The sequence below is a fragment of the Nyctereutes procyonoides genome, unplaced genomic scaffold (assembly GCF_905146905.1).
Source record: "Nyctereutes procyonoides isolate TBG_1078 unplaced genomic scaffold, NYPRO_anot_genome, whole genome shotgun sequence".
Taxonomy (NCBI): Eukaryota; Metazoa; Chordata; class Mammalia; order Carnivora; family Canidae; genus Nyctereutes; species Nyctereutes procyonoides.
Window position 1 is genome coordinate 20,294,989 of NW_026575082.1, and position 144,179 is coordinate 20,439,167.

A 144,179-nucleotide genomic window follows, 5' to 3' on the forward strand; every position below is an offset into this window, starting at 1 on the left:
CCTCAGCCATTAGAAATGACAAATACCCACTATTTTCTTTGATGTGGATGGAACTGGAGGGTATGATGCTGAATGAAGTAAGTAAATCGGAGAAGGACAAACATTATATGGTCTCATTCATTTGGGGAATATAAAAAATAGTGAAAAGGAATAAAAGGAAAAGGAGAGAAAATGAGTGGGAAATATCAGTGAGGGAGACAAAACATGCGAGACACCTAACTCTGGGAAATGAATAAGGGGTAGTGGAAGGGGAGGTGGGCGGGGGGTGGGGGTGACTGGGTGATGGACACTGAGGGGGCACGACGTGATGAGCACTGGGTGTTATGCTGTATGTTGGTAAACTGAACACCAATAAAACAAATACATACAAAAAAAAAAAGGAGAAGAAGTGCTTTGTAAAAATAAAAAAAGAAATGAGATGAGGGTGCATTGGAGAGAGGCCTGCATTGTTGCATGGGGTGGCTAGGAAGATGTCACCAAGAAGGTGGCATTTGAGCAAGGACTCAAAGTTGGTATAGGAGTTCGGCATCTGGAGCCTGTTTAAGAAAGAGGAAGAAAAGAGAAAGTGGAGGCAATAACTCTTTTAAGGAATTTTACTCCGTGTTGGTACAAAGGAATGGAGATGTAATTGCCAGAGGAAGCGGAATCGAGAGATTTTTTTTGTTTTTATTAACAGTTTTATTTGAAGTACAACAAACATATAGAACGTGCAAAAATCTAAGTGTAGGCTGTGAAGTGTTTTCACAAGGTGAACATCATCCAAGTCAGAAAATCGAATAGTGGGGCACCTGGGTGGCTCAGTGGTTGAGCATCTGCCTTTGGCTCAGGCCATGACCTAGAGGTCCTGGGGTCGAGTCCCACATCAGGCTCCCTATGGGGAGCCTGCTCCTCCCTCTGTCTATGTTTCTGCCTCTGTCACTGTGTCTCTCATGAATAAATAAAATTTTTTTAAAAATTGAATTGTACCAACACCCCAGGAGACACCCTTGTGCCCCAGCCCTGGCACAAAGCTGCCAAGGGTTAGCTGCTGTATTGACTTCTGATTCCACAAAGTCACTTTCTAGTTTTTGAACTTTATATAAATGAATCACTTAGTGCGTACACTTCTGTGATTGGCTTCTTTCCCTAAATAAACCTTGTTAGATTCATCCATACGGTTGCATGCAGGAGGGGCTCATTCATCCTCATTTCTGTACAGCATTTACACTCTACAGTATGCTACTCTGTGATTTGCTTTTCATTCCTAATGATGTAATTGATGAAAAGAATTTATTCATTTTCAGGTAGTTACATTTATTAATTTTATCCTTTGTGATGTGTGATTTGGTGTCCTGTTTAAGAAAGTTTGCCTATGCCATAGTTATAAAGAAATTCTGTTATGTTGACTTCTAGGAGCTCTGTTATTTTTTTTTCCTTTCTTTTTTTCTAAGAGAGAGCGAGCATGTGCAATGGGGTAGGAGCAGAGGGAGAGGGAGAGAGAATCTTAAGCAGGCTTCACTCCCAGCAGAGCCTGGCACGGCGTCTGATCCCACGGCCCCAAGATCATGACCTGAGCCCAAATCAGGAGTTAGACTCTCAACCAACTGAGCCATCCAGGCACCCCTATTCTATTCAGGCTGTGTTGTTGTCTATCTTTGGGCTTATAAAGCAGATTACTATGGCTTTTTAGAAACTCTTGATATTTGATTGTGTAAGTCCTCCAACGGAGTTCATTTTGTTCAATGTTTGTCTAGACTATTCTTGGACCTTTACATTTCCACATAAATTTTATAAATAACTTGTAAACTTAGATTTTAAAATATGATTTTGATTGTGATTTCATGAAATCTAGTGAGATCAATATGAGGACAACTAGCATCTTTATAGTACATCTTCAGCTTTACAAATTAAGCTTCCAACTTCTGAACGTAGTAGAGCCCATGCCATTGTCTACAAGCCTTTAGTTGGGCTCATCTGTTGTTGTTGTTGTTGTTTTTTTCTGTGTAAAGTACTTGCATTTATTTTGTTTGGTTTATTCCTAGTATTTTATGTTTCTGGGTGCTTTTGAAAATGACCTTTTTCTAAAAGTCACTGTTTATCATTTGCTTCTATGTAGAAATAGAACTAATTGATATTTTTCATGTATTGACCACATAAATACAGCAAAACAATGACTTCACTTCTTAATTCTAATAGTTCTTGTGAGCATTCTGTATATATAATCATGGTATCTGTAAATAAGGGCATAATTTTTCCTTTTCAATCTTTATATATTTTATTTCCCTTTCTTGCCTTTTTTCACTGGATGGAATCTCCAACATAAAAAAAAAAAAAAGGAATCTCCAACATAACACTGCATAAAAATTGTGATGGATGTGTCCTTACCTCACTTCTGATCTCAGATCTGCAACTTTCAATTTTTTACCAATAAGCATGATTTTACCAATAAGAATTTCTATAAAATTCTATGGCTATTTTTTTTTTTTTATTGAATTAAGGAAGCTTTCTTCTTAGTTTTCTAAGAGTTTTGTTTGCAGCCAAGGTGGCTCAGCGGTTTAGCACTGCCTTTGGCCCAGGGCATGATCCTGGAGACCCAGGATCGAGTCCCACGTCAGGCTCCCTGCATGGAGCCTGCTTCTCCCTCTGCCTGTGTCTGCCTCTCTCTCTCTCTCTGTGTCTCTCATGAATAAATAAATAAAATCTTTAAAAAAAATCATGAACAGGGAGCATGATTGGTTAATTGTCCAATTTCATTTCAGCTCAGGTCATGATCTCAGGGTCCTGGGATCAAGCCCAGCAGCCATAGGGCTCTGTGCTCAGCCGGGAGTCTGCGTGAGGATTCTCTCTCTCTCTCTCCCTCTGTACCTTCCCCTGTTCACATGTCTCTCTCTCTCTCTCAAATAAATAAATAAATCTTTAAAAAAAATCGTGAACAAATGTTGAATTTTAACAAAATATTTTTCTCCATTTTTAAAATTATCAGTTATTTTTCTTCTTTACTTCTTTAATGTTGACACGTATGTTGAATGATTTTTAGTAGTTAAACCAATCTTGCTGCTCTGGCATAAGCCCAGCTTGGTTGGGATGTATTATACTTTTTGGGCCTTGCTAGATTCAATTTGATAATATTTGTTTGAGAACCTCTTTGAGAACCTCACATATGTGATTATGAAAGGCATTGGCTGGTCACTCTCCTCTCCTCTCCTCTCTTGTAATAGTCTTGGTACACTTTCCCTGGCCTTGGTACTACTAGCAGTACCAAGCCTGCTAGTAGTACCCTGCTATCTTTTGCTGACAGAGGCTGCTCTCCTCCTTATTAGCCACTTCTGCCCCCATTTGGGCCAAGGGAAAATAATGTTAGACCACAGGGCAATCATCTTGGATATGCAGCTTTTTACCATTGCCATAATTTTGCTGATCAGAAGGTTGTCCTGAGTGTGTCGCCTGTAGCTGGAAAAGGGCTAGTGTTTCCTGCTCTTTTTGTTCCAGGATGAATTATTTAAACCTTCGAGGTAGCATTTAGGAATATGGAAACGATACATCAGCCATCTGCAACCTAGGTGATTACCGGAAACAACCTGACCACCTCTTCTTGTAATAGACCCTGAAGCAGGGGCCTAGATGAACATCCCAGGATGTGAAAATGCGTCCCAAAGGTTAGCTGGTCTTTTCTAGACACCTGGTTAGTTTTCTCACCCTTACAATACAGAATAAAATGGGATTTATTATTCTAGCTACTGCTAAGGCAGAGCAAACCAAGCTCATGACAGAGAGAAAAGATATAACAACCAAAATTTATTAAATGCAAAGGAAGATTCCCAACTGTGTGCTTTCAAAGGGAAATTTAAAAAGAAAATGAAAGAGCAACTAGTTATGCTAAGATAGCAATAATAGTTTTAAACAGTGATATCCTTCAGCTGTCACATTGGTTCATCCCTACCAAGAGCTGGCAGCCTTTGTTTGGTTGGTGCCACTCCTCAATCAGCAGGCACATATTTTGAACATTACCCTTGGTTATGTTATGGTTTCTGTGTCCATTATGTGAAAAGAATCTTAGAAAAAGATAGACCTGTTTAGGCAGACTTGTATATACAAGCAGACATTCATTTATTGTTCATCAATATTTGCTAAGTGTCTTACTAATGAACTCAGAACAACTGGAGTTTCATTTCCCACAGTGACTTTTCCTTCTTTTCTTAGAAGAGGAGAACAAGAAAAATATATTATCTGAACCTTTTGGGTTTTGCTCCCACCTCTCGGTTATGTCTTCTATTAGTTTCTGGTGGTCCAGCTGGACTGGTCTACTTGGTAGCTCACAAATCTGCCTGAACATTTACTTTCTTTGTGCCTTTGCCCATGCCCGAGTTCAAGAGGCTCCCATGCTCCCCCATGTAACATGGTACTTGATGTGAGAAACAAAGGCAAAAGAAAAACTAAATTTGCTTACTACCCACAGCCCACTGACAAGTCCTTGAAACAGGCAGAGTGACATTCCTCTAAGGACTCTGTTGCCTTGATGTTAATACTCTGCTAAGGGCAAAAGGCAATCTTAGCCCAACCCCCAGGATACTGTAAGTCTACTTTATTTTTTTTTTGAGATTTTATTTATTTATTCATGAGACACAAAGAGAGGGAGGCAGAGGCAGAATGAGATGCAGGGCTTGATCCCAGCACCCTGTGATCACGACCTGAGCTGAAGGTGGATGCTCAACCACTGAGCCACCCAGGCACCCTTGTATATCTACTTTTTTTAACTTACAAAGATTCCTTTGGAAACTTCCTTTATCTCTAATCCCCAAAATATATGTTGGCTATCATCCCCCAAGCATATGACCCACCAATATATATCTGAAGGATCTCATGCCTGTGGTTTTATCAGACAGTAATAAATGACCTTTTCTCAATAATGGCTAGCCCCCTCAAGGTCCTGGAAGCCTTGCTTCCAAAATTCCTTAGAGATTTAGGCTATCCCTAACCCCCTCCCAACCTAAAAGTCTATAATGGGTCGCTCCTCATGACCCCAATGCAGCTCTTTCTGCCCACAAGTCCTCTCCCTGTGCTTCAGTGAAATCATCTTTTTTGCACCAAAGACTACCCAAGAATTTTTTCTTGGCCTTTGGCTCTAAATCCTAACATCTTTTCTACATCAGTACTTATACTTAAAACCCAGTTCCGATCCTATCTCCTCTTGAAGATTTCCCTAGGGCGCTGACCAAAATTAGTACTCTCTCTCTTAGTCATCTAGTACTGGTTAGCTGTCCTACTAACCAGGGATAGTTTGTTGTTTGGGAATATTTTAATTCATTATGTAATTGTAATTGTGGTTATTTTCCATGAGCATATGTCCTACTAGTCAGTGATAGTTTGTTGTTTGGGAATATTTTAATTTACTACGTAATTGTATCTACAGTTATTTTCCATGTGCATATGTGACTTGCCCATTTTAAAGTGCAAATTCATTGAAATTTAAAATTATAACAATTGACCCCAATGTGCAGCAAGGCAGCTGGCTACAGTAGATAGACTGTTGTCCCCAGCTGGTGAGAGACATTTAGGTACGTACAGTACATTCTCTGGCTCAGAGTTCAGCCTGCAGGACTCCAGGGGCCTATAGAGTTCAATTCAGTTAAGATCAGATGCCTTAATTTCTACGTTTTCTTCTCCAAACCTGGGAAGACTGTAGGTATGGGGAAGGAAAAAAAAACTTGAAAAATCTTCCAACATCAGGTACTCCTTAGGGTGGTACCATGGAAGGGGAAAGAAAAGAGAAAGGGGGGCAGAGGTATCACTAAAAAAGGAATGGCAGTGATACAGGAGAGCTTGGTTCTTGTCTCACGGAGTCGAGGAATGAATCTGGAGGACACAGGAGAGTGAGTAAAAGGACAGAAGTTTATTAAGCAAAGATACAGAGAAAGCTCTCAGAAGTGAGAGGGGTCCCCACAGGGCTGCCACTGCGGGCTTGTAGGGTTGGTCTTTTATGGAGAGCCTAATCAGGGAACCTAAGTCCTTTTAACATCTCCATTGATATCACCATTGAGTAAGGCCTAGTGATCACGTCTTTAATGGCTTACTTCCTCTTCAGGGTCTGGTAATTCTTTGTTGGTCACAAGTAGCTGTTATAACAAGACCCCACCTCTGGCACCTGGCACAGGATGGTCTGGTTTGCTTATCTCTGGTTTACTTTCATCTCCACATTTTTTGGGGATTTATGATATGATAATGTGGCCCCCTGCTAGCCCTGCCTAGCCCCACTTGTCCCTAACTCGGGAGCATGCCTCCGTCATAACCTTGCCAAACCTTCTTGATTTTGTGGCATAAAAGATGAAATACTTAATAACAAAATTTATAAAACTTATTTGAATTATCAAGTGCTTTGGCAACACAGCTGTGGCAGGCAGAATGATGTTCCCTCAAGGACGTCCAGGCCCTAAACTCCGGGACCTGTGCGTATGTAATCTTCCGTTGCACAACAGACTTTGTAGATGTGGTTAAGGATCTTAAAATGGGGGAGATTATCCTGGATTATCCAGTTGAATGCAATGCAATCCCAAGAACTTTTGCAAGTGAGACCAGGAGCATCAGAGTCAGAGAAAGATACGTGGCTGGTTTTAAACATGGAGAAAGGGGCCAAGAACCAAGAAATGCAGGCAGCCTCTAGAAAGGACAGAAAAGGCAAGAGAACAGATTCCTAACCCACAGAACCGTAGGAAAACAGATGTGTATTTTTTTAAGCAACCAGATTCAAGGTAATTTGTTACAGCAGCCACCGGAAACCAATACAGCAACAAATGCAATATATCCAGCATTTCGTGGGAAGACCTAAGTGGGCTGCTCAGTCAGCGGGGGATCTCAAGGGAAGGGTTCCCTGTACCGACTGAATAAATAAGCAGGAATTTCCAGGTAAGAAGGAGGAGGAGAAAGGACATTCTAGTCTGTGGGGTGAGGATGTGCTCGTGTGGGGAAGTAGAGCAAAAAAAAAAAGACTATAAAGTGAGAAACAAGAGAGGGCTTGTTTGGGACAGTACACAAGCCATGTCCCCTTATTTGCAAATGAAGTGGTGTTGTGGCAAGAGAGGAAGCAGGAGGGTTGGAAGAAGAGGAATTCTCTGCCCTGGGGTGGGGGCTTAGGCTTTCAACCGGAGGTCAGTGTTTTAATGAATGGTAGCGGCCTAGGCGGTGATGGTGATGGTCATGGTCATGGTCATGGTGATGGTCATGGTCCTGGTGATGGTGATGGTGTGTGTGTGTCTGTGTGTGTGTGCGCGCGCGTTGGTGGAGGGGGGAGCTGAAATGAAATCGCAAGATTTGCCTTTGAAAATATACATCACACGCAATTTCCTCTTAGCAGGTAACTCCCAAATGGAACCCAACAGCAATGATGTCAAATGTGAGGCCCACGTGAGCGCTGCGAGTGAGCAGCTCGGGGCCCTGGACTTACGGTCAGATCCAAGGCTAGTGCGCCCCAAGGCCTGAGGCCGCCCCTGCTACTTTGTCTTTGCCCCGAAATCTTTCCTTTATACTGAACCCCCTACACAGGGTCATAGTGTCTATTCAATGAGGCTGCCGAGGGCCATTTGCGGTGCTTTCCTCCCTTCAACCCAAGACATTCCAAAAAAATTCACGATATTAAAATACCAATACTTTTTTTAAAAAATGTGGGTAATATAGGTAAAATGTGAAGTAAGGCAGTTTCAGAAAATACCGTCATTTAAAATGATTTATGTAGGGGCTCCCGGGTGGCTCAGCGGTTGAGTGTCTGCCTTCGGCTCAGGGCGTGACCCCGGGGTTCCAGGATTGAGTCCTGCCTGGGGCTCCCCGCATGGGGCCTGCTTCTCCCTCTGCCAGTGTCTCTGTTTCTCTCATGAATAAATAAATAAGATCTTAAAATGATTTACGTATATTCTGACATAAAAATGGCAATCAAATGCTACAGCTATAAGAGAAATTCATGAACATTGATCTAGCTCCCTTTCAATTTCCACCGTTTAAGACGTATCACTGGAGTTTTAAATTTAAGGATGCTTTATGGATTTTCCTGAGCAGCACTATGTAAATTAGAAATACTTTATAGTTCCATATTTTCTTTAATCCTGAGTGATTCCCCGTTCTCCTCCCAAGAAAAGTCATTAAAATTATTTAGGTAATGGTGCATTTGCAGAACTATGAAACACAGTCAACGCTTGGTAGTGGTTAGGACCATTAGTTTTATTAAATCCTCTCTCTTCCTCCAGGAAAGTGCACAGAATTTGCACCTGCCCCTCTGATCTGGTCAGTTTCTCCCGGATGTGGTGGGACTTAAACGCAAAATGGGAAAAACACCTAAGTATTATTATTTTTAGTAACTTTGTCCAAAATGCTTAAAAAGTAGAAAAGCTTTTCACTCTGTGGTGCTGAATTACTCACTGGGCTGTGGATCCCATGTGTACCTGGCAAAACTGGGACTAATGGGGCAGATTTCCCTCTCCAAGGAAGGTTAAGGCCAGAAAGGGGGGGGCACCCACAGAACCCAGGGCGGCTCCCAGATTCCAGCTCAGGAGGAGGAAGTGGAGGGTCTAAGGGAGCAGCTCAGGGGCCAGCTTCCAAACGCGAACCCATCAACCCCCGGCCCCATAACAAACAGTCAACAGCCGGATTTCTTCAGTGTTTAAAGTAATTATAAACACCCCTGGCTACTGGGAGCCGGAGGGGTCTATGAATATATCCGTATCTATTAATAGAACCTCCAGGATTAGTTAAGCAAAATCTACCTAAAGAAACATCAACTTTCACTTCTCCAGCTGGGTCTCCATCTACCGCTTCATGTGCTAGGAGAACAAACAACAGACCCAACAACGTTTCTTTGGTCTTTCTTTCGGGGGACAGGGGGGCCTGGAAACCCCTCCTCATGGTTTTCCCAGGAAGATTCAGAATCCCCTCGGATACCAGGGGATTGGGCTGCAGTTTTCTGGGTCCGGTAAACGGAGACAGGCGGAGTCCATAATGAGGGTTTGCCCCGCAGCCCCTAAATGTCTATGAATTTTCAAAGGGACCCGGGAGCCCAGCCGAAGGGCCCAGGAGTCCGGGCTGGGACCGCCCGAACCTCACGGCCGGCGGCTGGCGTCACCGCGGTGCGCTCCGGGCGGGGGTGGGCGTCCACGCGGAGGGGGTGGGGGGGGCGGGGGCGGAGGCGGGGGACCGCGACCGGCCACAGATCCCCTGACCCACAGGCTCCAATGATGGAGGTAGATGCCCTCCCCCCGCCTGAGGTCACAGGGGCCGGGGGGCGCGGGGGCGCGAGGGGCGCGGGGGATGCGCGGGAGGTCACAGGGGCGCGGGGCTGCGGGGGCGCGGGGGGCGCGGGGGGGCCTCCGCTCCCTGCGCTTCCGCGTCAGTCTGCCATCGCCCCCAACTAAAGTTTTCCGCGGAACAAGGAAGCCCCGAGGCGATGAGCGGCGCCGGCAGAGCCCTCCTCGGAAGCAGCCGCGGCGCAGGGTTGGGGCCCCGGAGGGGGCGGCTGCAGGCGGTGCACGGGGGGAGGAGGGGGGCCCGGAGCTGGGGGGAGCCGGAGGGGGTGCAGGGGTGCGCGGGTGGGGGGTCCCGGAACGGGCGGGGCGCAGGGCGGGGCTGCCCCGGAGCGCGGGTTCCCCCCCCACCCGCCTCCCGGCGCCGACCTCTGCCCGGGGCGCAGCCTACGGAGGCGGAGCCCGACCCGCCGGCGCGGGAGGCGGGACGGACGGCGAGGCCGGGAGCCCCCACGCTGCGAGGTAGGCGAGCCCGGCCCCCGCGACCTGGGCCCGCGGAGCCCCCGGGCAGGCGCAGCCGGAGCGCAGCCGCGGGCGGTCGGCGGGGGGGGGGGGGGGGCGCCTGCCCGGGTCCGCGCCCCCGCCCTGGGGGAGGAGCCCACCCTCCCGGGAAACGACCACCTCCCTCCGCCCCGGGCGCGTCTGGCTTCTTATTTAGGCTGATGTTTGGCGGTGCCTTTGCGGCGGGGGTCCCCGGGGGGGGGGGGGAGGGTGTCCCCCGAGGTCCCCGAGGTCGAGGGGTCGGGACACCTGCGTCGTCCTCCTGTGGCGCCGTGACAGGTCCCTAGGCCCGCGGCTTTGAAGAGCACAGAGGGGTGAACACGGGTGGTCGTCTTCCCCTTATTCTTTCCTGCCGGCCCTCGGGCTGCAGGTGTCCCTGGGCCACAGGTGCCCTCGGGCCGCAGGTGCAGGTGCCCCTGGGCCGCAGGTGCCCTCGGGCCGCAGGTGCAGGTGCCCCTGGGCCGCAGGTGCCCTCGGGCCGCAGGTGCACGAAGCAGCAGGACGGCCCTCAGGGCGACCGCTGTCCACCGTCCTGGGGATGGGAAAGCTGCAAGTTACAGAGCTCATGGCAGGCGCGCAAGAGAGCCTTAGTGTCTTACATAGGACAGCCTAAGGACGGCTGTTAGGGACTGAAGACGTGGATGTGACTTTTAAACCCTTCAATAGACGGGGGAATATATATATGTAATGTATAAAAATATATAAACATGTGAAAATATATGATATATAAGTATATAATGCATATAAAGTATATAATATGTAAATGTATGAAATATATAAAATATACAATATATACATATATAATATATAAAACATGTTTATATTACAGATTGTATTAAAATTTTGATGTATAAATATATATCATATATATATATCATATATATATATATATATAAAATAAGGATCAGAAGAAGCAGTTAGACCCAAACATAACTGAGCTCCATTATATCATAGTTGTTTTACTTTAGGAATCCAAACTTTCTTTACTATCTTCTAGTAAAGACTACATGAAGCATCAAGGGAAATTATTCTACATTTGCAATAAGAAAAAGAGAATCTGCCCTTTTGATTTTACCTAATGCTATTAAATATTCAGTTCTGGAGAAGTCTGGTTTTTCAGAAATGTGATCTGAGCCAGAGTCTCAGGTACCCTGGCAGACACAACAGGCGCTGCTGTTTCCTGTTACCGGCCTGCTTCCCCCCACACTCCCGCCCAACACTGATTGTTTTAGAGTGAAGGCTTCTGACACAGAGGAATTTGTGCCTAAGGCAGGGTATACCCTTGTGGCTCCTCAGCTATTTACAGAAAGAATGAAAACAGTTTACACTTCCTGCAAATTTCTTAAGGTTCCTATCTTTGTGACTTGCTGAATAAATTTGGTAACTAAAGCTGCACTAAAATTTTGAGATAAATACGCTATTTCAGTTATATCATTCACCTTTATTACTTTGTGAATGGTTAACAGGCATGTTATTTGTTAGCTGATTGATTTACAGTGTGCTGGACAGTGGGGTTGTAATCCAAATTCTGGCTGAGGCTGAAAAATTAGGTGTATATTTATTTGTTTGGGATCGTGACTGAAAACAAAGAACTGAAGGTTTGGAAAGGAGTTAAAAAGTCATGGTTTCAAATCTCTTGAACTGAGATATTTATATCAAAATTATAGGCCATTTATCAATAGAAAATAAATTCATATTGGCCAAATGTTACTATCAACTTAACAAGGTGTTTGAGTGAATTTGCATTTTACTAAGCATGAAAACAGCCATCTACACGGGTTTGGAAAACAAAAACATGAATGTGTACGCGTTCAGTTTTAGAATCTGTCTGTTGTATGTGTGGATTTGTGAGCCCGTTCATGCATTGGTTGAACACCTGTTGGGCAGGGCACTTTGTTCTGAGTTCAAATCAGGTAAGAAGGGGTGGATACAGCTTTGTGTAACTAAGTCACATTCCTGTCCTCATGGAATTTGCACAATGCTGGAGTTCTCCAGAACACCTTGGGATCCTAGATAAGAACCATATCAGTGATCATCTATCAGTTTTGACAGTGACTGGAACTAGATTATCTTCAAATTTAAATAGTCAACTCTAAAAATTATAAGGGACCTTATATATTATTCAGGTCGGTGTTTTTCTCCTTTGTTTAGATTGGGAAACAATTTAGGAATCACATGTTCTGAGTTTAATATTATGAAAAATTGAGATGTTAAGCCCAAAAGAACTAAATATCAATTTCATGCAAATTAAATACAAACTAAACTTGTAGTAGTAGAAGCCAATAATTTAGCATATAAATCAATGAATGAAAATTTTCAAAATGAGAATTTTCTATCCATCACATTATTTTTTCCTGTGAATTAGAAAAATATGACTACAATTATACTCTACCCCAGAGGAAAAGACTTACTTTATTCAAGGCATTCTTGCTTTTTTTGTTGTTGTCATTGTGACTGTTTTTTTTTTAAAACACCTTTATTGGAGGTGTAGTTTACACACCCTAAAATATATCCAAGTGTATATTCAATGATTTTTAGTAAATCTATGGGATTGTGCAACCATCATGACAATCCAATTTTAGAGCATTCTCAGCATCCACAAAAGATTCCACCTTCCTGGGGATCCCTGGGTGGCTCAGCAGTTAAACGCCTGCCTTTGGCCCAGGGTGCGATCCTGGAGTCCCGGGATCGAATCCCACGTCGGGCTCCCTCATGGAGTCTGCTTCTCCCTCCTCCTGTGTCTCTGCCTCTTTCTGTCTCTCTCTCTCTCTATCATAAATAAATAAATAAACAAATCTTTAAAAAAAATGTTCCACCTTCCTATTTGTTACAACTTTCCTCAACCCCACCCCCAGACAACCATTAATCTACTGTCTCTCTGTTTAGATTCACTTTCTGGACATTTCACACAAATGGGGTCATATCAATAGATATGGTCGTTAGCATCAATAGATGGTCTTTAGCATCTGGCTTCCTTCACCTAGAACAGTGTTTCTGAGGTTCATGCAGGGTGTAGCATGTATCAGTAGTTGGTTCCTTATTATTGCTACTATTTCATGCCATTGTAAGGCTGGTCCACGTTTTGTTCACCAGCTAGTAGAGTTTTCTGCATTTACATTTAAGTGGTAAGACAGATATTTTGGTCCACCTTCCATGGTAGCATAATTTGAAAATAATTGATAGGAGCCAACCTCTTATTTGTATCATGAAAAATATATTTCTGTATGGATTACTGCTATTTTCTGTGATATTCCTTTGATATTCCCATGAGAATTGTAAATAGTAGACCCTGTGCAAGTAGCAGAAAGCATCAATCATTTGGGATTCTAGGTTGGACTTGGAAGATGTTTCACTCTTGACATTAACATGTGTGAAAAGACTTCACCTCTTTGCTACATTTTCTTCACAAAGGATGCATTTAGAGTGGGTGAATTTTGATGATTGACCTAACAGCGATAACTGAAGTACTCTCAAAAATACGAGTGCATCCTGGGGTGCCTGGGTGGCTCAGCGGTTGAGCATCTGCCTTTGGCCCAGGGCGTGACCCCGGAGTCCCGGGATCGAGTCCCACATTGGGCTTCCTGTGAGGAGCCTGCTTCTGCCTCTGCCTGTGTCTCTGCCTCTCTCTCTCTCTCTCTCTCTGTGTCTCTCATGATTAAATAAATAAATAAAACCTTTAAAATAAAATGAGTGCTTCCTAATAACATTTTAGTGGCACACTTAACATAAAGCATGAGTCATCTATAGCCTCAAGCCTTAAAAAGTTGAAGGGAGTGCAAGTGGATTTATAAGCTTTTAGTTTTGTTATTCTGTGGTTTCTATGATTGTGCTAAAGAATGAAAACAGATACAACTGTTAATTTACTAAATCAGGCACTAGTTTGAGCTCTTAGAGCAGAGAAAATCTAAAACAGAACAAAATCCCACTTCTTTTTTCTCTGGGACCTTTTTAAGGACCTAGATCAAAATTATAGCTCACCAGCCAGTGGTGGTGGTTTTCTGTGTGTTGTCCAGAGAACAGACCAAATCAGAACTAACACTGAAAAGCATTTACCTTTTTGAATTACCTTTCCTAGGAATCAAGAACATTGACCAGCAGTTCTGGTAGAGCTGTTCCCTTGCACACCTCCATTCACCTTGCTTTGTGCCAACTACTACAGCAAATGTATTCTTAGAAGGTTATGCTTGACAACTTCTGCTGAAAGATCCTCTTAGAAGGATTTCTCCGGTTGAGTAGAAACCCTTCTAGAAAAAGGTTCTGTGAAACTAAAGAGAAGACAATATGTCTCTTCATGCCTGTGCATTACTACTGAAATTACACTTTCCTATTGGGGGAAAAAAGATCATTAATAGAACTTAAAGATCTATTTTATGGACAACTTAGAATGCAAAGGACTTTATTTTTAAAATTATAAATTTTGAAAACAAGATAGTCTAGATTAAATAACATAGTTTTCCATGGCTGCATGTGTTCATTTGGAACTGTTTTTTCTGCTTGAACTATCAGAACAACCTGCTAAAATCCCTGGGTGGGAACACTGCTTTTGATGCTCCATGATGGGATGAATTAATCAGACTCTACTGGTAATGCCTTTTTTTTTTTTTTTTAAACTTGGTAAAGGCTTAAGAAAATCTCTGGAATGGGTGTGTTTTTCTAGACTTCCACTGACCATGTCATTCTAAATGTGTCCTAAGAGTCATATATCATTTACAGGACTCTCCTCATCCTTCCCACTTTCATATGCTCTGAAATTGGCGGGGACGAGCTGCCTCAGTTGTGTCTGTTCACCTGCAAGAGGGAGGCTTGATCAGCGTTGAGCTGTGAGTGTCTGTGAGTTATTTTGATGAGCTCACTCACTCATGGCTCCTGATGATGTCATCTGCTCTAAGGAACTAGATTTTACCCAGAACCAGAAGCTGCCTCTCACTCTGGTATCTTTCTGTGAGCCCCCAGATTTGGGGAACATGCTGCACCGCCTGTGCGTCAATCTGACGTCTTCCTGGGGTGGGAGGGCCTGGCTGCCAGTGGTGGCCTTCCTGGACAGACTTTGAAGTCACTAACCCAATAGTCTACATGCAAATGGGCCACTGTGAAGAGTAGAAACAAGTTATGCATCTAGAAAACGATTAAGAAGCGGTTGGGTAGATGAGATGAGGGTTCAAGGCTCATGAGTTAGACTTAAATCTTGTCGTGGCAAATATTCTTACTTCTTATAGGCTTCTATAGATTTCCTCCTACTTTTCCACATTAGCGAATAATAAGTATGGGTAACTTCTTAGGATGTAGGATGTTTAAGATTTCCCTGGGCCTCCTCTGTCACCATATGGAATGTCAGGCTTCACTGGCTACTCTTGTGGCAACAGTGGTTCTACTTTGCCTTTTAACAATCCTGATTCCATCACTGTTTTGTTTTGTTTGCCATTTATATTGTTTTGGGGTCACTAATTTGAACAAAGGGAAACAAATCCGGCTAATTGTGACTTCCAGTTAGCTCTGATAAAATCAGTGAAGGTCCTTGGCTTTTAAGGTCTCAGTTGTACTTTGCTTTCTCTAAGCTGTTGTTGCATTATTATTTTTTTTCAAATAAAAGTTTATGAGCTCACCTTTTTTAGTAGAGTTCTGTAAGTTTTGACAAATGGTTTCAGTCACAGAACCATCATCACCTTCAAGATACAGAACAGTTATGGGGTGCCCGGGTGGCTCAGCCAGTTAAGTGTCTGACTTTGGCTCAGGTCATGATCTCGAGGTCCTGGGATCGAGCCCCACCTCAGGCTCCCTGCTCAGTGGGGAGTCTGCTTCTCCCTCTCCCTCTGCCTCCTCCCCCCTACTCTGCTCATGGTCTCACTCTCCTTCTCAAATACATAAAATCTTTTTAAAAAAAAGATATAGAACAGTTATGTTATTCTGTTCCCCACCAGAATTCCCCTGTGTCCCCTTTGTAGTCAATCCCCCCCACTCTCAATCCCTAGTTAACCACTGATCTGTTTTCTGTGACCGTAATTTTGAATTTTCTAAATCTCATATAAATAGAACTAGAGTATGTAGGCTTTTGGATCTGGCTATTTTCTCTAAGGAAAATGCTTTGGAGATTCATCCACATTGTGTGCATCAGTACTTCATTCTTCTTATTGATGATTAGGATTCACCTATGGATGTATATTTGAATTTTCCCCAGTGTTTGGCAATTAGTAACATCTTGATGTATGGATCATAGACCTTCATTTCACTTGGGTAAATACCTAGAAGTGGGATTGCTGGTTGAACAGTGAGTGCTTAACTTTATAGGAAACTGCCTAAGAGTTGTCCAACGTGCCTGCCCATTTTGCATTCCCATCAGCAACAGACAGGAGCTCCAGCCACTCTGTATCCTCATTCATACTTACCTACTTACTGGAAATTTTTTATTTAAAAAAATATTTTATTTATTTACTCGTGAGACACACACACACACACACAGACAGAGACAGAGAGACAGAACAGACAGAGACTTAGGCAGAGGGAGACGCAATCTCAATGCAAGACTTGATCCCACGACACCGGGATCATGACCTGAGCCGAAGGCAGATGCTCCACCACTGAGATACCAGGTGGCCCCTGGATAATTTTTTAAATGAAGTAAATTATGTTGGAGCTAAAATATTCCAGGATGAGTTTAGGAAGCTAAAGATATTTCGTCTATTCCTGAACCTTTTACTCTTAAAATATTTTATAAAGTCACAAGAGATATTTTCTGAAAGGATACTTTCCTTTTAAATGTTACAAATGACTAAGATAAATGTCATTGACGTATGCTTTTTTTCATATGCTCTTCACTGCCAAGTCCTCAGTGGTTTTTGAGTTGACTGTTAACTGAGGTCAATACAGGAGGGATGGTCTGACTAGAAGGGTGGACAGTGAGGGGTCAGCTGAGCTGAGGCTTTGACACTTCCAAGCGATGTCCTATAAGCAGATGCCCGCTATGGGCCGTGGGTGTCAATATGATGATTTAATATTCTTTAAATGTGCATGACGGGTCAGATACTTCGTGAAGCACTTTTTGTGCACTGTACTGTTTAATCCTCGTATAACTCTGTGGTAAATTCAACAGTTGCATCTGAAATTTTCACTTGGGGAAGCTGAAGCCTAGGACGTTTGAAAACTGTTCAGAGGCCACCCAGCTAGCAGGAAGTAGCACAGCCTTATGCACAGCACCACCAAGTCCAAAGCCACCATTTTTAAGCCATGAGGCCACACTGCCTCTGTACAGGGAATAAATCTACTGGGACAAAAACATCTGCTCATGGTCCTAGAGGATGCACCAGGGAGCTCACAACAGGAGTTACTTGACGGTTACTCAGTGGTCTGACTACTAAACTAGCTCGGGCCCAAAAAATTAGGCTTAGAAATCTGTTCAGAATGCAGCAGAAGGCAAGGTGGTGAGCTGGAAAGACCCAGCAGACTCATGGCTTGACCTCCACGACCATCACTAACCAGCTGTTTTGCTTCATCTTGCTCAGCCTCCTTTCCTCATCTGTAAAGTGGGAATAGTTACACAAACCTTTTAGGGTGTGTGTGAGGATTATTAAAGGTAGCAAACCCTAGCCTGCATGTAGTAGGTGCTCAGCAGACTCTGGTCCCTTCTCCCCAGTGTTTCCCCAAAGTGGATGGGACTCACGTGATTTGCTCCTTTTTGCAGTTTAGTAGCCATACAGGGCACTGGGCGAAATCTTCAGCTGCTTTCAAAATTTCAAATTATGCCAATGAACTATGAAGATAGATTATTTCCTTACAAAGACACCAGGATTTAAGGCCAGTATATCTGGGCCACCTGGTATATCAGGTGGAGGTTAATTGATGAACTTGAAAACCTTGAGTCACTTTTCTGTGACTTGATTGCATTATACCTGTGTACATGAATGGACTTAGATAAAACTGTAGATATATAGATGGTAGGTATTGTTGTACAATACGTTGTCATGATTAGTTTTGACAAATTTTTTAAAAGATTTTATTTATTCATGAAAGACACAGAGAGAAAGAGGCAGAGACATAGGCAGAGGGAGAAGCAGGCTCCCTGTAGGGAGGCTGATGGGGGACTCTATCCCAGATCCCAGGATCACGCCCTGGGCCAAAGGCAGACACTCAACCGCTGAGTCACCCAGGCGTCCTTAATTTTGACAATTTATGGGAAATGATTCTTCAGTAAATGGCAGGGTGTTTATCAATCCCATTTATTTGTATTTTCCATGTGTGCCGATATTTCAATCTTTTTAAAAAACTGAGATAGCTTTTATTTCATATCTAAGAGTTTCTGTAGCATTGGCTATGATGTAAATATGTGTTTGTATATAAATGAGTATCACAAATGAATAAAATTAATTCTACTTTAAAAATCTTAGTTTATTACTTGAACCAAAGTTATTACTACTGGGGCTAAGGTTTACCATGCATGTCTTCTGATACAGTGTGCATCGTTTTCCAGTAAAATACACAGTCACCTGAGATTTAGCCAGCTGACACTGGATGTCACCATTGTGCTGTGTAATGTAGCTGCAGAACAGGTGTGCTGTTTAATATTCAAGACACGGTCAGTCTCTTCAAGAGTTTGGAGATATGTTAGTATTTTTCCCCTCATGTAACCTAATTTCCCTGATTCACTTTTCTTGCAACTTACTTTTGCAGCTTCTAACATCAAAGCTCTCTAGAAGAGTGACCAAGAATGATGACGAAACAATATTCAATATTGTCAGCTCAGAACTCAGAAACTGTGCTGAAACCCATCAGGGCTCTTGGTTGCAAACCTGTCAGTTAAGTTCATTGGCTCTGGATAACAAGTTGAAAAGGAACTTCCCGGTTTAGAAATGGGAGAATCCAGTGTGCTGGTCCCTCAGCCAAGAGCAGGCTATCACAGGAGGAGGAGAGGGTCCTGGCATTGCCACTGGTCACTAGATGTCACCACTGGTGTTCTTGCTCCCTGGACACAAGGCAGCATTCTGTGAGGGACTCTTTCCCTTCTCAGAATAATAATGAGGTTTTCATTGCCGCCAGATTCAACAAGCCCCAGGGCCAATCCCTTTACTGGCATTTCCAGATGGGAGCACCCGGTTGGCTGAGGGTTGGCTGAGTCTAGGTGTTGATTTGAACACCTGGTTGGCTGAGGGTTGGCTGAGTCTAGGTGTTGAGTTGAGTACCTGGTTGGCTGAGGGTTGGCTGAGTCTAGGTGTTGAGCACCTGGTTAGCTGAGGGTTGGCTGAGTCTAGGTGTTGGCCTGTGCTCCAGCCCAAGGGAGTGAGGAAGAAGAAGTCTTTTCCCGCAAAGACTCATACAGGTGGTGATTCGGTGTATCTGAGAAGGAGAATCAAGTGCCAGAGAGGCAAAGCATGCCATGCGTCCACCATGGTGCCTTCGGGTAGCACCCAGAGAAGTGAGTTGAGAATACCAGTGGCAGTCAACTGAATTTTAGTGTCCCTTCTGTCCCCTGACGTCTTGGCACCTGGCAGGGTCCCACACTTTGCTTCAATCCTGAGGGAGCCGTACCAGCCAGGGCTAGACCTGTTCCTGGTAGCTGAGGAGACACCTCCTTGGGCAAACTGGAAGTCTTAACAAGTTTCAGTCTATTAAAAAAAAAAAAAAAGTCCCTGCTACATCAAAAGAAAAGGAAAAAAAATAAAAGAAAAGAAAAGGAAAGTGGTAGGCTACACTGTGTACTTTAGTGTTTCATCGACTACCACTCCAAGCAAATTCCAGCCTCTTCTCCTACTGCCCCTTTGCCTGGAACCCTCATCTCCTGGGCAGCCACACAGCATCTCCTCCTTCCATTCAAGTCTTTGGTTCAAATGCCACCTCTTCAGATGGCCTTCCCTCACCACTCAACCAGAACAGCACCTCCTTTTGTTCTGTTGCCCTTCCCTGCTTTTCTTCCTCACGTTTGTCCCCACCTCTCATGTTCCCAAGTGTTTCATTGTTTTATAACATCTGTCTTCCGTCTGTGCTGAAAGTCTCATGAAGGCGGGGTGTCTGGTGCACCTCTGGGGTCACAGCACCCCACACAGCTCTATTCAATAAACGTTTCATTTATGAATGACTCAATCAAAGGTTAAATAAATGATGAAAATACCGTTGTTAGAAGCTCTGAATACAAGCAGTTGCCTGTACTCATTTCTTAGGACTGCTGTAACAAAGTCCCGCGGACTAAGTAGCTTAAACATAGCAATTGCTTGTCTCACGGTGCTGGAAGCCAAAGTCCAAGGTCAAGGTGTTGGCACGGTTGGGTTTTCCTGAGGCTGTGAGGAAGGGCCTGTTCCATGCTTCTCCTCGAGCTTCTGGTGGTTTGCTTGCAGTTTTGGGCGTTCCTTGGCAGGTAGAAGCATCACCTTGAGCTCTGCCTTCAGCTTTACATTCTCCTGTGTGCATCTGTGTCCGAATTTTTATAAAAACACCAATCGTATTGGATTAGGAGACCAGCCTATGCCAGGGTGATTTTGCCATAACTAATTACATCTGTAATGATCCTATTTCCTAATGAGATCACATTCTGAGATACTGGGAAGTTAGAACTTCATTGTAGGAATGGGGAAGGAGCAATACTCAACCCATAGCAGTGCTTCACATGTGTTTATTGTATAATGGATAAGCCATTCTCACGTCATTAAACAGAGAAGTAGGTTTGCTTACGTTATCCTGGGCGCCCAGGGATGTGTTGGTTTATGGTACAGATTACAATTAATGTATATGAATCACTTTGTAAACTGTAAACTGTTCATTAGACGTTAGCATAATCAGTTGGGGATGTTGATGAATTATTGATGCATTATTGAGAAAGAACTGATACCATGGATTTTCTTGTCTTAAAATCCCAGAAGCAGATCTTCCTTTATAACCTACCTGGGTCTGCAGATGGTTTAAAATATTACCCAGTTCTTCTCTACTACTCAGACTGCTTATCAGCAATAATTGTGGATAATGGATTATTTCATTTACTCATTGGACAAACATACAAATCATTTATTGTGTGCTATGCACTGTTTTAAATGCTGGGGAAATGTTACCTTGCAAACGACCCCATGTTGTTTATTGTTTGTCTCATCATTAGTTATTAATATTATCTGAAATTTGCTGATAAGGAAACTAAAGCCTAAGTGGTTGAGAAAGTTGTGCAAGGTCACACAGCTACTGAGTGGCAGAGGCAAACTGTGAAACCAGGCGGTCTGCCTCTAAACCTTTTCATTGGAGAATGTTCTTTCTTCATGGAAAATCTCATGGAAAAATTCAGTGTGTGACAAAACAAAGCAGAAGCGCTTTGGTTCAAGTTGGGATGGCAAAGCCCTGTCTACTTAGCACCTCCCCTTCCCCTGGGAGCCCTGTTTGAAAAGCCCTGATCTGGGAAATAACACCTCTTGGCGTGATGCCACTTATAAGCTGTCTTCAATCCACTGTAGCATAAAGCAAATAAAATTCTTTTCTCACTTTAATTAACTGATTGTGTTTTATTTTGAAAATTTTATCTGCCTAATCTACTTCTGGCAGAAATAAAATGCTAAGATGGATTTTCCCCAGGATGGTAATGCCATATGGCAATTTGGACTTTGCTGGCTTAAGTTCCCCTTGGGTTTCTTTATACAAATCAAGGACTGTGATCACAAAAATTTCCTGAATCAAAGAAAGGAATGGAATTGGATTTCATTTGAATAGAACTGGATATAAACTTTGCAACCAGATGGGCATAAACTACCTCCTCTGTTATCGGCTGCGTATCTTCTATGGTTATTGATAACATAAAATAATAGGAGCAATGGTATTAACCATTACTGCCCATTGAGTGCCTGCTGCAACCAATGAAGTTCAAAAAACAAAACAAAACAAAAAAAACCACTCCGTTCTACAACTGTAGGTGTTTTATTATCCCTATTTTACAGACAAAGGTAAGTTGAGGCTAAAATTCTACGTAACTTGTTTAAGATGGCCCAACTAGTGAGCGGAAGAGGTTCGATGTTTTGAGAAATATCAGTGATAAAGGAGCCAAATTCCTTGATATTAAGAATAAAAGGCTCAGAAGAGAGTATGTTTAGGACATATAACGTGGGGCCTGGTGTGATTTTCAAATTGTGAAAGACCATGAGAATGCATTTGGGATCGCTCCCAAACACTGATTAACTCCTATGCTGAAACACCTCTCATCATTTGTTAATGTACACGGTGGGTAACATATTAAAAAGGAAAAAAAGGATGCAAATCAATCACATGGGACCGTAGATCAGGGAGAATTGAACCGGAGAACCAAACGGAACTCAGACCACATTGGTTGTTCTGCTCACTTCTATTTTCCCACAGATTTTGCTCCCACTTCTGCTCCATCCTAACCCAGGGGTCAGCAAACTTATCCCATGAAGGACCAGATAGTAAATATTTGGGACATTGCTTGCCACATATTTTCTCTGCTGTTGTAAAGCAAAAGCAGCACAGAGAATATGGAAATGAATGGCTGTGGGTATTGCAAACTTTCAAGTACGAACACTAAATTTGAACAACGTATAATTTTCATGTGGCACAAAATGATGTAGCTGTTTTGATTTTTGTTAAGTGTGTGTGTGTGTGTGTGTTCATTTTAGACCATTAAGAAATGTAAGCACCATTGTGACTTTACAGACTGTGCAAATAGGTGGCAAGCCAGACTGGGCTCACATGCCTGCTGACCACACTCAGGCTTGGTCATCCCCCTCTGGTTTTCAAACACATGGCTTATTGTCTCAATGGGTGTTTCTTTTACTTCAAGTTGCATTTAATTGATGTTTTGGACCAAGCACTTCATCCCAGAAGAGACTTCAGAAGACCAAGTACCAGAGGTACTTGCACTCACATTCTGCAAAAGCAGACTTGCTGAGATGCAGCTGCCAAACGACTTTGGACGAAATAAATAGAAGCCATAGTGGTTGTCTAAGAGGATTTATAATAAAATGGAAAAATCTTGGCATACTCTGTCAATTTCATTGAAGATTAAGAATAAATTCAGGACTTAGAAGTATTCCAATAGCAAGCTAGTTTTAAAGTGATAATAGCTAATACGAAAATTCTTTGTGTGCTTTACCAGCATAGGTCATTGCTAAATTTTAAATATTTTTGTTGTTGTTGTTTTCCTCACCAGGGAAGCCAGCCTTAATGTAATAGAAACACCCTTGAACTTGGTGTCCCAAAGACAAAGGCTTGAGTTTCAGCTCTGTTCGTTTTCCAGTGACCTTGGGTAAGTTACCACCTACAGGAGTCTTGGTTTCCTGTTCAGTAAGGTAAGGTGAATAATCCTACCTCACAGGGCTTTTCATTTTATTGATTTCTTTATTTTTAGTTCTTTACTCTTTATTGGGGAAATTTATAACAAGAGACAAAGTAGAGGAACATAGTGAATTCCATGTGCCCTTGACCTATTTCAGTAATTCCCTGCATTTTTGCCAAATTTCTTCCATCTTTATCCCACCCCTTTTTCTCTCTCTGCTAGAGTATTTTACAGCAATTCTAAATGTAATATTTCAGTATGGATGACTAACAGAAAAGATCTTTTAAAGAATATCATAATTCTAATATACCTAGCAAAATTGCAATGGTTCTTTAACATAACCCATTAACCAATTAGACTTAAAGTTTCCCCAGCTGTCTTAAAAATGTCTTCATATACCTGGTTTATTTGAATCAAGAGCCAAGGAAGATTCAGATATTGCGTTTGGTCACATGTTTCCTTAAGACTCTTCATTTATGGCAATTTTCCTTCTCTTCTTCCCATCTTTCTTCATATAATTTGTGGAAGGAACTAGTTATTTGTCTCATAAAATGTCACATAATTTGGATTTGGCTGATTGCAACCTTCGCCCTTGTAGAGTCATTGAACATTTTCCTCTTGTTCAGATGCTTACTGTCCTTAGATATAGAGGCTTGGTTAGATTCAAGTTCAATTCTTTTTTAAAGCATACTTTGTAGGTGATGCTTTTTGCATGTAATTGTACGACATCTAGAGGACAAAATGTCTGGTTGTCTCTTTCTACTTCTGTCACGATTGATTAGTAAGGTTCCCAGGTTAATGCATTCTTCATCAACCTCTCACCTAGTGATTTTGGCACTGGTTGATGACTGTTGTTTAGATCCATTATTTCAGAAGGGATTGCAAAATGTAGGTCTAATTCTATCATCCACTTAGATTTATTAGCAGGACTTCTTTAAAAAAAAAGAATCAATTATTTGGTTACCATAAAATATAATTCATGCAAGAAAGGCAAGATAAATGCTTGTTGGTGCGTTTATCTCACTTCCTCTTTTGAGCTGATGTTAGTATAATGATGGCCTCTCTCCTTTGAGTTGGATGATGATGGTTACTGTTGGTGGTGGTTTTTCTCCTGTCACCATGATTTCAGGAATTTGTAATCCTTCGTATTTTTCAATCCTTCACAGTCATTCCTCTATCAGATTGGCTTTGTGTAGTATTAAGTCACCTTCTGCCTTCTGGTAGAACAAGATATCTCAGACTTACCTTGTATATTTCTTGTCTCAGACCTAAATCATTCAAGAAGCCATGATTTCTTTTTAGTAGAGAATGATATACTGAGACCATGGTCTGGGCACTGGGAGCATCAATTGCTTATATTTCGAAATTTTTGAGTGGCTGGACCTAGAATACATTTTTAGAGGAAAATAAATCATTATTTTATATTCATAATTTCAGTTTGGATTATAAGGTGTTTACAGAACATTTTTCCTCTAATTGTAGGATTTTTTTTCTCTATGTTCAAAATTTTAGTTCTTGATATTAAGAGAATGACTTTGTGGCTTTATTCTACATCATGCATTTATGTGGGTGAGTGCATGTACATGCACATACACATATACTACTTTCAAAATAGCAATACCAATATTTCCACTAACAATATTATTAATGAGTATAGTTTAAGATTGCTTTTCACTTCTTTTTGTTCTTAGGGCATAGCACACCTGGGATAAATAGCCCCTGGCATGTGTTTTAAAGCCACTTCAAGTAATTCAATAATAATTCAACTTGTTATACAGATATAGTTATTTGTGTATTTATTTCTTATTTTAGAAGGATTTCCTTTTCTCCTATTTAATTTAGTTTTACTTTATAATTAGGTAAAACAATTACATTGTCCAGTGTCAAAACTTAAATCACAGATTTTCCCCTTCTATCCACCTCTCCCTTCTTTTAGAAATTACTATGCTATACATCCTTTATATAACCTTTTCTGCACCATGTCTTTTTTTATTGAATAATGTATCCTAGAGAAGACTTCATAGCAGATTATTCAACTAGTCCTCTTTTTGTGGATATTTAGACTTTTCCCAATATTTTTCTATTACAAATAGTTCTCCAGTAGATGACCTTTATAGGCTCTTGAGAGTTAAAAAAAGAGTATAAAGTGACATATAAGTGAGATATATATATATATATATATATATATGATATATACATATAATTTGTTATAATATATTGTTTTAGTTCCACATTTATTAAGTGCTTACAATGTGCTGGAATATAAAGATGAATAAGATGCAATCTGTAGTCTTAAGTTTTTATAGTCCAATATGACATGGAGTAAAAAGAGACATTTTACATAGTTTCTTCTCAGATAATTTGATTTTTATACTTCTGATCAATGAATGCTTCAGCTGGTGCTGTTTTTATATTAAATTAATTCCTGGATATATCCAGATATCAATAATTAATCACATGTTTTACTATATTTAATTATAGTGCTAATACAGATCTTCTTTCAGTTTATGGACTGTATTATCATATCATCAAAGAAGTTAGTTTTGACTAACTGATTTGTGTTTTCCTAGAGCCGGAATTCACAATGACAACAGTAACAGTGACCACAGAGATTCCCCCAAGTGGTAAAATAAAAAATAACTCTGCCCTGTATGAGTCCACATCAGCTCACATTATTGAAGAAACTGAATATGTGAAAAAGGTATGCAGGTGTTGGAAATCGATCATGATTTTTTAAAATGCAACCTAACATGGATGGGTGGGCTTTGTTTCTCCCTCCATAGAACCTGTGAGGACACATTTGGTAAAGGACAATCCCAGCAGCTGAAATTTCAACACATGTTTGGTAACCTCTCTTGAGGACACAAACCTCTGTTCCCACACATGGCATAAAATTGAATCATGGGCCAGAAGGGTTCACAACACCTATCAGCACTTAATTTGCCCCACACTCTTCACCACTGCACTTCCTACTGTTTTATATCATTTCTCAGTTGTTTCATGAGTGTTGCTACTGTGCTCCCAACTAGATGTTTATGTTCTCTCTGAGTTACTGTCTCTCCTTACCGCTTCCTTTTCACGGTGTTGGGTTGCTCTCCTCAGTGATCACATGTTGGCATGTGACTTCATTACAAATGTGAAATCTTATGAGAATCCAGAGATAATGGCTGACAAAAGTATATATTCTTATGAACTGTTTCTTAGAACAGATAGAAAAATTTGAACCTCGCTAGTTTATAACTTACTTAGATTAATTCATCTTTGAGTGTCTTACAATTCCATAGGTCACTAAGCCATGAGGCTTATATTTCATGCATAAATTTGTATGATCTTCTCTTAGTAATTATTCTGTAGTAATTACTAAATAGTAATTATTCTATAGTAATTGCTAGCTAGTAATTATTCTCTAGTAATTACTAGCTAGTAATTATTTTGTAGTGATTACTAAATAGTAATTGTTTTATAGTAATTACTAAATAGTAAATTAGTACTAAATTGCTACATAGGAAAAATAGAATTAAATAGTATTAAATACTAATTACTAAATAGTAATTATTTTGTAGCATAATATTCATTTAGGTTATATTTTAGGTTTGACTGAGAAAGAATTATAAAGACCAAATGTTCATTTTCGGCAGTCTAAACAATATTAGCCTAAATGCAAGTCAGGTTGATGGCAGTTATTTAAATCTCAGATCAGTGTTTATTATTACTTTCCAGATAAATCAGGTATACTGTAGCTGGTATAAAGAAAAAAAGTATTTGACATTAAATGCCTTTGAAAAAAAATTTAAATATGCTTTTCTTCTAGATCCGAACTACTCTGGAAAAGATCCGAAATCAAATTTTTAAAGACGAAGTAGGACATAACAATACAAATCACAAACTAGAAACAAAGGTAATAAATTGATCAAAATGTACCACTTTATTCCTCCAGTAAATAAACATAAAACAGTATAAGCCCTATTTAAATAACTTTTAAGATAATTATTAAATTATTCTTTGAAGTTTTGAATGATGGATGTTAAATATTTTGTCAGTATCTAAAGATGTTACTGGGCATATGTATGAAATATTTAACCACAGATGTTATTAGCAGGCTCAGATTGGAAGGACTAGACCTTACTTAATATTTTAAATAGGGCTTACTTATCTAAAGTATAAGTAAAGATGTCAGCCCAGCCAGGATATAGGGCAGCAACATTTCTCAAAGGGTGATGGAGGTACAACCTTTTAGGCTCACCTGGGTCATGCCAATGGACACAGAGTCGAAGTTATTAAGCTGTTAGGCCAAGTGATCAGATAATTGATAAACTTGAATGTACCGTCTCCCCTGTGACTGGCCTTATATTCTTAATGTCAAGCAATCTACACTAGCCTTGCCTGGATTGTGCCGGATTAGAGCCCATCTGAAGCCAAGTGCACCTCATCAATACCAATGTTGTCCACTATATAGTGTAGCCATAGAGAATGAAGAACATAGGGTATGAGGCATAAACATTGTTCCCTTTATCATGCTCAGTCTGCCAAACTAACACAACCAGCTCCAAAAATTTTCTTATATTAAGTGCTCAGAAACTAGAAAAAAAGGTTAATGTTTGTGAATGGTGGTAAAGGCCAAAAAAAAATCCATTTTGGTTCTATTGAGTTGTTTATTTCACCTGTAAGTGGAGATTTATCATGGGTACTGTGTGTCTGATTCTGGGGTTGAAGGTAGAGGTTTGGGTAGAAGATCCAGGCCACAGGGCAGAGATTTTAGAAATAAAGATAGCATTTAAATTTATGAAATTGGAGGAGATTGGCAAATGTGAGTGTGGATAGAAATGACGGGGGCACCTGAGTGGCTCAGTCAGTTGAGCATCTGACTCTTGGCTTTGGCTCAGGTCATGATCTCGTGGGTCCTGAGATCGAGCCTTGCCTCTGGCTCCGGGCTCACTCAGGAGAGAATCTGCTTGAGGATTTTTTCCTTCTGCCCCTCTCCTCATGTGCATGGGAGCGCTCTCTCTCTCTCTCTCAAAAATAAATAAACAAATAAATAAATCTTTAAAAGAAATTAAATGGCAGGAAATTGAGCATTTGGTCCTGAGATATCCAACACTTTGGAAGACGAAGAATCCTCACAGCAGGCTGGAAAAAGGCACTAGTGAATTAGAAGGAAAACCGGAAGAGAGAGAGTCACTGAATGGCAAGTGAAAAAGGGTTTCAGCACTATGTCTAATGGTGCCGATGGGTCAAGTAAATTGAGAACTGAACATCCACCATTGGATATCACAATGGAGAGGTTGGTGACCTTGATAGGAGTTAGGAATGGAGATGAATTGTGTTGCCAGTGTGTCTGCCTTGGTCATCTCAAACCTCAAGATAGTCAGCAAATAATGGCCTCAAAGGACCTGCTCCTTCCTCTGCAATATTTACACACACACACACACACACACACACACACACACACAAACAAAACAAAACAAAACAAAACAAAACAAAACAAAACAAAACAAAAAAACGTCCATGTGGGAATTCAGCATACTGATCTAGGGCTTTGCTGCTCTCCAAGTGTAGGCAGTATTCCTAGCAGCAGCAGTACCAGGGAGCTCTTTAGAAACACAGCATCTGGAGCTCCACCCCAGACCTTGTGAATCAGAATCTGCATTTTAACTGGATCTATCACCAAGTGACTCATATACACATCAAAGTTCAAGATGCACTAATCCATGACCTTTGCAGCTATCTACTGCTGCCAGCAATCTACCTTCTACAAGACTCTTTCCATGGAGTATTCTTTTACAAATTAAAAACAAAATTACTTATATAGGGAGAGTGAGAGTATATAGTAGGGTATGGAGTGGAATAAACAAAACCATGATGGAATTACAGGTCTTTAAAATTTATATATTTATATATATTATTTATTTCACTATATTATTCTCTGCTTTTTTATTTCTGTAAATGTAACCTATATTTTGTACTGGAAAGAATATTGCCTTTGTTAAACAAACTTGGGTTCCAGTTCTGGTCCTGGTGGTTGTTTTAGGTATAACCTCCTAAAATACTAGAAAACACTTACTAATATTGCTAGTAAGCTTACTAGTGAAACACTCTCATCTTCAATTTTCTCCTCTGAATAATGGACATAGTGCCTTCTAGTGTTTGCAGCATTCAGACAAAGGGGGCTTTATAAAACCTCTAAAAGATTACCTGGCACATAATAGGTGCTTACTAAATAGAAGTCTAAAAGGAAGTTATTATTTTATAATTGTTTCATTTCAGGGTATGTAGAATTGTATATTGCCTTGAAATAATTTGGAAGAGCAGAAAGCATAGGTAGGATAGATACTCAAGAGGCTGTTTCATGTACTCTCCCACTTACCGTGTTAACTGAGGCTCAGTACCTCACTTTTGATATCCGTAAAATTGATGTAGTTGAGTTAGATAGTTTCAAATTATCTTTCCACTTCCACATGTCCTTGATTCTAGATAAGATTTATTTTATGCTCTCTAAGTTTATTTTCAGTAGGTAAGAGTTTACACTGGTCATGCTGGCAATAACATTCAGTTCTGATATCTCTGGAAATTTAATATGGGGTGATTACAGTGAAGCATCATTGAACATTGACTATTTTGTATTGTAACTATTAGGTCCGATTATATTCGTTTATAATACAATGTAACCAAAATGCATCTCTGTCTGCAACTTAGATTAAAAAAAGGGGGGGAAATAGGCCTTGTGAATATTATATTTATCTCCCAAAAAGGACTTAATGGTATATTTAAAACTATAGGGAATAAAAACTATAAAAGATATTCCTCTACCTTTTTTTAATATAAGAACCTAATCAAATTTGAGCAAATACAGAGGCCAGCTGCTTCATCTAGAATTCCCCTTTGATATTTGAATTCAAAATATTTATTTTATTTGTGCTGACCTGAATGGTTTTTGTATATATATTAGTAGTGAGTGATAATTACTGTTGTCAAAGTTTGTAGAGGAAAAGAATAGTCAGGTTGACGATTTTCATGTTTGTTCATTTCAGCATTGTCGAAACATTCAGAGTGGCTCGGATTTTGAAATGGATCCCTCTTTTCGCAGTTTGGATCTGCTCATGGAAAGGATGAAAGGGAAAGAACAGCAGCTCTTAGAAATGAACAAAGAAAATGAAATATTGAAAATAAAGGTATGGCTATCAGGAGAAATTTTTTTTTTTTAAGATTTTAATTTATTTGTTATACGGGGAAGGACAGATGGAGAGGGAGTGAAAATCTCAAGGAGACTCCATACTGAATGTGGGGCTCAATCTCACAACCCTGAGATCATGCATGACCAGAGCTGAAACCAAGGGTCAGATGCTTAACTGACTGAGCCACCCAGGAGGAATTTCTGGTAGTTATTTTAGGTGTAGGAGAAATTTCTGATTTTGTGTTTTTGGGCCTTTGAGCCAATAAGATAGTTTCATGGATGTGTAAAAGCAGACAGACATCCTTCCACATCCACGGATCCACATGTATGCTCACCTTCATAGAGAACCACTTTTCCATTTTATAAATTAAATCTCACTGTTCTATTTTGGAGACTACTTTTACTGTTGAAAAGATTTTACAAAAGTTGAACGGATATAAAGTTTCGGTTGTGCGAGATGAATCAGTTCTAGAGATCTGCTGTTTGGTACTGTGCCTGTAGTTAATACAGTGTCATACACTTAAAAATATGTTAAGAAGGTCGGTCTCATGTTAAGTATTCCTCCTAAATAGTTTTTTAAAATCTTTCATATTTAATAAATATTAATTAGAACGCTCATAGTCAAATGGCTCATTATTTTGTTTAATTAACCTATTATTGGATGCTTTATATATTCTGGGTTGGGGGGTTATTATATTTGCAGTCCTGCAATGAATATTTCTGTAGGTAAATCGTTGTGGCCATTCTTGATTATTTCTTTTGGTTAAATCCTGGACACTTGCCTTAATACTCACATCTTGTCCCACTGCTGTCTTAGGAAAATACATCTTTTTAGTATCATGGACATCAACGATAAAATGTAAATAAGTGTATAAGCTGATGAGACACTGTGGAACTCTTTGAAGGGTGCAGTCTATAAGTGCAGGGCACTGATTGTGGAGCTTTGGTTTGGCCTGGTCGGTGCAAATCCTTGTGCATGATAGTTTCCCTAAATAGGATATTTCTCATTTTACTTTTTCCTCTTACTAGGTAATAGTGTCTTTTCTCCTATTTGCTGTATAGGAGGGTGCGAATGGTACAGTTATGGCCTCTCTGTTTTCAGTCACCTATCAGACTGTTCTGACTTTAATCCTTTCTACTGTAAATGCCAAAACATACGTGACCTCTTTTTCTAGCTGGAAGCCTCCAGAGAAGCAGGAGCAGCGGCTCTGAGAAACGTGGCCCAGAGATTATTTGAAGTCTACCAAACACAGTCTGAAGAAGTTAGGAAGCAGCATGAGGATGGTAAACGCTTACTGGAGGTACTGGGTTAGCAGCTTGTCTTTTGGAGAATTGACACCCCAGAGAATGTGTATGTGTATTGGTTCACGTCTCCCTTTTTGAGGTTAGATGTGAAATAAGCAATGGCCCCATGTCTTTGGCAAGCCTTGGACTGGGCAGGGTGCCCATCTTCTGTCCTGATCTCTCCCCACATCCTGCTTAGCCTGGCACCCAGACATTGTTCAGCTGTGGTGTTGCCACTCTTGCCCGAGGCCCCATGGAGCACAGGTGGGAGGAAGCTGGGCCACCCTGTCTAGAAATCAGGGCTGTCCCAGGGACACTGGCCAGTGACTCCTCTCCTGGTTCTGCTTTTGACTAAGTAGATGACCTAGGTAGAGTCATTTTCCCCTCTCTGGAGTTGGATTTCCTTGTCTCTAAAATGAAAGAGTTGGGCTAGATCAATGGTTTCAAGATGGTTTTGACCCTGTCCTAGAATACATTCTTCAAATTTAAAAAAAGTATCTGTACATTTATATTTTAAAATACATATTTCATATTTCAATATATAACTCTATAAATTAAAATATTTTAAAAACAAATATGTATACATGTGTCTATATGTGTGTGTATACATATGCATAGACATACACATATAAACACATGCATACATTTTTTGGTTTATTTTTAAATCTGACGTATACATTTAAAATGTCCAATGACCAATACACCATTATTTGAAAAATGAATTCTAGGATTGGGAAAAGGAAGAAAGAAATGTGTGTATGTTTGTGTGTGCGAGTGTTTATATGTATATATTCACCAAAACTCCAAATAGGGAAGCTCATTCATGCTGGGGTGGGGTACGTAGGCCTCTGACAGCTCAGGCCCAGAAGAGATCTCCACGGGATCATAGTAGGAAATCCGCTGTGCAGGTGACACACTTTCATGCTTCTGTGCTGGTGATGGTCGGAAACTCACATGCATGTGAGGGTACAGATAAAGAACTGTAGTGAATGAAGTGAGCACCCAAGTGCTCCATGTGAGTGAGTGGTCGGCCTATAGGGAAGGGAATGCATGTGTTCTGCAAATCCTGAGGATGCCTGGCAGGAAAGCCCTCCTGGTGTTTCCAAAGGAAAGAAACTAGATACTTTTTTTCTACTGTAAAATCTCATATTTTATTAAATATAAATGCCGATGTGTGCATGCATGTCAGTTAGAAGTCACTTGAGACACTCAAGTGTGGCCTGTGGGCTGCCAGATGAAGACTTCACTTCTATGATCTTTAGCACCGTTCCTGCTATAGGACTGGGGAATAACCCCCAACACAGTGGGGATCATTATTCTGCTTTTATGACGCTTTCTGATTAAAAATAAAACATTAAAAAGTGAAACATTTTTTACTTGAGCATCTAAGATTTTAATTCTAATTAAATTTCATTGAGAAAAAGTTAAAAATCTTGCTTTTCTTAAATTAGCATCTGTCTTTCTTATACCAGTCGGGGTAGCATGTTTTATGGTAACAAATGTAAACATTCTAGAAATAATGCTGAAATATTATTAATTCTATATTGTTTAGTGCTGTTGCAGCCCATTGAGTTTGTTTTGGAGGAAACACTAAATTCAAAAGAGTAATTTGAATGAAGTGTGAATAATTAAATTTTTTGGTTACTCAAAATTATAGAGGGCAATACTATCTGTATAAACTTAATAAAAACAATAGTTTCACCATTGTCTTACTGACCAAAGGTTAACAAACTTGAAAAAGAACAGCAATTGAAACAACATGCTGAAAATCTGAATCAAATTGCTAAAAAGCTTGAAGAAAAACATAATCAAATCACAGAGCTGGAGAACCTTGTGCAGAGGATGGAAAAGGTGAGCCCCTGGGGAATTAGAAGAATTTCTTCCAGACAGGGTTAGGGAGAGAATGAAAGAAAATAACACTAAAATAAATAAGATATATAAATCTATATAATTTATATATAAATATGAATTTATTTATTTATAAATATAATTTATAAATTTATATAATTAAATGTATTAATGTAATAATATATATTTTTTTTTAGCAAGAGAGTATGCATTGCTAGAGCAAGCAGGGGGAGGGGAGGGGCAGAGGGAGAAGGAGAGAGAAAATCTCAAGCAGACTCTCCACTGAGCATGGAGCTCAACATGGGGCTTGGTTTCACGACACTGAGATCATGACCTGAGCCAAAATCAAGAGGAGAATGCCCAACCGACTGAGCCACCCAGGTACCCCTAAAATACATAAAATATTAGTTGAAAATGAGTACACTTTTCGACAACTAAGACTTCAGAAAGAACTCAGTAATGTTAGTCCCTCCCCTTACACACTTAACATGGTCTGTTCTGTCACTAATTGGCCTTTCTCCAAATGCTGCAGTCATATCATCCTCTGTCACTTTCTCTCTCTGGTGTATGTATGGCTTAGAAAAGGGAAGCAGGTGAGACTGTGAGTGGAAACAATGGGAACAATCACAAAATCCACCTATTGGTAATCATACAGTGGATCCCTGTAATCATAGCATTTCTGTGTATTAGAGTCAGTGAAATATCCGTTCTTTGGCCACCCAAGCTCACTTTAGGATTGTGAATACCTCTGACTGCATCGGGACGGATATAATTCACATTAAGGAAAGACATCCTATAGGAACTGGAACTTCCGTAAGAGACAATTTAGGGAAGAGTAGTGACAGAACAAAAATTATTAAAAATTTCATGAAGTATGCTTTTGAGTGGTTGACACTCCAAGCATATACAGATGGTGAGCATATAGATTTAATTATGCATCCATTAGAATTTAGAATACAGAGAAATCAAGGAATACTGAGTTTTTAATAGAAAACAAACAGACAGAAAATTGGGCTCTTTAAAACTGGATTTGGGGTAGATTAAGAATATAGGTTTGCGGGTGTCACCTGGCTGGTTCAGTCAGTAGAGCATGCAACTCTTCATCTAGGGTTGTGAGTTTGAGCCTCATGTGGAATGTAGAGATAGATTACTTTTAAAAAATCTTTAAAAAAAATAGGCTTTGACTTCTGGCAAATATTGCCCAATAAATTCTTATATTTATCATAATTCCCTGATTTGCCTCCTTCTCAGCCTTATTCTGTTTTATGTCTGCATGAGTTGATGCCATTTTAGAAATGTCACTTCAAAAGTATCACATTTCAATATTCAGGTTTCTTGCCAAAGGAAATTTGATTAATTTGTTACATATTTCCCAATAATTTAATTTATAATACTGAGTTTGGTTGTATCTGTAATCTCAATGAAGGTCCTACGAGGAAATCACAAAAATTAAATAAACCCAAATTTAACTAAATCTAGTACTAATATATAGCTACATCTGTGTTGTGTGTTGGGTCACTGAAGATTTTACTGTAGCCAAGAATCACTGGGCTAGAATGTCCTCAAGTAGCTGGTTGGCTAGTATGACAGTTTATAGTTTTAATATTTTGGACAAACTGTAACATTTGGATGAATACTTTGTAGCATTAGACTATTTATCCTATAATAAATAGTTGAGCAAATTAAGCACAAAGAGTGCTTGCATTTAGGAAAGGAAGACAATTCTGGAATGCAAATAGGATTGATTAACCAGCTTTCCTTTAAATTGAGACTTGTGATCACCTCAAACCCAGTAACACTGGGTCAGGTTTAGTAGCCAGCTGTCTCTGAAAATTAACAACAGAACAGTGGAATATAGTTTCTTTTTCCCAGAAACCCTGTGAAATCTGCACTGGATGTGAGTTCATCTCAGAATTCTGAGTTACATACACTTGACTGTTCGTTCAACACTTATTTAAGCACACACCGTGTCCCACGCAGAGCTAGAGGCTAGGTATCTATTTGTGAATGTCTCTTTATGGAGATTGCAGTGTAGTATATCTGGGTTCTGTGGGACTAAAGGAACTTCCCATATCTCTCTCATCATTCATTCTCCTCCGGGCCCCTAGGGAGGCACACATCCATATTGAAAAGCAATTTTGAGAAACTGACTATTTACAGGCATTTTGAAAAAAAGGAATATAGAATTGGATTACTAGAATAGCTACAAAGCTGGTTTACCCCAGAATAAAGTTGACTGGCTTAGATACTGGCAGACATTTTTGAGAAGTGATAGCCTAGCATTTATCTTTTTTTGTTTGTTTTTGTCATTTTTGTTTTTGCATTTATTTTGATACTGACCCATAATGGTGGGCTGTCTCTAGGTGTCTGTGACAGAGTGAGTGGACAGGATGTCCATGGTTCATGGCCATGCAGGAACCTTCCAGAATATTCTAGTTCAGTAATTAGAGTGAAGCCCATTGGAATCTAGGATAGGTGGAGATAGGTGGAGATGGAGTGGAAGGGCACTGTGCAGGAGTTTTTTTTAAGATATATTTAGTTTAAAGATAATGTGATATTTGTAAAACAAACAAGCGAATAAATAAAACTATAAGAAACAAAACTTGGCAATGTCTTCTTGTGTTAAGATAATATTGAGAATGCTTTTAAGGCTGTGATGAAGGGTTCCTCAGGTGAGGGTGTGTGTCAGAATGAGGGAAGGGGGAACTCTAGATTTTTGTGTTAGTAGGAAAAAGACATGAGTTCAGAAAGGAAATGAAAATTAAAAATGAACACCCACAACAAAGGTTGATAAATATTGCCCTGGTAGTGGGTGGCCCCTGGAGAAGGATTCATTTTCTACTCACTTGAACAAGCCACTGCTCCAGTAAATAGCCATTAGTGGTATGAGGTCTGGTAATGAACACATTACTTAAAACCTTCACCATCTGTCCCACTTTAATCAGGAATGCAGTGAAAATGAATTCCGTAAACACAGTGATAAGCCAGCAAAAACGCCCAATAAGAACATTTTAATATGGCATATGTTCCTTTTGCTAGCAGTGCAATTCTGTTGCATCATATTTGTTTTCCAGTGTCATTGATTTAGCTCTATTAGAATTTTAGAGCTCAAAGGTGCTTTGGAGACCACCTAGTTCCTCATCACCATTTTATAAATGAGGACAGTGGGAACAAGGAACGATTCCACTGTCCTCCAGTTACCAGTTCAAAATGCTTTCCATTATGCCTCTATCTTCTCTGGAGTCAGATAAAAATGATATACTTGGTTCCTAAATCATTTAGATGTTAACATATGGCAATTATTAAAATGGTGTCTACTGCACGTTGATCAATAGGGCCAGGGAACTCTTGAGCTCCCCGGAGGTGCAGTTTTGGGAAGAGTGCATTGCCCACTGGGTGGTGCTGTGAACTCCTTTCCTTTTCCAGGATACACTGTCCCTGAGAAAAAGTGCTAGCCAGTGTGGTGTGACTTTCTCTGTTGTCAGAGAGGAGGCACTAAGAGCCCAAGCTACATGCTGGAGCCTTGGCCATGCACAATGTTTACTTGTCCAGTTGTCCGGTCTGCTTGGACCCTCGTTATGAAGATCCATTAATTGAGAGTAAGTCCATTAGGAAGAATGTGAAACTGCATTTTCCTGCCTACAAAATCAAAATATATTATCAATAATGTGTTTCTTTGATTATCATAATAAGCTTACAAGGCATACCTGTGATCCCTCAAAAATAATTTGAACACATCAAGGGAACACAAGGGTGATTCCTATGTGACAAGAATACTACAGGAAAATATGGAAAAAGTTAATATAAACTTGAAAAATAATAGCACATAGGTAGGAAGTGTTTGGCGCCTTCAAATTATTATTAATTGAGGTCCTCACAAGTGTGAGAGAAGCATATGGGCCTTTCACATGTAATATCTCCGACCATCCCAACATTCCAATATAGGTAGTATTATTACCCCATCTTAGGGATGTTCAAAAAGTCATGACTCAAAAAACCAGGGCTCAAACAAATATAGAATGAATCCATGTCAGATGTTTTACTCAACTCATTCATTAATAAGGGAACCAGTAAGATGGTAAAGGTGGCTTCGACAGGTGATTTTGAGAAACTGACTATTAGGCATTTTGAAAAAAGGAATATAGAATCGGATTACTAGAAAAGCTACAATGCTGGTTAATATTTTTCAAATCAATTAAACCATAACCTGTGGGATTATCTTTTCTACCAGGCAGGAATCTACAAATGAACATGCAACTTCATAGAGTCAGGGCTCTAATCAAATCATAAACAATAAAGTCAAACACAGAGCAATTCTCCATGAGAACTGGTTATTTAACAATGACCCAATATGACATTAAAATCATATATTGTTTTGATTTCCAAGTTTTAGCTAGTTTTTCTTAACAAAGATAAGGCCCTGGGAGGCTAAAGCCTTGGCAAAAATTATATAGTCACAGTTTCAAAACTAGGTCAGTCCACATCCAAAGAGATTCCCGCATTTTTGCTCTACAACACTGCTTTTCGCATTTTACCCATATAAACACCGTAGTAGGAATGGTTTTAAACAGCATTTTAAACAGTGTCAAAGCATCTCTTACCATTAAATATTTTTTAAAAAACCCACCATCATCCCAGCTTGATTTCTCATGGACTTGTTATTTTCTTTTGAATGGAAAGATTTTGTTCAATAATGACACTCAGATATTTCTTTAGCTTCTCTTTCTCCATGTCAAAGTTTCTCTTATATTCTAGCTGGAAAGTGACTTTATTACTTGTGGCTTTGATCCTTCACTAAAGATTCATATACTACTTTTCTGCTTTCTGACAGATGCCATGTAAGCAGGTAGGGGTATAAGGCCAATAGTGTCCTTGGGTACTAGCAACTCAGTCTGATGTAGGAGAAGCAGGTGGAATGGAGGAAGAGCCAAAGCCTAGAGAGATGAGCTTGCCGTTTGCATTTGGGGTGTGATGGAGAGAACCAGGACTTTGAGCAGGGTACACTTCAATAGTTGGTTGGAGGAGGAGCAAAAACTCTCCAGGCAAATTAGAGGAGTGAAGACAAGTACAGTCACTGAGCTGCTGGGAATGCCTGGCCCGGTCCCACTGGGGTCGGTTGTAACAGCACCATCTGAAATCAGCTCTTTAGCTCAAAACATATTTCCAATATTATGAGAAGTGTCTTTTGTGAACAGTTTGCAAAAATGACTTAGCAAACACACAGAAACACCAAACACACACACACACACACACACACGCGGATAAATAAATGAAACTGTATATTTTATTTTCTCCTAGGAAAAGAGAACACTGCTAGAGAAAAAAGTGTCTTTGGAAAACAAGCTGCTGCAACTCAAAGCCAATGCTACGTGTGCTAAAAGGTTTGCACATCTCTCTCCTTATTAAAGGGGTTCCTGACACCTGTCCTTTCCCCTGGCTAGCAGGCTCCCAGGACACAGGAAGACTGACAGTGCAGGACAACAGGAGCTTTCCTGGTATTAACAGCCACGTGCCTCCCCTCCATCCCACTGGGGAGTCAGGGAGGAGCAGAGGTCCCTGGGGGTACAGGCTTACTCCTTCTGCAGAATGAATGAGCCCGTCCCTTCCCTTTTTACCCTGGGTGCTCACGAGGATGCTGTTGAGGCCTTCAATCCCCCCGATGCTTCTGATTTTGTTACCGGGCCCCTGCTATAGCCGGCAGCAGATCGGCTAGCCCACAGGTGGAATTGCAAGATCATTTTATGGTGCTCCCCAACTTTGCAGAGAATGAAGGAACCACTCTGAATGCATTCTTTGGACTGACAGGTGAATACTCATAATCCACAAGCTGTTACAGTCCTTAGTATGGGGGTGGCGTGGGTCACGGATATCACCCAACTGCACTACTTTGATGCTGTTAGAAAAATTCTCTGGAACATCATGTAATAACTTATAAAATATAAAATTCCCTCACTTCCCCCCCTTCCCTTCCCTTCTCTTCTAATTCTAAACCTGCCACTGTTTGTTATATGTTCTGATATAATGTTCAAAGTCAAGTCTATTTTGAGGTCTTATTTCATCCATCTGGAACTATTGCTCCGTTGGGTAAGGCTCACCATGTGAGCCATAGAAGGTACAAATTCTTCTCATTTATTCAATAATATATACTCAAATATCCCCCTCTCTTGGTCTTCGATTTTTTTTTCTGCTTCTCTTTCCTTTCCCATTATCTATCTTTCTCTTCTCATCTCTCATAAGCAGCTTCTGCCTTCTGTCTGGTTCATGTTCTTCTGTTGGACCACATGTGGCAAAGTCCATACCTGCACTGACCCTGGCAATTGCACATACATATTCAGAGCACACTGGAATACCACTAATATTAATTTACCTGTATTTGTGAACAAGCATCTAGTCCCAGGAGGTGACTTTCTAAGAGAGCGCAGGATAGCACTGCACATGTCCGTAGAAAATGAAGGAATACCGTGGAAGACATCCCTAGGTCTTCAGAATTATTTGCATATGCTCGTAGCTTAAATTCTTAATAAACCCGTGGATTATGTTTTCTTTTTTTCTCCTGAAAGAGAGAGCCTGCCCATGCAGCAGAACTATTGGCAAGAGCCTGGACAATCTGAGTTTGATTTTTTTTTCTTTAAAAATGATTTTTATTGATAATGGGGTTTTTGTCAGTCTTTGAGCCCAAAATGTAACCATTTAAAAAACCAAACTGAACTATTCTTTCTGTTCCATTATAAATGAGCGGTTGTTAGAAGGAATTCTCAGAAAGCTCTTAGGGAGGTTTTAGAAATGTCTTGAGGGAAATGGATGTTTTGTGTTTCTAGAAAGGTGTTTGAACATCAAGGCTTACGCAATTTTCATGGATTGTAGGCATCACAAATATTTATCTTACTTATTACTTTGTCTGTGTGTGGAGGTATTCACTCTGCTAAGTGACAAGAAAATGAAATCAGTAGGAGTCAGACTCTTTGGGTTAAAGCAATAGAGACTTGCTTAAGCTACCAAGGAAGAGGATTTCTGGTGGGTTAAGACTGAATAGATCTGGCCATAAAGAAGATGCGGCTCCGGGGAAGACAGGAGGACCACCCTTTAGCACCTAATGTATTTTTAAAAGCCAGATTATTTTGTTGCTGTTATTCATTCTGTGGGTTTGTAGAGTTTCACTCTTCCTCTTTCTTTGTTTTTCCTGTGTGATTTCTTGAAGTTTTGGGGTGTGTTTTTTTTTCCAGCTGGCTTATCGTCTTTATTTTCCTTTCAAATTACAGAGGGAAGAGTCTACTGGCCTAACATCACCTCCTCTGCTGGGCAGATTGCTTATGTTAACCAACCCCTATGTTGTCATCTAAGCAATGGCCTTTTGGCAGGCACCAGCTCCCAGTCCTACAGGGGCCTTTCCTTACCCCCCAAATAGCCTGGAGCTTCTCCTCTGGGCAGGGGGCCCTGGGTGATTAAGTTCCCTGGAGGTAGGCTGGTGGGTATGACAGGTGGCATGACTTTCTGCCATTTTGATGAAAGATTCAGTATGTTCTAACCTGGCATTTCTAATATCAAAAAAGCATCTCTAAAGAGGATGACTTTTAAGTATTTGTGATTCAGGAGAAAATGACAGGTTTTTTGCATATGGATATGAATATATAATTATAATATATTATGCTAATCCCCACAATTACTTTTAACAAGAGTCAAAAGATTTGGCACAAGCATCTCATTAAAAACAAGGTTGACTCTGTACTTGGACTGCCGTCTACTAACCGGCACGTGTATTATGTTTTGCTGTTTATAGAGTCAGCCCAGGTACCTTATTTAATTGAATCTTTTCTTTGACTTTTCAGGAGGAGACTGAGATTCTCATGGGTGAAGCGATTATACAACTCAGAAGGCGTAGAATTGGGGGTGTTGGGCTCTAGAACTGCCACAGCAGCCCGTGCTCATCCTGCTACAGAGATTTGACCTTGTTTCATTTCTGGAGACCCCTGGAGGCTTTCCCCCAGACTGGCTTCCTAATTCCCTGCTGTGTCTGTGAGCAGAAGGCAGTGTCCCAGCTTGTCCCTCTGCCCTGTGACATCACACACAAACACAAAGGTCCGATTTAGAGTGACCTTTCGGAGAAGCACAGGAGCTGTACCTCAGAGAAACCCTTTAGGACCCAATAGCACAATGCCAGAAAACAATTCAACCCAAACCACTCTAACAGTGAGGAGCAGAGGGCAAAGTGGCATGGTCAAATCATGCTGCCCTCTGACGGTGTAAGTCACCCCATGTGGATCCTAAAGTATCCTGATGGATGGGTAGAAAGACTATCAACTTCCTCTGACCAAGTGTTTGGTAGACATTGGCCATCAGAGTGCGGGAGGGTATGCCTCTTGCCGAGTACCTACCCCACAATCAGCCCATATTATTAAAGGCTGAGCCATTTGTTCTCACCTTTCTGTGAATTAATGATAGAATTGATTTACCTTCTTGAACATGAAGGAATCTAAAAGAAAGAATATCAGAAATGGTGCTCTGTTCACTCTCTGCCAGTGCTGATTGGTGACAGGATCCTCTGTTCCCTTCCTCAAAAGAATAGGGCCAAGAGTTTCCTCTCTTGTTGATGGGGCTTTTCTTGTTTGCTCTGTTTGGCATTTCCAGGCTGCAGACTTTTTCAGCTCCAAGTCTGGGATATAGGAGGCAAAAGAGAAACCCCCCAGGGAACTCACCATTGTGTTGTGCCTCGGACTCCAAGGTCCTGAGCTGGTCGGCCTTCTCGCCACCTTTCGGAGTCTTCTTGTGTTTGTTGACATATCATCTCCAGGCTTTTGGTTGTATTCAGTGGGAAGGTTAGGGAAGGATGCATGTACATCTTCCCAAAGTATGAGATTTTCAATTCTGTTTCAATTTCAGCCTTTGCTTTATATTGAGGCATTGGGAGGCAGGGCAGGAATGAGACATCTCTTAAAGGCTTGGCGTCCTCTTCCAGGCCTGGCCTTTGTAATGTTTTCTTTCTGCTGTTTTGCTTTAGTGCCTCTTTATCAAGACTGAGTTGCTTTAACAGACAAATGACAAGCAGGGATTATAGGGAGCTCAAGAGACAGTTTACTTCAGTATATTTTCACAGTTAAAGACCTTGAACGCGGGTTTCATATTTATCGAACAATCCCAAGAGAGAATTTCTTCAATTTCTGTTACTCCCTCTTCTAATATATTAATCCAGATGAGTGTGAAAGCCCTGTGTTTTCAAGAGTGCTTCTAGAAATTATTTTCTTCCCTCTTGAGCCCTATTTCAGGTTTCTATTTCTCTATTTCTCTACAGTGACTTCTATGGTAATGGCATCACGGAATACGTGGGGAAATTTCCTGAGATTCGTATTCTGAGGAGCTCAACATCTACCACACCCTGTTTTCCTAAACCACCCTTCTTGCCCCTTGGTCTAAGTTCTGGGTCATCATAGGACACAATGAGACCATTATGAATACTCATCCTTAACATCTTTGTTTGTTTTATTTTATTTTTTATTTTTTAGCTTTTTTTATGGGGTTGTGAACACCTTATGAGTATTCAAAGCCAGCCTGCCTCTGTGAGGCATCCTGAGTTCTTTCTCCTTATTTCTCAAGGAAGTCCTGAGTCTGACTGGTCCTTCCCTCCTCTATTTTTTCCTCCTCATGGGAGCATTCTTAATCTTAGCACCACCAGCTGTGGGGCAGACTTCTGTTTGCCTTCTCTGCTGTTTTGGTCCATATGTCCTCATCTCATTTTGTGTGTGTACAGTATCTCTCTAGTCCCTTTCTAATTTTTCTCCCAGGGTGTCTGTTCCATAGATAGGCAGATGTATCCTTATGTGTATTCTGGGTACAATGCCTTTGTTAGTCATTGAAGTTACTGAGATGCTGAGGCTATCCTGTTCCCTCTTATTTGATGGCTACAAGTTTTTCATTTTTGTCTAGACAAAATTATCAGTCTTTCCCTTTGTGGTTGATACAGTTTTGAGTTCTATTTTTAAAAATCTTTGTCTATCACAAATTCACGAAGATGTCCTTCTATATTATGTTCTGAAAGTCTTCGGGTCCCCAGCTTTATTTACCATCTACATGGTATTTATTTTTCTTATGAGGTGAGTTTAGGATTAATTTTCTTTTTTTATATGAATGTAGAGTTGTCTCAGTACCATTTGTTGAAAGGGCCATCCTTTTTATAACATTCTGCAGAACCATCTTTGATACAAATCAAGGCTGTTGGTCTATCCCTGTGATATACGTGTATCTAAAATAAAAGTGGCACAGCAGAATTTGTTTAATTAGTCTTCTACTGATGAACATTTAGAGTATTCTAATTTTTATGCTACGAACAATAATGAGCTACATTTTACATCTGTTTTATATAATTACACAGCATTTTTATAGTAAGAATTATTTAATTCCATAGGATAAATAAATAGTAATGGCTGTCAGTTATGCAATATTCGTATTTGCGCAAGTATGTCTATGGTTTTGTAGAAATTAGTTTTCTACGGTAAAACAAATGGTTCTTAAGCTGTCTCATGCAAAACCAAAAGAGGGGGAAAAAATAAAAGACTATCTTAAATATTCGAGGATACTCCATACTAGAAGTTATTCACCCACCATCAGCGGTTCAGCGCTGGGCTATTCACAGTGTGGACAAGCACTGTCACTGGCAACAACCCTGAGCCCATTGGAAACATAAAATCTCAAGCTCTACCCCAGCTTCCTGGAGCAGATGTGCATTTTAACAAGATCCCTCATGATTTAATATGATCCTCCAATGCATACAAAGTTCGAGAAGCAATGTTTTAGTACGTGATGTGAAACAAAATGAGACTCTCTGGTTTTTGAATGAGAACGTGTTCCATAGTGTCACATGACTGTCTACTTCCTTCATAATACTTGCCAAGGCTATAAAAATCAGAATTGTAGTTGCATTGGATGTTGGCTACTAATTATGAAACCTTAATAGCTACAGAAATATTAACATATTGTTGTGTAAAAAGCTTTTTCTCCAAGAGCATATTCACTTACCTTCTGAAGTCCACAGTATGTTCTTGTAAAGAAATAGAAGTAGGAATTATTCTATCTGTTGAGAATAAGAATAATTGAGGCTGAGAAAGCTTACGTGAATCCTGTCACGATGCTCCCAAGTTTGGTGACCTTGTCACAATGCGCGCTGCCTCAGAACTCCAATAATATTGACAAGAAGAAAATATTGGCAAGTCAAAAGCTGTTTAATCAATTCCAGTTACCTAAATGGAGTTTTGGAAAAGTGTAAATAATCTAAATTTAAACTTCATCTGTCTTTCTTTTTTTTTTTTAAGATTTTATTTATTGAGAAAAATTGGGAAAGAGAGAAATAGCATAAGTAGTGGGGAAAGACAGAGGGAGAGGGAGAAGCAGGTTCCTCGCTGAGCATGTTCCCCAACTCAGGGCTCGATCCCAAAACCCTGAGATCATGACCCTGAGATCATGACCTGAGCTGAAGGCAGACGCTTAACCGACTGGGCCCTCCCAGACCCCCCAACATTTTTCTTTTCTCACAATGGTTGATGTGGACTCAAACTATTTGTTGTAATTTAATTTCCTTTTTTTTTTTTAATACTCCATTTGCAGGTAGTAGAATGACCCAAAGCAGAAAGCCAAAACAATAATAGTCATTAAGAATAATAATAATAAAAGACAAACACAGGCGACCTACAATATACACTAACTGCACCATTGGAAGCTGGTTTCCCATTAGAAGTAAAATCTCCATTCCTGGCCCCCCATGTCCTAGCCTCACATCCTTATGCAATTATCTGGGCATTCTGATGAGTGCTGGGTCTGTGGGTGCTCCCTAGGCAAGACAGTCTAATTGTGTGAGTGCTTCCTTTGCTTAACACAGCTTGACTCAACCACTTCCTGGAGGGAGAGAAGTCACAGATGGCCAGGAGGGAGCTTCTGACATGAATGGATATACTCATTCCAGGGCCTGTCTGAGCTAACCAGAAGCTGCTCTGCGGCTGCGTACTTTCCGTGTCCTGTGTGGCATATGGGGCCCCCAGCATCTTTCCCACAGGATGCCCAGTAAGAGGGTCCTGTGTGAGGGGAGCCTGGCAGCCCCACTGCAGAAAGTGGCTTCGCGATGCTTCAGCCAGTCTTTAGCTCTCTTTTTCCTTTTGCATTTCCAGTTGCCACAATCTTCAGATGGAGATTTCCCTTCTCCAAGAGCAGATCTCTCATCTGCAGCTTGTGATTCATTCCCAACATCAGAACCTGCGCAGTGTCATCCAGGAGGTCAGATTAATCAAGTGTGTTTCTCTGGTAGACGGTATGTGTGCAGTGAGACGACGGAATGCAGGCAGCTTGCCTGGACTTTACACGCAGTGAGATTTTTCTCTCCGCTGACATTTCCTTTGTATTCCCATGCAACATGGCTTTCTTTTCACTGCCCTTCTCAATGAAGATTTTTGGGAAATTGTGTTTAACTGCACTTTGGTTGTTCAGGTGATTTAAAAAAAAGGGGGGGGGTTCAGAGCCAGATAATGTACACTGTTCTTTAGAAGATTTTGGAGATTAGAAGATTCAGCCGTTTTTGAGGACGAGATGATCTGTTTTCATGACCTCATAAACAGTAAATTTACTTTGTAGGTGTGTGGGGAGAGGGGTGTAGCCTGGCCATTCTTCTCTGGAAACATCCTGGCAGGTGAAAGAGAGGAGGTCATTGTGGTGGCAGCCAGATGGATGGTGGTGGATTGTGAAATCATGCGATTTACTTCAAGAAATCTATTGATCTGGTTTGGGGGGCTCTGCTTTCACCTCCAAATCAGACCTACGCTGATTTTTTACTACCTAATGTTTGTCTCCAAAAGGACTCCTTTGAAATAACTCCAAAGCCTCCTTGACTCAAATGCATCATTTGGCTAAGGCCTCACTAAAAGGCCAAGGAATTGAGTCATGGCACTGGAGAGTCAGGAAGGACTTTGGGAGCAGCCCACATTCTCAAATTACAAATGAGAAAACAGAGACTCCTGGTAGTTAAAAGACAGAGCTGGTGGCGGAATGGGCCTGAGAATCCCTGGGTTTCCTCTCTTCCTGTTCTGTTCTGCCCAGAAGCCTGCTCCACAAGGCTTCTGGGCAGATGCTTTTCTTCCCAAGCGGAGCAGACTCATCTCATGATGCTGCAGGTTGACCAGATCTCTGCCTTGGGGAGCTTCCCCATTCTGGGTGGTGGCCTTGCACAACGGTCACCAGCATCTGCCATGTGAAAACATTGTGTGCCAGACACATAGAAGGATGGCTGAAGCTGCTTTCCGCAGGATGTGTGCCCGCTGGATTTGGCTTAGACAGGTTTTCCAAAGATCACAATGTTTAATAGGACTGCCTGTGCGCTCTCAGCTCCGGGTGCCAATTTACCCTGCTCTCTTCTGTAACCTAAACCTAGCTAAATCTGCTAATGCTTTGGGATTTATTTATTTTTATTTTATTTTATTTTATTTTTTAATTTGATGGATGTCAGTTGACCATAGAAACCTGTGCAATTTCTGACGTAAGTAACTCCCCTCTTGTCTGACTAGATTTTTCCAATTGTGTTTCTTAACTCTTAGATGGAAGGATTAAAAAATAATTTAGAAGAGCAAGACAAAAGAATTGAAAATCTGAAAGAAAAAGTTAACATCCTTGAAGCCCAGGTAAGAGGGGAATCTGTTGTGTATTTCAGGGCAATTGTGAGTGTGCGTGTGCGTATGTGTGTGTGCTCGGTGTATCTGTGAGTCTGTGTATGAAAGTGTCGCGTGTGCTTGTGTGTGTTGGTGCTGTGAGACATGATGAGTTGTATGTGGGCAGGTGTGTGAGTGTATCTGTGTGATTGTGCCTGAGTATCTATGTGTGAGTGTACATGCATGTGTCTGTGTGTATATGAGTGTCTTTTCGTGAATGTGTATGTATATTTGTCTTCTATGTATAAGAAATTATAGATTCATGGGAGAGGTATTCCTAATAATTATTGCAGTATTAAACCTTATTTTATAGTATTAAATTATTAGTATTAATATTATTAAATAACTGGTAAAAGTTCCTCCGGTTTCCGGAATGCTTGCTATACTGGGGGGACAGATAATAACATCTCACCGTGTGGCCTCGAGCTGGAGGCTTGGTTAGGCCCACCTTGTGTGAATTCAGCTCTAGCCAGGTAGCTGGCTTGGTTCTCTTATGTCTTTGTTTGTGTCCTGCCCCGAGGTGTCCCTTTGCCCCCACCTCCCTTCTAGCATTCATATCCACGGCAGCTGGCGCACTCTGCATCGGGCTCATCCACTTTGAGAAGCCTGTTGTAATTTTCTTATTTTTCAGTGCTTTGAAACTTAGGGTACCTAACACTTTATCATTTCCTGTGATAGGACGTGCCCCCCCCCCAACCGTTCATTGCCCTTGATGCTAGGGAAGCCCTCCCTAGGGACCGAGGCCCACGCCTGCCCCTGGGCTCAGCCTGCTGCTCGGTGCCACCTCTTCCTTCTCTGCCGGCGGCTCCTCACTGGCTGCCCGGGCCTGGTCACCTGTTCTGGTTCATTCTGCAGGATTCCGACTCCCTGCTTGCTGTCCCCAGCCCTGCTGTCCTGTCCCGTGGAACACGGAGCTGCTCGCCTTCCCCAGCCCCCGCGATAGACCAGACAGGAGCTGCCCCCTTGCTCTCTGCTTTCCCCAAACAGAAGAGGCAAATCATAATCCATTCAGCACAGTTTTTAAATAGTTTTACATCTTAAACGTTGTAACCACAGCCGTGTTGTGCCATTTCTCCCCTTCCCAGAGGGTCACCATTCTCTCCGTCCTGGAGGGTGAACCCTTTGAGCCTCGGGCTGTGCTTCGATGCTTGCCCTCCTTAGGTTGCCTGTGGCTGTTGGAGAAAGGCAGAGCTTGCACAAGTCCCGTGCAACCGTAAAGTGCAGGGGCAGTGGAATAATTGGCTCAACACTAGTGTGCATGCAACTACCCGTTAATGGCTGGCCCGCTTACACCCAGGGGCTCAGATGATGGGATTCAGACCACATTAGAGCCTCTTCCTCCCAAGGAATGTCTCTGTGGGGATTTCCTCACAGTTTTTTTGTACTTAGTGGCTTTTTGGCAAATATTACTTGATAAAATACTTTTTCTTACATTATTTTTGTTACTAATATATATTCATTAATCCCATACAAATTAGGAAATACAGCTAAGTACATCTAACAAGGAAATCATGCAGACTTGCCACCCATGGGTAATCAGTTGTGTCCATCTGTGTTTCTCTGGGACTCGATGTGCCTGTGACATGCCTGTGTATGTAAGGTCTATGTACATGGCATCACGTTATGCCTGCTTCATTGGGTTTTTAAGCTTCTATTCATTTCATTCATTTGTTCACATCATCAATCTTGTCATTGATTCTGTAAGTACTTATTGAGTGGCTGCTGTGCTGTAGAGGTATGGGAAGTGGCTAAGTTTGGGAAGTGGCTAAGTTTGAAGAAAACGATATTGAACAAAAGAGACAGGAACCCCACATTCTGGAATATACTGTCTAGAGAGAGAGAGACACACATAAAGGAACATGTAACTAGCAATATTATGGAAGCATTTTGCAAGGACAGAGCAAGATAACACTGGGTGGAGGACTTGGATTGGTGGGTGGGAGTAAGCTAAGAAAATGAATTTTAACCTGAGCCTAGTGAACAACTGGGTGATAGAACATGTCAGGAAGAAGGACAGGGAGCCATTGGGAGTGCTTCTAACCTAAGAGTTGTATGGAATAGCATGGGATGGCATTGAAAAGGTAGGAAGGGGCTAGATCATGGACTATGCCAAGGAGTCTTTGTCTCTTTATAACAATATAATGTGAAGTCTTTGCTTACCAATTACATTACTTTTACATAACAGCCACTGTGCTGGTGTACTATTGGACATTAGATTGTTTTTCAGGACAAGGTATCAGTGGTACTGCTGTTTTAATTCAGTTTTATTTCATTTAGTTGTGTCTATTTTGTCATCCCCAAAACAAATATTCTTGTCTTAAATAGACCGGCACTATAACTCAGATTGCTCAGGTGCAATACGTTATCCAATCGGCCTTTTGGTCTTTCCATTGTACACTGTTTCTGTCTTTCCAAATTCAGCAAATAATTGCTGATTAGCCACTCAGTGTTACACGAGAAAGCAACAGATTTGTTCCCCTCATGGAAACTTCTTGGTTGGCTGCAGACTCTCTGCAGTGATGTAAAAATACCTGTCAATATTGTCTCAGATTCTCTGTACATGGCTCCATTCAGGCCTCTGTTTTTAAATGTTTTCTTTTATTTAAAAAAAAGTCTTCAAGCTGTAGCAGTATCTGATAAATATATTTATATTCTCAAAACTAATTATCTTGAGTAGATAAATCTTTTCCTTCACAGCAAGGAATTTTACAATGACCATTTCAGCTTTAAAAAGTCCAAGCCACATTAATTTAATTTATTCATCAAATAGTTTTGTGTGTTTATGATGTATCAGGAAATGTTTCAAGTGCTGGGTATATGGGTATTGCACAGAATGGACTGTCTCTGACCTCACCTAGCTTATACTTTAAATAAAGACACAGACAATAAACGCATAAACAGGTAAATAAACAACATAATTAGAGAGGGACGAGTGCTCTGAAAAGTGTAGAATGGGACAATGTGATAGTTATAGAGTGATGGTAGTCGGGAAGGGCATCTCTGAGCCTGTGATATTTGACCAGGTACTCGAATTCAGTGAGTATTTGAGCCATGGTTTGCCTATTTCTGGTTTGGTCCTAATCAGTGCTTTATTATGAAATTCTTAAGCTGGATGATTTATGCAGGAGTATACGATCTTGCACCGCAAATGTAAGACCACTGCCTATGTTGGGATCCGTTAAGTAACGGGGTGAATTGATTGCATTTATGAAAATGGTCACCCAAGCTTGAGCAACCCATTTAAACACATCAACTGTGTTTCTAAACCACACAGACAGCATCATACCAAAAACATTAATCTCTTTTTAGGCATGCGACATGCTTCATTTTCTTTAATCCTCAAAACTACTCTGGGAGAAAGTTATTACATTTTATAAGTGATGAAACTGAGATTCAGAGAAGTTAAGAAACTCATTCAAAATCACTCATTTGAGTCTTATTATCTTGGAAGCACATCCCCTCCCCCCCTCCCGCCCCATCACCACCACAAAATCTATTTGTTGGTGTGATTACTTAAGTGTATGTTGGGAGGGTAAGTGTGTATGTGCATGTGCGAAATACATGTGTGTGCGTACAAGATGTATTTAGAAATGAAGAGTTGGTAAATTCGCCTGACCATTTATATTTATTTTAGTCATTGTCGCAGTAACTATATCACAGTGTTTTCCATTTTCCAGTTTTTTGAGTCATGATAACAAATACTTTTTTTCTGTGGTACTCTTTCTATCTTAGCAGGTTTTCCCCCTCTCTGCGAAGGAGATGTAGTTACTCATATAACTCTATCCTTTAAAACAACAACAACAACTTTAAGGTTTTTAAAACTTTAAAAAATATCACTGGAAGATTTCTGATTAACTACCAAAATTATTTACTTTTCTTTCTACTCTTGCTGTATCTTTATCATCTTAATTTTCAGCTCCGACATTCCTCTCACATTGCATGCATTTCTAGCTTCCTCACTAATGACCTGCTGATATAGAAATACATCTTCAGAAATTACTCCATTTTCTAAACACTGAAGATTATATTATTTTATATACTCATCATGATCCTTAAAATTTAATTTAACAAACATGTGTTGATAGAAAGTATGCAAAAATTAGGTTCTTTTGGAAAGCCGTGTCAACACACTATCCTTGGATAGAGTCATCATAATAGCAGACGTATTATGGTCAGTGATTTATAGTTTTGTAAAATAATAATGTAATAAAACTCATGAATGTCCTAGTTAAAGGAAAAACTATGATAGGCCGTGAATCAAAAATAAATCCCTAAATCTAGTAGCTGAAATAAATCAGCACAGGAGCTGAGGCAAATGAGCATAGAGACAGTGTAACATGATAGTTCTTATGTTTTTGTATTGCTCGATACTCAGGAACTTGAGAAACTGGGAGTTTATTTTGGAAAAACTCCCAATAGCCTTTACGTAATTGTCCAGCGTAGATTATTTTTATTCCAATCTTCATTGTCATCAGGATGTTGTGATTCATCTTGCTTCCTAACTCATAGAATATTGTGCGGAGTTTTTCTCAGCAGCGTATTTGGCCTGTGATATGTGCCTATGCTTGTTTGGAGTGTATATTAGCTTTATCTCCATTATCCAAGGAGCATCTTTATTATCAATTTATCAAATCTGAAGTACATTTCATACCTGAGACTTAAATGCTTATCTCTTGAAAGATTACAGTGAAATGGTCGTTGATCGTAGTCTGTGAAGATATTTTAGTTATTATGCAGTATAGATGCCGAGGGATAAGAAAGGGCAAAATCCGTATCTTGCTCTGCTTTCCTTACTCCAGTAGTTTATTATCTTGGCAGCACGTTAGAATCACCTGTGGAGTCTTGAAAACTCTTTTTTTTTAATAAAGATTTTATTTATTTATTTTATTTGAGAGAGAGTGGAAGGAGGGGCAGAAGTCTTAAGCAGATTCTCAGCTGAGCATGGAGATGGATGCAGGGCTCGATCCCACAAACCTGAGATAATGACCTGAGCCAAAGGCAGACGCTTAACCGACTGAGCCACCCAGGCACCCTGCGAGTCTCCAAAACTCTTGAATCCAGACTACAGCCAAGTTAACAGACTCTCTGGGATGAGGCCCTAGCATCAGTAGATTTTCTATCTCCCCAGATAATTCCAATATACAACAGGCACTGAAAACCAGCATTTGGGTCCAATGGTTCTCAAACTTGAGCAGATGTCAGAATCATCTGGTGAGCTTCTTAAAACAAATCGCTTGGCCATCTGGGTTTCTCTGTAGGTCTTGCTGGACACTGAGGAAGCAGTAGTTCTAGCTGTAGTTCTAGCATTCCCCCGTGATGCTAATATTGCTGAGATGCTGAGATCACACTTTAAGAACTGTTGCCTTAGTCCTTTTCCCCCTTCTCTTCCACCTTGGCCATTTCACTTTGTCTTCAAGGTCCAGGTGAAATATCTTTGTATATGAAAATGTCATAAACTATTCCAGTCACACTGATTTCTGTTATACCTTTTATGTAGCAATTAATTACCTACTGCCTATGGCATCTCCTGATCTGCTTTGATTTATTTTTATTTTTAATGTTCATGCATTTGTTTTATCACCTCCACTGTATTATGCATCCTGCATACTGGAGGGAAAGACCTGTGCTTTCCTGCACTTCTTCACATTCACTCTGCTCCCGGCGTGGTGCCATAGACATGGTGGAGACTGACTAACTGGATGTGTGGATGGATAGTTGCTCTAAATTAATTGTTGACAGTTTACTTTTTTTTTTATCTATTTCCTATTTATCATATCTGGAATTCCTTTAGAAATCATTGAGTCTCTGTGTTCCTGAGGCTCACCCTTTACTTATTTGTAATATAAGAAGGCTGAACTAATTCCTCTGGTTACAGAAAAATATCTAACAGGACAAAGAGCATGGAAGTTGGCAGACAGGCCTTATGCATTAAACTTGTGCATTATACAAAATGCTACATATACAATGTGTGGGTTATTAGAAACAAGTTACCTAAACAATTTGAGCTTTGCCAGCCTTCTTTCTTTAACATGCATAAGAATAAAAGTTATCAAAGAAAAGATGAACAGAAAGCACCTGACAAGTGTCTTGATATTTGGTAGGCACTCCTAATTATTAACACTCTTGCTTCCATCAAAATTCTAACATCTATTTCCCTAAACCATGCATTTTGGTGTTGGCTTACTCCAAACCGTCTGGTGGACTTTTAAGAAATACCTTTTAAACTTCAATTATATGACACTTTAAATCCTTAGTTTCCTAATAGGGATTGGAGCTAGTGTGTGACTCTACTTTTACAGCCACAGTTCTGGGACGCCTGGATGGCTCAGTGGTTAAGCTTTACTTTCAGCTCAGGGCGTGAGCCTGGAGTTCTCGAGTTCTCCCTCTGCCTGTGTCTATCTATCTCTCTCTGTGTCTCTCATGAATAATAAATAAAATCTTAAAAAAAAAAAAGATTTAGAGCCACAGCTCCACCTGTCAACCTCCCACCTCGCCCCCTTTCTGTCCCAGCCCCTGCTGGGCTGGTGTACCCTTTAAACACCTCTGACCTATAGAGGTCCATGCAACCCACTTCCCTATAGAGGAAGCGTTGGCTCTGGACTGGGAGGACCTGTCTTGAACCTGAATTTTGTCATGAACACGATGGCGGGCACTTAAGTTCTTTGGACCTCAGTTTTTCATCATAAAAATGGTACTTGAACTAGAAAATCATAACCAACTGCCTGAAGTCTTAAAATCTGTGTCAGACACTGAACTGAATACATCTTGATATGTCATTTCAGAACCTGTGAAGAAGAGATTATGGTTCTATTATACAGATGAGGAAACTGGGCTCAGAAAGGTTAGGTAACTAAGTGAGGTCACATAGCTACTGAGTGGCAAGGATTTGAGCCTGAGAACTTAAACTCTTGTCGTCCTTATTAATACCATTACACTATCTCCTAGAATTATGAGAGTGCTTCCAGATTTAAAATATTATGATCACATGGGATTTGTTTCTTCCAACAACTAATACATGCTAGGCAAGATGTGTATCATTTACCACTAGTATAGAGATCAAGAAACTGAGGTTTCAGTGAGAAAATTAGGGCTAAAAATGCCATGAACTGTATAGTAAAGAACAGATGGTGCTTATTTTCACGGAGCTTATAATCAGGAGATTGCACAAGAAAGCCAAACATGTAATCAATATCGTGGGTGTCTTTAACAAGGTTCTTTAGCAAAATTATTTTATGAAGTTTTTTGCATCTGTCTATGTAAAAGAAACTAAAATCAAACACAGTTCAGCTGTTAAATTTCAGAAGATAACATAGAGTAGCTCCATTTTAATCCCTTGGAAAATTGTGCACTTTTTTAAGGTGTGTTTGTAATTTCAGAGATAATTGTGACTCTCAACTGGCTGTATTCTGTATTCTAATAGAGTGACTGAAACAAGCTTACTGCCAAGGAGTAATGTAGGTGGAGGGTTGATCAGAAGCATTAAGCATGTGACTGATAAATCTGCTACCTATGTGATCTCTGCACATTTTTTTTTTCAACTGCAGAATAAAGAACTAAAAACCAAGGTGGCACTTTGGTCTGACACTCCTAGGACAACAGTATCAAAGGCTGTCTCTACAAGGTAAGGTCTGTCTTCCTCCGCCACCATCTGCCTTCAAAGCTTCTGTTGGACATTCATTCATGAATGTTGACATTTATCCCACTTGAGAAATAATTCCAATCTATTAGTACTTACGTGATCATTGGTTTACTGTCTGTTTCCCAGTTCTTGAGAATAAGACCTATGTTACTTATTCTTTTTTTTTAAGATTTTATTTATTTACTCATGAGAGACACACACACACACACACACAGAGGCAGAGACACAGGCAGAGGGAGAAGCAGGCTCCATGCAGGGAGCCTGACGTGGGACTCAATCCCCAAATTCCAGGCTCACGCCCTGGGCTGAAGGCGGTGCTAAACTGCTGAGCCACCCTGTTGTCCCCCCATGTTACTTATTCATCATTGAACTCTCAAAGCCCAACATAGAAATACTTACTGAATAAATGAGTGAATTAATTTAGATATCTTTTCTTGCTTTGTTCCATTAAACAGGCCTCGTCTTGGCTTCAACACTTTCTCCAAACAGCACACATCATCTTCTCTATGGTCCTTGTTTCTCCATTATTTCTGTTTTTCTGTTGATGAGCACTTATTTATAAATTGTTTGTACTTATGTGAATGTCCATATTTCAAACCAGGTAGATTGTAAATGTCAAGAAGGCAGGAATAGTTCCTTGTATTTCACTTTATTTCCTGTATTGCTGACAGTAAGTGTCTTCAGTAACTATCTAATAATGACAGAATCAAGCAATGATAATGACCCACTACAGCAATCAAAATGTTGGTTGAAACCATCAAAGTCACTTTCTAACAGGACAGAATCTGAAATGACAAGTTGAAAAAAAAAAAAGACTTCTGGGCTCAAATCTTATTTCCATAATAGTCTATGAAATTATCACTTAAAAGAAAACAGAGTCTGTAATTACATGAATGATTTAAAAAGTGATTAAAAACTTCCTGTTCTAGCAGCTTTTGAATTTCCCAGGCCAGTCCCTCTAGGGCAGAAGCCTGTTTTCTGAAACTCTCCTCGGGGCAGTGCCTGGGGTAGCAAGTCAGCCCTGCTGTGATTCGCATCAGTCCAGGAAATCAGGGAGATCCATCTCCCCCTTCAGAACTCCCTGCAGCCATGCTTCACTTTGTTAATGATGTATGTAGTCAGAGACAAGATGAAGCCATTCTGAATCGAGTCTTCGAGAATCATTGGGCTTCCAGGTGCTATGTTATCAATTCTTTTGGCCGCCAGCTCTGCAACTTCCAATAAAGAAAAGAAAAAGCCCTAGAAATATTAAAGGAGAAAAGTGAAATACCCACATTTCAGAAGCAGTGAGAGAAGCAGTCACTTTAGTAGGGGAAGAAATGAAGGGTCCAGTATAGAAGGGCAAGCATGACTCCAAGGGAAAGGGAGGTGATTGCCTTTTTACGTTCTCACCAGATAGCAGTCCCCTTAGGGTGCTACAGCATCCTGGCCATCCTCAGCTGTTTGACCCTGTAGGGAGTGCAGCCAGAGCAGAGTAGAGGAAGGAGCAACCGGTTGTCTCTATATTCTAACAACAGGCTTGAACATGGATACTCTAACACAAAGGGAATGTGCTAGAGAGAATGACTTCTACTGCCAATTCTTTACCTGTAGCAAATTAATTGTTAAAGATCTTTTGGTTTTAAAGATTGTTTTTAATTCCTCTGACTTGATAGATCTCATGTTTGCAAAATGAAATATGGCCAATTGGCTGCTTTGAGAATGTAAGCTATGGTATGGTTTGGTAAGTCCAGGTTCACCCATATGCAATGGAATTATAACTCAAGGGAGAGATTGGAGTAGGAAAGTAGCTGTTAAGGGGGGAAAAATCATGTACATTTCAAGATTAATCCAGGCAAATCTCCCTAATCACCCATAAAATATACTTCTATATCTCTCAGTAAGTACCAAAAAGCAAGGTGTTTCCCTTGAGCATTAGAACATAGAGATAGTTCTTGAACCCTGGAAGAGGTGTTTACTGGAGATTGAGGGTCTTGTTGTCTGGAAGAGGTGTTTACTGGAGATTGAGGGTCTTGTTCTTAGACAATAACAACAGAACACACGTGGAAGTGTGTGTGAGTTGCACACCCATATATTTTAAATACTAGAATCACACAATGAGGAGAGAAGTTCAGACTGAGAAGCCCACAGAATTAAAACGTCCTGGCAGAAGGGTTGACTAAGGTCTCGAGTCACTCCAGTGCATGTCTTCACTGTGTGGAATGGCAGAGACAGGCTCTAAGTCTCTCTCCCCTCCCCTCGCTCTTCGTCACTCTTGTCCTACTACAACTGGCTGAATTTGCATAAGTTTGATGCTTCCACTTGTGATTTTAGCATGTCTCTTGGGGAATTAGAATCACCCAATTAACCACCATTTCTCTTAGACTAAAGCAATTAGTTCAGACTTGGTAGTACAGCGGTGGTGGAGACGGGAATGCTGGTGATACGGCAATTATATCACTAAAGTTTAATGTGCTCGATTTTGATAATTGTATGGTCTTTTCTACAGTGAATTGAAGACTGTCGGCACTACGCCCTATTTGATGTTGATTAGGCTCCGGAAATGAGCCGGCTGGCTGAAGATCTGAATGAGGAAGATCACTATATAGGTCTTATTTATTCCTTGAAACACAGCCGAAACTTGCTTGTTAAAATGGCTCAATGCCAGTATTCAATGGAATTTACTCTACATCAATACTTTTGCAGAAAGATGACATTCCAGAAAATCAGACGAATATATATTCAAGGGAAGGAACTCTTCCTTCAAAACTTACTAAGTGAAGAGATCAGGGGCTTTTGATGGAAAATGAATTTTGCTTTAAACTTAAAAAAGATCTGAATTTTTTTTGCAGATTTTTTGCTGAAGAGGGTGGTTTAAGGTTGTCAACTATAACCTTTCAATAGTGGTTTTATGTATATAAATGGAAGAGTGTATGTGTGCATGAGTCAAGGATATATTTTAAAGTTAACTCTGGATAATAAAAAATATCTTAACGTGAACTTATAAATTCATCTCCTGACCCACTGTTAGTGGGAGAGTAATTCTTTACTGCCTTATGGGCAGGAGGAGGAGTAGGTTTTTTTAGCTAATTCCCCAACCCACATAACCCTCCAAAGCTGAGACTCATGGCATCTCACCACACTTTAGGAAGCCATTGTTCTTCAGTTAGGATTGCAAATTGGTTGCTAGAGACAACCCACAAATAAGCACAAAGAAATGGAGTTTGTTACTCTGGCTTCGTGACTAATTTTCTTTTCAAGATTCATTATATTATCTAAGAAGATATTTGGAGGGAAGAATACAAACACAATGCCGGCAGCTCAGAAACCTCCATAAAAGTGTGTATATTTTGGGTTTAGAGGAACAGTGGCTGCTGTCCGCAGCCAGGAAGACCTGAATTCATGAATTAGAATTAGATGTCCAGTGCTTTATTTACCTTTTGATACAGGCATTCATCACAGGTGGAGTTTGTGATTGCTGTGAAGAAAACCACACTCTAATTCGTAGAAATGCAAACATGCTGACACACAGAAAACACTTGAACTGAAGCAATAATGGGCAGCCTTGGCCATACTAAAGGGTGAATTCCTTGTAAGCCTTTTGATCCTCCTCTCTGCAGTATGACTGTAAACGTTTTCTCAGGAAAGATGCTTCAAGGCTTTCAATGTGGAATGTGAGCTAGCGGTATTGTCTATGAAATATTTAAAAATACATGCAAAGGAGATAAAGTAATGTATTTATAAATTCATCAGAGTATTCTAATCTTTTAAATGTCGCATAATTCTATGTGTGCATTTCATGCTTCATGTTTTTATTGCTTGCTAGTTTTTCAAGTGTAGTTATCTAATAACATTTATGGCACAGTTCCTACACCAGGAACACTTCTAAGTACTTTACCTGAATTAATTACTTGAATCTTCCCAACAGGCCTCAAAAGCAGGTCATATTATTACCCCGTCTTACAGGGGTAGATACTGTGAGGTCCAGTAATTTCCCCTGCTGCCAGTGATGGAGCAAGGATTTGGACCTCTTGCTTGGCTATCAGTATTCTTTCTATCTGTTCACTAGGTGGTCAATTTCCACACTATAGAAATACCTCTCTTTTTGCTACTTTAACAAGCATAGCTTCCTTGTTGGCTATGTGAGCTATTCTGTGAATGATGGTCAGAAACAACCCTTACTCATAAAGTAAATATTTTGCTGCAATTAAGTTGGTCTTTCACCTGTTGGACTACCCTCATGAGCGCTTGGTTCAGAAAAACTACCCTGCTAAAAATCTTGAAATTCTACATTTATTTTATGACCTTATGCCACATGGAAGATTCTTTTGGCAGTGTATTTTCAGACACGTTTGTAGGGAGTTTGGGACCACAAGTTCTGTCAAGCAGTTGCAGTGTAATAGGTGAATTCACCTTTCACCTGGAGATCACTTAGGTTCCTGTTACACCCCAGTCACCTGGATGGATGGTAATAAATATGAGATTTTGAAACGGATCCATCTAACTGAGCTAACAACTAGAATGATTCCCATTAGAATAATGTGTTCTAAAGTCAAAAATGGGAAGACGCTGTTGGATTTAACTCTGCTCCTTTTTGAACATGGAAGTACAGCTGGACATTACACAGATAGGACCTGCTCATGTGCTCTCCACATTCACCCTGATATGGTCTTTGGATTTCCTGAGAACAAGAACAAGCAGTTTCAGAAGCTTAAAACAGTCTGGCCTCTTCGAATACAAAAGTAATTTTTAAGTAGCATCAGCAATATCATTTTTTGGTCATATATAGATTACTTCCTATATCTTTATGGTTTCAGCTTTTACCATTTGGTATGTTTTTTTAATAAATATTTCTGAGCAATAAAACAAAGGATTAAATGGAAAATAAAAAAGCATTAACCTAAAAGTAATGCCAAACAAGAAATACAGGAAAAGAAACACAAGTTCAGTTGTAGTCTAAATGGTTATACTTATAATGATGCTAATCAAGATATTAAAGTCTGAGGTGGACCTTGAATACAAGAATGAGCAAATGAAAAGAAAGTTAGTTTCACTTTGATTACATATTGTAACAAATCTTCATTAAGAAATGTTTAAACAACAACAAAAGAAATGTTTAAACAATTAGTATAATACATGTATCTTTTGAGTAATTGCTTATGGTATGCCTTACAATAAAGAAATTGATACCATTTTTTGTTAATTTTTTTATTTCTTTTTACATTAACATTATTATGCATAAGTGAATTAAGTCACTTATATTTGATTATTCATGACAGTATAAACCATAAAAATGGATTGTTTTTGCCGTGAGCAGGTATTCAGATGGCTCCTTGAATTTTTCTGTTAAATTTCCCTGGATCCAAATTAATGGAAAAAGTAATCTATTAAGTTTTTATTCTGAATTTGAAAAAATAGTAGCATTATAAAAGTAAGAACAAACATGCTTCTCAAGCATTTTCATATTTCTTTATTTTGAAAATCTTTACCTCTCCTCTGAGCTGGAAATAATTAAAGAATCCTCATCAATATTGAAGTAGGGACCCAATCCATCAAGGACTGAAAATTCCTTCAACTAATAATCATTATAATTCCCCCCACTTCCTCCCTTTTTTACTTCCTTTCTTTCTTTCTTTATTATTTTTTTGGTGGGAAATATTAAAGATGCAACATAGATTTAAATAATCGTATTTGTTTTGTTATTATTTAAATATATATCTATAAGGGTTTAAAAATCGAACTAGAACTACAGAAAGTTGGAAGGGTCATTTGGAAATCAATCAATGTAATTAGCCATTTACACATAATAAAGAAGAAAAATTATATAATTATTTTAATAAGTGAAGGAAAGTGACAAAATTCATGATAAAAACTGAGCAATCTGGGAATAAGAAACTTTATCATTCTGCTAAAGAGCATTTACCAAAAACCCTTCAGTCACTATAACTAGTGATGAAAGACTAATGTTAAGATAATTGCTCTCACCACTTTTCTTAAACATTGTACTGGTCCTAGCCATTGGAATATGGAAAAAGAAAAAGGAAGAAAAGGCATACAGATTGGAAAGGAAAAGTAAAACTGTCTATTGTTCATATAATTGTTAATGTAGAAAACGTTAATGACTCTACCAAACAGCTACTAGAACTAAAGACGCTACTAAACAAATTTTAAAAACCATCAATATTAAAAACCAACCTACAGGATGGGTGAAAATACTCACATGTATAGGATTCATATTCAGAATATATAAAGAACCTTTAAAATATAATGAAGAAAAACCAGTAAAGAATACTGGCAAAAATGTTTGGAGAGTCACTTCATAAAACAAGTAAGACAAATTACAAACACACACATGAAAAGATGTTTAATCCATTAGTTATCAGGGCAATGCAAATGAAAACCACTAAGAAATAAATGCCAAACACACCACTAGAACATCTAAAATAAAAAGATGGGCCTTAATGAGGATGTGGAGCAATGAGATTATATAACGGTGGAAATGCAAAAATGGTACAAGCAGTTTGAGAGACAGGTGTTTTTTTTAAAGTTAAATATACACCTGCCATATGACCTAGCCACTCCTTTCTTTACTTTTTTTTTTCACCCCAGGAAACAACAGCTTCTGTGTATCTGAATTTTCATGGCACCTTTGTTTGTAATAGCCAAAACCTAAGAACACAACAGATGTCCATTAACAGGTGAACAGGTAAACAAATGTGGTACATCCATACTTTGGAATATAACTCAACAATAAGAAGAAACAAGAAGCACAAACAAATATATACAACAATGGATAAACTTCAAATCATTAAATTTAGTGAAAGAATCTGGAGGGAGAAAAAGAGGACATGCTATGTGATCCCACAGCAACAGAGAGCATATCAGTATTGACCTGGGGACAGGAGAAGAGGGAGAGAGTGCACGGGAGCACAGAGACACATAGGGAGGGAGTAGAAATGGCCGGTGTGTTGAGAATGGTGATGTTTCCATGGATGTGTTCCATGACAGAAGTCAATACCTTGTAGAATTTAAATATTTACTTCAATAAAGTAGTAAAAAAAATGTAAGTTAACACTGTTATTCTTCTAGCCACCCAATCGGGTTGGCACAAAGGATTCATTCATTTTTTTCTTTCAACAAGTATTTATTGAATGCCTTCTATGTGCCAGGCACTGTTCTAGATGCCAGGGCTCTGACAGTGGAGAAAGAAGAGGGCGTGCATGTGCTGGGGAAGAAAGAAAAAGGAAAGATCTCTACCTTCATGTAAATATATTCTAGTGACAAAAAAAAAAAAAAAAGAAAAAGAAAAAAAGAACATAATAATGTTCATAATAATGTCCCAAGACTGTGAAGAAAAATAAGGCAGAACACAGGGATCAGGAGTTACGGGGTTTATGGTTGTGGTTGCAATTTTAAACAGGTTGATAATTTTAAATGTGGTAACAATGGATTGGTAAGTTAACTAGGAGAGTAATCTTAAATAAGATCTCTTTGGGACGCCTGGGGGGCTCAGTGGTTGAGCGTCTGCCTTCGGCCCAGGGTTGATCCTGGGACCTGGGGATGGAGTCCCGCATCGGGGTCCCTGCAGGGAGCCTGCTTCTCCCTCTGCCTGTGTCTGCTTCTCCCTGTGTTTCTCATGAATAAATAAATAAAATCTTTAAAAAAAAAAGACCTCTCTCTTTAAAGATACCATTTAAACAAAGACAGGAGGAAGGCTAGGAAAGTGACCAAACTACAGGGTGTTGTCATTTGGCAGAGGAAGGGTCCAAGAAGAGGCAAGTGCAGGTGCACAGGCTCCGGAAGACAGACCAGGTGTGTCCTGGAAGAGCTAGGATGTCAGTGCAGCTGGACTTGGCCCGTGAAGAAGTTCCAACCTCGTCTAAGTCATCTTCCATGCAACGTAGTCTTTCATGTTTCTTTGTAGAAGTCATTCCTTTTATTTGAACAATGAATGATCCTCCCAGTTCTTTGAATTCTGAGCAGTGGTGAGCTAATGAGTTTTAGGAATCTGTATCTCGATTTTTGTCTATGTTTTCCTAACATGTTGAGAAAACCCATGTTTTCAGAAGGCTCAGTCAAGGGAAAACTACTCTTGAAAGGTTCAGCTGAGTGGTCTTATTTTGACTTTACGCCCTTTGCCTAGAGGACGCATGCCGAGCTGCTCTTGGGAGTCAGGGAAGGAGAAGAGGGTCCACGAAGCCAGGCAGCATGTATTCATAATCCAGTAGTTTACCAGCATGATTCCAAATCACTCCTTCTGCTTCATTCTTTTCATCGGTGAATGAGTCATGATATAAAATTCTCTGGAGAATCAAGCAAACAGCTTGAAGTTGTCTACTATTAACCTCGCTGCTGTTTTTTGTTTGTTTGTTTTGTTTTAATTTAAATCTTTTTGGTAAAGAAGAGTCACTTTCTCAGAGACCTACAAAAATGGTTTAAAGCTTCGATAATTTCAAAAATCTGATTATTATCCCGAAACATTTCTAATACCTATAATATAACCTTCGTCAAATTATAATTTGTGTGTTGGCTTTTAAAGCATAATGTAAGTCACCTAAATGAGTTTTTTTTTTTCTAAATGAGTCTCTAACAGAGGAGCAATGCTCACATTCTTAGAATTAGAATTTTATTTTTTTTAAAGATTTATTTATTAGCAGGGGTGGGGGTGGGCAGAGGGAGAGGAAAAGGAGAAGCAGACTCCTCTCTGAGCACAGAACTTGATATGGGGCTCCGTCCTAGAACCCTGATCATGATGTGAGCCAAAACCCAGAGTCGGACTCTTAACTGACTGAGCCACCAAGGCACCCCCGGAATTAGAATTTTATATTGAAATGAAATGTTTTTTGGTAGAGAGGGCAGCAAATAATCCAAATACCTTACATACAGTTTTTAAAAGATTTCTCTTTTCCTCATTAAAGATAGTGAATGTAAAGATGGTCTTTTTTCTCCCCATCAATAGGGGGCATGCTGTGACTATTTAAAAATCCTCTAAAGCCGTTAGGAAAAGCAAGTCTCTAATGACTTGTTATAAATTACTTAAGAAACCAAAGGGCAAAAGACACTGCCTATGTGAAACAGCATTACAGCTACCAGGGAGTCAAGTTGAGAGCATGGTGCCAAGGATTTATTTGCTTGCAGTGGGAGAGTTGTTTATCTTTAAATTAAAAACTCATCATTATCTTGGCAAAGACTATCTAAGTAACATATGGAATGAGAGCAGCTCTGGGAACAAGGCAGCCTTTGCAAATGAACATTTAAAAGGAAACTGTATGGTCATGGTCTTGAATCGGCCTCGAACATCAGTCCTTTCACCAGTCTGAGACTAAGGAGGTTGCCACCACCTGCCTCAGCATCTTATTATGGGGAAGAAAGAGGTTAATATATTGAGGTGTTTACTTTAACAGATTAACAGCTAATTTTTTTTTATGATAGTCACACACACAGAGAGAGAGAGAGAGAGAGAGAGGCAGAGACACAGGCAGAGGGAGAAGCAGGCTCCATGCACCGGGAGCCCGATGTGGGACTCGATCCCGGGTCTCCAGGATCGCGCCCAGGGCCAAAGGCAGGCACCAATCCGCTGTGCCACCCAGGGATCCCCAACAGCTAATTTTATACATGTATCCTTCAAAATTATTAGGACATTTTCCTTGAAAGCCCAGTCTTTAAACAAATAGTAAATGAAATTTTTAGAGAGATAGATAAAAATCACTTGGCTAAATTCAAGTTACTCCTTATTTCCCAGTTTCTAATGGATACCATTTTATTTTTTTTTATTTTTTAAAGATTTTATTTATTCATGAGAGACACACACAGAGAGGCAGAGACACAGGCAGAGGGAGAAGCAGGCTCCATGCAGGGAGCCTGATGTGGGGCTTGATCCCAGGACCCCCAGGATCACGCCCTGGGCTGAAGGTGGCGCTAAACCGCTGAACACCCGGGCTGCCCTGATGGATACCATTTTAAATGTGAAACAAGTTCCATGTTGATTCTGATTTAATGTTCTCCATGCACCATACATGCAACTTCAGCACAGAAATAAGTTTGCTTTGAGTACACAAAATAACTGATAAAAATGCATTTTTATTATTGAAAAATGTGCAGGAACAATCACTGAATACAGTTTCTCCACCATAGTATTCAAACCCAGACACCACAAAATCATTGGATGCTATGATTTCTGAAGCCACTAGAGCTTTGGTACAACAAAATAATGATCTAACAGTGTTTGTCAGGCACCACAGTCTACTTAGGGGCACAGAGAATAAAAACTCCATGTTTAAGGTTTTAATTTACATTCATAGCACTAGACAAAACAGAGATCTGTGTAGATGACAGACAAAACAACCAAAAGTGCTTAGCCTAAAAATGAGAATAGTATCACTTAAAGGTAGACTGTCGAATACAGTGAAGCACTTCAGTGTTAGGTTAGAACATTGTCTATTTGTAACACATTAAGCAGGGTAACTTATATCTCTTAGATATTTTCAGATGCAGTCGGTATCTTTTACAAGGCTATGGACACAAAAGCCCTATTTGTACAAGGATGATTTGACCAAGTTGTAATATACTATCTAGAATGTAATTGGACTCCTTGGAAGAAATACAAGATGACATACAAAATGAAATAGAACTCTTATTTTCTCAATAACTTGAGCTATATTAAACATTTTCAATCACACACAATGACCTCAAGTTGCTAACCACCGATAGCTTCCAGTACCCACGACTACAATTAGTGTTTTGCCCCTGCTATGACACTTCTTCTCACAAGTGGTTTAAATTATTACTGTAATTTTTTTTATTATTCTTAGCCTGTGATAATAGTGCCCGTTTATGAAATGGAAAATAATTTACAAACCAATTTCTTATATAGATTCTCCTTTGAGCTTGACACGAACCCTACGAGGCACACAGGGTTCAATAAACTCCATAGGAGGAGAAGCCACTAAGATATTTAATGACATACTCGGGGTCCCCAAATTTTTCTTTCTGCCCACTTTCCTTTCTATAATACTAAGCTTCCTCTCAAAGAGCATTTGAAAAAGTAACCTGGACAAGAAAAGAGTAAGTATAAGAATATGTTATTACTTTACTAGGCACAGACACTATTTTGATGTTTCAGCAGACATCAGGCTAAGACGCATTGATTGAATAAGGAATCCATTAAGTTAAGGACAGACATGTCTGCTTTTACAAAATTTGCTAATGATGCTTAGAGACTAAGTCAGCTGAGGGGTATTAGCCATGATTTCTACAATCTGTTGGAAAGAAAAGGAACTGGGAAACAAATTTGAATGAGTCAATCCAAAGATGATTCCTTGGTACATTTTTTTTCTTCAAAAGCTGACACTCTTTGAAATAACCTCACAATTCCACTACTAATGCTTTTGCTCTCTGTGTATGAAGCTCAAAAATAACCATACACTGTTGGTAAAAGGAGCTCTGCGGAGAAACATCTTTGTGATTCCACTCCTCGAAAAATTAGTCAAAGTGCCATGTATGAGAAAATTAAATTCAGATAGAGCCAACAAAATGTTTCAAAGTTTCCCACATTTTGATGCCACTAATGAAAAATTGGGTGTTTAAATGTTTTTTTTATTATTATTATTAGCTTAGTTCTAAAGGCATAAACTTCTACTTGATAGATAAAAATGATGGATATAGATACTTGCCTTGAATCTAGTTTAAAAAGCTCTTCTTGTTACTAATTCTCTTTTTTTGTTTTCTACCTAAAAATCAGCCTCCACATATATGGCCTTCTCTGTGTTCTGCAATATTTAAGAATGCTATTCAGACATTGAACTCTAACCTTTCTTTATAGTTCTTCCTCAACAATGTCATCATTGTTGGGTCTTCACCCAGGAATTCTAAGACAATAAATTCCTAAAATTCCCTAGATTTCTAAAAATGGTTTTCATCAGTTCTTCTTTATGAGACAGGTATCTTCGCGGGTTTATAAAGCATTGCAGTAACACTCATCTCAGATAAGATTCAACTTCTACCTTCCATGTTTAAGAGCTCAGCACTCCCCCAGAAATAAGTTTATATCATATTGATCAAAGATCAAGAAGAAAATACAGTTTTGGTGAATTCTCAGACAATTTTTTCAAATATAGACAGTATCTGGACATCTTTAAAGATAATAAAGCTTTCCCTAAAATATTCACATATATTAGCTGTCTTTTAATGTTTTATAAAGCTTGGTGGTATTGGGCGAAAGACAACTTTTCCATCTCTTTGGCTGATATCAGCTTTCAGATCTCTCTTTTAAAGAGTTAAGTATCTTAGAAAACCAGAAACTTCAATATTATCTCTTTATAATCTGAGTTTGAGCTCATAACTCCAAGACTCTGTATGGATGAGAATCTTTCCTCAATGTTTTATACTGTGATACATACTGAGGAAAGCATAGGTTCCCTTTTTTAAAGTGAAGAGAGATACAGAATGGTGAATAATTTTGTGTCATACACACAGGTACTGGATTTCCACTATACCTAGTTGTTCACTGTTACACATATGGCCTCTCCCTCTAGCTGATATATGAGCTTCATCAAATTTGTTGATTTCCAGTTGATTCAACTTGCGGTTTATAGAATGTTTTGGCTGTTATTAAATAAGTTTTAATGTGGTCCTGTACTTCTCGATGGTCAAGCTTCTCTCTTTTACAAAGGAGACGGAAAAGGTCTGATTAAACCTCTTGCCCAATTCATTTTACCTTGACAGGCTGGCAGAGAATAACTTAGTCTGGAAGCATAACAAAGACACCCACTGATACACGGAATGGACCATCTGGTTAAAAACAACAGATGAAATATTTACTTTAGAAAATGCTGGTTTTGAGTTTTTTGCAATGTATAGCTGGTTCTGTGGAAATGAGAGAAAATCAACTAGAGTGGTGACTTGTGATTCTAAAACTTATGCAGAGACCCACAAGCTCGATTCCTAGCATGCAGCATTTTCTCTTTGCCAATTCATGACTGGTGACCCTTGTCATACCAAAAAAAAAAAAAAGTGTTTTCTCAGCTATTTTTGATATGTTTTTCAAAGGATTTTTTGTTTTTGTTTTTGTTTTTTGTATTAAAAAGTAACCTTGTACCTACTCACAGTTGAGTCTCAGTCAATGCCCACTCATTCCATGAGCAGTTTAGGAGACCAGAAGATGGTGGTAATACTCTGCAGATGCTAATAACATCCTGAACCCTTTGCTGAAGATATTAGAATACCTTTAGCTGCATTGGTGTCTCTGTGAGGCCTTTCTCAGATATGATATAATAGGAAATGAGCTATATGGTTGGAGACAAATTTGGTCATAGAGATATTCGAGGCACTGTGTTAGAGCAATGTAAACATCAAACTAGTGTAAGCACTCCAGAAATGATTTCTATATCAGAAAGGAATTTCATGTACATTTTAAATATTTCCCCAAAATACAGTATGGTTTACCAAAGCGTTTGGGAGATAACAAGTAACAGGATACATCTTGGCTAAAAATACATGCTATTTTGTTAAAGGAGGTACGCAGTTCTTTGAAGCAGCCTGTATACTTCATGGTCCCCAATCAATTCGAAATTGTAAAATGAAATACACATAATAATTAATTCTGTAATAATAAGTGAAGGCATTTGCAGCAATGGTGACACAGAATTTGGGATTAGATGTCAAACTTGAAAGGAAAAAAATATCTTTCTTAGGTCAAGTATTTATTTATAAGTAGAATTCTATTTTAAATTAATTTTCTTGTCTTCTTTAAATTTCATTCCTCTTGAGACTGTTGCCCAATAATTGTTATTTTTATAGGCAGAGTTCTATAATTATAGGCATCGTCACCCTCTGCTTCATGCTACAGCTATCAAATAATGATCTTAAAATAGACCCTGAATAAATGTTCGTCAAATAACTGGCAATGACAGAACCTTGGCAAAAGTAAGTCAATCATATAACTGGAAAAAGCGTAGAAACTGAAAAACAAACCCAAAATAGAATACCTTTAGGATTTCATAAAGGCTAAACACTCCCTATTAGGGAAATGCCGGGGGCATCACAACCTGATCCAAGGAAGAGTCAGTAAAATGACCATAGACATTTATCAGATTTTGCCATCGCAATGATTATACTGTTTCTGTTCACTTTTCTTTCAGTCAAAACATTCTGGACGTCAGCTAGTAGATTTCTATCGTCATGGCTCAGGCACTGAGGTCATGAATCACATCGTAGAGAAAAACACCACTGGAGGTAATACCCAAGCATGATGGATCTTAGAAGTTGGCATTATGCTGTAGAAATAAGAGGGACTGAGGAGTTCACACTGAGAATTTTGCAAGAATATTTTAGACAGTCCCTCGGATCTGTGTTCCTAAAATGGATTTCATACCAGATGTCGACTGTAGAGAGAGGTTCAAGGGGGGAATGGCAGGACTGTGATTTAGGGTTTCTAATGTTTATCACTTAAAAAATATGCACAGAGTGTGGAAAAAATGCAGTTTAACTGACAAAATTTTATAGGAAGAAGAACCATCCTTTCAAAATTATATACTCATGATAAAAAGAGAAAATCTGGAGCGTGATGCCTTTGTTACTGATAAAACTGATTGAAATATTTAAATAATAGTTTAATAGAAGTTGCTTATGCTTATCAAAAACAAAAATAAAAAGGCAATGTCATACCAGTTTAGGCACAATAAGAATAGGCCAATGGAAAATCCTTTTGCAATGATTTTTAAAAGAAAAGGCTGTTTTATGTGAAAAAATAAAGTGATTAACCAAATTTTTAGAGAGAAAAGACACAGCTCCAATCCTGCCTTACTCTGTAATATAGTTCAAACATGGATATTTTGCCATAGGCAAAAATGAAAACAAATATGAAATATATTGTAATATGGCATGAGGCATCATCAATTTTTATGTGACAAATGACCTGAAAACTCAGAGTGACCATAAAATCAATCCATCATCCTAAAGTTGTTGATCTACAAGGCAACACACTTGTATTTTTATAATTGATTCAAAGTCAGGGGTGGGCATGGAGAGTAGAAATGTGATTTAGAGTTTCCAATGCTTTTGTAAATTAAAAAGAAACCCACAGTTATTAGTCACTTTTGTTTTCATATCACCAACATAGTTTATCTAAAAACAATTAAAGCTAAATAATTTTTCTTGACTGCATTTTTCAAGACATATTTAATAAATGACAACTTTAATTTCTCCTCGTGACCCTTTACCAAGAAAAATGAGATGTGAAACTGAACACTCAATCGAATTCCAAAATTTTGTTTGGAAGGGGAAACCTCTGGAGATTCTTAATCCCAACTGATAATGTCAACTTCTGATTGGCTTGAGTGAAATTTGGCTAAATGATTCTTCCAGACATCTGTAACAGACACATTTAATTTCATTTGTCCAAATGCCATGTTTTCATACTTTCATTTTTCTCCCAGGGCATTTCTCTTGTACTCTGTCGTCCACAGTCCTGTTCTTGTCTATCTGTCATTTATTAAGAGTATAAAAACAACATTAATATCCAGGCTCCCACATTTTAACAAAAATCTGATTCTCAATCGTATAACCTTACCAGTACTTGAGTCACCTTAAGACAGCTTATTGGGTATATATAGTAGTCATTATTAATGATCCTTTTAGACTTCTTCATTGTATACCCATTTTTAGCTAATATATTCCCCCAATGCAAAACTAAAAGTATAAACCAAATTTTATATAAGAAGTAAATCCAATCTTTAAAAAACAAAACAAACAAAAAAACCCGCCATTCTATATTCTTCCTTTAGTGGCCTATCCCTTTCCCCCATATGACATGGTAATTTTTTTTCTGATTTAAAACTTATTGATAAGTTTTATTGATTATTATTGATATCATCTTGAATACTTTCTTACATATTCATTTTCTTTATAAGAAAAAGCAAACTGAGCATCCGTGACAGTGAGATCACATTAGAAAATCTTTGATCTTGTTTGGAGGGTGCCTCAGAGACAACTGGTCAATTCTTTGGAACACTGTTGACTATTCTGGTTTTGTAAAATAGATTTTTTTCTGGCAGAAAAGGAAAGACATGCCATTGTGCATGGTCTACTCAACAACAATTTTGTGGTTTGTCACTGTTTTTTGGAAGTAATATTTGGGTGGGGGTTTTGATGATCAGTTCCTAGGTAGAGTCTAGCAGCCACATTTCTTCTCTGCTGGTTTTTCCCCATCTAGCTTTCCAGAGTCTCCACCATTGACAGTGTCGGGAACTTGTGTCTTCTCTACACACTGTTCCATTCGCTTCATTATTAAGTCCAGAAGGGTTTCCACAGCTTTCTCCACATTCTGGCCAGTTGCAGCACTTGTTTCAAAATATGGTATACTTGCATCGAAGAAGTGATACATATTTTTGAGAGGAAGAAATCAGAAAACATACAACAAGATGTACAAATGAATAACAGGCACAAACATGGCTGGCATAGAGATTGCGAAATAATCACTATTTTGCCCACTGAGTTGGAAAGTATCCTTGTTTCTTCTCAGTGAGTAAAAAATGGCAGGCTGCTTTCTCATGTGGGTATATCGGACAAGGAAACGGATACAGGAGGTACTTAGGAATTTGAAGCTAATGTATTATCACTGTTTCACAAGAAATTTAAGAAGGTAGAAATAACTAAACTAGTGATAAATATTTACTATTAAAATAGCACTTCCCTGTTAATCAATTATCTGGTAATTTGACTTAGAAATTAAGCAGGCACTGAAGAGGATATGCATGTCAATAAACAGTCTATATTTATATGGAATCAAAAGTTTCAAGAAGACATACACATTTTTAAAGCTCTCAAGGAAAATTCTTCAGTAAAAAATTGGCAGGTATGAGGCAACTGCTTTAAATTTAAAGTCTGTGTTGGAAGTCAACTTATCATCGTAGGGGGATATTTAAAATTATTTTTGATCTGCCACTTAAGCTCAGCAAGGATGAGGATTGCAATATTATGTCCTTGTCAGGTGTTATTTCTTAGAGTTTTGCAGCTATTAGCGGAAAGGCAGTGGACGATAGTGTTGAAGATCATGAGCTCTAATCTCAGACTGCCTGGGTTGAATTCAAGCTCTGCTCCTTACTAGCTACCTGGCCTTCCATCAGTTACTTAATCTTTCTATGCCTCAATTCTTCATATATAAGATGGGATGATTCTAGATCTCCTATGTTTGGTTATGAGTGGTTAAAGGAGTTAAAGTCTAGGGGGAGTTGTTGGCACATAGTAGTAAGGATTCAGCCATTGTTAGCCACTACTACTATTAAGGAATCGATTTAAAAGATCACATACATTCCCCTGAAAGATCTTTTTCATTCTTGTGCCATTATTGACTCAAGGGAATCCTTCCCAGTATCAACCTCAAGTCCCTGCTCCACTACTAAGCCGCAGTGTGCAAGGGCAGATGACATTTCCGAGTAAATGACTTACCCGTATTTGTCAGCCAGGTCCCGGGCTTGCCTTTCATTGACTTCCCTCTGGTCCGGCAGGTCTGCCTTGTTGCCAATTAATACTATATCTGGATTTTCACAATAAGCGTTTGCTTGCAGTTGGCCTTAGGAAGAAAGCAGATGGACCCAGCACATTAGTTATAAACAAGTGATGTCAAATGACTGCTCATACTTTGAATTCCTTTTTTTTTCATACTTCAAATTCCTAATCTAATTGTTCACCTCCAGCTTGCCTGCTTACTAGTTATATCATATTAGCCAGGTTCCTTAATTGTTCTCAACTATACCTTCTTCATCTATAAAATGAGTGAAGATAATGCCTCAAAAATTGCAGATTATGAGTTTTAATAATAACTGCTATGAAGCACCTATATGATCACCGATCCGTAGGTCTCCTGCATCTGAGAAACTGTCCTCCAAGATGGACATACTGCTTCATACTATTTGTTCCTCAAATATAAGTAGAGATAATAGAACAGGAATTTTAAGTGTGTAAGTATGTTCCTTCAAGAGGCTGCTACATTTTTTTTTTTTTATTTTTTAGTAGGCTCCACACCCAGCATGGAGCCCAGTGTGGGGCTTGAACTCATGATCCTGGGATCAAGACCTGAGCTGAGATCAAGAGTCAGATGCTTAAGTGGTTGAGCTACCCAGGTGCCCCGAGGTGGCTACTTTTCTACCTCCTGAAGTCCAAGGTGATGATCTATCAGAAGAGAACATTTCTGAACCACCACAAATTCATGTAGAAACAATTTTAAGACAGGTGACTTGTTTTTCTTTTTCTCCAGGATACACTGCACAAAAGAGAGAAGAAAGAGAGAGGGAAGGAAGGAGGGAGGGATGGAAGGAAGGAAGGAAGGACAGAAGGAAGGAAATGGTACAAAATCTGTCAACTCTTGTTTTTGAAGTTACGGGGATTACTTTACTTTCTATCTCAAGGCATGCTGTGTGCAAGTTTGCCAAGGAGGAAGACAAAGCTTGCTTACCCTGTAACAGTGATTATTTGGGTGTTAAAAATTAAAGTGTTATGAGACATGCCAATTAATTATCTTAAATCCCAATAGTATCCTTCTGGATCTTTTTTTAAATAAGGAAGAATTTTATCTGCCTTGAAAAAGGATGAACAAATCATTCCCTGAAAGAATCTGATAATCTTATTATCTCTTTATCTCCTCAGAATCTAATAATACCACCAAAATTTGGAGAAAGAAATACAATAATAAAAGGAAATAGAGACAAATCTTAGGATAAACACTCAGTTGGAGAAGCAACGAAGGAAGTCAGAATTTGTTGGTATTTGTCGCCGCTGCAGCAACTGCATTTTTGAACTCACATTTAAAGCAGTTATATGTAAATTATAAATAATATATAATAAGAAGAAATACATGGGCTTTTTTTAGTATCTATTCTGTGCTAGACACTAATCCTGGCTTTGGGCTATTGCAATGCAACAAAGCAGACGAAGTCTGCACTTTCATAGAACTCACATTCTAGTGGCAGAGGGTCCAAAGGACAAGTAAACAAAGAAAAACATAATATAATGTCAGGTGGTGGTGGTGACAAAAGGAAATGTAAAGTGTGCTGAGGAGATACAAAGTAATGAAGCATACTAGTTTAGATGCATGGTCAGGGATGGCTTCTTTCAAGAGATAAATCAAGTTTGAACAAACCCTTTAAGGAGATGAGACAATTGGCACACTCTATACATGGGAGAAGAGATATCAGGCAGAGAAAATCGGCAAGTACAAAAGCCACAAAGTAGGGAATGGGCCTTTTGTCCCGGGAATAGCAGGAGAGGTGTTTGGCTGGAGGCCAGTGAGCTGGGACAGGATCAGAGTAAATTACGCAGGAATCTAAGGCCTGATCACCAGGGCCTTGCAAGTGAGTGAAAGACTATGGATTTTAGCCCACGTGAGTTGGGAGGTCCCAGAAGGACTTTGACCAGGGAAATAACATGATCTGATGCTTTTTGTAAAGATTATTTATTTTAGCGATGGTGGGGGGCGGGGGGTGCATGGCATGGCAGGGAGGAAGAGAGGGAGATGGAAAGAGAATCTCAAGCAGATTCCCTGCTGAGCTTGGAGCCCGAGGTGGGGCTCGATCCCACGGCTCCAACATCATGACCTGAGCCAAAACCAAGAGTTGGATATCCAACTGACTGAGCCACCCAGGTGTCCCAACATGACCCAATTTTTGAAGAAATATCACTCTGGCCATAGACAGCTCCAACAAATCTTGAAATGACAAGCCTATCACCGGTCCATAGCACTGCTTCTATACCGTGTTAGGATCAAAATTCATATTTGTAATAAAAATGCAAATGAAATATTCTCTTTAGTGCTACATTGATTTTTGAAAAAGGAAACTCGAATACTACTTTCCTATGCTGACACATATCAGTCTATCTTCAATAACTGATTAGGCTACTTTTAACTTAATGTTAGATGAAAATTATATAGATTTTTCTACTTGAGGCTTCCTTACCTTTGAACATTTTTTTTCCAAAAATGCAAAATTTCAGTGTGAACTAAGACACGCTGTGCCTTATCTTCCTGTGGCTGGTGTGCTCTGGAGCAGTTTCTCACCAAATTAACCCGTCTGCTAATTCATGCATAAGTTAAGCCGTGTACAAGGGCATACATTTTTAGGTGCCAGTGAACCCTCTCAGAAAATGCTGCTACTTTTCTGTCTCCTTTCCAGATTAGATGTCGTAGCTCACATGGTTATAAGAAGTCCTTTAAGACTTAACTGTATAAGTGGAATTAATAGCCTTTCAATTGCAATTACATATATGTATATATATATATAAAGTAACACCTATATATAGGTGTTACTTTCTGAAACACCTATATATAGGTGTTACTTTCTGATTTTATTTCCTTCATAGTTACAAGTAATAAATCGTCAAATATTATATCCCATCACTGTGCCTATATTGAAAAGTTTTTATAAAAAGGTAATATCATATAGCACCTAGATTTTAGAAAAGTATCAGCAATTCCATTAATCATGATTAAAATGGTGATCATGCAATATCCCAAGAAATTTGCCCTTTTTAAAGGAAGTCATTGAAATAAAGCAGGTTAGTGTATAATTTTGCCTGTGTCATTTGAAAATGGGTGAGATCTGAATGGCTTTAGTAGCCAATGTGGGTTGCTTTCATGGATCCCTTTCTTTTCATTTGAGCATTTCTTCCAGGTAGATTGTGGTGAGCTTGCTCTCTCATCAAGTGAGAGTTACACAGGCTGTTCTAAGAGTGTCAAAGGAAGATATGATCCCAAGCCCCCTTTGGTGAGCCGCATACAGGGCATCACTTTGAAGGTGACACAAGAAATGCTAAAGTCGTGAATTCCCAAGGTTCATCTGTAGAACCCAATCTGGTTTTGTGTTGGGAGGCAAAGAGGCAAATAGAGCTGTTGGGAGCCTCAAATGGCCAATGCAAGTGACTTGGTTCCACTTACTCATCCAGTTTCTGACATTTAAGAAGCTCTGTTGACTGGTGAGGTCAAACATTAATAAGAAACCCATGGCATCTCTGAAAAATGCAGTGGTAAGGCTCCGGAATCTGCCAAGAAAGCACAGCAGATAGTTCTGGAAGTTAACCCACAAACATATGATGGCAGTACACACAACAACACTATTTCCCTTTGAAATATGAAATCCCCACGGCATCCCTAATGGATTGCCCTACAGAATGAGAGTGGACAGAAAGACTGCTAAAGGGTCAGGGGAGGGTATCTGGTTGTAGACATTTTTTAGGACCACAACATGGCTTTCTGGTCCGTAGCACTTATACACACAGAGTTTGTAACGTTCAATCACACGCTGGCTTACACAGCCCCTTGGACTCTTTCTTGGATATCTTGTGGTCCACAATTAAAATGAAAGCCACTTTCAAATGGGGACTTCAACTTATACTTTTCAATCTCCCTTGTCTGTGCCTAGAAGAAAGCTTGGCACTCGGTAGCCTAAAAATGAATGCCCATGATTACATGCAGAAAACCACAACCATGGGCATGTTAGCAACCGAAACTGGGGTTCTTTTGCAGGGAAAAAAAAACATTGGTGAGAAAACTCCTGTGTCAGCACTCTAGGGGTAAAGCTCAATTCTACCCTGGCATCCGTGTCTCATAAAAAGAGGGAAAAACACTGAAGAAAGGAGGAAGAGAAAGATGATTAGGGAAAATAAGGCAAGGTCAGACAGACATAGTAGTTGGAGACAGAAAGTAAGAACACTCATCTGTGATGGAAGATTCTAGAGAATGTACACTGTCCCGTGTTGTGTGAAGACTGTCTCTCCCCTGCTCCTACCTCCTCCACCCCAAAACCTTCAGTACAGTTGAAGGTATGCTGAGATGCACTTCAATGGCAGGAATGGGCAAAACCAGAGACCACACAGAGGGACCAGAGAAGGTTTGGGTTATACTGACACAGAAGTGAATTTGGAAATGGGTTTTTAGGAAGGCACATAACGTTGAAATACAGACTATCACTTCCTGTCCTAAATGCCCTCCTAATTATTGGTATCCTAATTTTAGCCTATTTGTAGATTCTTTGGTTTCCTTAGAGTTCTATTCTCAGTCCCTTCCCACTCGACATACATTCACTGAGTAACCTCATCTACTTCCCTGATTCAGTTGACACCTTTATGTTGGACCTCAAATGGATAGGTGTAGATTTATCCTGTCCTCCATGCTGTGTGCCCAATTACATGTTGTGTGTTTCCAGCTGGAGGAAACTGAGGCACCTCTAACTTCGAGAGTCTAGACCCCACCTGGCCCCTCCTGATTTCTCCTTCTCCTCCTCCTCCTTCTTCTTCTTCTTCTTCTTCTTCTTCTTCTTTCTTCTTTTTTATTTTATTTTTTTTTTATTTCTTCTTCTATCAATGCATCATGACCTTTGGGGTTGCCATGGCTTCTTTCTCCTTCACCTACTATGTATGATTACCAAGCATTTTCTGATCTTCTCATTTCTGCCCATCTACTCTCATTTTGAACCTATCATCTTTCATCTGAATAACCTCAACAGCCTTCCTAACAGGCTTCCTGTCTCCAGTTTTGTTGGAGACCCTCCCCTTCGTGGATCCGTTCCTGCTGACTATGTAAATCCTCGGCTAAAAACATCTAGATGATGGTGCATTGCTCTTAGGATAATGGCTGAACTCTTCAATATGCTGTCACACTCTGCATGAAGTGACCCTTGCTCATCCCTCTAGCTTCCTCTCCTGACTACCCACAGGCATGCTGATCTTCTTTTAGTTCTTAGAAAGTTCACTCTCTCCCCTGGGCTTTCACACATGCTGTTCTTTCTGTGGGTAACCTGGCCTAATGCTTCCTTTACCTCCTACCTCCTTAGCCTGGATAAGACTCTCTCACTCATACATTGTGTATGAGTATATATATATATATATATATATATATATATCAGTCTCCGAGGAAATATCGCTTTCCCAAGCAGCCTTCCTAACACCCATATCTGGGTTAGAGGCTCCACCTGGTGTACCTGTCTATCACCTATATTTTCCTGACACTATCCTAAGGTTATATGGTAATTGTTCGTTATCTATTCAAATTCCACCCTACACTTGTGAGCTCCAACAGGAAATGAATTATGTTTCTAACTTGTTATCCATTATATTTTCATGGCCCTGAACATACTGTTTGTTCACAAAGTGTTTGTCTAACTAAGAGAAGAAAAAAAAAAAGAGAATAGCAAGAGACAAAATTATTAAAGATGTCAATGACTTCAAGTAGAGAACGATTCTTTTAATACCAAAGCAAAGAGAACAGATAGTTTAATGACTATTTGCAAATTTGATTTCTTTGGTAAGGCAGTAATCACAATAATTACGCAATACCAAAAAAATTTACTCAATTCTTTTCTTGTGGAATTGTTCCTACCAGTGCTGGAAGCTCACAGAGTTTATAGTGCTTTTATTGAAGTTTTCTTTCTGTGTGGGGATGAGCTGTATTCACAAAATTGTCTCTCACTCAACTACAATGGTGTGCCTACGACATCTGCTCTCTGTTCTCTCCTAGACAGAGAGAGAGAGAGAGAGAGTGTCTGTGTGTTATGTGTGTGTCTCACTTAAGGACAAGACTGTGCCATGCCCTCCTCTCACTGCCCATAGCACATGGCAAAGTTATTCTTTTATGTTAATGATCTTTTTATTGGGGGGGGAGAGGCTAGCATTCACAACTTGGGATGGACATAAGCTGTAATTTCTTGAACAGCCATGCTAATGGTCATGCTGAGGCCCACAGCCACAGCCAATTCTGCTGGCTCCAAGTCATGGCTCAGAACGTTTTAAAAACAGAGTTCAAAGATGCTCCCTTGGGAAAGGTTTCTTTTCAAAAATGTGTGTTAATGGTGACAGCCTGATACCCATTTCACTCCAGTACAACACAGACAATGCTAAACCCCCACATGCAGCACGCCATCAGGACTTGTGTCATTGTCACCATGGGTGGGGACACATGGAAGTCATAGAGGGCCATCCTGCTAAGAGGGGCTATGCTATTTTCAAAACATGCTTGTTATATGGATTTCATTGGGATGAACATCTTGTATCCACAGCAACACAGATAGGACATTCTTGCTCTGGAACAGGCTCATATCTGGACCATTCTTCCCAGCTCCCTTGTTATCTCCATTCTTCCCAAGGTGACTCCAGGGGAAAGGCCATTGATTTCCAGCTTTACTCACCAATCTCATGCTGTCTGGTGAGTCAGTGGGGTGGGAAAAGGCAGGACCACATTAACCCCCCCACACACACACACACAAAGATTCCAAAGTCACATTATTTCTTTCTCCCTCACTGGGAACTAGAGCTGTGCCCGGTATCTTTGGGGCTTACAAAAGGGGTACGATTTTTTCCTCATTCCCATGATACCACTTTTATCGATAACCATAATCTTATACAGGCTCTACTGCCAGATGTTTTCAGGCACAGGGCTGAGGTATGAGACACTGTTTATCTTGCATAGCTACACCTTATATATACACAGAATGCAAATTCTCAAGGGATGAATAACCTCAGTGTTACTAAGACTGTCCCCAGTATTCCTCACTTCCCAGAGCAGCTGCCTTGGGGGGGGGCAGGAGAGAGAAGCCTACCATCATGCTGGGCTGACATATCATGTGTGAGGACATATGGGAACCACATTTTCTCATATTACTTCTACAAAAATGAATTAAATTGGTCTATAAAACATACATCTTCGTGACAACAAAACTGACATATGAACAGAAATTCTTGTGAGGAATGACTTCAGAAGAACTAGCAGTGTTGAAGAGTGTGTGTAAATGGAATTCACAGTCAAAAGAGCTAACGGAGAGGGCCCGGCACCTCTCCTGGCGTTTACAGTCACTGAAGGCGAGAACACTTTGGACGCATTTCAAAAACTAAAGTGTTTACAAGCATAAACATTCTAAGACATGTGATGCTGAATTTGGAGGTATGTGCCTTCTAAATATCTTCTCTGACAACCTACTGCCAATTTTTATTTAATCTGATATTGTAAAGCTTCCCTAGCTTGTGGTCTTTAGCATTTTGAAACCTTGGGTCTCAAAGAAATATATTTTCATCAGATAACGGAACAGCACCTCCAGCTCTAAGCAAACAACACTCCTGTCTACTGAGCTTCTCTTGCCTCAGACGTTGTACCAGAGAAGATGCTGGAAAACCAAGCATAATCTCTGTCCCTGTGATGCTGACAGCTTTGTTGGGGTAAGAAGGCCGTAGGTGAAAAAAATCTGCCTTATTACAAGATGGCATATAATTAATTGAGTAGCTTAACAGATGGTAGGATGGGTGTTGTAGGAGATCCCAGGAAGAGGGAGTTTGTTTCAGGTGGACATTTAGAAAGGCCCCGCAGAGGAAGTAGCTGTGTCAGGCTTGGTGAGAGGAGAGGATCAGGGAAGGTGGGGAGAAACGAAAACATTCTAGCTAGAGAGCAATGGTGTGACCCAAATCTTAGAAAACTAGGCCAATCGGGAGACACAGGACAGAGAGTCTGCAGAAGAATGGAAAACAAATAGGAAAGGTCTTAACCACCCTTTTTTCAATTCCCTCTTCAGGTCGCATTTGTAAGCATGTTAATTCCCCACTTTAATTAATTTCTAGAGAAGGTTGCTGTTGTTTTTTTTTTTTCTCCCCTATTAGAAAGTACAAAGACAACACATAACAAGGAAGTCCAGATTGCTGAAGATCCGATTTTTGAAATCTGTACCAAATCCATCATGCTCATTAGGGTTAATTAACTCTAAATAATTTATTTTTATTTCTTGACATAAATATCTATTTTGGAACCTGGAGAAGAGTTGCACAACATTCGCTTTTCAAGTCCACATCCAGTATTCACTTTAAAAGAAGTTTCTCTCAGTTGTTGGTAGCTAGAAACAAAGTAATTCACTATTACCGCTCTTGTCCTGCGGTGTCCCACAGCTGAAGATGCACTTTAAATGCTTTCCCTGATGATCCATTTGGTCCCTGTGTATTATAAACCTAAAAGATACAATTTTCATCAGTTGATATTACTTTGGATTTTGTCAACATTCACATTCTCTGGGTTCACTCAGCATGTTTTTTCTCAATTACTATAATCAAAGTTCATAGTGCAGAATAAATATTTGCTCTGTTTTTTTCCAGAAGTATCACATATACTCTCACTTTTAAATGTCAAGTACAAGTATGATTTTCAACACAATTTAGGCATACTGCAAACTTAAATTAGACACCTTCTGTCATTTCCTCACGGAGGCAGCAAACATTAGATTTAGGACCCAAGTTCTAGGTTTGAATATCAACTCTTCATTTCACTTCTTCGAATCTTAATTTTCTTACAGCAAACGGAGGCCCACAGTCTCTTCCTACTTTACAGAGTTACTGCAAACTTCAGTGTAGTAACAAATGTGAACACATTTTCAAAATGGTAAAATGCTTTAGTAATACCTGAAAACCTTTATTGTGACTTGGACTGCCAAAGTGACCTACGCATAAAATACACACAGAATGGCTCAATAAGTTTACACAAGATATTTCAAGTCTTCCTTTGCTTGCCATTTTTTTCAAAGGCTCTTTCTCCTAACATTTAAATTTTCAAAATTACGGCCTTTGGGCTTCTTATTTAAACAAAGCACAACAACTTTAATACTTAATTGGCTCCCCTAAGTATGGTTAATAAAGATGTTTAAAGTGTGGCTTAGCATCAAGTATGGCTTAGTAAAAATGTTTAAAGGGAAAACTTTGCAAGGACTTCGATACCTCGATCAGTGGAGACATTTGGGAGGGGTGAAGTCACAGGAAAACCTTGCAGGGGTTGGAAGCAAGGAGGCTAAGACTACACTAAAAATGTATTGACCTTCAGATAAGGTACACAATTTATAAGGAAGCACGATTTAGCTTCTCAACCACTATTTCCTTTTTCTTCCCCCCAACTCTCAGGCAAAGAGTAGATTTGTGACATCAACTGGAAGCCGCAGCCGTGTTGGCAATCAAGAATACCTTGGGTGGCAGTAAATCTGGCTCAGCTTATGTGTCTATGCTACACGTCTCACATGTCACAATATCCTTATTCCTGTCATTAGCGTCTAGCATAGGAGAAGAAAGCAGTTGTAATTCTCACTTAAACTCCCTTATCTTGGAAAATAGCATGGACTGGTCTCACATTCTGTTCATAATAAGCTAGTGATTGATAGCTGAGTCTACACATAAATAAAAATGCAGCGAGCACTTACAAAGCTCATGTTCCAGCTATTTGCCAATCATTCTTTTAACTTCTCTCTGAAGAGTTGAGAAATGAACACTAGTTCTTATCGGGAAACTTAACTCACATCAAGACTTAAGGTTTTTGCAACCCGAATAATTCGAGTTTTGAGAGTTTCCTAGAAAATTCATAGAACACATGCTATATAAACCCGTACATTAGTTCTTTTGTCCTGTGTGCTCTTGGAGACTGGCGAGAGTGCCACTCAATCTTTTTCTTAGCAAAATGTTATTTATAGTTGACAAAAGTAAGCATATTCTAAATTGAATTAAAATGACAGGTTATGAATTTCCTGGGATAAAAGACAGACACCTTGCAATGCAATAAACATAGCTTCTTAATTCTATTTTATATGGGGCCAGCGGAGGGAACCAGCAACAAGATTAACATACCAGTATGGTTAAAAACTCACCACGCGTTTTTCCCGAAAGTCTATTCCTACTGTTGTGATAAACTTGGGATTGAATTTATTGTCTGTGTATCGATAAAGAAACGTTGTCTTCCCCACCCCCGAGTCTCCAAGGGCCAGGAGTTTGATCAGATAATCATAGTCCCCATCAGTCATAGTGATGGTCTTGGTGGGCCTGTGTAGGAGAGGAAAAATAAGTAGGTTATGATAAAAATCAGTTTCCCCTGGCCTTCCTCCAAAATACAACATAAATTTATGTTTCAGGGTTAAAATAGTTGAACACTTCTGTCAAATTCCGAATTAACTTGTTCAGAGGAGCTTCAGGAGTGAGGGCACCTCTATTACTTCGCTCAATACCAATCTTTCTACATCACGGCAGTTAATATGGAACAAAAAGCTACCCGATCCCCACAGCAGCCACTGCCACAGCAGAAGTCGAACTTTTGTTTTAAAGCCAGTGCCCTTTGGGGCCAGGAGTATGGGGCCAGGAAGAAAAGGAGGTCACAGGAAACGGAAAAGCCTGCCCAAGATGATGCAGGTAGGCCAGGGAGAGATTAGAATTGCATAGGGGGTAGTGGAAGGGAAAAGCCTAAGGGAATATTTTACATCTCATCATGCATAATGAGCTTTCTATTATGTGCATGCAAAATATTCCTTTTTAATTTAAAAAATTTAACAACTGAGATGACAACCTTTAAAAACATTGATTTGAAATCATTTCAAAAGCAGTGTCTAAAAATCTTCTGTTTTGAAATACCAAAGCCTCTGTTCTCCAATGGCAAATCTGCTGTATTTGGCAAATCTGCTGAATATTTTCCAGACCTTGAAAAAGGAGAAGAGCTAGTAAGAGGCACGACTGTGGCAATTCTGCTAGTATTTCTCCTGCCTGGAGGAATGCCATTTGCCAATTTTCCCATTGTCCTGACCTCCTTTGCCTCCGTCTTCATTTCTTGTGTTGTTAAAATGCCTATGGATGATCCCATGGGCTAAAGCCAAGAACACCTACAACACTGGTAATACCTTTAAGGTACACTCTCACCTACTGAATACTTAATGAGGTCGGCGAAAGGATTTGTCCTTTGATAAAACTTTCCAATTCATGAGTTGTAGAAATGGGTTTATTACAGCCCCACGTAGAGGAGGGCCTATGAAGTTCCTAGAAAAGTGTGTCTCCTATTACATGAAAGGACAATATTTTTCCACCTTTACAAATCCAAAAAACATAGTACTCTTCAGTTCTGGAGTGATTAAAATTAAATTTCAACAAGTTATCCCGCAGACGCATCTAAAAATTGCTAGATAATACGAATCATTTTCTACCTGTAAGAAAATGATGTACATGTTCATCACTCCAAACAAAATTTTCTTTTTTACATAGTCACTTTAGTTAGTGATCAAAACTAAAAGGTTTCATGTCTTTGGATAAATAATGATGAAGACGAGACGATAATTAGGTACTTAGCAAATCAGTATCATTACATCATTTGGAAGATTGGCAAATTTTTTACATTAGAATTTTCTAAAATTTGAACCATACTGCTGCTAAATCCTGTTAAATATATTATGGATGTAGGTTTCTTTAATTAATGAAGCATTTTGAGTTAAGTGTTTTGAGAGCTGCTAATACATACTTCTATGCTAAAGCTCTCCTCCCCTGTAATATGCTTTCTACACTGAGGGGCCTCTCATGGTGAATGTTCGCTGACAATGAAAGTTCTCTCTCTTATTGTTGTTACTTTTGTTCAGGGTCTATACAAAGTACAATCATTGCTCAGGAAGAAATGCTTAGCTTCTACCAACAACCAGCCTTCCTTAATAAAAGGATGCAGATATCTCAAGTATTGACATGAAATTCTTCTTGGAAAATGTGTTCATTGATTGCCTACATAGCAGCGACTAGTTCTAAGTTCAGATGGTTCTAAGTATCTTACCAGACTTGATAGTTGAAGAAGTTGCCGTTCCTAGTCTTTGAGCCAAATGCATTGCTAGAGGAGTTTGCTGTCAAAGCAATATCATTTCCCCCCATTTGGGCATATCAGAGCCACCATCACTCAACTTTCTTCTCTCTTTCCCTCCCAAACTTGCTCATGTGCAACTCCTCTGAAGGGTGATAAAGTCTGTCATTTCACTAATAGAATCAGATGAAACTGTTCATTCTCTTGGGAAAGAAGAATTAAATTTGTTCTGAAATACAAGTGACCAAAGCTGAATTCTTCCCTGAGCACAAGTCTTGATCAAGGGGGAGAAAATTAAAGCTACTGGCTGCCTAAATACAAGATAAAGCTGGAGGATACTGCGGCGCCCAGGTCTGGAAAAATTAAAATGATAGAGTCAAGAAGGTAGATCAGTATGCTTTAAATTTTTTTTAAAGATTTTATTTATTTATTTATTTATTCATGAGAGACAGAGACACAAGCAGAGGGAGAAGTAAGAAGAGGAAGCCCGACAGACTCGATCCCAGGATTCCAGGATCACGCCCTGAGCTGAAGGCAGGCACTAAATCACTGAGCCACCCAGGTGTCCCCATATACTTTAAACTTTTGCTTAAAGTTAACTATGTCTTTTTCAATTTTTTTTTTTTTTTTTTTGTGACAGAGTTAAGAAAAAGCTAAGTCCGAGCAAATCTAGTTAAATATCTTCTCTATTTTGTATCAGGTCCAACCATGAAAATTTTAAAAATGTGATTTATAACATAGTTTCCGATCAGGCATGCATACACTTAAAACTTAAAGATGCAAGAAAATATAACATAGTTTTACAAGACAGGAAACATGAGTAACTGGCAGAGGAGTCAAATAGTTGTGCTTTTAGTGCAAACAAAACAGTGATCTTCGTGGGCTGCAATGGTCTGAGAAGACTCTGTAGAGGAAGATGAACTTGCATTTAATCTTTATAACAAAGGGAAGAATTAGATGGGAGGAAAGAAGATACAGGACCACTGTATGTGATGACCTCCCACTCGTAGAATGAGGCTATCACCACTTAGAAGGTACATGACCTACCAGGTATTTTTGATCAGCAATTTGTTCTCTGTTATTACATAAACTTGCCTGGGGCAATACTGGACTTGCCTCCTGCTCAGGCTCTAATCCAGAGTGAACAATTGGCAGCCGTGGATCATATTTAATGTGGCCCACACTGGCTCTTTTCTATAAGTGGAGGGTTGTGGCTACTTTGTGGCATTGGACAAAAATTCCACCCAAAATGAATGCAAAGGCTGGCACTATAGAAAACCTTTATTTAGTGTCTCTAGTAGACTCCTTAAAGCAATTGACAAAGTAGACTCAGCATGAGATCGTTTGCCTCTTAAATTTCTTTTGAAAATGAATTTTCTCATTTTTATATCACTATTCATACAGTTATCTAATGCGGTTCCTCTCTTATTACCATGTGATTTTCTGAGTCCTAAAATCATATGACCTCAATATTCTATCCTTGGCCCAGCAAATATGACACCACAAAGAAAAATAAAAGCCTTGGCAAAGTTTCCTTTACCAAGAACAGAGCTAAAAAAAAAAAAAAAATGATCTGGGAAGGATCAAAAAGCTGACAAGTTTAGCAGTATTTATTCTTGCACAATGATTGATGGTCTTGTCAGTTCTTCGTTCTATGGATCTAAAAGTAAAGAAAAAGCCAGAAGAGTGCTGTACTTTAGGAAAGATGTCTGACTCTCTACCAGTATCACTGTGTCACCAGCTATACCTCAAGAGCCACGAGGTCTTTTAGACACAGAAACTGAGGCATCATCCTCAGAGCCCTTCCCTCATGGGAGGGTAAGGGGCTGGGAAGAGTAGGAAAAAGAATTCAAAACACTTGGGAGGCTCTGCTTAATGCAGAATCTCAAAGATAGAAGGAAATCTAAGTTACCCTGTGGCGCGGTCCTCAGTTTCCAGATAGGAAGTCACGTGCACAGAAATTATGTGATTGGTGGGATGACAGCTTTTAACAAAAAAATCCAAGACTGCTGTTTGTTATAATTTGAAATGAAAAGTGAGTTAGATGGGTTGAATGTAGAAAAATTTTCCTTCTACAGGGAAAGGAATTTTCTCTGGTTTTTCACAGGAACATGATTTTCATAGTTAGACTCTCTCAAATGAGGCTGCCCACAGTTCCTTTCTCTCTTTTCCCCACTGCTATGCCTCCTTCTTGTTCAACATAAATTCTATTTGCTCAGAAACGGAATGTCCTTTGTCCACTGCTGGATCCACAGAGTCCAGTACAACGGTCGGCATATATTAGAGGCACATATATGTTGAGTGTCAGAGCCACGCAAATGTCATAATTAATGAAATTAATCTTTGAGCATTTGGTGGAAATGGTATCCTTCCAAGTTCAGGACTTCTCTCCTTCCTTTCTCAGTTGTGGAGTGAATATTTAGATTAAATGATCTTTGTAGGACATTCTGGGTTTGGCTTCCTGAGCTCATTTTTCTATTTCTATAAAAACCTTCTCGAAATAGGATATTTATAGCTTCAGAGAAGCAGTTTCAAAGAAACTAGGAACAGAGAAAGCACAGAGAGAACGTAATTTTTGGAAGTGAGAGCTGTATTGGCAAAGAGCATATAAACTTGTCAGTTGAATAGGTCAGGGCTCAGAACTGGGCTTCTACATGAAAGCACCCATTCACCCATCTAACTCATACTCACTGGCACCTCGTAATTTGTATGATATTTTGTATGACTCTGAGGATATGCTGTTTTCTCCTGAGGGGAGGAGCTTGAACACTACAGAGATGTATGGATGACCAGGATACAGGCGGCTTACTCATGCAAACTTACAATGTTCTGTGCAAGTTCTTCAAGTAACAATCTTCAAAATGCCATGATAAGCTATGACCCTGTGACTTGAACTTATTAATCGATAAAAACCAAGTTAATATTCCTTTTTTAAAAGATTTTTATTCACTTATTTATTTGAGAAAGGGGGACACACATGGAGAGAAAGAGCATGGAGGGGGGAGGGGCAGAGGGACAAGCAGACTCCCTGCTGGTTAGGAAGCCCAGAACAGGGCTCAACCCTAGGACCCTAGATCATGACCACCCTGAGATCATGACCTGAGCCGAAGTGAGACACTTAACTGACTGAGCCACCCACGGGTCTCAAAAGCAACCTAATATGTGTAAGGCACTTCGGAAGCTTAAAATAGTAGACAAAATATCAGTGATATTACCTTGTAGGTGCTTTAAATAAAGTAAAGCTATCGAGCATAAAGTGGATTGATGCTTAATATTTCCTCATGTATCTTTATTCAACTGGTTTGTATTGGGCTCCAGTAGGTACATCTTGAAATCTGGAATTCTCATGGCAAGATGTCATTGAGTGATAGCTTGAGGGTGGTTCTTATTGACTGATCTTGGAACCACATTCATGGCTTAGGGGTTAGAATTAAATTATGGCTGGAACTGGGGGCATCTGGGTGGCACAGTGGGTTAAGTGTCTGACTCTTAATTTCAGCTCAGGTCACAATCCCAGGGTCATGACATTGGGTGCTATGTGGGGCTTCACACTCAGCAGGGAGTCTGCTTGAGATTCTCTTTCTCCCTCTCTGTCTGCCCCTCCCCCCTAGTGTCTCTCTTTCAAATAAATAATAAATCTTTTAAAAAAATAAATTATAGATGGTACTTAAAGGACCTATAATCTGTGCATCAGAAGGATAGAAGGCATTTTATGAAGGAAGGGAAGATGGGGGTAATTTTAAAAAAATTGTATTTGATAGCATTTGGTTCTGTTGGGAAGATTTTCATTTTGATTCTTCTTAAAGACTATTTATAATTAATGGACATGAGTGTGTGCAGAAAATTCAAACCCAATTGTAAGTATAAATCAATATCAACTTAATCAAACAACCTTGACTTCAGCTAACAATGGTCAATGTGTCTATTGCAGCAATCAAATCTATTTTAAAAGATAAAAAGTATCTGTTTTGTTTCATTCTATGATCAAGGGATCTACTATAACAGAGATAAACCAAGAAATTATTGAACTCTAAAGTTTAGCTTACTTGCCCTGAAAATAAGGGGTAAAAAGTCTAGCACAAGTCAACTTTAAACTGATTTATCTCCAGTGATATAAATTCTTTAAATTATTCTCACATATTAAACTCACCTCTAAGCCAATGAATAATTTTGTCTAAATATTTTTTTCTCAAAAGTAACATTTTTCCTTTCCATTGGCTTAGTTTCGTGGTAACTTTTGAAACTATGTGAGGGTTTTTTCCCCTTTTTTTTCTTTACTTTTTATTACAAGAAATCTCAAACTTATATAAGATTTGAGGGAATACTAGTATACTCTCATATATCAATCAGCCAGCTTCTAAATTATCAATACTCCCAGGTCTATACCCCAGAGAAATGCAAACATATAGCCACACAAAATCTTGTACACAAATGCTCATAATACTCCCCAAAAGGAAACAATCCAAATGTCCATTAATGGATGAATGTATAGACCAAATGTGGCATGGCCACACGATGGAATATTATTCAGTCATGAAAAGGATAAAGTATGGACACATGCTACATCGTGGATGAACCTTGACAACACACTAAGTGGAAGAGGCCAGATATAAAAGGTTACAGATTTTATGATTCAATACATATGTAATATACAGAAACGCAAACTCAAGGAGACGGAACATAAATTAGTGCTTGCCAGGGACGCAGAGAGGAGGAGGGATGGGAAGTGATTGCTAACAGGGAAGAAGCTTTTGGTAGAGATGATAATAATGTTCTGGATTTAGATACTAATGGGGGCACATCTTTGTGAATGTACTATATGGCACTGAATTGTATACCCCAAAAGGGTAAATTTTATGATATATGAATTACATTCAGTGGAGCTACTGGAAAAGCCCAACAAAGTAAGAATATCATATCTTATTTTTAAAATATTATTTTTAGCTGAGCTCCCCTAGCTGGGTGTTAATTAATACCTGTTTACAATGAAGTCAATTACGAGTAAGAATCATGTGTATTCAGATAATAATATCCTCCTGAACCCTAGTGCAAAGGACCTATAGAATATACTCTATGAACCTAATTCTCAGTAATTTCTTTTTTTATAAAAATATCCCTTATGGGGCACCTGGGTGGCTCAGTCAGTTAAGTGTCTGACTCTTGACTTTGGCTCAGGTCATGACCTCAGGGTCTGAGATCGAGCCCCACTTCTGGCTCCAGGCTCAGTGCATGGGGTATGCTTGACATTCTCTCCCTCTGGTGTGCAACCTCCACCCTGCTGCCCACTGCCGCATTCTCTCTCTCTCAAATAAATCTTCTTTAAAAATTCCTCAATTGATTGGGTCCTGATAAGCAAGTGGGCTCACAAATCAGGAGTAATTAAAAATCACTGAGAAACAGCAGGGTGGACTGGTGGTCAGGAGCCTGTGAACAGCCCAGGAACAGAACTTGGGTGTGCGTATTGTCCCAACGATACGGGTCCCAATGCTGCTGATCATCAGCCTTCCCTGAGGAGTTTACAAGCACAAACTCTAAGATGTCTCCAGAATTCTTAGAGAATCAGAATCTCTGCAGGCAGGTCCTGGGACTTCGAGTTTACATATTCCACTAAAGTACTACAGTACAACAGCCAGATTTGGGAATTGCTTTTCTTCGTCTTTTTTCACCTTGAGGCATATACAGGAAACTGTTCCAGACGGTTGAGACTCTTAAGCTACTTCAGCAACTCATTTTGAGTAGAAAAAAAACCCATTGGTCAAGAAAAGTCAGTTTATCTGATTTGATCTTGTTACAGTTGAGAGCAATTTCCCCTTGCTGATTGCCATCAGCCAAGCTTGGCACATGGCTACTGGAGTCCTCCTTCTGCCCGTACCCGCTACTACAAAGCCCTTGACGTGCTTTCCCAGCTATGTATCATTTTGTTACTTCACATATTTTAAACCTTGTTTCCCTGAAAGTTAGGATTAGTCCTCAAAACATTTTTACCACTGGAACCACATACATTAAATGCACTGAAGACTTTGCATAAATGTTTAAGTAAATTAAGCTTTTAGAATTTTTTGAAAGATTTATTATTTGACTTGAAAAGGTCTTATGCTTATCTTCTTAAGTGAATCATATGATTTATCTTTCATTAGTGAGCTTACTTAAAAAAAAAAATGCCTCTTTAGGTCCTTTCATCCAGGACTTCAACTAGGGAGCAAGAAAAATAAATGTAAATTACTTGAAATTCAGCAAAGTCTTATATGGAAAGACATGTATCTTTTCCAGAACTGAAAAAACCTTTGAGGTGATACAACACATTAGGAAGTATACACATAGAGGTTGACACCTTCCCTGAAGCCAGTCAGCAAGACCAGAAAATGGGTCTTCCTAACCTAGTGGTTCTCAAACTTGGCTGCTTTTAAAACTTCCTGATGCCCAGACCACACCCTAAATCACGTAAATCTGACTCCTGACGGTGAGACAAAAGCATTAATATTTCTTTCATGCTCTCCAGATGATTCCAACCTACAGTCAAGTTTGAGAACCACCACACTGCCTTTTAAAGATGTTATTGATTTGAGAGAGAGATAAAGTGTGTGCACATGGACATGGTGAACAGGGGATGGAGGTGAGGGGAAGGGGCAGAGGGAGACAGAGTATCTTAAGCAGACTCCCTGCCCAACTCGATCTCACAACCCTGAGATCACAACCTGAGCCGAAACCCAGCCAGAGGCTTAACCGACTGTGCCACCCAGGCGTCCCAAGAACCACCACACTACCTTTTAGCAGAGAGACTCCTCACTGCCAGTGAATGATTTCTAATTTCAATAGTGCAAGTAACTCCGAGTTTCCTACTATAGCTAAGAGGAGAGCAGAGTGGATCATATTCACGAAGACATATTGTTTCCTAAGGCAGTGGCTGGTTAGAAGAGGATTCATTTTCCCACCATAGGTCCCAGCCTCAGTGGGCCCACTGGCACCGGCCACAGGAGCTGCTTTCCCTCATCATGACAGGGCATGAGACCTCTGTGATGGCAGTCAATCCATCTTTTTCAATAGAGTTATGTGACATATGGAAGACATTGGGTGTATATATGTAAATGGAAGCTTCAATTCTTAACGTCTCCACATAAAAGACAGATATGACTTTAAGCTAAAGAGATGAGCATTTAATAAGATGTTTTTCTAAGTTTTCAGACATTGGCCTAATAATCTTGCAAAATTGTAATCATTTTCCAGCTGGCTGCTGCGTTGAGGAAGTCTTGCCAAACTTCTAGTGCTTTGCTTCATTATGTGAGAAAGGGCATACTAATCAAAATATCTGCCCACAAATTCTGCATTTCTCAAATGTGAGGGAGCCAAGTTAGATAGTGTCTATGGGTTCATGTGTCTATGAAAAAAAAAAGATGAGTTCCATATTAGTACAGTTTTCTCACTTAAAGCTAATTCTAGGTAACTCATAGAGCCATATAATTCCAAATATAAAAAAGATGAAAAAAAAATCCATGACCTCTTTAGGAAAGGAATGTTGGCTGGTTGTTGTTTTAGCTGATCTTTAACAGGAATCATCTTATGAGCTTAATAAATGCTGAAAAAGAAAGACTGTATGTATCTGAATGGAATTAGTTCAAAGAAAGTACTTATCTCAAGGGCTCTTTCTATATTATGTAGATGTTCATGTTAATTGAAATTTCTAGATTAGAATTTTATTTCTGTAATATGTACAAGGCTGAGTAGAAAATATAGAATGCTCTTACAAGTGGTTCTTAACCCTTATGTGATTGGAGAGAAAATAAATACATGTTAAGTCTCTTTATCTGATAAGTTATTTGACACAGACTCTATACCAGAAAATCTATGGCTCTAATTCTAAGTGGTATTCAGAGGAGAGTGAAAAACTCATAAAGCCCCCAAACCAAATAATCCAGTTAAAAAATAGCAGAAGGGATGAATAGACATTTTTTCCAAAGAAGACATCCAGATGGCTAACAGACACATGAAAAGATGCTCAACATCACTCATCACCAGGGAAACACGGATCAAACCTACAATGAGATGCCACCTCACACCTGTCGGAATGGCTAAAATCAACAGCAGAGGAAACAACAGGTATTGGTGAGGATGCAGAGAAAGGGGACCCTCTTACACTGTTGGTGGGAATGCAAATTGGTGCAGCTACTCAGGAAAACAGTATGCAGTTTCCTCAAAAAGTTAAAAATAGGACCACCCTACGATCCATCCATTGCACTAGTTGTATTTACTCACAAGATACAAAAATACTGACTCAATGGGATACATGCACCCCTATGTTTATAGCAGCCCTGGATTTTCAGCCATTTTGCCACTATGTGGCCAAGGGCACATCCCTTAATTCTTACAGTCTTTACCTGCTGTTGTAAGTATGTAAAGTACCTGGCTCAATGCATTCGATCATTATGTATTCCCCTTCCACTCTTAACTTGCCAAGAAATAGAGAACCATAAAAAAAAAAAAAAAAAAAAAAAAAACTCCAACCATTCTGACCAATGACACAACATAACAAAACCACAAAACAATTCATCAATTCCTTCAGGTTCCTTTGTAACTTAAAATGAAGTCACCAAATTTCCCAGAACAAAGGTGGTGTAGAAATACCAATAAATGGGCATAGCTAAATTTTAAAAAGCTGGTTTTCCTTTTACTTGACAAAGCACTAGATTAATTCAACTACTTTATCCCCTGCTGGAGTTCTTTTTTTTTTTTTTTAATTTTTTATTTATTTATGATAGGCACACAGCGAGAGAGAGAGAGAGGCAGAGACACAGGCAGAGGGAGAAGCAGGCTCCATGCACCGGGAGCCCGATGTGGGATTCGATCCCGGGTCTCCAGGATCGCGCCCTGGGCCAAAGGCAGGCGCCAAACCACTGCGCCACCCAGGGATCCCCCCTGCTGGAGTTCTGATTAAAAATACAGTATGTCAACAATGCCTAATTACCGCTTTAATAAGCCTATTGTTTACTTCTTGGCAGTAACCTAATCAACTGACCATGCCTTAAACTCACCTAGTATTTTCCAATATAAAACATTTATAATTTTGTTTTTGATGACTTTGACCTCCAGCTGTTACTGGTGAGAAAAGAAAAGTCATGATTAGCACAAAGATATTTACAGCTATGTACTCCCATCCCTGCTGTTTGGTGCTTTTTCAAGTCTAATCAGAACAGAGCAGAAGGCAGCTTGGTGCCTTGCTCAGAGCCCTAGCCGGCCAGCATAGTTCTCCATTCCATAACATCCTTTAACTTGAGAGCTGGTGAACATTTTTTGGTTAATAACAATTTTGGCCTGAGAAAAGTCATGAAATATTCAACGATGCGATTGGTTTCCTAAAATTATACTTTACAGAGAGGTTGCTACTCATAATTTTGCATTGTGCTTTTGTCCAATTTTTTTTTTCACTGAGAAAGGGACTTTCATGTGGGAACATATCCCCTTGACTGTTTATATCCATAGTGACTGTTCTCACCAAAAAAGAATCGTGACCTCAATAAAGAAATGCCAAAGAGTTGGAGTTTTTATAAACTAAGATTTGTTACAAGACAGTTCTTATAAAATTAGCTTTGCCTCTATTTTCCAGATTGGTTCTAAGATGAGAGGAAACTGCGGTATGCTGCAGGAACACAGATCGGGTTATGGTGATCTCTCATCTCTGCAAAATCACCATCCTGAAGTCCCTTCCTGCCCAAGGAAAAACGTGATCACATTTTCCATTAAAGATTTACATTTTACTTTCTGGTATTTTTTTTTTAACAAAATGACAAGTATCATAATTTACCACTTTAAATCAAAATCCTGAAAGGAAAAGGTTAAGATTTTAGTGAGAAAAATAATCACAGTAAGCTATCTGTCACAAAGAATAGCATTTGTTATATCCGACACTTTCCAGTTTACGGAAAGTCTGTGTCTCAAAGAAATTTTGGGGAATCAATTCATTTCCCCTATATCAAAGAATGTTCTTTCTATATCATTTCCACTGTTTTGAAGAGGAAAATCCAAATATCTTCCTTAACTGTCTTATTTCCTAAGTTTCCAGTAACAAGCGAAGGGTTTCTTTTAAGAAGTTATATTATTATAGTTAGAAGTAAAGGTTTTCATGCTGAAATCTGAGCCCATTTGGATGAATATTATTACAATAAGAGGGAAAAATATGGAAGCTTAATGCTTGTGTATTACATTTCAGAAGTAAAACTTCTAGTTGCATTTAATAGCAAAATAGGAAAGTTTCAGATTTGTTCCATCTATATATTTCTGTTGAGCACAGAAAGGTGAATATACCATTGTATATGACTGTTGAAGGATTTATATTTCAGAATAAAGCTGGCTCTGCTCCCTTTGATAATGTGACTCAGCAGCTAATCTAGCTCCTATTTACACAATGACAAAGGCAGGCTAATGCCCCTCCCCCACCCCACCCCGTTGTCTCTCCCCTAGTTAAGCCCAGGTGGAACTATAATATTATTCACCTTACAATACTTTAACATCATGTGAAAGAGAAGACGTTTCCTAAGACCTGAAACAAAAACCAGTTTTATAAATCCAGCTATAGGTAAGGCTGCTTATTGAATATTCACAAATATTAGCAAGTGATACACTATATCTCCTGGCAGATGGATTTGCATTGTCTTAGGCAAACAAGCAAGTAGGATATAAAATTTGAGGAAGGAGTATGGGAATGCAAGCTGGAACATTCTTCTCCAGCACAACACTGGGTTACATCAGTTATTGATTATAAAGGATCAGCAGGGTCATGATGAGCACCTATGCATGCATGCCACACGCACACACTTGTACACACAAGGCACAGGCTCATCAAGCATGAAAAGATCGTGAAGCCTGTGCACACCACTCCCTAAAAGCCAGCTTTCTATTTAATCTGATCTTGCCAGAAAATAAGTCTGCTTGAATTGTTCATGGAGTAAGCCAGAAATATGTACAATTTACAATACAAATTATATAAGACACACAATTTGAATTGTTTTCTATGCCTATACTTCCAAGTAGAAGAGTGAGACCATCTTTTTTGTTGTGTTGTTGAGGATTTGGTGCGGTCTATCCAACATGCAGAAGCTACTCTGCCTATAAAGAGTATGCTGGGTGCTTTTGAAATGATTCCTAGGTCTCCTCACCCAGAACTTAGGTGGTACTAGTTTCCTGGATGGGCAGAAAAAGACAGAGGAGGGTGTTCTTTGTCTAAGGGGCAAGTGCAACATTAAGGCACCGCCCAGTAGCAGCCCTGTTGAATCAACCCTGACAGATTGCCCAGGTGGAGACCTCATGAGCATGGGCATGAAATGTCACCTAGGGAGCTTCAAAGGAAAGCTCACAAAGCTGCCTGGGGACCTGACACTGTCCATGGCTACTCCAATTCCTGCCTTTGATAAAAATTAGTACAGCAAACACATTTACCGAACCTCTTTCTGTATATAGAACACTAACCCCAGGAGAGAGGAGGAAATGAAGAAGGAAAATAGAAATAAGTGTGAGACGACTCAGAAACACTTAAAAAGCAACAATGATAAGGCATCAGGTAAGAAATTGAGGAAAGAGGATGGGCTTTATAGTCAAAATTAGGCTTCACAATATGCTTGTCTCCCAGCTCCATTTATAAAGCAAGAATACTAATCTCCCCCAGATTCGCTCATTTGCTCACCCAACAAATATTTATTGGGCACGTGTCATGTGTTGGGCACACAGAGTTTCGTGCAGGGATGATGTGCAGCATAAGGCCTCCACCCCGTTACCGCACCAGCTGCGACAACTCCAGCAACTGCTTGTTCCCTCCACAGGCCACTGCCGCTCCGATCTGCTCACGGTGGCCCCTTTCACTCTCAGAAGAGTCACATTTGAACAAACTGTGTGGTCACTGCAGCCAGGAAGAGCAGTTAACTGGTCTTTGTGCCTCTGGCTCTGCCTTTTCCCCCAGCCTTCTCCTCGTAACCAGTAGACCGTCCCTCAAAATTATAGTCAGGCAACATCGCTGTCTTGCCTCGTATTTTCCAATGGCATTCAACAAAATGAAAATAAAGCTGGAGTCCTTTGTCCTGTCTTACAAAGCTCTGTATGCCCCGGCTGACTCTTCCTGCTAATGTTCCATTCCTTTAAGGAGCCACGTCTCATCGTGTTAGAACCTCTGCATGGGCCGCTCCCTCTGCCTACATTCCCTTCTCCTCCCCTGTCTCACAAAGGGCCTTCTTACCATCATTCACTTTTCAATTTAAATGGTTCTTCTTCAGAGGGATCTCACAGGGCCCTCAAATCTGAAGAAGGCTCCATTCACTTTCTATGGCATCCCCCTAGGTTCCATGTGGCCCTTCTTCCCAGCTCCTGTCTGCCTTTGTTTGTTATCACTTGCTTTCCCATCTAGTTGCAAGCTCTGAGTGGGGGGAGTCTGCTCATGCTTTGTTCACTTTGGAGCCTCGCTAAAAATAGGTGTTCTGCAAATATTTGCTGGAGACACCAATATAGGCTCTGTTGGATTTAATTGGTGTGGTCTGTAATGCAGACAGCTGGTCTTGGAGAACTTCAGGTTGTGCACTAAAAACCCTGAACTCTCTGCATAAATAACAGTGTCTTTACCAGCAAAGTTACCTTACATGTTGAATCGAAGAAGAAATTAATCTAAAACTCACGAGTATAAAGCTATAAAATTAAAGAATTCTGGTGGTTGAGTGTATGGTTTCCGACTCCACCAACAGCTGTTTCTAAGACAGTAACGGCTTTAATATCTACCTCTGCTTCTTTGGTTTTCAGAGCCATGTCTGGCTAAAATACACAAGATTTTGATGAGATGCTAGAAAGGGTTTTATGTAAGTGCTTCAGGGTAAGATTATTGAAGAGGAAACCTCCTTTGGGGTTCTGGACCATTTCTAGTGTGTATATGTGTGTGTGTGCACACGTACGTGCTCATGCAGGCTTCCCTACACCAACAAGCAATTCTCTGACACCAGTAAGGTGTCTGAGAATTCAGCTCGATTCTGACATTATACCTGGATTCCACGGGTAAAGAACTCAGTCCCACAAGATGGCCCTCTACTTCAGACATCAACTGAAAGCCCAGGTTGTTATCTGTGCTTCTAACTGACCGGCTACAAATTAGAGATTCCAGAGACGTCCCTCTATTAAAGATGCCAATTGTAAGTCAGAAGCTACCTGTACTTCTGACCCACTGGCTGTAAACCAGAGGTTCCCACAACCTCTCCTTAACTTCTATTAATTTGTTCACAGAACTCAGGAAACCTGTTTACTCCCCAGATTACTGATATATTACAAAGATTATTAAAAGTTACAAATCAAAAGTCAGATGAAGAGATACAGAGGGCAAGGTAGCAAACAAAGGAGCTTCTGTCCTCATGAAGTTTGGGGCCCGGCATGGTCACACGTGGACATCTTTGATTCCCTAACCCAGAAACTCTCTGAACCCCCTCCATTTTTGTTTTTTTTTTATATGGAGGCTTCATTACTTAGGCAGATTGATTGACTCATTGGCTATTGGTGATTGACTCAACCTCCAGTTCCTCTCCCCTACCCTGCAATCAGCAGGTGGGAAGGAAGATCCCAACCCCCTATTCCTGATTGGTTCCCTCATCCCATGGCCTTTTTCCAAAAGTCATCTCATTAACATAAACCTGGTTGAAATGGAAAGGAATTTGTTATGAATACCAAGACACCATGTCACCTCGATGGCTCTGAAACTGTCAGGAAATGAGAAGTGGAGACCAAAAATTATGGCAAAAGATGCTCTGCTACTCTTATCGCTCAGGAAATTCCAAGGGTTTTGGAAGCTATGAGGCAGGAACTGCAGATATAGACCAAATCTATTTGAGAAATATGTTTTGGTTTTCTGAATGATCAAATATATATATACATATTTCTTATAAATCACAATATCACAAAATCTCACAGAAGAAAATCAAGAGCTCGGGGATGCCTGGGTGGCTTAGCAGTTGAGTGTCTGCCTTTGGCTCAGGGCGTGATCCCCGCGTTCCGCGAACGAGTCCCATATCGGGCTCCTCGCATGGAGCCTGCTTCTCCCTCTGCCTCTCTCTCTGCCTCTCTCTGTGTCTCTCATGAATAAGTAATAAAAAAAGAAAAAGAAAATCATGGGCTCAAATCCTCATTCCTACAAACTCATATGTAAAGTTCTTAATGAAGCAACACAATATCTTAGATCTGTATTTGATAATACAAAATAAAAATAATCTGTACTTCAAGAGAAAGCAAGAATCATATTTTAAATATATAAATATGGCTAGTGTTGTAAGAAAATCCAAGAAAACATTATCATTGTGGAATGCAAACAACTCACATTATATGCAACCCGAAGGAAGAAGTTTGCTACTGAGTTGTGACTGTTTTCACTTTGGACTTGATTCTTGGACACAGGATACATTAATAGCTCAGCAAGGAACTACGCTCTTAAGGCAGGTCTGCCTATGTTGAATTTTCAGAATCTGTATAATAAAGACTTTACAAAGGATTACAATTTTTTTTTTACTTAATTTACCTGCTTTATTTCAGCCTCTTCCTATTTTTAAAATAAAGGTTATGGTTGATCTTCTCTTGTGTGATACAAAGGCAAAATGCCAGAAAACCTCTTGTGTTTTTTCATATGTATTTTTTGGTAGCTGTCCTCAAACAGTGGCATCTGTAGCCGGTGTTTTAGAGGGGTGCTGAAACCACCTCTGACCCCAGCATCTGCCCAGCCACCAAGCCTAAAGCCCTCATGAAATCTTTATGAAACAGATACTCCTGAGGATCTAGTGGACGGATATTAACTGTATTAGAACAAGAAGTCACCAAGGAGGTGATATATTAACTAGTTCACTCATTAGTGTTGATTAGGTTGACTCATTAAACTCACTACCTCCCACAGTCACCTAAACTACATCTTCCAAGGCAAATTTTGATTAACGGAGTACCTGGTAAAAAGAGACACAACATATTTTGTTGAATGAATAATGAAAAAGAGGCAAAGGTTGATGAAGGCATATCTGTATGAATGCAATTCCTAAATGGGAAAAAATAAAAGAAATTTAGTAAAATAAAGTCAATGGGCTGATGTTGGGGCATTAAAGAAAGATGGGGGGGGCATATAGAATCAAGCCCCTTCTCTCCCCTCCCTCACAATTTTGTTCCCAGTGGCCCTAAAAATGTCAAACCCATTCTAAATCTCTGTATTCTAATTGGTTGAGCTCCTCAGATTCTAAAAGCCATTGTAAATAATTAACTTAAGAAAACCACTCTGCCCTTTATCAGTGGCATTTCATTGAATCCATAATAATCCGTACTTTTGCTAATACATTAAGTCCGCAGTTATGTGTTGAAAAAAGACACAATAAGATGACGAGGAGTAAAGGGGAAATTCCAAATTTGTTGAACCACAATTTACACTGACATATTTGTATTACTGGATTCCAGATGTAAAAGAAGCCACAGGCGAAAGGCTACCAAAAAATTCAAGTAAGCGGCGTGAAGAACAAAGATGAAGGATGGTGAAAACATTAGAGGTAGACTAATAAATGACCCAGGCTGGACAAAGGGGGATTTTAGAAACTCCTAACAAGAGCTATACATCATTCTGAGCTTATAAAGTCCAGTCTCTCCACCGGAGGTGGTGCACCACGATGAATGCACAGCAAGGGAACCCTTTATGCGGCAAAGCACACATGATCCTCATGCTTCTAAAAGAGCCCAAATCAAGAAACTTCGGACCAACTCATAAAATCAACAAAACACTATGAGAATTAATATTAAGAAGTTGACCTGGTTTCCATTTTTTCCCCTTCTTTCATAGTCTTTAGAGGAAACTTTACTTAAGATTTCTTTGTTGCTGTCACAGCCATATTCTTTGGATGCTGTGTCAAATCCCAATTCCAAACTACTGGAATCATCTAGATGGTTTCATGGATATTATCTCCTCCTCCTCCTCTGTCTTTCTTTTTCTCCTTCCTCCTCCTCCTCCTCCTCTTCTTCTTCCTCCTCTTCTTCTTCCTCCTCCTCCTCCTCCTCCTCCTCCTCCTTCTTCTTCTTCTTCTTCTTCTTCCTCCTCCTCCTCCTCCTCCTTCCTCCTCTTCTTCCTTCTCCTCCTCTTCTTCTTCTTCTCCTCCTCCTCCACCTCCTCCTCCTCCTGCTTCTGCTTTTTAGTATCCAAATTTGCTCTGGACTGTTAGGCATCACGCACTCTGAAATTTACTGGACCTTAAGGAGTTCTTTCTCATCTACTTTTTGCTGGATGTTAAGACTTCAAGGTCAGCTGATCTTCTGAAGATGCTTCTAGAGTTGAAATGATCAAAATTCAGAGAACTTAAGACCCCAGCGCTGATCTGCAGTCTCTGAGTCCATGATAATGGTGCTTGGGTTCAGCCCCACCGATACCCCTGCGTTGCCAAACTACCTCGAAAAGAGTATATTCTTAGTTTTTTTAAAAAAGATTATATTTATTCATTCATGAGAGACACACAGAGAGAGGTAGAGACACAGGCAGAGGGAGAAGCAGGCTCCATGCAGGGAGCCCAATGTGGGATTCAATCCCGGGACCCCAGGATGGCGCCCTGGGCTGAAGGCAGATGCTCAACCACTGAGCCACCCAGGCGACCCGTATATTCTCAATTTTAAAGCAGAATGTCAAGACAGCTCAACAAACATTTACTGAACATCAACTATAATCAAGAGACGTTCATAAGTGCTGTGAATACAGAGACAGATGAAAGCAGCAAAGCTGGGAATTGGATTCAGTTTCATCTCTCCTCCCTGAAACTGTGCCTCAAGTCGCCGAAGATATCATTGCCAGGAGATGCCCTTAAACAGATACTCACATTGTGTCCTCTGCTACAAAACCCAGGATGGTTTTGTGGTCTGTCTCTACATCTTGCACTTCATCAAACACATCCACAAAGGATGAGAAAGAAAGTATTTGGCATGCGCAGGAGTAAGATACCCACCCCTCATTTTCCTTGGGTTCCTTCATTTAGTTCTGCACCAAGACATGGGTAGGATATACACACAATCTGAGCAGAATGATAAAGCTCCTTAACAAAAAAACACTGCTTCCTTTCCCAAGTCACAGCTCATAATTATGTCCAGTTGACTCTCAGAATCTCAGAATGAGGTCAAATCAGGATGTGACCCCCAACAAGACTTTGGGGTCAGACATGACTCTAATTCCTGTTCTTCTAATTACTAGCTATATGAATAATTATTAAACCTGGCTCTCAGATCCCTCCTGTGTAACTGGGGGTCATACAATGTTTGTAAACACCTGGTTTGTCACTTAGCCAACGAGGAGACACTGAGTAGGTGAAAACGATCTTGGTATAAAACACTATTGGCAACAATTTCTTTGTAATCTTTGTGTTTCTTTGTAATTAGTGTGGCAATTGCAAACACTTATTAATAACATTTCTCATTTTGTGACTGCAATAAAGGCCTCTCGCTCAGTTATAGACAATCACTGGGGGGAGAAAAAGGTACTGTTGCCCAACTACAACCCTGAATGATTCTGATGGAACTGGTCTGGAGTGTGTGATTTGGGGACAGGGAATTCTCAAATCAGCTCTCATGATTCTAATGTGAAAAAAAAATAACAAATCAAAAGCAGACAAATAAGATGCTAAACAGCGTGACTAGCAATTTAGGGATGCCAGAGTTAGCAAACAAAATTCAGGACGCTCGGTTAAATTAGAAGTTTGGATAAAAAGACCAATTAATTTTTTAGTGTAAGTGTGTCACAAATACTGCATATTTAACTGGATGTCATGTGTTTCCTTCATTTGGCAACCCTAACTGGTATGATAACTCTTGTGTAAAAAAGGGAGAAAGAAGAATATGGGTATCCAACTGTTTAATTATGTATGTATAAAATGGATTTTGAAGATTTGCTTCTGGGAGGGGAACGAGATAGGAGGAAAGGGAGGGTAGTTTTCACTGTACTTTTTTGTGTCTTTTAAGTTTTAAACTACATGAAAGCATTCCATATTTTTAAAACAAATAGCATTATAAAAATTGAAAATAAATAATTTATAATGAGAGTGAAGAATCAATAGAGGACATAACTAATACATATAATACCTAGAAAGCAAAACTGGTAGGAATCTGTCAAAACATCTTACTCTATTATACTCTGGTTTTTCAGCGTAGACCTAAGTAGAATTAATATTAACAATCACTTGTTGAGTTGCCAGATTATAATTGGAATTAATATCAGCAGCCTCCTGTTGAGTTGCTATTACGCAAAGCACTTTATACACTTTAATTTAATCCTCACAATAACCCTTGGGGGTTTTGCAAACAAAAAGGCTGAAACTCAGAAAGATTAATTAACTTGCCCAAATCACACAACTAATGATTGGCAGGCCTGGGGTTTAAATCTGGGTCAGTCCAAATCCACAGCTTGTTGCTTTTAAATACAAGACAATGCTCTACTGTCTTCAGCACGTTGATTCCCAAAGTCAGGAAATTTGTATTTGGGCATGAAAATCAATGCAAAAAGGCAGAGCAATGAATGCACATTTTCATTTTATGCCAACATCAGTCACCGAGCTAGGAAACGTGACACCCCGGTAAGTATTTTCTTGGTAAGTAAATATGCAAGCGCACCTCACTTTATGCAATGTTTGTGTTCCAAGACAGTTGTTTCTCAATGACATTTATGCAAATGTAATCGTATTTGTATTTTAGAGTAAATCCGGGAGTCTGCTTTTTAAACAAAGTGTGTTAAATTCAGAAGATAAATATGACTGAGCTCAATCCCATTGTTTTGGGACAGGGCACAAAATGAGATCATCTAGGAATTTGCTAATTGTCCTTCAGGGTTGAGGGTCTTAATATAAAACATGACTGGTAGTTTATGTGTGCAGAGGATACTTTGCTAAATTACAAAGGATTTAATCAGTTAAATTAAATTTCTAACTTGAGTCTGCCTTTAGCTAATTTACTGTTTAAATAAGCATGAGTAAGTATTTGTTATAGAGAAGCAGAGTGTCACTTATCAAACCAGTACTATTTTCATAGCTTACTGAGACAGGAATGCGTTAGAGGACAACTTTGTTATCTCTTGTGAATGGTTTTTAAAAGATTTCTCCAAAATCTATTTTGGTCTATATACCTTAGGCATCCCCCAATGATCTGCCTTATTTAGATGGCAAAGTGTGAGGAATGGGAGGAAGGGGTTTATCTCTTGGAACTGATAATCAAAGGCTATTTCAAGCATTTTTAAGATTAGTAATTTTATAAACAGTTGACCAAAAGCCATCATCCCATTAAGAAGAGAGCCGCAGACTCCCTGAATAGTTGCCAGGATTTCTGTCGGAGGTTGGGATAGGAGTGGTTGAAGGGCAGGTAAGTGTCCCCTCCAGCCCAAGGGCAACCAGAGCAGCACTGTGAGTTTAAGGCAAGACTTGACCTCCCCATGTTCAAACTTTGTGCTTTCTACACTACATCAACTCTTCTGAGTGGCCAGTATTACAATTCCGAAGTCAGGAAAAATCAACCCAGGAATGTCATTTAAAACCATGCCCAGATATGCTGTTGGCCAGGCAGTGACTCCATTTGCCAAAGTCAGATACCACTTGGTGAAGCTGTATTTGTGCCATCATCTAAATATTCTATTTATCTTCCTCTTTATTCCTTATAAAAGGGAGTATTTTCTTTGAAAGTACAATATTAAAGAATATATATAAAATGCTAGATCATCAAAGATTTTATCTAAATAGCCAAGAGTTATTGAGGATTTTATATTACTTTCAGCTTCCACCTCCCCACCCCTTACCACCCCATACCATACAATGAAATTTATTTCTTTATTTTTCTATAGTTACATATATTTGATTCAGTAGATATTTTCCAGAATGCATTATATTCTGGTAAGGTACCGCCAGTAGTAAATCTGCATAAAACTCCTATTACTTCCATAAATCAAACTGCATCTCCATTTAATTGTATTTATTATATGTAATTGAATCAAGTTTTTTTGTTTACTCTTCATTTTAAAAAAGGAAAATTGAATTGTTTACATCATTTATAAACTAAGATGGTTAAAAGAATGTTTGCCTTCAGTTTTCTGAAGCTCTTGCTTTTTCCTGCCTATAGGTCAATGGCCTATTCTTAAATGTCTTTGTATCTAGAGTCTGGGGAAATATGTGTACATTTATGTATGAATAAGTGCTTTTATCGTAACACTTCTTTACTCACCATTTGAGCCTATACTTTATAACTCTCTCCAAATTTTATCAGAAAATTCTTAGCACCGGTGGTAAGATGAATCCATAAATAAAAATGAGCACAGATACCTAAAGGAGACAGGCTTGGTGGAGTCAGTTTCATGTATATCTAACCTCATAATCAACATGCTTTTTCTAATTAACACGGTGTTCTTAACTGGAGTAGTCTGGTATGGGTAGAGGCCATAGCTTTCCCCATTTTTTTGGGATGCTCCATGTTGGCCTCTCCAATTCACAGGCAACTTCACATGTCCTCTTTCTACAGTAACTTTGGAAGCACCACAGCAGTAGGCTGCTCAAACCTATATCCCCCCTCCCATTTACCAGAAAACTGGATAATTCCACCATTATAATAATTTCATCTGAAGTTCTTTAAAAATGTAAATGTCAGCATAACATGTATGATACTACTACATTTCATTTCAGCATCCCGGAAACATACATACAGAACTTTAGATCCCCATGGAAATCCTTCATAGAACAATAAAATAGGATTAGTGTCTTAGGCTTTTTTATTGTCAATATAAACCTATAAAGTCCATTTCTACATTATTTATAAAACTACAATTAAAAACATGACCCATAATGGGCTTTGTGCTATTAAGTTACTATTAGAACGTAATGACAGGAAAAGAAATGTGTCTCTCCCGATAAATCGATATACTTTCTTTAATCTGATAAGAGAAGCTATGGTACGCAGTATTTTTGTTTGTTTGTTTCCGTTGCCTGGAAGATCAGAATTCAGTTTTTTTCCTTAACATTTTAGTGATCAAAGGTTCCCTGGTTAAACTACTTTACCTCTCCCTACTCCTGGATTACACAACTCTTTCTTTCTGCTTGTTTTTTTCTGGTTCCTTTAGCTACTTGACTGCATTTTTATCTCTAAACTATCGCAAACCCTCTGTAGGAAGACGTAAACACAGTTGATTCTTGTTAATCGTGGTAGTTTTGTTCTATAAAGTCACTCCAAATACTGAATTAGTGAATACTGAGCCATTGTTCCTAGGAGAAATATAGGATAAAGTTCCTGTGAGCCACTGGTCACCAACTGATCAATATAAACCTTGTTTTATGTGTTTTTATAATAAGGACACCTTCCTTAATATTATGGTTGATTCATGAACATTGAACTCATGGCCAATAGCACCATAACTCATGACTCAATGAAACTTATCTGACACACATATTTTCTTTATAAGGCACATCACAGCCTTCTCACACTTAAGAACATTAATCACTTCAGTGATATGCTTGGGAGACATTTTAAACAGAAAAACCACCACCTAAAAGCACAAAAACGGGAAACATGTGGCATTAAATAAACCATGGAAAGGACACTTGTTTACAGCATGAGAAACCAAACGGAAAGAAACTAAAACAAAACAGAGTCAACTTGTTTGACCACAGCTGGGAACATGCACAGCAGAAGACTCAAAGTTTTCCCCACGTCCATGCATGTTTGTGAACGACCACAAAGACAGCAAGAGTGATGATCTTAGAGTTACACATAAATTTTAGCCAGTAGGCAAATGCACAAATCTACAAGTGGCAAATTATGAGGACTGGTTGCATGATTTCCCCAAACTATTATAGTTTGGGGGAATTATTATATTTTGGCTAATCAGTGCATTAGCCACAGTTAGAATATCAAATTATGGAGTGGAGAGGAGGGGCCTGAGGGAATGGGACAGGTGCACTTTGATTATCTTGTGGAAATAGCAGAAAGGTTTGAGCAAAGGCAAGAGGAGCAGATCCCAGAGGAGCAGCCAGGGAGTCCCACTGGGGACTCAGGTCCCTGGGACAAGGACAGGAGAAGCAAGGCAAGCCTAAAATGGACATAGCATTAACAGATTTCACAACTGTACTTCTTCCTACTGCAGTGGCCCTATTATTACACCCATTATTGCTTAACTAGGGGAATTCAGGGAGACTTTTTTCTTCCCCAATAGATTCCTACACTAAACTTAGTACAAATGTCAGGCTATATGACCAAGTATTGCAGTGCTAATATGTTTCAGGGAAAATAAGCCCAATACATAATGTGTTGATTTTGGCCAAATTATTAGTAAAAGTTGTAACATGTGGATCTCAGGGGAGACTCTTCTTTCTAGTTGATGATGAAAAATGTTACTAAACCTAGAAGAACCACTCCCATCTCCCCCACACCTCCATTTTCACACACATTAGGCAAAAATTGGTAGAAAGGCAGGTTGGGAAAGACACGTGTGAATTTAATAGGACTGATAGCAGATCGGTCTGTTAGGATGCTGCACATAGTAAGTCCTCCAGGGATCAACAAAGTTAGCAACCGTTCTATGTTAAAGCTAATTAGCTCATGACATGAAAATTCAGACTCATTTTCTGTCTCTTTGGACAATCACTGATAAACCCTCTTGGACCTTTCATTCGGTGAAAATTACTGGGAATTTTAGCACCAGTGAGCTCTGTAGATATTTCAACCCACAGCTCTGTCATGGTTCGTGGCTAATTTAATATCTTTTCCCACAAGGTTATTTCTCATGGAAGATATTGATATATAGAGAAGCCATAATTGTACCTGTGTTTTATTCATAAACTTGGCTTGGTTCTTTAAGTCACACCCATGTTATTTCAGACTCCACCCTGATTACTATGACACTGAAACTATCTCATGGTTAAGGAATGGCTTTCCTTCGAGTTCTGAGGCGCTTGCACTTCCTGTCCTTTAGTTGGCCTGTGATTCTGAACCTATCTGAAGGAGCCATTGACACGCAAATTCTAGCATATGAGGGATGATTGTACTCATATTCATGATTTTTAGAATTATTTTAATCTTGATTATCTGAAATGGAAGAAAAATGTATCGCTCCAGTTTGGCCAAAGTTTATAAAATATGAAGAAATTTTTCAAAGACTTCATCATTTACATTGATACTTCAGAAGAACAGAGATAATCCTCCTGTTACCATAAGACATTTTAACATGTTGGAATCAAATAGACTGAAGTTTAAGATATGTCTGATTTCCAAATAAACCAGTTTGTTCTGTGTTACTGTGTAATAGTTTCACACTGGTCTCCTGGCCCGGCTTATACGCAGCAGACACAGACCAATGTGGCTTAAATGTTCCTTTACTCTTACTAATCAGCAGGTGCCACACTAGTTGTCCAACAGCTCCAGTGCCCCTAGTCCTAGGGAGTCAGGAGAGGAAACAGGAGAGATGCCTTTGAATACATCCTTGATGCTATTTTTTTTAAGATTGTATTTATTTATTCATTAGAGACACACACACACACACACAGAGAGGGGCAGAGACACAGGCAGAGGGAGAAGCAGGCTCCACGCAGGGAGCCCGACGTGGGACCCGATCCCGGGACTCCAGGATCACACCCCAGGCTGAAGGCAGGCGCTAAACCGCTGAGCCACTGGGGCTGCCCCTTGATGCTATTTTTTTTTTTTGAGATATGCATACATGTTTTTATTTAGTTCCTTCCCTGCTGGGTTCATCCCAAAGCTTCATACCTCACCCTCCCGCTGTCAAAGTAGTTGATGCTATTTTTATAAAACCATTTCAAGCTCAAGTTCTCCTATCAGAAGCACCTTCTTATTACAGGGTGGCTTAGCACTACTAAAACAAAAAAATAATAATAAATTTTATTAAAAACCTAAAGTTAGGGGCACCTGGGTGGCTCAGTGGTTGAGCATCTGCCTTTGGCTCAGGTTGTGATCCCAGAGTCCTGGGATAAAATCCCTCATCAGGCTCCCCACAGGAAGCCTGCTTCTCCCTCTGCCTATGTCTCTGTCTCTCTCTCTCTCTCTCTCTCTCTGTCTCTCATGAATAAATAAATAAAACCTTTAAAAAAATCTAAAATTATAGGTACACTATTACCACAAAGCTTTAATAAATAATAAATATAAAATATGTAAATATATTAAATACAAATATTAAATACATTAAATTCTAAATAGGAAAATCAAAGGTTAAAATATAAAATATTTATTAAATATTTAAACATTGTACATGGTGCTAATTTATTTTAATGCCTTTCTGAGCCTCAATCATCAGAAAAATTTGTAGCACAAACCCTGGTCAGACTATGCTCCTAGCTGACACAACACCCAGTGACAAGTGGTATAAGCAAATTTGAAGGACAGTGATTAACTTTGTAGAGCTTTACAGTCTTTAAAAAAGAATACAAATGCGAAAAAGCTACAAATGCATAAACTGAAGATACTTACAACAGATATTTTTGTCTGAAACTAGCAAATCTAAAGTAAAATGGTTGCAACTAACTCCCCAGACTAAGAATATTTTTTAAATAGGCATTTTTCTCTTAAAAGTAAAAGATAAAACTTACCAGCAATAAATTTCTTAAACTACATTGTAATCAATGTTTTGATTTCTGCTTTGACCCACACCATGGTAAAAAGGATTTCTACCTATCCTGTTTATATGCTCCCACTGGTTATTTTCTTTGTCTTTCTTGGTATTATCATCTAAGCTTTAATGGACTTCAGACTGTCCTGATAAATCACATTATGCTTAAAAATTAGTTGAAAATATCTATCTAAATTTCTGTTCAAACATGAAGCTTTACAGAACGCTTTTTCTGAAAAATAGTTTAAAACCTCATGTATTTGAAGAGACTGGAAATGAATTCAGTGCATTTGATGAAGTGTTCTAGTAGTTTTGCAAAAGATCAAAAAAATTTTAAAATCCCATAAAATCCTTCTAAAAAATTCCTGTAGTTATCTGACCTAGGTTTTTCTTATGGTGGGATAAATAGAAGACTGCTTACATAACCCTTCTTACAAACAAGTAGGTCAACTACTTCCATCAGTTTTCTAAATTTCACTGACTTGAAATTATCATTTGGAGATAAGCCAAGCACAGATAGAAAACGAGGTCCAAATTTTCCCATGATGAACTAATTAGTTTACTTTGGGCTATTTCTTACATAGCAGCCTTCTGCTATCATCAGACACTTGACCTACCCTGTTGTTGCTAAACAACACTTCCAAATATGTTAACGTGGCAAATGTGGGACTCTGTTTTACTTACCATAATCAATAAGGTATATTTTTATCTCTAAGGAGAATCAAACTGTTATCTTTATGATTTCTATGAATTGTTTAAATCTCAATTCTGGACCATTTTATTTTCTGTAATACATAGGCTTTCCTAGACCGACAGGTTAGACATTGGACTGAATAGTATACTGGTGTCTATTTCTGAAGGTAACAACACAGAGGGCAGTCATGGTTTTAAAGATTACTCTAAAATTACCTAGATGTAATCAACCAAGAGATCTTTGGTGTCATGTATCTAAAAGGTTGGCCATTTAGTTTGCACTTGTGGGCCTAGACCTGTTTGGAGATTATGCAGCCGTTTTTAAGTTCATCTCTTATACCAGCAGTTGGCTGAGGTTGGCTCAGAAAAATGCTACTATTCCTGATGGAAAAAATGCTTAGGCTGCTTAATCAATTACAATTACTTCAGTCTGCAGACTAACCACAGTGTCTGCCAGCTTACCACCTGAGTCTACTTATACATATTTGTAATGTTGACCCAAGAGACAGGAAATGGAGAACTTACTGTCAAGAATACATAGTCAAGGGTTATGGGCAATAATGGTGAGCAAGCCTCAAACTCTATCCCAGGGCCAATTCTCTTCCTGAGGATTGACTTAAGAGACTCTACAGAAGGACACCAATGACCCTGTCTACAAAGGGATTTGACAGTATTTTCAGAACTAGGGATTTGAACACTTATCTAACCCAGGATCTGCCCTTAATGATGGAAGATTCTATATGGTAGCTGCTCCAGGATTTTCAGGCCATAGTATCACCAACACATGGACCACATTAGCTTCTATTTATGAAGTTCTTTTTTTTTTTGGCCCCAAATTGTTCCCCTACAATTCTATTTGCACAATTGCAATTTCTAACGTGATACGTGCCTTTGGATTTTTGCTACATTAAGTAAATTAGCTGCTTTTGGTCATTGATACTGTAACAGAAATTAACTCATTAGAAAGACTGGTCAAAGGCAGCCCGGATGGCTCAGCAGTTTAGCGCCTGCCTTCAGCCCAGGGTCTGATCCTGGAGACCCGGGATCAAGTCCCAGGTCGGGCTCCCTGCATGGAGGCTGCTTCTCCCTCTTCCTGTGTCTCTGTGTCTGTCATGAATAAATAAACAAAATCTAAAAAAAAAATGGTCAATAAGCCATTAATTTCCCACCTTGGAAGCAACAAAATATCAAAAGAGAAAAAGATAGGCTCTGAGAAAGTTCTGACAAAGAATGATTTTCCCTTGACATGTACTAAAAAGGAAGTTCTTTGCTCCACTTTCAATGAATGTCAAAGAAAAAAAAGACTCAAGGAGACAATTTTACCTCCATGACAAAATAGACAACGTAATAAAACTTTTTGTCCAGGAAAGAATTTGGGGGCCATAGGGAATGCCTGGCCTTATCAGAGGCTTACTTATTTCCAATTATGTAGGAGAGGATATATCATTTTTCTAAAAATGTCTATCAAAAGAATCTTTCATTTCTTTCTTAACACAGCTTCAGAACAGAAGCAACTAGTCTTAAGAATTTTATGAATTTACTCATAGACACCACTGCTATAGTGTAAATGTACTTCTGGAAACTCAACAATGGAATGATTATCATAAATGTCTTTATTCTCCTCTTATTTTATTTTATTTTTTTATTCTCCTGGTAAATGCTAGTCTCAACTCATTTCAGATCCAGTGAAGTAAGGTAATTTCAAAGTAATGGGAATAAAGTGATTTTTGCTACTCAAAAGAATCAAAAAGATATGGAAGCAACCCAGTGTTGCTTCCATCATCACTGATGAATGGATAAAAAAGTGCAGTCTATATATACAGTGGAGGATTACTCAGGGTACCTGAGTGGTTTAGTGATTGAGCGTCTGCCTTTGGCCCAGGTTGTGATCCCAGGGTCCTGGGATTGAGTTCCGCATCAGGCTCCTCACAGGGAGCCTGCTTCTCTTCTCCCTCCCCCTATATTTCTGCCTCTGTGTGTCTCATGAATAAATAATTTTTTAAAAAAATCTAAAAAAAATAAAAATAAAAAGAATGAAATCTTGCCATTTGCAGCAAATATGGATGGACCTAGAGGCTATAAAGCTAAGTGAAATAAGTCAGTCAGAAAAAGACAAATACCATATGATTTCACTCATATGTAGAATTTAAGGGGAAAAAAAAAACTAAAGAACAAAGAAAAAAAGAGACAAACCGAAAACCAGAATCTTAAGTATAGAGACAAAACTGATGGTTGCCAGAGGGGAGGTTGGGGGGGCATGGGTGATATAAAGGGAATTAAGTGTACACTGATCTTGATGAGCACTGAGAAATGTATAGAATATTTGAATCATTATATTGTACACCTGAAACTACTGTAATACTGTATATTAAATAGAATTGAATAAAGATAATAATAAAAAGAAATATTCAAGATTCAGTCTACTCCTTACTTTCCTTAATTAGCGCTGGATTTGATATCTGCTCCCAATATCTGGGAGTGCTAGAGAGTATACCAAGCCAAAAGAAAAACCTTAAATAGATAAAAAACCTTTACTTCTGCCTTTGTATGCCCTTTTCTCAAGATCCTGTGGTTTGGAAAAGACCTCAATGTCACCCACACCATTCAGTTCAATTTTCCCTTTAAGTCATTCCTGGGCTGATTTTGGCAATCGTGCTAAAAGAAACTAAACTCATAAAGATTATGGCTGGAAGACACGTGAGGCATGTTTGTTTAACCTTCTTTCATCTTTTTCATCTTTGCAAATATATTGTATAAATGCCTGAAATCTCAAGAAGATATATGTAAAAAATTTACCCCAAACAGAAAGCAGTAGCAAGAAAAAGTAGAATTTGCAAAACTGTGCCCACTAAAATGAAAATGATCAAGCTTTTTATTTTCTTACACAGTAACAGAGATTTGAAAACTGATGCATTAAGTGAATGCATTCTTTTGATGGTAATATTTCTTTTCTTTTCTTTTTTTTTTGGAGGTAATATTTCAAAGCTGGAAATGATGGTGACTGCTGTCCGTCTTTAACCAAGGACTTGTTATTAATGCAAATTTTCACCCTTGACAATGAGATCAAAGAATTATAATTGATAGTGATCTACAAAAGTCCATCGTAAGTGACAGCTTTCATGAAAAACACATTCGTGCAGAACAAGATGTCAGAAATGATGTATCCATAACAAAGAATGCTTTACACACCAGGAATCCAGAAGGTACAGAGAGAACACCTCAACTGGACAAGTGGGCATGCAGAATGTTCTCAAACTAGTTACTAATAATCAGAAATACTTGAAATGGAGAGTGAGAGGCAGTCAAATGATTGTATAAAGAATAGTTTTAAATGCAATAAAATATTCCCCAGACTTTTTTCAAGCAGTGAACCAGAAAGCATATTATCATGGGGATGAAAATGGGATGGGAAAGAGGAGGTAGGAGAAAGAGAAGAAGTCTCCCTAAATGGGGTCAATCACTTGACATATATTTACATTTGACAATATTTTACGTTTTGTTGGATATTGCAAGAGTAATCAGTACTAGAGAATTAGTCTTTAAGTCTTAGAACATCAAGATACTTTTTATATTTTGGTAAGTAGATCTTGAAATTTAAAGTGTCAAAAAGTCCGTCATAGCAGAGCTAGAACAAAGCTACTGAAGAAAATGGGAGGGAACTGGTTTTTAAATGGATACTGGCTGGGTATCAGTTCTTATGGCATGGTACTAATTATTAATTAAGCTCAAATAAATAGACTTCATTCCCTTTGGGAATTAGTTAGGTTTTCCATTCTCTGGTACTGGAACACATTCCTAACTGAGGCGCCCGTCATTTTTCACAAGGGGCTGCCGAGAGAGAATACAGAACAATTGTAGAGAAAGGAATTCTAGAGAAAGGGAAGGGCTACTTGAAGTGACTGCCCACAAAAAGGGATAAATGATGTCATATGCATAAACTAAGATCTAAAGACATTTTTAACATATTCTTCCCATTTAACAATAATGATAATAATGATGATGAATATATACCTATCATTAGATATAATCTTCAATTTCCCCTCTTCTCAGAACTGAAATGTCTTTATTAGCCAAAGCACATCAGTGCTTACAGAAAAAGAAGAAAATCAGGAGTCCTGTGTTACGGCTACTACTTCTCCCTGAGAAGAGAAGTACGGCACTTGGTTTTACGGATTTGGCCAGCATATCTCCGTGGCTGTCATTGGCCTGACCTCTTCTAGGAGGTTCAGACTCCAGAAGCCATTTCCCTGAATATATCCAACTGAATGAGCACAAGTATCCCATATGTCTTAGGTCTTTCTCCCCAAACGTGGTTCACATTTTTTTATGATTAATTTGAATTTTGGGGACCACTTTTCATTCATTCTACTGCTTCCTTAAAACCAGCAATTGGGACTTTATAAAATTCCCTTCTTTCTCACAATAGCTGGTCAATGCCATTCTTGTTATTTCTCTAATCTGACACCTCTTCCCCAGCCTTACAATCACTGAGCTCACTTCAGATTTTATTTCCTATTCCTAACTGAGCTCTCTAGTTTTAACCCCTTTCAGTGTATCTACCTGTTTATTATCACAATACTGCACTGAAACCACTAACTTAAACCTTGCTCGGTCACGGTAAAACTATCTGTTCATGGATCTCTTTCACGTACCAGACTCTATGTTCTTCAAGAGCAAGAATTGTCTTATTCATTTTTATAACCAAAATACCAAATATGCCACTGACACATCATAAGCGCTTTATGACCTTTTTTTAATAAAAAAATTCAGATACGCAAAAATTATGCCAGAAGTTAAATTGCTAGTATCTGTTTTAATATGGTGAGCTGATCTTTTATTGCAATAAAATCTATTGTCAATTTTGACATTAACTAATGCCATTTTCTCTAAAGTTTATGCTTTCTGGGTAGAATCTGTGTTCACCAAAGGGTGTCAATAATTCTCTGAGTTCTCGTTTTCAGCTTCTGGATCAAGTTATCATGCACAATAACAGGTTTTCTATATATAAAAAATAGACTAATTGGAAAAAGACTAATTAAAAGACTATTTCCTTAATCCTCCTATTCCAATTTCTACACACTTTTAAAAAACATAGTTCCTGAAAAATAAGACAAATAGAAATGTTTATAAAATATTATGACACAAACATGGCATCTTTTTTTAAGGGTACAGTCAACATTTAGGAATTTGAATTGTTTCTTTTTTTAATAAATTAATTTTTTATTGGTGTTCAATTTACCAACATACAGAATAACACCCAGTGCTCATCCCGTCAAGTGCCCCCCTCAGTGTCCATCACCCATTCACCCCCACCCCCCGCCCTCCTCCCCTCCCACCACCCCTAGTTCGTTTCCCAGAGTTAGGAGTCTTCATGTTCTGTCTCCCTTTCTGATATTTCCCACACATTTCTTTTTTCTTTTGAATTACTTCTGTTCTCACGCAGCCAAGACAATCCTTGCCTGTGGATATTTAAATGACATTACTACTTGAGACTGAATGCACCAGACTTCAAGTCTTTATTTACTAAAATCAGCCTAATTCAACACCTTCCAGGAACTGATAGGAAAGGAACCTCTGGTTTCCTGGGCCTCATGCATGGGTTTATTTTAAATGTCAGAGGGTACTTTGAGAGAGTGAACAACCGCAAGGATTCAGAGCCGTGAAGACCACACTTGATTAGAGACACTGCTGGGGGGGGATCCCTGGGTGGCGCAGCAGTTTAGCGCCTGCCTTTGGCCCAGGGCGCGATCCCGGGATCGAGTCCCACGTGGGGCTCCCGGTGCATGGAGCCTGTTTCTCCCTCTGCCTGTGTCTCTGTCTCTCTCTCTCTGTTTGTGTGTGACTATCATAAATAAATAAAAATTTAAAAAAAAATTTAAAAAAGACACTGCTGGGAATTAGAAAGAAGAACATTTGTGATTCAAAGGAAATCCATCTTTGCAATAACTGTTATTATCATACAGTCGCTTTACAGAGAAAACCACATAGAAGTCATAGAAGTCAAAGACTTCCTCCCAGTTCGTACAGGAAGCAGATGCACACCAGGCCTTCTCCACGTCTGCAGAGGAGACCAAGCACGGGGGTTGGGGCAGCTTTCCCCATCGGAGGACAACACACACCGGTGCTTACTCTCCACTTTTCATCTCCCCCTCACATTTATCTAGGAATGCTCTTATCCCCAGATACAAGGGATCAGATCAAGGGTAAGATAACAAGGATAATAAAGGTCATTCGGTTCAATGTCCCAGTACAGGCCACGTCTACAACAAATAATTCTGAGAATGGCGTACTCCTTGGTCTTCTTTGGTTTTATCCAGTCCCTGCGATGACTCCCTGAGCGGTCTTTCCAGCCTCACCTGGTGCTCCTCTCCAACCCCTGCCTTCTCCGAAACCCTCTGAAGCTCACTGAATGCACCAAGCTCTTTCCTGGGTGGAGATCTCAGCAGGTGCTTTGGCTCTGTCTCAAATGTTCGTTCTCCCCTAACTGTCCACAGGACTGGCACCCAGACCCTTCAGTCTCAACCGAAACAGTTTCCTCAGACAGGTCTTCTTGACCAATCCCAACATTATTCTTTCCCATTTAAAGTAGTTACTTGTGTCACAATAACTTCTCAACTTCCTATGATTTTACTTTTCTTTCAGTTTTTGTCAATTCCTTCCCAGTTTGGAACACGATTTTCTTTTTTGTAGAGAGAAGAGGGAAGCACAATAGAAACTAAATAATTCTACTTTCACTCACATCCGTTAATGTCCTTATTCACTGCTTTGCTTTAAACAATGCTAGAGGAATCTTTGGCTCTCTGGGTTCAGCCCACTCTGGGTTGTAATCCTCTTCATACTGTCTTGACAGCTCACAACACCTTTGTAGGTATTTCTAATTATGTGTCCCTTTGTTCATCTGTTCTACAAGCCAGTTTTTAAAATTGATTTTACTAGAACCTCTATGTAGCCTCATGAATTTCTCTAGTGGTCTCTCTTTGGGGATTATGTGAAATGCTTTTTCCAGCATTTGTTAAAGTTAGTTTATCTGAATTCCTTGTTTTTAAGAACTCTGTCTTCTGTCAAAGTTGCCAATGATTCCAAGTTGTCACAAGCAATGATCACTTCCTGGTCCTCCTCTCACTCTGCATCTTCACAACATCTGACACAAGTCACCATTCCCTTTCTCTGGGTACACTTTCTGGCTTGGGCTCCATGATGACACTCTTTTCTGGGGGAGAGGGGAGTTTTTTACTGGCTCCTCTGCAAGTTTCCTTGATGTTAGAACAAGCCAGAATGCGGTCCTTCGGTGATATCCTCAAGACCAAGAGCATCCATGGACTCTGTATCTCCTAGTTTCTATGTGTATCTATGACTTCTTCCCCAAACTCTGTAACCAAAAGCCTGGATTTGACATCTCCACATGGATACCTACACATACCTCAAGAGGCTCAAAATGAATTCTGCATTTACTTTCCAATTTTGTTTTTTCTCTTAGCTTTATCCACCTTAGGAGAGAGCTTCACCAGGTGTCTTGTATCTCCATACAAAACCCAGTGATCATTTTGGTTCTTCCTTTTCTTCAACCCACCTCCTTATTTGGTTTGTCAGCAAGTCCTGTCAGCTCTGCCTTCAAACAGGTCCTGAATCTATTTCTTTCTCTCCACTACCACTGTTCCAACCCCGATCTATGCCACTGTCATCTGCTGGCCTCGCCCCTACCTGGTATCTCTTCTCTGCTTGGCCTATGCTACATTCTTGTTAAGGAGGGCAGCGTGATCATTTAGGAAGATGGCCCTCTCTGGGGTTTTTCCTCTGAATCATACAGCATTCTTCTACCCTTCCCAGGTCATTCTCATTATTTCATAATTAATTTTTTATTTTATTTATTTTTTAAGATTTTATTTTATTTATTCATGAGAGACACACAGAGAGAGGCAGAGACATAGGCAGAGGGAGAAGCAGACTCCATGCAGGGAGCCTGACACGGTACTGGATCCCAAGACTCCAGGATCATGCCCCAGGCTGAAGGCAAGGCGCTCAACTGCTGAGCCCCCCAAAGTCCCTAAATTAAAAAAATACATATCATTGAAATTTGTGTAATTGCTAATTTGTATTTTGACTTAGATGTCTATTTTTCTAAGCTAGAATTTAATTTCCATGCTATTAACCTCTATTATCCACTGGCTTGGAAGGATACCAAGACTCCGGGTATGCTTAGTATCTGTTGAACAAATTTTCAATAGGCAATATCTAAATCACAGTGTCTTCTCACCTCGTTCAGAATAAAAATCAAAAGTCAGCATGTTTTTTAGGACTTTCAAAGCCCTCAGTGATCTGGCTCCATTATCACCCGTCCCCCATCTCTTGCTAACCCAGCCCCTCTCCAGGTGTGCAGGCTTCTTTGATTCCTGGAAGATGCCAGGCAAACCCCTGCTTGTTATCCTTTCAATGTGGAAAACTCTTCCTCCTCATAACCACATGGCTCACTCTCTGACCTCCTTCAGACCAATATTCAAAGTTCATCTTCTCAGGCACCTGATTTAAAATTTCAATACTCGCTGGGCCAGGCTGCCTACACGCTCTGTGTGCATCTTCTGCCTTAGATTCTCTCCCAGCATTTATCTCTAATGTATTATAGATTCAGCTTGCACGTATCTTGTTGACTCTCTCTCTCTGCGGTGAAAGGCAAGCCTGCATGGGGCCAGAGATTTTTGTCTGTTTTTTGTTTTGTCCAATTCTGTCCACATAAACCCCAGAATAGTGTTTGACACTAATAAATATTTATTGAATAAATGAACAAGAAACTTAAATAACTTTTCTTAATACATGAAGCAGTTGTTTACTTAAAAAGACAATTTATTTGGGCACCTGGGTGGCTTAGTGGTTGAGCGTCTGCCTTTGGCTCAGGTCATGATCCCGGGGTCCTCGGATTGAGTCCCACATCAGACTCCCCGTGAAGAGCCTGCTTCTCCCTCTGCCTATGTCTCTGCCTCTCTCTGTGTCTCTCAAGAATAAATAAACAAAATCTTAAAAAAAAAAAGACAACTTGCTAAAGATTTTTTTGATTATGCATTAAACGAGTTTTACTCTCATTACTGAAGACTAGGCAAATTTCCTTCATTCAAGGAAAGGCCTATGAGAGAAGGTTAATATTTGGAGAGCATGAATAATGACTGTGTGAAACAAATTAAGTAATACAACTCCATTTATGGGGTTTGCAGTAGGCTTTTATTATGCTTAGCGATGTTGCTGCTTCCTACTACTGTATAATAAACTTCAGCCCTGTGTACACCTAATAATGAGTAAAGAATCAATCTCCTTTAGCCACCAGCTCTAGAAAGTGACCTACTCTTCATGGGAAACACCTGGTTTGTCCTGTCTGTTTTTACTGTAATTGTTTTCTTGCATCTTGACACTACAATTTCTTGCTCAAGAGCTGAACTATTGGTTAAGCTACCTTGATGAATCAACTCAAGAAACTGGATTAATTGTGAGCTGAGCTTTATGTGAATAGTTGGCCTATGTGTCATGCTCTACTGATCTGAAAGACCAAAAGCCTAACCTGAAACTTCCCAGAGTGAGGGTGGGAAAAGAACAGATTTCTCTTCTGGACTACCTGAGGTTTTGGCTGACTTCCACTTTTCTAGGAAAAAAAAAAAAAAAAGCAGTTAACTAAACCAAAAGCAACTCAGACACCAGCAGATAATTTTAGAATAAGCTGGTGTGCCGAGGAGCTGAGGAGACCAATTTATTAGGGTTCCCTTCTCTATCAGGTCAAATATTCCTGTTCCAGAAATGGCCTAGGAGAGTTGTCATTTGCTTAATATTTGACACATTCCCTTTATTTCTTCTTGGCAACTACGAGAACAGGCTCATCCAGTTCCATCTGAAATCTTTTGTTTTCCTTTTGAAAATAATGATGGTAATATTTTATGAGAGGCCCATAATCCTTAAGCAGAAAAGCCTCATTAATATTAAACTATCTGTCAAGATTACCCTGTTCTGGTCATCCGTAAGAATCCCCTTTTGCCTTCAAAAAGGGCTGATCAAAAAAAAAAACAAAAAAAAACAAAAAAAAACCCAAAAAAAAACAAAAAGGGCTGATCCCATCTAGATAGAGGATCCTGCTAAAAAAAAAAAAAAAAAAAAAAAAAAAAAAAAAAAAAAAACCTATGAAAACGAACTCTTTAGGAGGAATGGCACAAGGCAAGTATGGCTCTCACTGAATACTACGACGTGGACTTTATAATAACTTGAAGATTCAACAAACTTAAGTGTCTAAGGCTGTAATGCCAAAGTCCATCTTTTTTATTAACTTCTCAAATTTAGAACTATACAAACATGCATATCAATATATATACTTATTAATAATATCACTAAATCCGGAGGACTGTAACTAAATACTAATACATATTTTTAAGGCTTAGAACTAAATCAAAATTCATAGCTACTGTTATGTTAAATGGTAATTTTGCTGCTAATAACCCAGGAACTACTTTTATTAATTTGGGTTTAATTTGATAATGTACCATTTAATCAGCTGGAACCCTTAGACCTTTAATTTTAGATCTTGAAATAAAAAGCCAGCAAGCACGTTATTACAGGTGTGGTGACTTCAGCCAAACACAGCTTCTCCCTCCTGATACAGCCTCCAACCTTCGCTAGCCACCTGCTCCGGCATTTTTCAGATGATTGAATATGTTGTGTTGGGCGGGGAAACTCCTGGAAGCTAAGGTCCTGCGACCCCTTGGAGGAGCACACACGCCCACACCCCAGTAGCTGCCAGCTTGGCTCAGAATTTGGAAATAACTGAGCAAAAATAATAATAATAATAAAGGACACCTGGAAGACAGAAATTACTTTTGATTTCTCTGTGGCTCCCGCCCCGAGAAAGTGCGAAGGACTGTCCTAGCGCCTGCACTTGCCCTGCCCTGAAAGTCCACACACGCTGTTGTTATTTCTGTGGTTATTAAGGATGTTGGCCGTCTGGGGATGCGAGGGGAAGGGAGATGGCATTGCTGTGGCTGTTGGGGTTTTCTCTTTTTTGGGGGGTGGGGGGTTCGTCCTAAGCAGCTGTTGGATACCCGCGGCGGGGTCTCCCGGGGCGGCCCGCACCTGCCCGGCCTGCCCCACCTGCCCCACCTGCCCCGCCTGCCCCCCCTCCCGCCCCGTCCCAGCAGCGCGGCCCCGCGGCCCGACTCACCGGCTGCCCAGGGTCCCCGCGGAGGGCGGGGGTCGCGCGCCAGGCCCTTGAGCTCCGCGGGGGGACGCGGCTCGGCCCGTCCTCGCTGCGGCTGCGGCTCGTCCCCGCTCGCCCGGCGGCCCCGCGGGCGACAGCGCTCAGGAGGGCGGGGTGACGGGGGCGTGTCCGGGACACGCGGGCGCGCGCCTGGGCTGCACCTGCCGCCGACCCCGGGCGCTTCCCGCGAGCGCCCGGAAGGCGGGGGGGGGGGGGGGGCGGAGGACGGGGGTCGGAGCCGAAGGGGCCCCGCGAGCAGCGCCCTGCGGGATGCACCGCTTGGCGCGCACGCACGCTAGGCAGCACGCATCACCCTCACTGACCGCAGCACCCTAACTGGCCGCAGCACCCTCACTGGTGCAGGCTAGGCTGCACGCAGCACCCTCACTGGCCGCAGCACCCTCACTGGCCTCAGCACCCTCACTGGCCACAGCACCCTCACTGGCTGAAGCACCCTCACTGGCCACAGCACCCTCACTGGCCGCAGCACCCTCACTGGCCTCAGCACCCTCACTGGCCACAACACCCTCACTGGCTGAAGCACCCTCACTGGCCGCAGCACCCTAACTGGCTGCAGCACCCTCACTGGTGCACGTTAGGCAGCACGCAGCACCCTCACTGGCCTCAGCAGCCTCACTGGCCTCAGCAGCCTCACTGGCCGCAGCATCCTCACTGGCCGCAGCCCGGAGGGCGGGAGGTGGGGGTCGCACCTGGGGGACCGGGAGCCCGCAGCGGGGCTGGGCAAGTATCCCTGCGGCGCCCACTATCCTCTGTCCCCGCGGAGATCCCGGCCGGTTCTCTGGAGGTCACAGGTTAGACCCCACCCCCCCGCCCCCGGTGAGGGACCCATGGTAGGCTGCGTGCACACGGGGGCAGTCGGACCATTCCCCTGGGAAGGAAGTGCCGGCCTTCAAACCCCTGCTGGTCAACAGCGAGACGCTATTTCAGCTCTGATTGTCCCATCGGGCTTCTGTCGGGTGGGCAGGGGGCTTTGGGCAGCTTGGGGCGCCCCCCCCCCACCCGGAGCTCTAGGGGCCCAGGAGCTGCAGGAAGAGCCCCAAGCAAAACCAGAAGTGAACACGCAGTAGCAAAACAGCTAAGAAAAGGGCAACGGCAGAAAGTATTTGGTCCCACAAGACTATACTGAAAAATACAGTAGTTCTATTTCCTGTGCCTCAAGGTTCTCGGCCTGAAAATGGGGATGATAAAATGCCTTTATAGGGTTATTGTGAGCAAATGAGTTCACTTCAGCAAAGCACATAGAATAGTGCCCAGCCCAGTAAATTCTGTAGACGCGTTGCTTTACATGTTATTGTGGTAGTTCTTATCCACTTCAGCCCCCCAAAGTAAGATCTAATTAATAAAAATTACTCTGATCGACTAGGAGAAAGTATAGGAGGTTTCGGTTGTAGATTTTCAAATTATATGTATACTGGGAATCTACGTGTACACTGGGTACCTACATGTACACTGGGTATCTACGTGTACACTGGGTATCTATATGTGTACCGGGTATCTATATATGGTAAACCTGTTTTGTGTCCATCAACAATCTCTGAGTATAAAACAAGCATGTGTCACTGGGCCTAGAGAGAGATAAAAGAAAGAATATAACTCTGAATTGACTCTATTGTATGTAGCACATTAACCTAAAATGATTCTCAAAACAATTTTTTTTACATAAAATGATTCTCTGTGCTAATTAGTGATAATCTGTATTCTTCACCCAGTTTACACGTTCACTTCCATTAATCCAAATAGATACTATTTCCCATATAGAGTTTTAAAGCCCTTGCCCATAGGTCATTTGATTTTCACCAACCTGCTTTGAAATAAGCAAGGCATCTATTATTTTTATTGTCCCCAATTAGAGAAAGAAGAATTCGAAGTTGAGAAAGTCCCAACAAGGTGTCCAGAATCATGAAGATCCATAAAGGTAGAACTCAGGTTGCTCGTCCCAAAGGCAGGGCTCAGGATGGTCGTTATACTGTGCTTCCTGCCTAGGATTTCTAGAAAAAGTTCCTGCCGTGAGAGAGTCTAACAAAGACGTGTATCATCTTCTCTCCTTGTCACCCTTCCCCAGATAAGTGTACCAGCTGCTTCGCAGGTACATTTTTGCAGGGACAGCCCTCCGGGAATCACCCGCCACATAAGTCTCATCTGTGGGTTCTGAAGCTCAGAGGCACTAATGTCCCTTAGTGATGCTATTCAGGTACACGACACTGGTGGAACTTTTCCTTCCCAGTGAGCAGAGGGGTCCCAAGGAGAAGGTGGTGGGAGAACATGAGAGAAATGATTCTGAGCTGTCTCATGTAGGCTACTTTGACCAGAGATGGAGCAGAATAAAAGAGCCTGCAAACCCAGTGAAAACAGGGGGACAGCATCATGTGTCATAATAAAAAATAAATACTTTCCTGTACCTGGAGTTTCTATGGCACGAATTAAATAGACATAATTTGTCAATAGGTTTATCGATCAATAAATACAGCACTGAAGTGAACAGATACCTAAGTGCACATGGGAGACTTCTAGTTAAAAATGGCAAATTGATCACATGTGTTTCATCCCCCCACCCCGAACTCCTCAAACTTGAGAGTAAATGGATTTTTAAATGTTATTAAGTAATAGAGATAAATAGAAAGGAGAAGAGACTTCCAAAGACAAAATAAACAGCAATAGATGATTGGAAGCAACTAGGTCAGATGGAGGCTTGTAACTCACTTGGGAGAGAGGAGTTTACACTCTGAGTGCCCGTAGGAGGGATTGTGGATAAGAAGCAAAATGATTCTCTGTGCATTCGCCTGCGAGCCTCAGGCCTAGGAGGCAGAAACGCCACCAGATAAGGAGGCCAGGTGGTGGGATGAGCACAGAGGTTTGGTTAGATGTTTGTATACAGAATGCTTGCACCCAAAGCTTCCTTTTCCACTGCCGTGCAATCAACCAACCATAAGTCCCTCCATCTGCTCAACCCAGTCTCCAGGAGACTGGAAGTTTATTTTCTGGAGAAAGTAAACTAGAGTAATCTGTGGTTTAACAAGATGAACACATATTTTTACTCTGCTCCTGTAGAAAATGAATTAAAAAGAAATTTATATGCAAGACAGGAAAAAAAAGACCTCTCAAAATTGAAAATATACTCAAAAATCTTTAAATTTGACAGGTAGGTTGGTAAGATTATGTTGAAAAACATCTTCAGGAAAATAGAACAAAGACCTAGGGAAATTTTTAAAAATTAGAGAAAGGGGCAAATTTCCGGACTAATGGCAATGCCAGAGAGGTCCAGAAAATATTTCTTTCTACCCAAAATGGGATGAAAAAAAAATTAATTAAAGGAATAGCGCAAAAAACAATTCCAGAAATGAAGACTGTAAATCTTTGGGATCAAAATTTCCACAAAAAAATCGCAGAGAAGAGTTTTTAAAATCAATTAATTAATTGCATACACAAAGATAAACCATTCTGAAATATCATAAGCCTCAGAACAAAGAACATAAAACATCTTCCAGCGACATAAAGCAGATCACATACAAAGGAAAAGAATAAAAATTGCATTGGATTTCTCAAGATCAATAATGGATCCAGAAGAGTCTTTAAATGACTTCACATTTTTAAAATGAAATTATTTGGGCAGCCCTGGTGGCCCAGCAGTTTAGCGCCGCCTTCAGCCCAGGGCCTGATCCTGGGGGCCCAGGATCAAATCCCACTAGGGCTCCCTGCATGGGGGCTGCTTCTCCCTCTGCCTCTCGTTCTGTCTCTGTGTCTCTCATGAATAAATAAAAAAAATCTTTAAAAAAAATAAAAATGAAAATGAAATTATTTTGAACCTAGCATTGTAGACCCTGACAAAATGTCAGCCAAGTGTGATGAAAGATATTTTCAGACTTGCAAGGATTCAAAAATGTACTTCCTGTACTGTTTTTAAAGAAAGATTTCCGAAATAAGCTTATAAATCAAGAAAGAGAAGGAGATGGGACCCAAGAAATGCAGGTCCAACATAGAATACATAAAAGTAAACTCTGCGGGACAATTGTGAAGCAGGCCTGGAGGGAAAGCAGAAGGATGAATTACAGTAGGAAAGTTCCCAAGAAAAGGAAGAAAAAAATATAATTATCTGATGTACATATACATTTGAAAAATTATTGATAAATGTGTGTTGGGGGGAGACTGCAAGTGCTCATCTGAGTCCACGTCCTCTTTTTCCTGAGCACCCCAATAGATTTCTTTCCTTAGCCCTCTGCAGGCAGAGACATGTAATTGAGTTCTAGCTAATGGGATGTGGGCAGCAGGGATATACACTCCTTCCAGGCCATTCCCATAAAATAACTCAGGAGATCCTCCGTGCTCTCCCTCCTCCTCCTCCAGACACAATTCTCAAAAAAGAGTTCTGAGGCTTTAGAAGACATGAGAGCCCCAAGATGAAGGAACTGTGTGACTCCGAATGACCGTGTGGCACAGAAGCCGGAGCTGCCACACACTGGCCCATGACATGAGCAAGAAATAAACCTATACCATATAAAGCTACTGAGATTTGGGGGCTTGCTTGTTAATAGCAGTTAGACTCTTCTGACTGTTGGAAAGATCATTTGGGGACATTTGTGAATAACTCGCAGTAGACACAAAGTTTACTAAACAAATTTGAAAAAGGACATTACTAACTCCAGGGGGAGAAAAGAAGCATAATGATAATACACCACTTTATTGAGATGTGACCACAATATGATCACAATAACGGGAACGCTGACCAGAGAGTAACTATAAACTAGGATGCGAGCGATAATTAAATAATTATTAATAATAAATCTTCCTTGCATTCTTTTGCCCGCCTTTTAACCAATTACCAGGTAATTTTCCAATCATCCAAACTAACATTGATTGATGTAATTTCAGGCAAATGTCTTTCCTCCCAAAATATATGTAGCGGGTGGAGATAAGGAAAGACCATCTATGTACATGTGTAAGATGACTACATCCTCAACTATCATAACAGTCAATAAACAATGAGTAAAATTGCTAAGTAAAGAAATAGCAGAATAAGCAAACCATTTAGAAATATGTAAGTGGGATGAAAACTATGAGTCAAATGTTTACCACGGGGATTGAGGCCGGGACTTAGGAGGACTTCTGTGCTGGTTTATAAGAATTCACCACCATTTTTTTTAAGATTTATTTATTTATTTATGATAGACATAGAGAGAGAGAGGCAGAGACACAGGAGGAGGGAGAAGCAGACTCCATGCGGGGAGCCCGACGTAGGACTCGATCCAGGGACTCCAGGACTGCGCCCTGGGCCAAAGGCAGGGCCCAAGCTGCTGAGGGGCACCCAGGGATCCCCTCACCACCATTTTAAAGAAAAACTATGAGATGTATTACCTCAACACAGATAAAATTAATATTGAAGTAGTCTTAAAATATAGAGGGAAGAAAAATATTTTAATAAAGAGAACATTATAATTTTTAAGTATATGTATATATTTTTGTGCAATGACCTGTTAGCAGTGGAGAAAGTGAATTTGGGGTGCAGCCTGATGATAGAGTTGAGAGGTTTGCACAGTCATTTATTCACTCAACAAACATTTATTAAGTAAGGGGTGCCTGATACTCTGCTAGGCACAGGGGATGAAGTGAAGAACATGAAAGAAAAATATAAGGTGCTTGGGGCACCTGAGTGGCCCAGTGGTTGTGCCTCTTTGGCTTAGGGCATGATCCCAGGGTCCCAGGATCGAGTCCCGCATCGGGCTCCCTGCATGGAGCCTGCTTCTCCCTCTGCCTGTGTCTCTGCCTCTCTCTCTCTCTGTGTCTCTCATGAATAAATAAATAAATAAAATCTTTTAGGAAAAGAAAAAAGAAAAATATACAGTGCTCTAGGAGAAAATGAAGATTTTAAGCTTTAAACAATAAATATGTTTGGTTTCTTCTCTTGTCCTTGGTAATGTGATCCACTGACAACTTTTGGGGCAAGACACTGTCTTTCATCCTTCCAAATACTCTTAAAAATTGCCATCTTGTCCATCAGCTCAAAGCTCACACTGATGAGATCAGAGGTTTCCCAACTCACCCTTCTGCTGGGTTGGCAGAGAAGGCTGTGCCGAGGAGCCGTGCGCGGCTTTGCCTCCACCCTCTGCTCATCTTCAGTTCGTATAAAGCCTGTCTAATCACAAAGAAAAATCAACCCCTCCCCAGTTTGAGGAAATCCCACAGCATGACTACAAGTCACAAGACTGGACACCCAGGTTGTGCTGGTTTTGCTAACTACTTTTAAAGATGCAAGTTCAAGAAATATATATGCTTAAGTGAATTTCTACGAGCAAGTTACTCTAAATACATAGCACGTGAAGACCCACTGTAGGCATCAAGTGGACTTGTTCACGTACTTACAGGTAGAGCCTCTACTCTATGGTGTGTTCCTAACTTCCGGCTTCTAACCCCATTTTGCCTCAGTTTCTAAGAATGTGAAATAAACCCACACTGGGACCTTATATGGAAATTACTGTAACTCAGTCTAATTCTTTCTTTCTGTGTTAAAGAAATATCGAGTGGGAAAGGACCAAATGGTTTCATGAGTAATGCTTTCATACGGCCTTTATGCAAGCCTGGACTTGCAAAGAAGCCGCAGTAGAGAGGGTAGGTCATATTTCTGTGTACAAATAGTATTGGACCCCTTTACTAACAACAACAACAAAATGCTGCAAGTATAATTGTGAACATAATTATGACTACAAAATTGTTTAATTCACATATCAGATTGATTAAGGATAAATAAATCTTTCTTAATAGAACTAAGACAATAGGAAAGAATGTAGCAACACAAACATATCTTCGTAAATACAGTCATATGTTAACATATGTAATTATATGTGCAGATGTTAAGTATAGTCTTATTTAAGCACATGTGTAGACATATATTTGCTTAATGCTAGCTTCATAATGAGCTACAAAATAAGAGGTTTTATACGCCTATCGTGTAAGTATAAGCAAATATATGGTGATTTCTTCATTTTCCCCAAACATTTTATCAAAAACAGTGTTCTTGTTCACAACTTCGGCTACTTTTTTACCTGCAAATAGTTCAAATTGTGATGTCATACACTCAGGAATAATTAAATCTTTCTTAAAATTTTGTCAGCCCTTTGACCAATTATCAGGTAGTTTTCCAAGCATCCAGACTAACATTGATTGATGTAATTTCAGGCAAATATGTTCTTCCCCCCAGAATACTTTTTTTGCTCAAATTAAAGTACTTTCATTAAAGTTCCATTATAAGAGATCTATAATGACACCAATATAAGATAAACATCTCTTTTTTTAAGGTATGATTTGGGAAATGATGTGCCTTATATCTGATCATATATGATATTAAAAGATAATTTACAAAAATAGCAACTAGTACATGAAGCTCTGGTCATAGCAAAGAATCCCATTCTAAGTGATTACTTTTTAAAACTACATTTTCAAGAAATAGTAAGGTTGTATTAATAAATACTTTTACATTATAATTAAATGAAATAGCTATTTTTAGCATCAGTATAGTAAAACTTTCTAAAGCATGATAATTTTTTTATCATATTTCTAATATATATTTAAATGTTCTATTTCCAAAATGACTTGAGGATTCTAAGTACTATAGACATGCAATATGCACTCCTGAGATATGCATCGCTGCCATAACCACTCAGTTTTTCCTGTTCTGTGAAATTTTTAGCTACAGACTTCATTACTACTGCAGATTGAGAGAATGGAAGAAAATCCCTGTATGCGTCATATAAAATATAGGCTTTTGTTAGAATTATACACTATTTTTATTGTCATATATTTGGTGAGAGTCTTGACAGAGGAGACATTTCAAAGGAACCCACAAAAGAACATAGGATCACAGTGAAGATACAAAATTAATAAGAACTTCTCATTTTCTTGCATTTCTCCACCTATAAAATGTGGTAAATATTAGTCATCTTCTTGGTGTAAGGCATCCAATCTAATGCGCATCTTGGTGGGAATCCCCTCTAAAAGTCAAAGGCGTCAGATACTCATGGCAGTGGTGGCGGCGTACAGGGTCTGGATACAAAAGCACTGAGTGATTCCAATAGTAGCATTCTAACCACAGGACGAAATGAGGTTAGGCTTGTAACTCTGGTCCTAATCTAGCTTGCCCTAAAGTAGGGACAACACAATATCAAACCTGGGCAAAGCATTCTTACAACTAAAAGAAATGTGAAACATGCTAAATTATATAAGCAAAGAAAAATGAGAAACATGTATGGGAATGGACACTAAGGTTGATTGCACCAAGGAAGAAGGAGCACAATTTTAGAACAGGATGAGCTGGTGAACATGAATGCCCAGGATAAAATGTAGTGATTTGATTGAGAGTCCTTATAATTGCTTTCTCAGTTTGATGAAATTCCAACCTAGGGTAAGCCCTATCTTAACTCAAAGAACCACCCTTCCTCTCTAGGAAGGACACTGCAACATTACAAATACATTGAGAATGTTTTCTTTCTACATTTTCTCAAAAGATCCTGCAATTATTTCCCAAGATGATTGGCACTGGGGAACAGGAACCTTTTCAGAACAGAAAATTGACTCCAAGTTGTCACTAATGACTGAATCACAAGAAAGTCACTGCAATTCAAAGATTAGAGTCAGAGCATATGGCTTAATCAAATTTTACTTCCCAGGAGGCCCACCAGGAGTCTCAAATCCATCCCATGTTTGCCATTTTTTCCTTAATCTATAGGCTAAAGGTCAATGTGATCGAAAGGTTACTTTTTGAGTTTCTGATACTAAAACTATGCAACACAAATACATGTATTAGATAGATATATATATATATATATATATATATATATATATATATCTCCAAAAGGGACAGCTGTTCTTGGAATGAATTGCAGATATTAGTGTCACTTAGCTATTAAAAACTTGAATGATATAAAGAAAGGAATTCCTATCCCATTTCTACCTGTTGCTCTACATTGACCTGTGTAGAAGGCAAATGGGTCTTCAAGAACAACAACAAATATTTAAAAGCTTAATCAGATAATGACTTCAACTGCCACTAATGCAACTAATCAAAAGGATAGATTCTAATATCCTTGGTAAACTTCATAGGTGGCTCTAAGTCATATATACATGAATTACCTCCAAGGCTCTCCATTTGATCCAGGTTTCAGACAAAGCACTTCTGCTTCTTATACTCTATGCCCAGGGGATTCATGATAACACATTTATCTGCAGTAAAATAGGGTGCTCTGCTGAGACTTTGGCATTTCCAAGTGGAGGGATCATTTTGGAAGCCTCTATGTGTAAAATTATAGAGGTAAAAAAAAATTATAGAAGTAGGGGTTTTCTCATGTTCTGGAAAGAGTAAGATGAGCAAGAATTCTAACTCAAATGTCTTAGGATTTACTTTAACTTCTGCCAAAAGACATTTATAATAACTTCATCTTTGATCTTACATGTTAAACACACGGGGTTTTAAAATAATTTGTTTTGCCTATAAAAACTTCATGTGGCTGACATCCCTACAGGCATCCAAAGAATTAATGTTTGCTGAATGGGTCAATAAATAAAGGAATCTGTTCACTACCTTGATGTCCTTAGCAAGGAAGTTTTCTAGGAAAAGGACAGGAATCTCTTGCCCATTCTCTGCTTTATATTTCAGCGAATCTGCTTTTTTAAAAAATTGCAATATTAAAAATTGGAAAAAATATTTGTGAAAATGATTCAAAGCAGGAAATACTGCACTCGTCAAGTAAATATGATTTATAATTAAACTGCCAGTAGCAAATTAAGGAAACTCCTTGAGGCATAATGGTACAAATGTGTGTGTGTTTTCTCAGTGAAAATTGCAAGACACTTTGACTCCCTCACAGTAGTTACTATAACCTAAGTCACAGTTAAAATATTGGCAACTCTCTCTGTTACTGTTTAAGGAGATAAATAAGCCACAGATACGCCTTGCCTATTGCTTGGCACCTTCAGCCTTGCCTCAACTCATTAGTGGCAAAACCGGATTTGTAACAACCAGGAAATACATGGCCCAAACTTGTACTGACACAGCTAAGATCCTTTAATAAGAAGCAGATGGAATATAAAGAGGAGTAAAGGAAACCCTGTCAAGGACATTCTGGCCACAGCGATAGACAAGGACCACAGGGCCCTAGAGGAAAGAGCCACAACCAACAGAAGCATGAAAACATGGTATTAGCATTTTCCATGCCATGACATCTGGTTTCTTCTTTGAATTATGTCAATTAAGAGCATAATTGCAGAGAAAGACAGAGGACCTAGGCTTCTTTATTCATTCCACTCCCCATGCTGAGACTTAGAATTATCATTTGCATCAAGAAGGTGGTAAATATGTCATAAGTTTTTAGTTCTTATTTGTCATTATTTCACATTTTATTGTATGATTGTGTGTGTATATATATATACACACATGTGTGTATATAAATACGTGTGATAGACATATGTGTATATATATACATATATGTCTGTATACTTTTTTCCTTACACCAAAGGTTAAATTCTTCTTAATTTTATCTTACACCACTAGAAATAATAAAGTTATTAACAAAATTAATTCCTAAAATGTCTTTGTTACTTAGTTTGGAATCACAGAAACTCAAATTTTAAAAGCAATCATCTAGGTCAAACTCTCTTCCAAAGAGCACTACATCTAGAAATATTAATAATAATAATAATCAGGTATACATATGAAGGGTTCTGTAGTCAGGCTTCTTTGGGAAGTACTGCTTCTGCTACCACCTCTTAAAATTCACAGTGAGCAGGGTACCTGGCTACCTTAGTTGGTAGAGCATGTGATTCTTGGCTCCAGGCTCACAAGTTCAAGCCCCATTTTGGGTGTAGAACCTACTTTAAAAAAAATGCATGTGGCACCTGGTGGCTCAGTCAGTTGGGTGTTTAGTGAGCACCTACACACTTTATGAGGTCCAAAGTTTAAATTTCAGAACCAATTCCATTACCTCTCCAATCTCCTATTTCTTCTTTCATATAAAAAGGCCAATAATAAGAAAAATCACTTTATAGAGTTGCATGTCTGAAAAACATTTTGAAAGATTCTTCTGATAAATATATATGTGAAAAAAAGCACAGTACTCCTTAGAATTAAGTGTTGCTCAACCAAATTTATTGGGAGCCTACTAAATGAAAGACCTGAGAATTTACAATGGAACCCGAAAGTTTCATTTTACCAAAAGAGAACAGGGTATGTGGAAGGGATTACAAATGAACAAGAGGAAGCCTTAGAGAAGACAGATGTGGTCATTGTCTTAACTATGGGCGTAGTTTCATCAGTATAGCCACATGTCAAAATGTATCTATCATATTGTGCATTATAATTATGTGCAGTTTATTTTATTTCAGTTAAAGTTCAATAAAGCCATCTTAAAAAAGGAACATAAACATAACACTAGGCTTATTTATCAACCATTTAAAGAGATGCAGTCATTGCCTTATTTAACTCCTCTCCTTTCAACTCAAAGTATACTTGTAGGGTATATACTATGAGTACTTGATCTTCTATTGTATATTTTGAAGGTATTTACCTATTCTCAATAGTTTCAGATCAGTATTCTCCATACTTCAACTTATAAAAATACTGAAAACTGGAGTTAGAAGAATAAAATTATGATTATTTCAATTCTTAACCAACAGTAAAACCTGGGGCACCTGGGTGGCTCAGTTGATTAGGCATCCAACTATTGATTTCAGCTCAGGTCATGATCTCAGAGTTCTGAGATCAAGCCCTGTGTTGGAGATCCACTCTGGGCATGGAGCCTGCTTGGGATTCTTTCTCTCCCTCCTCTCCCTCTCCCCTGTCCCTCTTCTCCTCTCCCTCTCTTAAAAAAAAAAAAAAAAAGAAGAAGAAGAAGAAGAAGTAAAACCTAACTTTTTAAGCTTTTAAAAAAATAGTTAAATAGGTGATGGGGATTAAGGAATGCACTTGTGATGAGTACCAGGTGATTTGTGGAAGTATTGAATCACTATATCATACACCTGAAACTAATATCACATTGTACATTAACTGGAATTTAAATAAAAACACTTTAAAAATCAGTATAACACAAAATATTATTATCTGCACATGAATGGATATGAACATATTTTAAAAGCATTAAAGAAAGATAGCCCAAGTTTTAAAGAAATTAATGTAGAATCTGTTTAATAATGTTCATACTTAATTTCTGAATAGTGAATAGTATCTTATATAGCATGTAGGTAGGTGGTCAATAGATGTATTGAGGTGAACAATTATTTTATAATCAATTATTTTATAATCAACAATAACTATTTTATAATCAACTATATAAAGCCTTTTTTGCATGTTTGCTCCCAAACATTTGGTTTTGACTTTTGTATTAGTAAGCTTTTCTGCAATAATGTACTGTAATAAATCACTCCAAATTTCAGTGCTCCAACATTTCAGAAGGAACTCAATATCTTCTAACCAATCCAACTGGCTCAAACCTACTTATGTTTGCTTTTTAATATATTTATAATATTTCTGATATTGAGCAATAATGCTAATGTAATTCTTTACTTTTTTGAATATTATTTTTGCTACTTGTTAACAGTTTAAACATGGTGTTAATGACTCATGTTTCCTATTTACCTAACCATCCCAGGTTGATAGTAACTAACAAAACAACCTGAAAGCTAATCTGATGATTACCTCTGTTCAAGAGACCATTGTAGTTCTTAAAGACATTGTAAAATTACACGTATAGTCCTCAGACATGTATTTATATTCCACATATTATCTCCTTTGATAGGTCTGAAAATTTCAAAGTTTTTGATTAATATATTAGGGCAATGAATTTTAACAGTTCTTCCTTCTATTTCTTCCTGTCAACAGTCATCCTTACTTTTAACCCATATTTGTCTTTAGATAAACATTTTTCCTATATTTTCAGAGCATATTGTAGAGACAGCAAAATTCATATTTTTAGTGTATGATTCTGCAAGTTTGGTAAATATAAGAAGTCAGTTTAGTAGAGAAGTGTGGATTTGTTTTTTTTTTTTTACCATGTCTGGCCATTTCTCGAAATTTGATTTATTAATTCCTATAGCACTAACTATGCATTCCTACCTCACTTCTGTAATCTGATGTTTCATATTTAGTAATTTCTAATATAAGTTCCTCACACCAATCAGAACAATTTCCTCCAAGTCTGTTGAGCAAATTCCATTTCAATATCTTTGTTCAGGTTGCTTGCTCCTCCTGCAATATCACACCCAACATCTTGACTAATTTAAATCCTGCAGATTGAGAGAATGTAAGAAAATCCCATTTTTCCATTATCCGTATATTTTTATTACTTCAAATCAAGTCTTGCCTTCTCAATTAGTTTTCTCTGAAAAAAAAAAAAAAGCTAATAACATACCTGCTCTTGAATTGATCTCATTGAATTGATTGATCATGTAACACCTGAATTGTTTCAGGTTTGTATTTTCTCACCAACCAGATTTAAGGATGCTGAGAGCAAGATAAAGTCCTAGCATGATAAGTGTTACCTATAGATGCTCAGGGAGGTAACCTGAGAATTCCTACAAAGAGGTGTTGAGAGGGGAATAGGTGACTTGTATGCCTTTATAAACTTTATTACTGGTGTGCAGTTAGAGAGATATTAAACCAAATCCTTGATGATTCAAGGATTCTACAGGTTTTTGTTGTTGTTTTTTTTTTTTTTAAAGATGGTATGTTTCATTGGAATGGCTTTGAGGGAACTGATAAAGATTGGTATTACCAGTGTTCATAGATTCATTGATTGCATGAGCAATCCTGGTGACTTCTTGTTTTCCCTGAATTTAGCAACTACCAGGAGAATGCCAAGTTCCTAAACTGAGGAGCAGGTGACTGCAAAAAGAGTCGTTACATGAACACTGTTTCTCAGTGTAAAGACTGCAAAATGGGACGTGAAATCCTTTGGGACTCATGAGATGCCATAACCTGATCTAGCTAACTTAAGAAAAAGTCACAGGTCAGTATTGGTTGTCAATGGTTCCCTCGGATTCCAGGGAAATTCGTATTTGCTTGATAGTGGCCAAGAGTAACCAAAATGAAGTACATTGGCACGGCTACGTGAGAGTCACACATTTCTTATTTTAAGAATTTTCAATCTGCAGATACTTTGCATTCGCATTAGCAGTCATATTAATCCATCATTAAAGAACCACAGACTCTTAAAATATTTTAATGCCTTTATTTCCGTTGAAAATGGTAACAAACAGTGGTTCTTTATACTATTGTACTAAGTAAGCAGTTTTAGGAACATTTAGGTTGAACAGCCTTTGAATATTTTTCAAAATGTATTGAATAAGCAGAGACTTACTCAGGGGAGTAATAAAAGTTTACCCCATCAGCCACTGCATTGGTCCCTCATAACTTCTCCCCTGTTTGACAGAAGTCTCACAGACATGTTTGTTTTTCTTCAGGTCCATGTAGGCGAATGCAACCTGGTCTCTAACACATCCTCCGTGCCTAGGTCATGTTGGATGTGAAAAGAAAGTCTGCTTTCTTAACACTTGAGCTGCTTAAACCTAACACAAAAGAAAGAGCTTAAACTAAAGAATCATTATTATGATAATTTTCCATCATGCTAAATCCCATAATAACTTTTGAATCAGGCATACATTTAAGGTCTTCACAATATGCATGAGGAAAGAAAACAGTGTCTGAGAATGTTGGCAAGGCTATATTTTTCCATTTTTCTTTTGGATACTTATGCTTGTATACACTTGATATCAAAGTGAACAACAAAGCAAGGAAGTAAAAAGAGATACTGCTCCTCTAATCAAAGGTATGCTCCCCACCAGGTAACACAATAGCCTCCATGTCACACTATCGGCTTCATCTCCCTAAGAGATGGGTTCTGAGTTAAGCAGATGATTCAGAGACCAGTACATTTTCTAGTCCTTGACCTGAGGCTGAGTACATTGCTTATCTGTGAGGGCTGTCAACATATTTCAAAGACGGACTCGCCACAGAGCACAGAATATGGGCATCAGAAATAAAAAAGGAAGCGGCAGCACAGTGTCTCGTATCTCTCAAGGAAATCCCACAGCTTGGGAACAAACCAAGTGGACTCACCACATCATTCACTTTTATCACAATGGGTCACGATTAAGCAGCTAAATCAGATGTTCTACAATGGAACGATTTTGGGAAAATGAGCACATGATTTCCTATGAAGTGGTTTGTCCCAACTTATGAGCAATAAATGCATGATTTTGATGGAACTGTATTTACTTATTCAATCTGTGTGTCTGGGGACCTAATTATATTTTCAGTGGAGAAACAAACCCTTTTCTGAAATGTTCTTGCTACTCAACATGAAATCTGATCTTTGATTCAGGAACTTAAGTTTCAAACAACAATGAAAGATACCTGCTTGATGAATGTTGAGTTAACCTTGAGATTCATTCAACTCTATTAATATTTTCTAAGAATCATCTGCCCTTCATTTTCAGAGTATGATAGCACATCATCTCTAAACTTACAAATTACCTATGCTAGGATCCTCAAGTCAACACTACTGGATTTTGTTTTTTTCAGGAAAGGAAGTCTTCAACCACATTGGGATGAAGACAAACCTGTTCATGAATTCTCCAAGTGTATAGAGCAAATCATTACCATTTATGGTTGTGAAAAGTTGTGCTTTGGAGGTAGAACTAGCATTGTACCCTGACAATTTTAAATAAAAAGACATAAATTTCTACAAGTACAGGAGGAGACAAGTATAAAGTTTTTAATATTTATTTAATAATCATCGATAGAAAAAATGAACCAGAAGAAAAAGGGATCCAGAGTCACCAATGTTTCCATGGTGTCTTCTTATAGCCTTTTCAGGACTGAATGCCATGGTGACCTCAGGTTGACCCAAGTTTTTTCTCTTGGTACCTCTTTGAGACTTGATGAGACTTCCCCTTGATGCCGCTGCCTGCGATACGCCTCAGAGTAAAATGTGTGAGAGGCTTGAAATGTGTGGAGGCTCACCTGGTGAGCCTGGGAAGGCTTTGCTGCCCACTAGGTAAGATGTGAAGGAAGGCCTTGTTGGACTGAAATGAGGCTGCCAGAAACTGCTCCCCCACCACTACCACCAAGCTCCGTCACATCTATCTTAACACTGCAGAAAATGGCTCATACCAGTCAAAATTACAAACAAAACAGAACAAAAACAAACAAACAAAAAACCTACCTTCAAACATACATTAAAAAAGTAGCCACCCAGTAAGAAACTTCTATGTGCCCTTGACCCAGAAATGCCATTCAAACTTGGCATTCTTGTGAAAAGATACTCACAAGAATATCTTTTAAAGCAAAAGAATCCAACTCCAATCCAGGATCATACATTTCCCTTAATTATCACCTGTATTTATCTTTCCTTAAGCTAGAACAGGTCCAACTCTTTGACCTTCATGATCTTGACTTTTTGAAGATTACAGACAAGTTATTTTGTAGAATGTCTTCCAGTTTGGATTTGTCTGATGTTTTCTCATCGTTAGATTCAGTTACTTCTTCCTAAAAAAAACTTGAATGTGCATAGGAATCTCATGGAGGTCTTGTTAAAAAGATTCTGATTAATAGGATTATGGTGAGATCCACAGTGTGGATCTTCCTACAAGGCTGAGGCCATCAATGGTACTGACCACACTTTGATTTAAAAAGCTCATTAGAGGGATGCCTGGGTGGCTCAGTGGTTGAGTGTCTGCCTTTGGCTCAGAGCATGATCCTAGGGTCCTGTGATTGAGTCCCATATCAGGCTCCCCACAGGGAGCCTGCTTCTCCCTCTGTCTCTGTTTCTGTCTCTGTCAGTCTGTCTGTCTGTCTCTCTCTCTCTCTGTGTCTCATGAATGAATAAATAAAATCTTTTAAAAAAATTTTTAAAAAGCCCATCAGACACCAGCCAAGAAAAGGAAGATATAATTAGTCCTCATCAGGACTAATCCCTCCATCCTTCATGGCTGTTTAACATAGTCACATCCAGAAGTCTCAACCTTCCAAAAGTATTGATTTCACCACCAGAAATCCCAAACTTTTGGAACTATTGATTTCTCCCATCCCTAAATGAACCCCAAACCTGACCATTATCTCATCCACACATGTGAACTCCAAAAGCCAGGAGGCACCCATGATTCTTCTCTCTGGCTCCACTCCCACAGCCAGCCTGGCAGCACAGTCTAATCCCAACTTGTCCCAAATCTACTCGCTTCTACCTGTCTCTTCTCTTCCCCATGCATCACCTCTTCCTTGCACCACTAAAGTTGTTTCCTAACTGGGCTCACTGCTTCCACTCTTCTCCCCCTATGCCCAGCCACCAGGGACATCTTTTCAAAGTAATGTAAGCAGGTTCCTCAGCTTGAAAACCTCTAATGGCTACTTATTACAGGAGGGGAACAAAAATCCAAACTCCTTTCTGTGTTTGCAAGGACTTGTGTGACTTCTCACATACCATTCTTGTTGCATGCTGGCCTCTTTTCTCCTTCTTCTCCTCCTCCTCCTCCCCTTCTCCTCCCCCTGCCCTCCTCCTCCCCGCCTCCTTACACACCTGTAAGATCAGAAGTCTGCATGGCATGATTCCCCATCACCTGTGTTTCTTTATTAAACATGAATGATTATCAGTATGAACAATTTATTTTGCTCCCCTCCTCCTCCTCCTCCCCTCCTCCTTGTCCTCTTCCTCCTCCTCCCCCCCTCTTCCCCCCTCCTCCTTCTCCTCTCCTCCTCCTTGTCCTCTTCCTCCTCCTCCCCTCCTCCTCCTCCCCTCCTCCTCCCCTCCTCCTTCTCCTCTTCTTCCTCCTCCTCCTCTTCCTCCTTCTTCTTTTTTCTCTTTTTCTTCTTCTCCTACCAGCCAAGCTCCACAGTCCTTCTGCTCTAGATATGCTTCTTCCTGAACTTGCATAGCTTACCACTTTATATCATTTAAACCTCTGCTCAAAAGCCATCCATTTTGAGGAGCTCCAAATGCCCTCTCTGAAACAGCCCTCTTCCCCAGTTTCTGACTTCTCTACCCCCTTTCTTTATTTTCATGATAAGCATCATCGCTATGTAAAATTGTTATTTAATTGTTTTCTTGCTTGCTTTGTGTTTCTTCCTCTTCTAGATATAAGTTCACAGAAGAAGGAACATTGTGTTTTTTTATTGACATATTTCAGCTACAGTGTCAGGTATAACATAAATACTCAATAAATAATAAATAAATAAACTGAAGAACTAAGTGAAAGGCGAATAAATGAGTCCTACCCCACCTAAGTCAAAATGTTTACATAAGCAAAGAACTGTCAATGAAAAATTAATAAAGCTACCACCTGTTACACGGTTGCTCACCATCAACATCTCCTTTCCAAATCTGCAAATGCTCAGTCAACATAGATTTTAGACTGGAATGACACTGAATGATGTGTAGCCCTTGGACTATTCCTCTTGCTACATCTAGGACCTTAATAAAAGTTCTGCAGAATGATATTAGTCAACTAGACCTTATAATCTTCAGGGAAGGCATCCCAATGTCCCCTGTTCCAGTCAGGGAATTACTCCTGGTAAATTGAGCCTACATATTCAAACTCCTTTTGCCCCATATTCTATTGAAATAACTGAAGAATTGAAAAATAAGAAACTATCTGTAGCAGTTTAGAAAAATAGAAAAGGGTAAAATTGCTCAGTAAGAAACTTAGAAAATGTCAAGAGGATATTAAAATAATGAATTTGGCCCAAAAGAAAATCTGATCCATGCTGACCAGTTTATACATATAGTCAAGGAAAGAAAGGACACACCTTGAACATACATGAAGAGGTTGCCCTCAGGTTGAACCTTGAATCACCACATACTAGATGCAAGAGGAGGCCCTGAGACCATGGAGGAGGGCCAAGACAAAGACTAAAGCCACAGTGACAGTGCCCCCAGCACCCACTAACTTCAGTTTGCCCAAGCAAAGAAACAAAGGGAGAAACTCAGCTCAGCCCAGGAGTAAAATCTTAGTGTTCTCCCTCTTTGGAAATGTCTTCCCTACCTCCTACTGGTAAGTATTGCTGGAGGGAAAGCACATTCTCCACTGCTGGAAAAGCCTGGAGCAAAGGTAAGGCTGCTGTGAACTATGCTACTAGGCTCCAGCTTCCCGGCACCTCCAATTATTGACTCCTGCCTGGCTTCACTCCCTACGGTCATCTCGCTGACAGAAATGGAGGCTTTGCTGCTTAGGAAATCCTGTGGTCGGCATCTTACTCAATGGGAAGGGAAAGGGGTGGGGACACCCAATTGTGGACTGCTCTTGGCCTCTGTATTCTGAAGGACAATCCACCACTTTCCATCTCCTTATGCTCACAGGTCCCAGATTCCAGCTTACTGTCCATCCTCTGCAGTCATCCACACCCAACAAACGGGGGGATAGTTTCAATAGGGAATGGCACAGAGACCTGCACACTTGCTAACTGCACCCATATCTTCTTCCTACACATTTTAAACAATCTAGATCTTCTTAACTCAGGCAGTGGTTCTCACAGAGGGGCTATGGTTGATCTTTCCTTATGCAAGTGACCCTGGAGTGATTGAAAGAAACTTTAAAAACCTGTACAATTTGATCTTTGCCTTCATCTCCATGCCTCTTGATGAGGATAATTTTTGTATGTTTCTTTTTTAATTTATAAAACTTAGGGGATCCCTGGGTGGCTCAGCGGTTGAGCACCTGCCTTTGGCCCAGCGCGTGATCCTGGGATCCCTGGATCGAGTCCCGCGTCGGGCTCCCTCTGCCTGTGTCTCTGCCTCTCTCTCTCTTTCTCTCTCTCTCTCTCTCTCTATCATGAATAAATAAATAAAAATAAATAAAATCTTAAAAAAAACTTGGAGATACATTATGTTAATATCTAATACTGTGACTGAAAATAATAATCAAAAATAATATTATTTAATATTCAAACAACTAGTAACTCTTGGATATTAAGTTTGGATTCATAGAAAATGATCTAACATATAAATGAATGTTAACAACTTAGAAGTTTCAAAACTTATAAGGTCTATCCTTTTCAAAGTAAGTAGCACTTTGTTGTGCTTTTTAAAATTTATTTATTTATGAGAGAGAGAGAGGGAGAGAGAGAGAGAGAGAGAAAGCATGGCAGAGACAGAAGGAGAAGCAGGTCCCTGCTCTAGGACTCTGGGATCATGATCTGAGCCAAAGGCAGACCCTTAACCAACTGAGCTACCCAGGCACCTAGTAAGTAGTACTTTGAAACGTTGCCACTCCTGGCAATAGTTTTCCTATTTTCTTTGAAAGCCTAACACATAGAGAAACCTCACAAGTGTAGGTTGATTTAGAATGTGACTTTCCTCCACTTTGACACTTCTCTCGAAGGACTCTACTCTCCTATAACAGCAATGACATCAGGATGGAGCAGAGACAGAGTGAGCCTAGATGCCCCATGACCTTGGTTCTCATCTGGGCTCTGCTATCACTAGTTCTCTGATTCCTACATTTTCATACTTCTATTTCATCATTGGCAAAATGGATCAGTTCTGTAACACAGTAGCTAAGGTCCCTTCAAACCCTAACCTTCCATTATTCTATGAGCAGATCCAGGAATATGCTTTAATCCTGGATTCCTTGGAGTTTTCTTTCAGCAGCTCTCAGCCTTTGAGGAGGGGTGTCCATAGGTTCAACCTTCTCAGAAGTGGATCATTGGGCTTCCTAGGTGATGAATTGCTAAACAATAGGGCAGGGAAATGAGCTCTCAGTATGAAACATTAAAGGGAAAGAGAGGTCATTTAGGTTATAGAATAGACCAGTGATTTTCACATTAGAGCCACCTATGGAGTTTTGCACAAAATACTCAGCTTCACTGCAATCAATTAAATCAGAATCTTTCAGGGTAGGGCTGACACTGGGTATTTAAACAAGAACGAAAATAATCAAACTCCTGGTACTTCTCTTGCACAGTCAGAATTGAGAATCACAAGACAAGATGATGATGAGAGTATCATTTGAGAAAGAGAGGATATAAATCCAAAATATCCTTATGCAAAGGGAAACTATTTCTTAAAAAATCTACAAACCTAAAAATGCTAACTGTTCTTGGTTTATAAAGACACCACAAATCACCCCCTTTTAATGAGTCTGTTGGAGAGCCAGAGTGGACAGCCACCAGAGCATATTTGAATATTTGCTCCTTACCAGATTGTTGGAAAGTTAGGTCGTTGGGAAATAGAGACAGAGAGTTGTTATTTAATCTGTCACCAAAAATGAGAAAGGCTATAATTTAGACGGAACTATTCCAAACAAAGAAGGAATGAATGGACAGTTTTGTATTTTCAAAAAAGCTGTGGATCCTTATAACGAACGATCAATTCTTTAAGGCCTGCACACCTGCACACTCAAATGCCTGCTTGCCCCTCTGTATACATAATTCACCCGCCCATACTTGGATAGGGTTGGAAGTAATATTTTCTTGATGCCGACGGAGTTGGGTATCACCACATCAGAAATGAACAGGATAGATACAACTCTACCTCCCTATGCTCTGACATGGAGCAAAGACTGCAATGATTCTTCAACTCGGATGTTTGGAAAAGTGTTTGGCCCTATGTCTGCTCAGAACTAACTTCCTTGAGACACAGCTGTTACTACAACTATCCCACGGCCACTCTTTCAGGTCTACTAGAATGAGAGGTTCCTTCCTGAGTGCAATTTGTCTAAACTGTAGTATAAACTAGAAGAGCATATGAAGAGAGCCTATTCTCACAGAGCTCTGATTATTTAAAACAACTAGGAAAAAAGATTAGACCTTAAACTTACTATATTTCATATCAACTGACCAATCAGTCTCCATCTTTGCCCCTTGGAAGTTGGTATGGCCAGATTTGGATGATGACGATGATATAAACAGTTATAAAGGCAACAATTTAATAATTTCACGCTTAGGACCAGATGTTGAAGCACTAGTGTCAGAGCTAGGGATCTTGAAACCATACCTCAATTTTACTGGCTCAGGCATGCTACAAGCAAGTGACAACAGGGCAGCACCACAAATTCTGTAACATTAACCTGAAGTGGAAAATAAATTCTTCTTTAAAATCATGCGAAAGCTCAACATCCACTCTAATGGTTGAGGAATTTGAGAAACTGGTGATAGTATGGCCTGCCATGCTGCCATTAGGAACCAAGGGCCTCGTTTTGAAATATAATGCCTATAGTCTCTGCAGTAGATAGAATAGTCAAAAAAGCAACAAACATCTGCAATAACCAGCCTTGTAATTCAGAGGAAATCACCACTTGTGTATCATGTAACAGGAATGCTTGACACTGTTTTTATTTTCATTTCTCATGATTTCATACTAAAAGGAACCACGAACACAAACATATTTGGAGGACACTAGTCCAAACTCTAGATGTTAAACCATAGGGGATGCTAAGGACTGTGGCCTTCTGGTCACTGCTACTTCACTCTCAAGGGGGCTACTTCTGCTCTACACCAGCTGATCATTGGACATAGGACATATATCGCCAGGTCTTCCCCTTGTCTCAAAAGAAGTGGGAATTTAAGATATTTATGTGAACTCCCTTAAAAAAAAAGAAAGTTATTCCAAAATCTTTTCAACATTGAATGGATCAATTGGTTTGTGACTTTTGTCATGAAACTAGTGTAATATTTTCAGCCGGAGAATTATCCTACACGTAAGGCTCAAATCTCATTTCTTGAAACACAAAGATTTTTTTACTCAATCAGAGCTCATGCCCTGGATGGCATTTCACTAGTCCTGTTTAACAAGTGAAAAAGGCATACCTCTTGATGACATCCTGGAGCTCATTTTGATTATTTTCAACTTCATATTTAATGAAAATTCAATATTCAAATTCAATATTCAAAATTGATATTGATAATTCAAAATTTAATATTTAAGATTCAATTTACCTAATTCGATGATAAAAGCCTAGAGTATGCAATGATGATGAACACTTAAAACATGTTTTCTGGGTCCCAGGTTCTAAGTACTATATATATATATTTATAGAAAGTATAGAATATACTTATAGAAAAAGACAGACATAGATATAGATTTATAAATTCATTTTATTCTCAAAACAACCACCTGACATGGGTAGTACTTGATTTTCCCAAGTTCTCAACGAAGGGGAGTTTGGACCAGATGAACTCTATGATATGTCCCCTCTAATTTTCATTCCTTAGCATCTTATGAAATGTTTGAAATGGCAAGTGACCAAAACAAATGGAAAACCAAGTAAGAATTAGACATCACTCTTTCCATGGATCGTCAAGACTGAATCAGCATATGTGGGAACTCTTTTCCTTCATCACTAATCTATGCTTTTTCTCTTTCTCCTGCAAACCACATGAAAGAGGATGCTCTTTCCTGAGACAGGAGAATTCTCAGGGAAGGAAACTGAGGAGTCAGATCAAAGGACTTTTTCCAAAATACGTTAGGTAGTGAAGTTGAAGATTTTA

General features: G+C 39.5%; 2 protein-coding genes across 5 annotated transcripts; one reads left to right on the top strand and one right to left on the bottom strand.

Annotated features, from left to right (window-relative positions):
• Positions 1 to 9,156: 9,156 nt before the first annotated feature.
• Positions 9,157 to 59,765, top strand: LOC129514421 (coiled-coil domain-containing protein 68-like). 4 transcript variants are annotated; one of them, XM_055332970.1, is made up of 12 exons: positions 9,157 to 9,200; positions 22,882 to 22,977; positions 25,578 to 25,708; positions 26,819 to 26,905; positions 30,036 to 30,176; positions 31,354 to 31,479; positions 33,185 to 33,313; positions 38,609 to 38,691; positions 45,460 to 45,565; positions 46,876 to 46,959; positions 54,531 to 54,607; positions 57,114 to 59,765. In XM_055332970.1, exons 3-12 carry the CDS (start codon positions 25,592 to 25,594, stop codon positions 57,169 to 57,171), a joined length of 1,008 nt encoding a protein of 335 aa, XP_055188945.1. In that variant the 5' UTR covers positions 9,157 to 9,200; positions 22,882 to 22,977; positions 25,578 to 25,591; the 3' UTR covers positions 57,172 to 59,765. The 4 variants fall into 4 exon arrangements, 3 of the variants coding, with proteins under 3 accessions (XP_055188945.1, XP_055188946.1, XP_055188947.1); XM_055332971.1 differs by lacking the exon at positions 9,157 to 9,200 and adding an exon at positions 9,683 to 9,722; XM_055332972.1 differs by lacking the exon at positions 9,157 to 9,200 and adding an exon at positions 21,575 to 21,661.
• Positions 59,766 to 64,664: 4,899 nt separating this feature from the next.
• Positions 64,665 to 120,805, bottom strand: LOC129514575 (ras-related protein Rab-27B). The gene is made up of 6 exons (XM_055333252.1): positions 120,671 to 120,805; positions 82,249 to 82,420; positions 80,490 to 80,575; positions 75,531 to 75,634; positions 72,050 to 72,173; positions 64,665 to 70,962 (listed from the first exon to the last, which is right to left on the bottom strand). Exons 2-6 carry the CDS (start codon positions 82,399 to 82,401, stop codon positions 70,773 to 70,775), a joined length of 657 nt encoding a protein of 218 aa, XP_055189227.1. The 5' UTR covers positions 82,402 to 82,420; positions 120,671 to 120,805; the 3' UTR covers positions 64,665 to 70,772.
• Positions 120,806 to 144,179: the final 23,374 nt, after the last annotated feature.

Bases quoted from the DNA above. Each gene is read 5' to 3' on its own strand.
- LOC129514421 (XM_055332970.1), top strand. From the start codon at position 25,592: ATGACAACAGTAACAGTGACCACAGAGATTCCCCCAAGTGGTAAAATA. The intron at 25,709-26,818 runs GTATGCAGGTGT...CTTTTCTTCTAG, and splicing joins AAACTGAATATGTGAAAAAG to ATCCGAACTACTCTGGAAAA. The intron at 30,177-31,353 runs GTATGGCTATCA...CTCTTTTTCTAG, and splicing joins ATGAAATATTGAAAATAAAG to CTGGAAGCCTCCAGAGAAGC.
- LOC129514575 (XM_055333252.1), bottom strand. From the start codon at position 82,401: ATGACTGATGGGGACTATGATTATCTGATCAAACTCCTGGCCCTTGGA. The intron at 72,174-75,530 runs GTAAGTGGAACC...TTTCTTCCTAAG, and splicing joins AAATGTCAGAAACTGGATGA to GCCAACTGCAAGCAAACGCT. The intron at 70,963-72,049 runs GTAAGTCATTTA...CTTCGATGCAAG, and splicing joins GACCTGGCTGACAAATACGG to TATACCATATTTTGAAACAA.